This window comes from Benincasa hispida, chromosome 1 (genome assembly GCF_027475165.1).
Source record: "Benincasa hispida cultivar pf3 chromosome 1, pf3_genome.v1.1, whole genome shotgun sequence".
NCBI lineage: Eukaryota > Viridiplantae > Streptophyta > Magnoliopsida > Cucurbitales > Cucurbitaceae > Benincasa > Benincasa hispida.
In genome coordinates this window covers 1,244,246-1,388,424 of record NC_143478.1, presented here as the reverse complement: position 1 = coordinate 1,388,424, position 144,179 = coordinate 1,244,246, and the positions used below count along the sequence as shown (strand labels likewise).

General features: G+C 34.4%; 4 protein-coding genes and 1 non-coding gene across 9 annotated transcripts; 4 read left to right on the top strand and 1 right to left on the bottom strand.

Moving 5' to 3' along the window:
• Positions 1-69,467: 69,467 nt before the first annotated feature.
• On the top strand, positions 69,468-70,822 carry LOC120088172 (uncharacterized). Its single transcript, XM_039045284.2, has one exon. It carries the CDS (start codon positions 69,535-69,537, stop codon positions 70,480-70,482), a length of 948 nt encoding a protein of 315 aa, XP_038901212.2. The 5' UTR covers positions 69,468-69,534; the 3' UTR covers positions 70,483-70,822.
• Positions 70,823-75,752: 4,930 nt separating this feature from the next.
• Positions 75,753-80,207, top strand: PMP (putative type 1 membrane protein). 2 transcript variants are annotated; one of them, XM_039029849.2, is made up of 11 exons: positions 75,753-75,970; positions 76,118-76,201; positions 76,835-76,930; positions 77,030-77,105; positions 77,202-77,297; positions 77,394-77,467; positions 77,563-77,670; positions 77,760-77,897; positions 78,295-78,400; positions 78,656-78,861; positions 79,716-80,207. In XM_039029849.2, the coding sequence occupies exons 1-11, from the start codon at positions 75,911-75,913 to the stop codon at positions 79,782-79,784; spliced, it is 1,113 nt and encodes a 370-aa protein (XP_038885777.1). In that variant the 5' UTR covers positions 75,753-75,910; the 3' UTR covers positions 79,785-80,207. The 2 variants fall into 2 exon arrangements, with proteins under 2 accessions (XP_038885777.1, XP_090167753.1); XM_090311627.1 differs by having other exon boundaries at positions 78,292-78,400.
• A 1,297-nt stretch (positions 80,208-81,504) lies between these two features.
• Positions 81,505-110,880, top strand: PTAC5 (plastid transcriptionally active 5). 3 transcript variants are annotated; one of them, XR_016528281.1, is made up of 9 exons: positions 81,505-82,209; positions 82,674-82,769; positions 82,900-83,034; positions 84,593-84,836; positions 85,444-85,481; positions 85,594-85,689; positions 97,824-97,842; positions 97,981-98,020; positions 110,536-110,880. XR_016528281.1 is itself a non-coding variant. In XM_090311626.1 (8 exons), exons 1-6 carry the CDS (start codon positions 81,610-81,612, stop codon positions 85,687-85,689), a joined length of 1,209 nt encoding a protein of 402 aa, XP_090167752.1. In that variant the 5' UTR covers positions 81,505-81,609; the 3' UTR covers positions 97,824-97,842; positions 97,981-98,170. The 3 variants fall into 3 exon arrangements, 2 of the variants coding, with proteins under 2 accessions (XP_090167752.1, XP_038876037.1); XM_090311626.1 differs by lacking the exon at positions 110,536-110,880 and having other exon boundaries at positions 97,981-98,170; XM_039020109.2 differs by lacking the exon at positions 110,536-110,880 and having other exon boundaries at positions 97,824-98,170.
• Positions 87,940-97,480, bottom strand: LOC120068350 (glutathione-disulfide reductase). Of its 2 annotated transcripts, XM_039020097.2 has the most exons (17): positions 97,054-97,480; positions 96,528-96,693; positions 96,253-96,317; positions 96,076-96,145; positions 95,811-95,882; positions 94,722-94,925; positions 93,666-93,739; positions 93,503-93,586; positions 92,799-92,886; positions 92,619-92,700; positions 91,635-91,708; positions 90,636-90,743; positions 90,438-90,502; positions 89,700-89,813; positions 89,074-89,173; positions 88,815-88,868; positions 87,940-88,440 (listed from the first exon to the last, which is right to left on the bottom strand). In XM_039020097.2, exons 2-17 carry the CDS (start codon positions 96,666-96,668, stop codon positions 88,345-88,347), a joined length of 1,491 nt encoding a protein of 496 aa, XP_038876025.1. In that variant the 5' UTR covers positions 96,669-96,693; positions 97,054-97,480; the 3' UTR covers positions 87,940-88,344. The 2 variants fall into 2 exon arrangements, with proteins under 2 accessions (XP_038876025.1, XP_038876019.1); XM_039020091.2 differs by lacking the exon at positions 97,054-97,480 and having other exon boundaries at positions 96,528-97,048.
• Positions 110,881-120,702: 9,822 nt separating the features above from the next.
• Positions 120,703-120,787, top strand: TRNAM-CAU (transfer RNA methionine (anticodon CAU)). The gene is given in 2 exon segments: positions 120,703-120,740; positions 120,752-120,787. It is a non-coding gene; the product is annotated as a tRNA-Met (tRNA).
• Positions 120,788-144,179: the final 23,392 nt, after the last annotated feature.

The following is a 144,179-nucleotide window of genomic DNA, read 5'->3' as shown; positions in this document are numbered from 1 at the left end:
CAAGGCAGGGTAAGTAGATAGATAGCTCCCTTAAGGGCTGATTCCAGGGCTTGAATGATATAGTGCCATGCACCTTCTCATGGCCCGAGAGGTGTTCACACATATTAGGACTATAGTGTATTGTACATTAGAGAGATCAGTGGTACTTAAGGAGGAAGATGTAATTACAGGGGCAAAACGATAAATTGGCCTGCTATAATTACGAGCATCTGTGAGGAGTCATCGTACTGATGATTGGTTATATCCAATGGACATAAAAATATATCTATGGCAAGAAGATTCAACTATCGGTCTTTAATGGAATACCTGGCAATTAACGGATGGTGGATATCGTGACTAAAGGGTTTAGTCAGCTATTCACGTACCGTTGGAGCTTCAAGCCATAGGTCTATAAAGTCCCCTTGGTAGCTTGTATACAAGTTGAGAGTCAGTTTTTGGGTCAATTTAAAATGTTCAAATTGACAAGAGGGAGTTCGATTATATATGATATAATTGAACGAGTTAATTAAATATGATATAATTAACTTTATGTATGAGATACATTAATTTGGAGGAAATTGGATATAAATATGATTTATATAGGACAAATATTATAATTAATATTTGATATTAATTTATAAGTTATAAATGTGATAAGATCACATTCATTGGATGGTTATAAAGGAAATGGGAAGTCGCCTTTTCGTTCTAAATAACAGATGAGTGCATTATAAATAGCAGACGGTGTGTTGATCTCGGTGTGCGTGGATACTGTGAAAATGATAGTGTCATCGTTTAGAAAATTGGTGCCTATACGACAGTGACTGCACGATCGCTTACATATACGATATTGCTAAGCGATCGAATACCGATTATACCATCGTGCACTATTATCTAAACAATCATTTACCTTTTTCCTAAGCGATCGTTTAGCTCTTGATATTTACTAAACGATCCTATAGACGATCGCTTAGTTTTTCATATGCGATCGTTTGGACGATCACTCACCCTTTTCCTACACGATCATTTGGACGATCGTTTACCTTTTCCTACACGATTGTTTAGACGATCACTTACTTTTACTACACGATCATATACTTTACCTAAACGATCAAGCATATTGTCTATGTGATAGATGACCGCATCTTCCACTTGCTTGATCGTTGTGTACAGTCGTTATTCTTCTTTCCATCTACCAAATCTGAACGAAACCCACACTTTGGATTCTCACTCCAAGAATACTGAGGGCTGTAAGTGGTGTTGTCTTCTCCGTTTCCTTTTGTCCGAGTGGTGACTGTTCGAGGTAGACGGTTGGGCTTCAGACTCGCTGTGAAGAAGAAATCTTCATCTGGTATGATTTCTTGATCCCTTTAGCATTATAAAAGTATGTTTGAATGTATTTGCAGTAATTCTGTCACAATAAATTGGAAAGATCCGCTTCTGCTCGTAGGTACTCTTGAATAAGCGTTCCTTCAGTACAATCATTAGTGAAAGATGAAGAAGTGCCCCTTAACACCTATAAATACTCAACGAGATTTCAATGCAAATATAGCAAAGACATTGGAGGAAACTCTGCATAATTTCTCACTTCATAAACACTTCCCTTCGAGCCCTCATGAAATCTTGAGTGAAAGCTCAAGATTTCTTCCGAAAAACAAAAGGAAGATTTCACCTTCAGAACAATCTAGCAAAGCAGTCATCTACAGAGCTAGAAGAAGCAAGGAATTACACCCCACAACTTGATATTCTATCTCTATCTCTTTTTTTATGCTATTATTCTTATTTATATTGTGTAAAACATTGAAAAACTTATTTTATCAATTTGAATGCATTATAGTATTTTATTTATCCATCTCTCCATCGTTAACCATGAGCAATTAATTTCCTTATGGATTGAGAAACAATGCAATTAACATGAACTAGTAAAGCTTAATCATGTGTTCAACTTGTTTCATGTATGCTTTATAAACTATTTGAAAAATCAAAAGATTATTCTAAATAGAATGAGTCTATGTTTGAAAAAGCTAAGGATTTAGACCGCATAAAACAAGAAGAGATTATCTCTAGAAATAAAGAGACATCTTTTGCATCAAATACTCATCGCATGCATCCTAGAAATAGGATAAGGTGGCTGAATACACTGAGAAGTGTAGGTTATGATTTTCGATTGATTTGCTTGAACGCATAATTTACACAAATATTTAGCAATCTTTAGTGAACATTTTTCTCAACCCCATCTTTATTCATTTGAAATCTATATCTCTTCGCGTAGACTATTTTACTTACGATTGTGATTCCCATCGCATCCACCACTACTTATTTTAGCGATAGAATAGGATCAAACTCATTGCATATTTAATAAACAGTTCGCATCAAGATCGAAACAATGCATTAATAGAATACAATCCTTGAGTTTGACCCTGGACTCATGATGCGTTGTTTTATTAAGTGAAAATATGGATGATATGCGTTGATGGAATTGCGTTGTGCACTCAAGTTTCCCCAGCGGAATTCAAGTGTAAATTCCTCTGAGTTTCCTGGTAAGTCCAGGGTCGAACACAGAGACTTGTAAAAATAGTTGCGTTGGTGATTTTTATGAAGACTTGTGGTAACCAGTTAAATAAATAAATCATTGGGTTTGTTGTTTACATTGAAAAAAATAAATAACGAATGCGGCGGTAGTTTGAAAAGAGTTGGAAAATGGGAAATACGATGAATATGCGACGAACGGGTTGAGAAAAGTTCCGACTAACACTCCCTAGAATGCGTTCATGCTTTGCGATCATGCAACAAGCATACAATAATAAACCACCTCTTGGCGTGAATGCTACGGTTTCTAAGGCTAGAATGCATGTGATAAATATGCGATAAGTCTAAAGGGTTTACACATAAACCTCTAACTCTATTTATGCGATGACAACATGACATTCACACAAATATGCGACCACATAATATCATTCCCATTCCTAGGATGCATGCGATGCAAGTTGACAAATAGAGCTTATCTCTAAGTCCTTATCTCTTGTTTATGCAAGCTTAATCTTGCTCTTTCGAGTCTAAATTCTAACCTAGCTCTCTTCAGACATTAGGTTTTTTCTTTAGATTATCTCTCGAGTAACTCTAAAGGGTATTGTGCACAGCATAAAACAAGACAATCATAAGCAATACACTTCCTAGGTAATGTTAGCTTAGTTCTTCTCAACCCATTCAACTAGTTTAGCTACTCATGCGTATTAAGAGAGTGAGCGGATGTAGAAATAGAACTTCCATTGAATAGATATGAAGATGAAGCACAAAATAACAATGCAAGTATAGTAAAAAGCCTAGTAGCAATTTCTTGCTGCCAGGCGTTTACATTGTTTCTACTTGTGCTCTAAAGATATTCTCACTCTCGCGAGAGTCAGCCCGCTCTCTGCTCTTACGCCCCAAGGTTCTCTCTCGAGTTTCCCTGGGCGATCTCTGGCACCACCACTCTTCTCTTGCTCCGCCGTAAAATGGAAAAGAAAACTATGAACAGAAGCAACTGGTTAACTCGTCAACCGATCAACCCCTTTTTTGAAGAATGCACTTGGTATTTATAGGGTATCAATAGTGAAAGGCGGCTTCTCTCTTCCAGTTGTACAGATGGGACAGCTTTAATTCTTGACTAATGCGCCGGATAATTGTCACCGATAAAGCTAAATGTACTTCGTGACCATTATCGGCTGTCAACTTAATTTGGATCCGACTGTTGTCAGCTTTTTGTCCCATCGCTCTTAATTATCCTTTCACCCGGATGCGTCCACCTTGTTGCGCTAACCAAGTTGGGCGATTCTTCTTGGGTGAATGTTTGTGAGCACGATCAACGCAAAGTCTTGCAGTGAAGTTGCGCTCGACCAGTGAATTCCTATGATCGCCATCTTTGCATTGCGTTAACACATATTCTGCACGAAAATATAAAGATCAACTGTTCTAATGCATTGGACGTGTGTGACCGCAATATTATAGAATTTATGCTTAATGGACGCAATTTAACATATTTCATCAACGCTATCCAACAATGTTTAAGAACTTAGCACTATGATAACGTGCATTTCTGTCCGTTATCAACTCACAAGATTCTAGTTGGATTTATACTTGGGTCTTACTAGGTAAAACAATGCGTTTATAAGATATTGCATAGTACTTAATCCATCGCATAAACAAAATGCATCAAAAGGCAATATAATATCTTAAGAAAGAATTTAAGATGAAAGATCACAGAAAAATAAAATTTTGCCTTGGTTTGCAAATTGAACATTTAACAGATGAAATCTTTGTTCATCAGTCAACTTATACAGGAAAAGTTTTGAAAAGGTTCTACATGGACAAAGCACATCCATGAAATATTTCAATGGAAGTCTGTTCATTGGATATAAAGAAAGATATATTTTGACCCCAAGACAATAATGAAGAACTTTTTTGATCTGAAGTATGATATCTTAGTGCAATTGATGCCTCTTGCTAACAATACAAGACCAGATATTACATTTTCAGTAAATTTGTTAGCAAGATATTGGAACGAAATTAAGCATATACTTCGTTATCTCTAAGGAATGATTGATATGAGTTTATTTTATTTAAATAAATCAAATTTTGATCTAGTTGGTTATGCAGATTCTGGATATTTATTTAATCCACACAAAACTAAATCTCAAACAGGTTATCTATTCACATGTGAAGGAACTGTTATATCATGGCGATCAGTGAAACAGACCATAATGACTATTTCCTAGAATCTTACTGAAATTCTTGCAATTCATCAGGCTAGTCGAGAATGTGTATGATTAAGATCAATGACTCAGCATATTCATGAAATATATGGCTTGTCTTCTAATAAAAATCTTCCAACAAATATATTATATTCTTTTAGGATTATTAGATTATATGAAATGTGTACTATTTTTCCTTCATTGGGACTTTTTTCCCATTGGATTTTTCCCTAATAAGGTTTTAACGAGACATATTTCATATATATATATATATATATATATAGTCATTTAGGGGGAGTATTATAAAATATTATAAATGGGTGTTAGATGCCCATGCTTAATGTCCAATGCCAATTATCATTTTTGCCACTTTGATGCCCATGCTTAGTGCCTTTATAATTTTAATGCCAACCATGTAATAATTTTAATAGGTGTATACTCAAATAAAGACCCGAAATAAAAAAAAAAGGTGGATGTAAATAAAAATATATTAGCATCTAAATAGGAAATAGGTGTGAGCATATATATATATAATGAAATGTACAAGCATACAGTGGAAGTAACCATAATCAATAAGCACTCTAATTATACTTAATTTGAGTTCTAAAAGCATGCATGAAAAATACTATTCAAAGAAGAGGGTTTCAAAACTAATATTTGTTCTCCACGAATTTGACCTTCAAGTCAACAATAGACCACCAAGAATGTCTTCTCTACTATTCTCCAACTTGGATTTGAGTGGTGGAACTCATAATTGAAGGGAATTGAATGAGGAAACAAAGAGTGTTTTAGAAAGAGATGAGAGTTTCTCATAATTTCACAAATTCTACATCCATCCACACCTTCAATTTCCAAAATTGAAGCTTTTATTCTTTCAACTCATGCAAGCACTCAATGAAACAACCACTTCAATTGGCACTTGGAAGTGGGCTAGGTGTTGGATTTGAGACTAATCCACCTCACAACCAAAAAGCTTGTAAATTTCCATTATCTCAATTTCATTTTCAACTTTTATTTATTAAATTTCAAAAATTTAATCAAATAAAAATTCAATTTCTTAAATTGAATTTGATAATTGAAAATTAATTTAATTTTTAAATAATTAATTAAAAATAATTTAATATCAAATATTAAATTAACTAAACACCTAATTCATAGGGGTGTACATCGGTCGGTCGGGTCGATTTTAGGAGAAAATTGACGTCGAAAATGACAAAAAAAAATGTGAAATTCGTCCGACCGTCGGTCGATCGGTCGGTTTGGTCTTTTCTTTTTTTTTTTTTTAGAGAAGCCAAGGTGAATGAAAAGGAAAGATGAATTGATACTGTGTTATTGTTAGGTTAATAAAATTAGTAACTTTTTTAATTTTAAATCAACATTTTTTATGAAAAATTTTAAATAAATCATGTAATGTGTTTGAAAATTAGGCAACATAAAAAATTAATAATGAATCAATACTAAAATAGTAGCCTTGGGCTTGGGTTGGTGATTGCTTTTATACTTATTTTTTAAAAAAATTAAAAATATATATATATATATATATATACGCTGGTCGGGCGGTCAGTTTTCAAATATTTTCGAAAAATCGAAAACCAACCAACCGACCCCTAGCCCCGACCGACCAACTTAATTCGGTCAGTTTTGGTTGATTTGATGTACACCCTACTAATTCATACATGAATCTTATTATGTAATTAATATTTAAATCATCATTTAAATATTTATAAACTCTCCAATTACATTTAATTTCAATAAATTAAACATTACTTATATTGAATATAATTATCCAAACCTTAATTTGAAATTGAACAATTCAAATTCAAATCCTATTTTAAAATTTGAACACTTCAAATTAAATTCCCAAATTGAATTTGAACGCTTCAAATTCACTCAATATACTAATCAAAGATTTATGAGCTAGTAGAGAGATCTTATGGACCTACGTATCATAAGCTCCAACAATTTGAGATTAATTGGCTAAACTCTTTAAACCGAATTAATCAATATTCGTTTAACTACCGAGACACACCTGCACTTTCCTCGCTGTAGATATATTTTTGTCCACTTGATTTAATCATAATCAGTAAGTCGGCCCTTCACATGTTGTTCGTAATAACGGCTGGGTCAAATGTTGTTTTACCCCCGAAATTACATTTTGCTCCTTAAGTGGCACTGATCCTTTAATGAACAATTGGTTTGTGATCCAATCACTAAACCAAGTCCCTCTCAGGCCAATGAGAGGGTGGGGCCTCTTGTCAATATCTAGATTCAGTACTTAAGAGAATAACCTCTCTTCTATCCCAAGGAGTAGGTGTGAATTTCGTCTTGCACCTTATATCCCCAGCTATCTACCTGGTCTTTCTCCTGAAATGGGAGACTTATTGAGTCGGCGTTGTTGAGTCAACCATCACCTATGTAAATCTGAGGATAATCTAGAATAAATAGGAGTTCATAGTTATTTCAGGATTAAGGTCGAATTACCTAAGTTATCGATTTGAAACAGTCAGTCTTAAACAGTAAACAACGTTATAAAGTAAGAATGACTTGTTTTTTTATTCGATCTTATGCAAACTCATTGCATAAGACGCCCCTACTCCTCATATCACTACATGAATGAATGAGGATCTCTTCATTTGTAGCACTTTACAATCAATTATAAAACCTATAGAGTAAGCCACATTCGATAGTGTTACCAGAATAAGGCACCCAACATTATTCATATACTATAGACCGTTTTGGTTATTTACTTGAACTTGATCCATCTTTATGTTGCCACATAAAATTCAAGTATTCATATAATAGTTATGGATCTTTAGTTTATTGGATTTAGTCCTTACAAGTGCAATTTACATATTCAACAACAGTTTTATTGGATAAATGTCAATAACATCTTTATTGATAATAGAAAATACTTAACATTACAAACTGCTAGCAACCTTTATTTTTTTTAATCTTTTGTCTTATTTTTTTTCTTTTAAGTAAATGGTAGATAATTACTAGCAACCTTTGTTTTTTTTTTTTTTTTTTTTTTTTTTTTAAGAATATAGTTGGTAGAAACTTGTGGTTTGGTCTCATCCTATTTTCTATTATGTTGGCTTTAAGCTTCAATCTTTATTCACACTAGCTTTCTTTTCTTTTCTTTTCTTTTTTTCTTTTACGAAAAAACGTATAACAAATTATACCAGTCATACATAGAAGGTAATTCTTCAATCCAAACTTCTGAAATGTCGGTTGGTCCTCCTAACATGAGAAGTCAAATCATAGATTTCTTGTTCTTTGGACTAAAAATGAAGCCATGGACAAGGCGCCTTTAATGACAAGTTTGAATATCATCAACAAAAGCTTCCAGTTGAAATGATCAATGTCATCGATCAATTTTCAAGGAATCAAGGAATTAGTCTCCACCTATATAAATAATGAATCCCTGGCTACTTTACAACAACTATCGTAAGCCCATCCAAAAGCGCAACTGCCTCAACAAAGCTTTACGTAGAACTTCAAAAGTCTAGTTACATTAAAATGTTCCACAATTATTGACAATAGGTTTTTCTTTTACCCTTTTTAGTACATTATTGATAGTAGGTTTGCTAGCATATATAATGATACCATGAACTTTTGAAATTTCTACCATTAAATTTAATATTTTTGAGTGTTGAATTAAATATAATTATTGACGGTGTGCATTGCAAAGGAAATTCAATTTAATACTATTTAGTATTTAAATTTTTAAATAAAATAGAATAGAAAGACAAGTTGGAAATGTATATGACAATGGTCATATATATATTTTTTAGGGTATTTGCAATTCGACTCAAAGTATTAACATGTATAACATAATGCCAAAAATTTGTTGATAAATTTTATTAATTTTGCAATTCTTTAAATATTGTCCTACACTTAATGATTAATTTAAAGATGTTGTCCAATCCCAATTATCTTATTTATTAATTCAATAATATTTGCCCAGCAATAAATGTAGGCATTTAAATATTTGACCTTTAAATTGAAAATATAATATATTAGTTAGTTAAGTGATGCACATATCAACCAACATTATTTATTTCTAAAACCAAAGATTTCTAACATCAAATTTACATACAGAAATATATAATTTCTTGTGTTAGAAATGTATTTTACAAGTATAATATATAAATCAGTATGCTGAGAATAAATACAACTTCAGGGACTAAGAATAGACATCAACCAAGCCCTCTAAAGTCTCTAACATTCCTAACCACAAAGACTAAGTCTCTACCTAGTTATACATTTAACACCCTCCCTCAAACACAAGGTGGTAATGTAGGAATCAACTTAAGTTTGTCAAGTAGCGGAAGGAAACACTCAGAGGCCAAAGCTTTGGTGAAAATATCAGCAGGTTGCTTAGTAGTAGAAACAGCTCGTAAAAGAAGAGTTTTACTCTGAAGATGATTTCGGACAAAATAACAATCATTTTTAATATCCTTGGTGCGCTCATGAAAAACATCATTGTGAGCAATCTGGATGGCACTACGATTGTCATAGTGAAGGATAGTGGCAAATAGCTAAGGAACTCCTATATCAGCAAGAAGTCGGCAGAGCTATAATAACTCTAATATAGCATCAGCCAAGGCGTGATATCCAGACTCTGTACACAAGCGAGAGACAACACTCTATTTCTTACTCCGCCAAGAAATAAGAGAATCACCAAAGTAAAAACAATAACCTAAAGTAGAATGCCAATTAGTAAGATCACTAGCCAATCAACGTCAGAGTAGCTGGAAAAAACCAGGGATGACTGGGATAAAAACTAAAGGCCATGTCCCAGAGTCCACTTAACATAGCAAAGAATATAGAGAACAATAGTAAAATGAATGGTTCAGAGGGGTAGCCATGAACTGACTTACAATGTGAACAACATATGCAATGTCGGGATGAGTCACTATTAGGTAAATCAGGCTACCAACAAGTTAACGGTAAAGAGTGGAATCTTCAAGAGGAACACCATCAAATAGAGTCAGGTGAACATTGGGATCGAGTGGTGTCGGGGTTGTAGCAGAGTCAGTGATCCCAGAATGCACCAATAAGTCTGAAGCATATTTCACTTGAGACAATGAATAGCCTGCAGAGCTCATTGATACCTCAAAACCAAGAAAGTAACTAAGGGACCCCAAATCCTTCATCTCAAAGTGTTCGCCAAGGTAGTGTTCCAAATCAGAAATAGCCTGAGGATCATCTCCAGTAATAATCATATCATCAATATATAGAAGAAGAAGAATAATACCATGGTTTATCTGACACGTAAAAATTTTCGTCTCATGAGGACTCGATGCAAACCCAAGCTGAACAATGGTGGAATTAAAGGTTGCAAACCAGGCCTGCGGGGCTTGTTTCAACTCATACAATGCTCGACAAAAAAGACATATCTTCTAAGATGGCAAAGAGATTCCTGGGCATACATAAACTTCCTCAGATAAAGCCTCATTAAGGAAAGAATTCTTGATATCCATCTGAAACAGAGACCATTGTTTGGCTGCAGCAACAACTAAGAGACTCCGAACGGATGTCATCTGGGCCACAGGTGCAAAGGTTTCTTCATAATTGATCTCATATTCTTAAGAGTATCCTTTTGCCACAGTCGGGCTTTATATTGTTCAATAGAACCATCAGAGCAAGTCTTGATCTTGTAAACCCACTTGCAACCAATAGGCTTCTTACCAAGAGGTAAGTCAACATAGTCCCATATGTGCATCTTGTCTAAGTCCTGGAGTTCATCACTCATAGCTTGTTGTCATAGGGTGTTAGTATTCGTCTCATGAAAAGAGGTAGGTTCAATCAAGGAACTGGCAGTGGAAAAATAATGAAAATCTCGAAGGTGAGTGGGAGGTGCCTTACCCGAGTAGAGCGTCGAACAGGAAAAGCAGGATCAGAAGCAAGTTCAAACTCCAAAGGTGAGATAGATGATAGATAGGGATCAACAAAGACGGGCTCAGATTGCTCAAGCTCAGCATCATGAGAAGGTGCAAATGAAGGAAAAAGATCAACAAACTCATTAGGAAGAAAGAGAGGAGGACCTAATAGAGAAGCATGAAAGGTCAAGAGAATAGAAAACATTGTATGCTCCCAAAAAGTGACATGACGAGAGATGCAAAATCTGTTTGAAAGAGGATCCCAACAGAGGAAACCTTATGCTCAATTCCGTACCCAAGAAAGCAACAAAGACGCACACATTGTTCTAATTTGGTATGTTCATGGGGATGGAGAAGGACAATGCATGCACGGCCAAAGACTTTGAAGGTAGAGTAATCAGGAGAAGTACTGTATAAACATTTAAAAAGAGAAACATTGTGAAAGACAGACGACGGGAGACAATTGATTGTGCAGACAGAAATAAAGGCGGCCTCTCCCTAAAATTTGGTAAGACATGAGGTAGACAAGAGATGAATTTGAACAGTATCCATAATGTGGCAATGTTTACGTTCTGCTCGCCCATTCTTTTGAGAGGTATAGGGACAAGAGCGTTGGACAAGAGTGCCTTACTGGTGAGAAAGGAAAGAAGTATGAAGTTTTTGTACTCCAAGGTGTTATCTGTACGAAGAGCTCTAATTGTATGAGAGAACTGAGTGTGAACCATATTAGTAAAATCAATATATATTTATGGCAAGGCAGAACGATGTTTAAGAAAATATATCTAGGTAAACCGAGAGTAGTCATCAATAAACAGGACAGCATAGCGATACCCAGTAACAGTAGAAGTAGGAGCAGGACCCGAAATGTCAGAGTGAAGTAAGTCAAAAGGCTGATTGCTTTTAGAATTAGACCGAGAAAATGATATGCAAGTTGTTTAGCAAGTTTTCAATTTACAAAATCAAAGAGAATAAACTTGGAAGAAATTATTCAAATTTCTTCCAGAAATCAAATGATGAAGTTTGTTAGGAGAAGCATGACCAAGACGAAGATGCCACTGATATATAGCAGAGTCAGTGACGGAAGTAGAAAGAAAAAAAGCAGGCAGCTGAAATAATGTAAGTTCAAACAATCTTCCCACTTTGCGACCCACACCAACTATTTGTCCCATCTGGGGATCCTGAACCTAACACCCAATGGAAGAAAAAGAGACTGTTAAGCTAAGATCACACAATTGTTTGACTGAGGTAAGATTAAAGGTTAGGTTTGGAACATAATATGTATTGGAAAGTTAGAGTGTGGGAGTGTCAATGGATCCAACATAGGATATGGTCATACAATTATTGTTAGCAACATAGATGGGAGCAAGGGATTTGACAAGTATGGGTGTTGTCAGAAAGGAAAAATCAAAAGTCATATGATTGCAACATGCGGAATCAAGAAGCCACCCATTACCTGGAGAAACCGCAAGGGTAGAGGAATTGGACGAAATCACCTGTTTAAATAAGTCTTACAAATCACTTAACTGAAAATTAGACTGAGAAGGTTCAGAATCAATAGAGGAGGCAATAGCAATAATAGAGGTAGAACTAGGCTTACCAACATGTCTTGTCTTGAATGTCCTAGAGGTCGAGGTGGTTATGTGGGATGGCTATCCAGAATATGTCCACATTTGTGACAATATCTACACTCGACTTTTGGACAATCAACAAATTTATGCCCAGTAAGCTTACAGTTTTTATAGAAGAGGGCTCTAGAGGCACCAAGCAAATGACTGCTTGCAAGAACTACCTTAGATTGCCTGGAAGAAGCAATGCCAAGATGTTTTTCCTCAAACAAGATTTCCTAAATTGTTGTATTCAGTGAGGAAGAGAATTGCAATGTAGCAAAGCCGCACGAATTTGAACGAAGCCCCATAAGAACCTTAATAAGAAGAAGATGATCGGCACTGATTTTAGCTTGATCTAATTGTGTCCAAATTGGCTAAAACATGACTAGATATTCGTTAACAGATTGACCACTCTCATGACTAAGACCAACAAAAGTGTTGGGCAGTTGATAAAAATGAGTTAATCCAACAGACTAAAAACATGTAGACAGGAAATCCCATAAACTTTTGGCATAATAAAACGCATCAAACTGAACATGGATGGCAGATACAGATGTATTACCGAGCCAAGTGATGATCTGATGATTTTTACTATCCCAATCCTCTAACCTTCAATAAATTTATCATCATCTTCAGTGAGTATCTTGACTAGTTTAGGAATATCCTTGATGACAATGTGCCACAACTTACATCCTATTAGAAAACTCTTCATTTGATGGGCCCAGATAAGATAATTTGTCCTATCAAGGACAGTACTAAGAGGGTGAAACACATGATCTTTCTCCATACAACTTGGTGGCAAAGGGAGCTTGGCTCAACTGAGGAGAAAAAAAACAAAGAAGAAAAAAACAGGTTTGGCCCGACTAAAACGACTTGGCGACTCGGCTCAGCTGAATCTTGGTTGTTCAACTCAATTGAATAAGAATGGCTCGGCTCGACTAAGTGGCTTGGCGGCTCTGCTTGGCTTAGTGACTCGGCTAAGTCAGCACACAACAAATCTGCTCATGGCTCGGACAAGATCGGTTCAGCTCGTTTTCTTAACTCAGTCAGCTGGATCTGACTCCATTTGGCTTGTCGAGCAAGGATCTGGGTCTGGGTCCTTGACACACAACTCGAGCGCTTAGATGTGGGTCAACTCTGGAGTGCTCAGTGGATTTGGGACCGGTCGGAGCTTTTGCTTGGGTGGATGAAAATGAAAAACAAAGGCACAGGCAGACGAATCTGAAATCTAAGTCACTGAATCTACACAAAACAAAAACAGAGCAGGATCTGAGTCATCAGATTTGGGATAGACGAGTAGGGACGAGGCACGAACAAGCAGATAAGGTCTGGATCTGGGTCGTCGGATCTGAGACAGATGAGCAGAGGCCAATGGACAGTGGTGATGGCTCCATAGTTGGGCTCTGATACCATGTTAGAAATGTATTTCACAAGCATATTATACAAATTAGTATGCTGAGTATAAATACAACTTTAGAGGCTATAGACATCAACCAACCCCTTAAGGTCTCTAACCTTCCTAATCACAAAGACTAAGTCTCTAACTAGTTATACATTTGAAGGTAGAGAAATAAAGTTACAGAGATATAGAACTTTTGGAGAAAATAACAAAAACAATGATGAAAAATAACTTTAAAGAGTGGATGGGTGGGTAGGGGACAAAAAAATAAAGAAAGAGGTTAAAAAAAACAACACTCGAGAAAGAGAAGAAAAACAAAAAATAGTTAAAAACTATTCGAGAGATAAAAAAAAACGACAACGTTATTATTTTTTAAAAAATAAGAAATGGAATAAAATTAGATATAATAATTGTAAAATATTTTAAAGAGGGAAAAAATAGGGAGAAAAAAGAAAACTATTTATATCACCTAGTTAACAAAAATCACTTGAAAATCATCTTAAGTGATTGACCGAAAATTACTTGCTCATTATTGTCAAACATTACAATTTTAGAAAAGAAAAAATAATTTGATCCTTCCGAAATCACTCTTAAATATATATTTAGATTTTTCTAAGATTACTTATCATTCATTGACAAGTATCTCTATTTTGAAATAAAAGTTTATCAACCATATAAATAAGTTTATTCATGCTAAAATCACTCATAAGTATGTCTACCAACTCAATTTCTTTTATCTTTCAAATTCATTTGTTGAACCTAATTACTATAAACTTGTAACTATATCACTAACAATTTATTCATTGGTTGAACCCAACCACCATAAACTTGTAGACATAAAATTTAACTATAATTGATTATAATATTTGAGATAAAACCAAAATAGACATTTGGGCCTTTTTAGTAACGTTTCTGTTCGTCTCTCACTTTTTTTTGTCTGGTTTCTTGTTTCCTATTTTTTTTAGGAACAAGAAATAAGAATATGTTTGGTCTATTTTTTTTTTTTTTTGTTTCTTAAAAAAAAATTAGAAACAGAAACTTATTTGATAACCATTTCTTGTTTTTCGTTTCTTGTATTTTTTTTTTCTAAATTTTTTTCTTATTTTATAGTTTAAATATAATTTAATTATGTAAAATAAAAATATATAACATACATTAAAATATAAAAAATAATTATCAAATATTTACATTATCAAATAAAAATAATAATTATAAAAAAATATACATTATCAAATATGAATAAGTCTCCATGCAAAATTAACAACAAGAATACAGTTATTGTTTTATCTTTCAAATATTTTCCAATATTATATCAATATTATTTATGATGTCAACTCAAATCCAAGTAAATTATATTATTATATAAATGTTGTGGTTGTAAAATATTAGAATTAAGCTAAATAGGTGTCTTATTGAACAAAATTTATATTTTATAAAATTTTGACTGGTTTCAAATATACTAAATATTGAAATTAAAATAACATATAAACATGCATATTGTAAAATTTAAAATATAAAATAATATACACATACACACATATATATATTGAAATTTTGAAAATTGAAAATTAAAATAATATATAAATCTAGAAATTTTGAAAATTGAAAATTAAAATAATATATAAATCTAAATATTGGAAATTTAAAATTTAATATTAAAATAAAGTATAAATATAGTAATTTTTTTTTAAAAAAAGGGCCAAAATAAAAAGAAAATGAATAAAATATATAAGATGGAAATGAAATAAAATAAATATGAAATAAAAAATGTCAACTAAAATTTGAACACACGATCAAAAAGTGGAAATAAAAGTCAAGGCATGCATGCCTACCACCAAACCAAGGATGATTTTTGATAAGACGTTTAATATTAATATTGTTATTTTCAAAATTTATTAGAGAAATATTGTTATTTTGAAACTTATTAGAGAAATATCGTTGTTTTGAGAGTTCGAGACTAGAAGTCGAGGGTTAAAGATTCGACTAATGTAGAGGTTGAACGTTGAGAACTCAACAAACAAAGAAAAACTTGGAAACAATACGTAAATTAGGGTTGTCGAGGGTTGAAGTTTTGACAAACAAAGAAACACTTTAGGGTTGTCGAGGGTTGAAGTTCGACATACATGGAAATCTTGCTAATTTTGTGATGAGGATCTCGCTCTAGAAGGAAATCTCGCTAATTTTGTATAGTCTTGACATACATAAGTCGAAACTTCAACCCTCGATAAGGAAGATAAGTGGGTGAAGCAAATTGTAAGAGAGAGCGAGATTGAAAGCGAGATTGTAGGAGAGAGCGAGATTGAAGGCGAGAGCGAGATTGAAAGCGAGACTGTAGGAGAGAGCGGCCATGACTAATGCTCTTTACACAATCAGGATAAGCTTAGTCTAATTAATCCTATGCAATCATCCCATATCCTCAACATTTCTCATACATACGTTGTTAAAAGGTTTTAATTAATTTAACCATAAGAACTATCATTAATGGATGCTATGTTATCATTAATTAGTACACTTTGAATTAACTCAAGATGTTACATATTTGTAAGATAAAATGTTCAAACTTCCATCTTTTATATAATTAAACTAAAAATAAAGGTTTAGTTATGAAAGTTACCACGCTCGAGAATGGACTTTCATCTAACATGATTTACATACAAACAAAATAACCAAAATTCTGAGAAAATAATGATAAATTCTCTTAATAGGAAACGACTGAGATAAATTCAATGATCGAATAAAATGGCGAAAGATTGATTCTCAGAGATGGGTTTGTATATTACTTCCATTGGAGCTTCCATTCTCAGAGATTGTAGGAGGGGGCGAGATTAAGAGAGCGAGATTGTAGGATAGATCGTGATTGAGAGAGCGAGATTGAGAGTATCACGCTGAACATCTCGCTCTCTCAATCTCGCTCTCTCCTACAATCTCGCTCTCTCCTATTGTATATTCAATTTTTTTATATTATAAAGTTGTACATTATTCTTTTAATTAAATTGTACATTATTCTTTTAATTAAGTTGTACATTATTCTTTTAATTAACTTGTACATTATTCTTTTAATTAACTTGTACATAACTTTTAATTAACTTGTCTTGTACATTATTCTTCTAATTAAGTTGTACATTATTCTTTTAATTAAGTTGTACATTATTCTTTTAATTAAGTTATACATTATTCTTCTAATTGAGAAACAAATATTTTTTCTATTGAGAAATAGTTTTTTTTTTTTCAGATCATGGCTTTAAACCCAGGATCTGTTGATCCCGATGTTTTGTACGACCAGTCCATTCATCGATCATCTGTTGTATGGCGAGATCGTACTACTGGAGAAATATCTTGTAGGCATCGAGAGGCAGTTCTCTAGTGCATTATCCCGCTCCACCCTCGAATACTACCGCTACTGCGCACATCTGGATTCTATGGGGTTGCTAGATTAGTATTTATTCAGTTGGACTGGCATCTGATCACAGTCTTGGTCGAGAGATTGAGGCCTAAGATGCATACATTCCATATGTCTGTTGGAGAGTGCACTATCACTCTACAAGACATAGAAGTGTTGTTGGGGTTACCTGTTGACGGTGAGCCGGTCACCGGAGTGATGTACGATGACTGGTTAGAAGTTTGTCAATTGTACCTCGGTGCGACCCCACCTGCCGACAAGATTAAAGGATCAAGGTTAAGTCTAATATGGTTAGGAACACAATTTCGTCAGCTCACAGATGATGCAAACGAGGAAACCGTCATAAGATATGCGCAAGCATATATATTACAAATGATGGGTGGAAGTCTGTTTTCAGATAAATCAAGCCATTTTGTTCACTTGATGTTCATGCCACTGTTAGCTAACCTCCATGATGTGGGGCGGTATTCGTGGGGTAGAGAATGCTTGGCATGATTTTATAGACAACTATGCAAAGCAACAAGACCTAAGGTTCGAGAGATAGCTGGGCCTTTCATACTTTTGCAACTATGGGTTTGGGAGCGATTTCCAACAATGGCTCCACAGCTACATGTTAATGACACTCAGTTAGTTGGACGAGCCAACGGTTCTTGATATGTTGTTTTAATTCAATTTAATTTTTATATCACTAATCTAGTTAATTTAAATTCTAAATTATCAATTAAGAAATTTAGGTGGAGAGACAAATTTTATGTGACTAGGACAGCCACACATGTAGTCAGCCAGTATAGATAAATGTTTGATCTGCTTCAACCTGAACAGGTACATTACACTGAACCTAATTAATTATTGTATACACATTTTTATTGTATTTGTCTTTAATATTCTCTAATATAATATTTTGTGTTTCAGGTTATTTGGGAGCCGTACAAGATTATTATGCATACTCTACCTAATTTTTGTACGAATGATCAAAACATATGGCGGACGATGAGTCCTCTCATATGTTTTCACATTGGTGAGTGACATCTTCTTGACAAGGTGATGAGACAATTCGGTTTTCAGCAGGATGTCCCATCGCCTTGTAATACTGAACCCGTACTGCATGATATTGACCTAAAGACTAGAGATTGATCCGAAAAAGTTGCACATTTGGTAGTGCGATGGTACTATCGTGCAAGGTTTATTGTAGTGGGGGTTTCTCTTGAACAATTTGACATAGATGTCACTTCAGAATATATTCATTGGTATAATAATATCACAAGGTGCTACGTCACTCGTCTGGGAGCAGCTGTGGGTCATCTGGTAAATGAATATTATTTAATTATTTTTAATTTAAATTTATTTTAAATATTGTCTAATTGTTTTATAATTCACAGAGATCGAACAACCGTAGACTCTATGAGGTTGCGAATGATCCGAACCAGGTTCTTGCTATATGTAGTGACAACCAAAGCTATATGGAGAAAATTCATTATATGTACGATATACCTATTGTTCCTCCACCAGCTCCTAGACGTAGAGGACCTGTTCGAGAAGAGGATGGGTTTGACGAGGTTAGTCTGATGAACTGATTATGTTAGTAAGATGATGATGATGCTAGCATTTGGTTCAGGACATTATGACTTAGAGGCTGGTCCTTCGTCTTCATACGTGCATAGACATGGCCGAGGTTGTGGAGAGCGTATGAATATTTATATTATGAAGCACCTGCAGAGGTACCAGAGCAACATCAAGAAGAACCCGAGCAACCTCAAGTTCGAAGTCGACGACGACAACCAGCTCGAAATCGACGACGTCTGCCTTGTAGGGCACATTGATTTTTGTAATTATTTTTATATAAATGAGATATTTAATTTACATTTTTTCATTTTTATGAGATATTATTTTTTTAATTTATTCTATTATATATTACGAATAGTAATTATTTTGATATAGAAGCTTTTAAATGTCACTGACATAAATAATAACATCAGATAGTCTAAATCTAAAAAGTTAGGTAAAAAAAACTTCAATATTCAAATTTACATATTTTAGATAATAATTTGGGAACGTAATAAATCAAATCAATACTCAAAACCTTCACATGCAAGTCTATAAATAAGACTAATTGATATAAAGAACAAAAAATTTTAATCACAGTAGTGAGGTCAATAGTTTAAAAGATTTTACAATAATGATTTTAGATTCCTTTTGTACATTTGGTACCAGGATTTTGATGGAGTTTTTTTTTTCTTTTTTTTATAAAATGAAAAATTAAAAAAAAAAGGGAGGAAGAAAGAAAGAAGAATGGGGAATGGGGAATTAAATAAAGAAAAAAAAATTGTACAGATATCTCACTCTCACTAACATCTCGCTCTCATTCTCAGGATCTCGCTCTCTCTTACTCTTCCCTTTCATTCTCTCCCAATACAAAATTATTTATAATACATTAAATAATTATGAGTGTTATGAGGAAGGTCTTTCGTTCTCTCCACATCAAATCACTTGAGATGAAAAAACCACCCTTCATAAAGTTTCCAAAAAAAAATCAGACCAAAAAAGAAAAAAACTGGAAACTCCCAAGTTAAGAAGCTTCGTGCCAGATATGCACCAATGAATGGGTTAGAAAGAATAACATATCAAGCTGGAAACTCCCAAGTTAAAAAGAAAAAACCTGGAAACTCTCGCTCTCTCTCAATATTTCGCTCTCTCTCAATATCTTGCTCTCTCTCTTCCTCTTCCCTCTTTCGTTCTCTCCTAATACAAAATTATTTTTAACACATCAAATAATTATGAATGTTATGAGGAAGGTCTCTAGAATGAGGAAGGTCTTTCGTTCTCTCCACATCAAATAATTACGAGGAAGGTCTCCGGAATGATAATTAAACAGACTTAATAATAATGTTAGGGCAAGGTCAAGGGTTCAAAGTTCGACATACAAAAAATACGAAAGGGGAAGGTCGAGGGTTCAAAATTCGACCTGTGTAGGTCGACTTTTCAACCCTCGACTTATTTTTAAAAAAATAAAAAAACAACAATATTTTTACCAATAGTTTGAAAACAACAATATTTTCCTAAATAGTTTCTAAAAAGACAATATCCTTTTAATTTTCCCTTTTTGATAAGTAACAACTTTATGCAAAAAGAGAAAAATAAGAAGAAACTTCAATTTTGTAATTTCTCAAATTTGGCCCCGTTCTTAGAAATATTTTTTGAAATTCAAAAACAAGAAATATGATAAGTTATCAAATAAGTCCATTTCTCAAAAAATGAGAAACAAGAACAAGAAGTAGAAAATTGAAATATCAAATGGGCCCTGTAATATCACAAGCAAACTTTCAGTGTGTCTTTTTTTAATTAAACGATTATCGAGTGGAGAATCAATTATCAACTTTTGAAATGATCATTGACACCATTAAACTATATTCGAATTGGCATAATAAGTTCATCTTAAATTTTTAAATACGTGTATGTTTTAGTTGTTAAAGTTAATTCATTAATTTGATAATTATTTATCTAAAATTGTAATATGTTATTATGTTTATGGTTAAATTACAAATTTAGTCTTGAAATTTGAGATGCATCTCTATTTTATTCTAAAATTTAATTTTAAATATTGTGTACAGTAGATTGTCAAACTTGTAATTTTGTATCTAACAGATTACCAATTATGTAATTTCATGCCTAATAGATCTCTCACAATTCTGATTTAAAAAATAAACAAATAATGAATATGTTGTATATAAATTTTGAATGTCATGTCTAATTAAACACCAATGTCCCATTTGGTAATCATTCAGTATTATAGTTTTTTTTTTTTTTTTTTTACGTTTTTAAAAATAACTTGGTTGATAACGAATTTATTCTTATCACATTTAGGCCACGTTGACCAATACATAGTGAAATTTGATGTAAATATAATGATATTCCATTGGTAGATCAATTGTAATGGCCTATAATCGCAAATGTTATCGAATTACTTTTGATGACATTTAAGTTCACTTAGAATTATGAATATGTCATATTTACTGTTACTATTATCGTTTAACCAACAACGATGATGATAACAGTAACAGTAACAGTAACAATAACAATAACAGTAAATGTAATAGATTCATACTTCTCATACTATAATAGTACACGATAACGTAGTTTCGAAACACAAACGAATTGATCACCCATCGCTCGTCAATCAATTTACGTTTTTTATTCCAGATTGAGTAGTGGACCACACATTTCAGTATAAGTACGAAAAATGGATAAATAACAACAAACGTAATTCATTGGGATCCACATTTTAGATTACCATTCATTTATTACTTTTCCAGACAAGTGGCCTTAATACTATATTTCACTCTTGAATGAATTGTTATACAATCCTTTTATTGACTTAGGAAAAAAATTTATATAATATATCCACATTCGTAATTTGTCATACAGATATATTATTAGAATAGAAAAGAATGAACAAATTATATATACCAACTTAAAATATATTGATTGTACCATTATAATTTTAATGGACAATTAAATTCTAAACTTACATAATTGTAAAATTAAGTTAAATAATTGTAAGGGGGATGTTTTGTCAAATCTGTGTTAACTCATTAATTAGATACGGTTTATATATAAATTGTTCGATCAAATATCTCATCTTTTCCAAAAAATTTATTACACATTTCAAAATTTGATTTATCCAATATCACTTTTTTTAAAATTAATTTTAGTTTTCTTTATTACAATTACATTATCTATATTTAAAAGTTAAATGTTTATCTGCTGAAAAGAAAACAAAATCAAATGTTTATCATATTATATACATTCAACTTTATCCAAATGTCCCCTACCTTTTAAAATTTTATAATAATTAAAAGAAAGACTATATAATATTGAAAAATTATTTTAAATAATAAAACTATTGAAAATATTTACGAATAATAATAAAATATCATCATCTATCTGTGATAGATTGCGATAGACTACTATCTGTCATGATCTATCGTATATAGACAATGAAATTTAATTATATTTATAAGTATTTTAGTTTATTTTCTTATATTTGAAAATAGTCCTATAATATTTTATTTATGACATACTAAAAACATTATATTTTAACAGTTTAAGTCCTACTTTTGTTCCCTAAACTATGAACTTCGTTTTATTTTGGTCCTTAAACTCTTAAAAACATTTGTTTTAGTACTCAACTAAAAAAAGAAAAAAATGGGAAAAAAATGAAAAGAAGAAGCTTATTTTGGTCCCAACCATTAAGATTCAATTAATTTTAACAGAATTATGAGGTAACTTATAGTTTCTACTCACTCCCTCTCTTCTTCTTTGTAAATCGTCATCCCTTCTTTTTTCTCCAGCCATGAGTGCCGCCATTGAATTCGGTGCTTGTTCCATCAAGATTGTTGAGAAATTCATGACCCCTCCTCCGTCGTGGTTACAACTCTCCAAATGGTACTAATTTTATTTTTCATAAATGAGTCTCAGATTTTTGTTTTATGATCCACCCCATTTTATTTTAAAATATTGGTAAATGAGAGCCATTAATTTTGAGGGCACTACGAAAAGCTCGTGAGAAATGGAGTTTTCTTTATTCATCAAATTTTGTTATTTCCTTATAACAGAAATAGGGATTAATTGATTGGGTTTTTTTTTCCTTTTGCTTTGGTGGGATTTTAATGACAACAAAACACTGGTGAAAATGGTCTGACGAGGATAAATTTGTTGAGAAACAAGCAAGATATGGTGGTGAACTACATGAGACATAACATTGATATGTCCCTTCGGTCTGGTTAGAAAGACACTACTAGTATTCAAGTGGATCATTCACTTGTTCGCTTTCTTCATTAAAATTGATTTAATTAATGTCATTTTCAGCATTTTTTTCTCTGTTTCTAAAATATTTTAATATTTCCTGTTTCTGGTTAAATATGTCATAAGAGAACAAAATATTTTAGCCGTACAATGCTTATCACCAAAAGAAATCTCAATATTCAACTATTTTTTTACCTAATATTGTCCAACGCATTTAAATGTAAATCATCTAAAGGTAGAAATGACTTCATGGTTCTAACGGTAGGAATCAAAATAAGCACTTAGAACCAATTTTATAGTTTTGGGACTATTTTAGACCTATTTTAAATCTGTTAATAGTGCACGTGTACGTGTTTCTGCACTAATTTTGTTAAATCATAAAACCAATGGAGAAATTAGTTAATAGATTAATTTTTAATTGGATGTGAAATGGGTGATCCGGCAAAAGGACATGGAGGAAACTTGCCGACGTCAAATGATCTTTTTAGTTGGCGATAACCATGAGGTTAGGAGTTCGGTTCGGATATAGATCAAGATGTACGTGGCAGATTCGTGACCGTTCGATATTCGGCGAAGACGGGGAGTGATCTCTGATTCGGCCTCCCATATTAAGGCCACGTGCCGGGCCCTTCCTTGAACACAATATTAGGTAACCATCATATTAACTTTTTGTTATTAAAATATTGCTTTTGTCTCTTTATTTCGATTTTGGTTATATTCTAGTTCATGGATTCTTAAAGGCTTATCTGATCAAGAATCAGAAAACAAAATTTTGAAAATAAGGATTAAAAATAAAGATATTTCAAATAAAGTTATATTTCATTTTTTTTTTATATGTATTTGATAATCAAATTTAGATCGAATTCTAATAGAAATAATTATAAATTAATTATAGTTATCTACTAATGGATAATAAATTATTATTAATTTATTCGACGTTTCGAAATTTATCGATATTTCAGCACAATTAAAACGAAATTTGGAATATAATAATATTTCAACTTTTAAGTCATGTTGAGGCCCATTGCAAGAGCCCATACTAAGATTATGGACCCCAAACTAACACTGATATTCTGCTGGGGAAGAGCAATTTATAGGCAAAATTTCTTCTATTCGTTTGCAGACTCACCTATGTGGGACAACTTCTTTCAAGTTTTTCTTTTTTTTAAAAAAAAAAAAAAGAAAAAAAAAAAAAATCTCATAATTTTTCTTTTTTTCTCACACGTAATCCTCTAGCTCATTATTTTTTTTTTCTCTTTTGTAAATGCATTTATTTTTAAAATTTTAAACCACCTTTTAAAATGCATTTCCAAGAAATCGACTTGAGAAAAATAAGGTATATTTATTTTTTAACTCAATTTGTAATTAATTATTGATATTTGATATTAGTTTATAATTATTTTTTTATTTTTTTAATTTATGCTCTCACATCAACATTGACACAAACATTTACAATTTCCATCTAAATGTTGTCTTATTTTTATAGATATTATGATTAAAAAAGGTCAATTTTAATCTAATTAAGCTACAATCAAAATTTCATTCACTAATTATAACAATTTTCATCCATTTTCATAAAGTTTCCTGAAATTCCCATCGACGTTGATATTTTCATATAATCAGGACCTCGATATTTCGAACTTTGTTCATGTTATTCGGTGGGATATTATTGTGGGGAAGGTGTTCCAATAGGATCTCTCATTCAATATTGAGTTTGATTGAATTTGTCATTTTAGTGCAATCAACCAATTACGACATAAAGTCTGAAGAGTTGTCTAGTATGTTGTTATTTATAATATTTAGAGAGAGCAATTATTGTGACCATAGAGCTACCTTATATCCTCCTCTGATGGTCAATCAAATTGTGCATGTTGAGATTTTCATCTATTATTGTAAATGATTTGGGGGTGTTTAATAAGATAATTCAAGTAGGCTTTTTTTTTTGAGACATCTTTTCTTGAGTTGTGACCTGTAGGTTTTTTTTCTATGTGTCTTTGTATTTGTGTTTTTATTAACTATTTTGGTTATGTTTTTGACCTCGAATCGTAAGATATCATTTTCTTTATTACAATTTGATACAAAATTGAAACTTTAGGGATTTATTAAATGTAAAGTTAAAAATGGTCAAACTTTTTAGACATAAAGAACACAATTTTCGAAATTTTAAAGATTTATAAGAGAAACACATGAAATTTTTGAAGTGACAAAACATGAAAATTGAAAATTAAATTTATATTTTAACCATTTCTTGAAGTTTAAATATTTGTTGTTCCCTTTCCCCTTTTCCTATATTCATTATTTTAATATATTATGTTCGCATGAGGTTTCTAGAGAAAATTTGTTTCGTGGAGTTGAACTTGAGATTGTGTTGGTATAGATGTTGATTTGATGTGTTTTGGTTCAATCTCTAACACTTGATCCCTTGATTCTCTCCCATTGAATGTGTGCGCTTAACTTGAAGAAGTGAAGTACGTGACGTTCTTGAAGTCAAGGTCTTGGAAGAGTTTGTGTCTTCGGAAGACTTGTGTCTCCAAGGAATTGTGTAGCTTTAGGAGTCTAGGAGTCTTTTAGTTATTAGAGAAGAATGTATAATTACATTTTCCACAAATGAAGAGCTTCTATTCATAGAGCTTTCTGGTGGGCTTCGTGAGCTTGGGCTTGGTTGATTCATGGGCCTAGTCCTTGGGCCTAATTAGTTAGACATGGGTTTGATTGGTCCATGGGTCTGACCCTCGAGCCCAATTAGCTGAGCTTGGACCTAATTTGGATTTGGGTTTTTTTTTTGTTCAATTGGACTTTAGCCCAAGTAATAACATTGGATTGAACTAACTTTATTCTATCCAAAGATCATGATGAAACTACGTGGCATAATCGGAATTTATCAATTTATATCTTCAATTTCAATTTGGGACACACGTCAACTCCTAACTGGTAAAAAATTCAATGTTTTGGAATTTCATCGTTAATTTAGGAAATGACGTGTCAACTTATGATTGGCCAAAAATTAACCCTTCAATAAATGTCCATTTTCGAGATTTATGCACACCTACGGGTGGGTAAATCTCAAAAAAAAAAAAATAAAGTTTGGGATCAAAGCATAAGTAACTTATTCTTACTCTGATATTCCCAATTTAATCGAACCATAATTTAGGACATAAGTTTAATTAAAATTTGTGATAAAGTATAGCCAAACTTTAGTTTAGGAAAGAAAGTTCAAGTTTTATCCCTAATTTAATTAGATCTAGAGATAAAAACTTAAAATTTTGAAAAAAAAAAATTCAAAATATGGCCAAAATTTTAATTTAAGAGAAAATTCAAGTTTATCCCCAATTTAATTTGATTTGGAGATAAAAACTTACAAAATTTGAAAAAAAAAATCGAAATATGGCCAAATTTTTAATTTAAGAGAAATTTCAAGTTTTATCCCTAGTTCAATTTGATTAAAAAATAAAATGGTGCTGGAATCAAATGGAAATCAAACCAACCAGGACCCAAAAGTAAATGCCAACCAAATCTTGGATTTCCTAATTTTATTCTCCCTACAATCCCATCTCAATCAATCTACAAGGTAAAGAAAACCCTCTCCTTTTTTTCTTTCTTTATTATTATTGTTTTTATTTTTTTTACTACCCAAGTCATCGAGCCGTTCAGCCTAGTCCAACTGCGAGATCCAACCATGAGCCACTGAGCTTTCGAGCCGTCGCTCGCTCGCCGCTGAGTCGCGCCGCTAGGTCCAAATTCGTGCCCAGCTTGTCATAAATTAGTTATTTTATATAGATATATTTTACTAATTTAAATTAATTTTTTATTTAATTTGAATTAAAGAGAGGGAAATAACTTTCCTTCTCATTTTTTCTCTCCACCCAAGTAAGTGGACAATTGGTTCAAATGGGTATTCCTTTTTATCCTGCGAAATAGAGAAAGTATATGAGACAAAATAGTTCTCAGCACTCTGCGAGAAAAAATCTCAGAGGAATTTTGTGAGTCTTTTTTTCTTTCTCCCCTCTCTTCTCAATTCTCCCTTCCCTCACCAAAATCACCAGCCCACATCTCTTGAATTCTCAGCAGAGAATACCGAGGTCATCTCGTGGTCGTGTCCAATTGGTCAATTTTTGGCTTCACAGTTCGTGACTGGTCGTTGGGAAGGATACGTGAAAGTTTTGAGATCTTCAAAGGTAAGGGTTTCTGAAACCCTGATTTATCCTTTTGTATTTTTATCCTCTAGCATGTTGTATTTTCTCTATAAATGCATAATTCATCTTTTTCCTCTGTAAATTTACAATTCTGTAAAAATAGGATTTGGGTAGATCTGTTTCCGCTCAAGGATCCCCTCACAAGGGTTTCAACACCTTGCATGCTCAAGGTAATCTATAATGGATTGCCGCCAGTCTTCCTCATAAATTAAGCAGATTGATATCGCATTCATTTCTTCACATGCAGTCTCGATTGGAGGTATAACCCACCTTCGACAAAAGCAATATACTAAGAGACATATCTTTAGAACCATCAAGGCAGTAGTCAGGTTCGCCAAAGCATACGCCTTCTTATTTTATGTCCTCGGGACATGCTCCAATGTCACGCTTTCGAATTTCTTCATCAACCGTCTGGCATAAATGAAGTAAGGCTTTAGGTCATCATGCTTCACATTGTACTAGAGTAAGACCTGATTGAATATCAACTTCGAGTCACAAAAAATCTTTATGTATAACACTCCAATCTCTAGAGCCATTTGGAGGTCGATTATCAAGGCTTGGTATTTGGCAACATTGTTCGACCACAATTCAGCAAGCCCAAAGCTATAATGCAACATGCGTTTCTCTAGTGAAATAAGGATGATGCCTGCCCCCGAACCACTTCTTCGGGCCGCACCATCGAAGAACATGATCCAAGGCCCTGTGATTTCTTTGAAGAGAACTTCATCATTGGGCAAGTCTTCACTTAACTTCCAATCTGATGGAATTGGGTGATCCGCCAAGAAGTTGGCCAAGGCTTGTCCCTTTTGCAACACATAAACAATATCATATTGTTGAAGTTGATTGCCCATTTAGCCAAACGCCCTGAGATGATTAGCCTAGATAGAACATACTTGATGGGGTCGAATTTCGCAATTTAACGAACTGTAAAGGCCTGCATATAGTGTCTTAACTTATTAATAGCAAAGAAGAGTGCAAGGCACGTTTTCTCAATTGGAGAATAATTGATTTCAGCTCCATTTAAAGTCCTGCTTAAGTAGTAGAGGGCCCCCACTTTTTTCCCTTCTCGCCCTCTTGTGCCAACAATGCCCCCAACGATCTTTCTTACGCAGCAATGTATAATATCAACGGCTTTCCTGTCACAGAAGCACCTAGGACAGGAGGACTAAGCAAGTACCTCTTTACACTATCGAAAGCATTCTGGCAGGCCTCGTTCCATTCAAAATTTTCTCCTTTTCTCATTAGTCTTTAGAAAAGTTGACATCGACTAGCCAAGTTAACAATTAACCTCCAGATGTAAGTTAGATGTCCCTGAAAACTCTTAACTCATGTAAATTCTTTGGCCTTAGCATCTTCTGAATGGCATCGATCTTTAATTGATCTATCTCGATCCCTCGATGCCTTACAATAAAACCAAGAAATTTTCATGAGGTTATACCAAACGCGCACTTGAGAGGGTTAATCCTCAACTGGTATTTCCACAGACGATGGAATATGACTTTCAGATCCTCTAAATGATCTTATCGTTTCTTGGACTTGACCACGAGATCATCCACATAACATTCTAATTGTTTGTGCAACATGTACTCAAACAACTTTTGCATGGTGTGTTGGTAAGTAGCACTAGTATTTTTCAATCCTAAGGACATTATCTTGTAGCAATATATTCCTTTTGGGGTTCGAAAGCCATCATTTCCTCATCAACAAGTGTCATTTGTATTTGGTTATACCTCGATGACCCATCCATAAAGGATATGGCCTCATGTCTTGTTATCGCATCAACCATGAACTCTATGATAGGCAACGAAAAATCGTCTTTCAGACACCCACTGTTTATATCACAAAAGTCCATGCAGACACGAAGTTGTCCGTTATTTTTTCTAACTGGGACAATGTTAGCTATCCATATTGAGTATTTGACTTCACGGATAAACCCTGCTTCAATCAACTTATTGACTTCAGCTTCGATCTGGGAAATAAGTTCTGGTCGAAAGCGTCATTGAGCTTGCTTAACAGGTCGGCACCCTTGTTTGATTACGAGATGATGGACTATTACCTTCAGATCAAGCCCCGATATTTCTTTGAATGAACAAGCGAACATGTCCCTGTTTTTGGTGAGCAAACTCATATATTTTCCTTATTCCTCTTATGAGAGAGATGCACTGATGAAAGTCGAGTGCAGATCCGCCACTATGCCCAGATTCACTTCTTTGAGTTCGTCCACTGTGGATTGACCACCATCCTCTAAACCTAGTTGAGCATCTTCCACTTCCTCTTCGGTCATATGATCTTCAGATTCTTCGATGATGGTAATGTGGTGACATGAAGTTTGACCCTCCTCCTTCTCTAAGCTTCCATTTTGAGAGTTAGTGAAGACAATGTTGTGCCTCTTCACCTTTAGTGAACCTTCGCTTATGTTTAGAGTGACGAAGGTCTTCCTTTTCATTCGTGAAAGCACGGTACTACGAATGTCTCTGTCGCTTCCAGCCTCACAAGATGATTTCTCGTCTGATGGCCTTTTAGTATCCTTATGGCCGAGGCGTTGCTAGATTTTCGCGCGAGGTATCAAATCCCTCTTTCTTATGGCTACACTGGGGATGTCACTGCGAGTTTCTCCATTGCCCTTTATCTCACTGGAGACATGTCTGTTGAAGTGATCTTTAACACCTCTGTGTTTAAGGCGATAAGAAATGGGTGCATGTGGTTTTCCTTTGCTTTTCTTTGGAACCGCTCCTAATCTCTCGAAGGTTGATAGTCGCGCCACCACCAGAGGGTGACAGACGATCTCCTCTTCTCCTTCGTCAGGCAAAGTCAACCTTCGAAAGGCTGAGCGTCGAGTAGATTCGAGGGTTATGCATAGACTTTCTCTCTCGGCTTCTGTCATGCTTAATCTTTCAAAGACTAAAGTGGGCATGACAGACTGTTTAATACGATCGAAGGCTAATATTCTTTTATCCTTGCCCTCATTTTCTCCGACATCATTAACTTCTTCTGTAGTTATATGGTTGTTTTCGATCACCTTTTCCTTCACCCTTCTGGTTATGCTAACTGGCTCTGACGATTTATATCCAAGCCTTCTCCTTAACATCGGTATAGCGTGCCCCTCTTGCAAAAGCTTCTTCTAGGTCGAAGAAATCTCAGGTCGCTCATAAATCTTCAAGCTCTTGAACTTGATGTGAGTCATGAAGTTATAACCCACCTTCGCCAGTAGTTTGTAAGCTTTAGGATCAAATTTGTCTTCTATTCGCTTTTCGAGCAGATTTAGCTTTGTTAAGTCCCCCTTAGTGTGTGGATTTTTTGCTTCGTTTTCGGCATGAGTGGTGTAATGAAACTCTCCTTAAGTATTCAATATTGCCAACCTGCAAACCTTTTGAGCATTTCGTAAAAGATGACTCACTCTTCATGCGTCTCGACAAAGAGACAGTGCAAAATTGGAGGATTTTGAGCCTTTTTATCCTTCAAAATAGTTGTCTCTCCAATTCTGGTGGTGAAGGAACCCTTGTGAGGGGAACCTTGAGCGAAAGCAAGATTGTTCCAAATCTAATTCTTTTTAGAAAAACAATTTTACAAAGATGACGTACAGACCATGCATTTATGAAAAATACAACATGCTACAAAAGATGAAAAGAAAAGAAATTTTAGGATTTTTAGAAAACCTTACATTTGAATACTTTCTTCACAAAGAACATTTCCAATTGGCACTAACACAAATGCAACCTTGGTATCCTCTGCGATGAGGGATCCAAAAGCGGTAGGCTCTGGCTAATTTTGGAATTGAGGGAATGGAGAGAAATTTTAGAAAGATCTGGGAGAATTACAAAGAGATCACGGTGTCTCACACCTGTTTCCCTTTCTTGCAGGAGGAAGAAGGAAAAACCTTTGGAACACGTATGTGATGGAGAGAAAAAATGGGAGGGAGTTACAACTCACTCCCCATATTTAATTTTAAAAATAAAATTAATTAATTTTAATAAATTAATTAAATAATAATTTATTTATTTATTTAATATATATTAGTTATCATATGATATATATTAAACTATATGTTATATCAAATATGACATATAACCTATAGTTTCAATATTGTATCATATACAATATAACCTATAGTTTCTTTTCTGTCACTAATGACATTTAATATAAATTATATTTATATTTAATTTTAATTATATGAATATAATTCACATAATTAATATTTGAAACATACTCAAATATTTAACTCCTCTAAAAAATACTTTATATTATAATGTATCAAATACATTATAGTAATTATATCATATATAATTAACTTAATTATATCACATATAATTAATTTCCTCAATTAATTTAAACAATTCAAATTAATCAAAAAACTTATCCACATTAAATCTCGTTGAGCTATCGAGTGGACCTTATGGACCTGTAGCTTGAAGCTCCAATTGTACGTGAATAATTAATCAAACTCTTTAATTAAATTATTCACTGATTAATTATTCGTCATCTGTTAACCGTCAGACACTCTACTAAAGATCGATAGTTGCACTCTTCGCACTACAGATATATTTATGTGTCTATTGGATATAACCAGTCAACAATACAACGATCATTCACAAATTGCTCGTAAGTACAGCTAGACCAAGATTACCGTTTTGCCCTTGTAGTTACATCTAACTCCTTAACTACCTTTGATTCCTCTATAAATCATAGTCTCACTATGACTAATCTCTCTCGGGCCTGGAAAGGGTGTGGTGCCACATTGTTCAAGCCCTGGAATCAACTCTTAAGAGAGCAATTTATCTACTTACCCCGACATTGGAGAAGGAGTGAATTCCATCTTGTGTACCTATGTTCCCAGCTCCCTATTCAGACGAATCCCCAAAATGACAAGCTTGTTGAATCGGCAATCTGGCCACTCTCACCTATGAAAATCAAAGGACCACCTTCATAGGCAGGAGTTCACAACTCATTCAGGATTCAGGTCGTGTTACCTATAGTTATCCTGATGAAATGTAAGTCTCTATTAAGAACAGTGTTATTAATGAAACTACACATTTTGTGGTCCGATCTTATGCAAACTCCTTCGTATAGAATTTCCCCGCTCACATGTCTCTACATGAATGATCAGGACTAGATCATTTATAGCACTTTACAACAATTGTAATATTTATAAAGCATGTCATACTCATAGTGTCACCAGGATAAGGTATTTAGCTTTATCCATCTACTACAAATCATTTAGGTTACACTTAAAACATGATCAATCCGTATGTCTTTACATGTTTAAGCTACGAGATAATTTTGGTGAAGGAAATCGGACACGAGGATTTCCATGAGCATCAGAAGGATATTTTCAAATTTCAATCGTATATGTATAACAACAATTACAGTCACAAACGGAAACATACGGTTATGCATGAAACAGAAATTACAGCATGATTTTCTAAATGATATAGGGATAGAACTAACCTTTGAAGACTCATCTTCAAGATCCCTTAATCACGAACGCTTGATCACAACAACACAGTAATACAGCAACACACGAACGCTCGTACAACATGATCGCTACACTACACGGTCATAGCGAACTCAAACTAAGTGATCGCCAAGGTCACGAACACCCTGAACATTGAGAACGGCCTCCACAGAACCTCAACTGTGTCGAGTTGAGTATGACACCACCAATAAGGTTTCGGTATTCTCGATGTGAGAACTCAAAGTGTGGGATCTATGTGGACTTGGTTAGAAGCAGAAATCGGAGGAAGAACAATGATGTAAAGGATTGAGCAAGTGGGAGAAAATACAGCCTATCGTATAGGTCGATGTCCAATCCCTTAACAAAATCTATGTGATCGTCTAGCTCATCGTTCAACTGAGTTTCTATCGCGTAAGAATACTCCATGATCGTTTAGCTAACTCCAAACTGTCGTTTAGTAAATATGATTTACTTGACAACTATTTGTGAGTTCTTTCCAAGATTGGAAATCTCAAATTAACAATTTTGCAAATCTTTTACTAAAATTAGGAAAATATTTTTCCTTTTATCTCTCGGTTACCATGAACCACCAATAACCTCCCACTCAATTGGTTATTAGAGAAAAAGAGATAACTATATGATAATTAATATTATTATAAATATAAATGATAACCAACTTATCATACTATATTTATAACCTATAGTTTTAATATTTCATCTCATGAAACATATAAACCATAGCTCTTTTTCTATTCCATGGCACTTAATGTAAATCTTATCTACATTAACCCTTCACTCGATGTATCTCATACACCATACCGATCATATCATATGTAATCAAATTACCTCTTGTCAATTTGAACATTTCAAATCAACACCAAGAACTGATTCTCAGCTTGAACCCATTGAGCTACCAAGAGAACCTTATGAACCTGTAGCTCGAAGCTCCAATGGTTCGTGAATAACTGACTAAACTCTTTAGTCACGGGATCCACCATTCGTTAACTACCAGGCACTCTACTAAAAACCAACAACTGAACTCTTCTTACTACAAATATATTATGTGTCCATCTTAACCAATCAACAATGCGACAACCCTTCCCAGATCATTCGTAAGTATAGGTTAGCCAATAACCGTTATGCCCTTGTAGTTACATCTAACTTCTTAAGTACCACTGAATCTTCTAATGAACATAAGTCATAGTCCTACTATGATTGAGTTCTTTCTTCCAAAGAGAAGTTGTGGCCACTATGTTTAAGCCCCGGAATCAGCCCTTAAGGGAGAAATCTATCTACTTACCACTGCTTCAAAGAAGGAGTGAATTCTTGTCAAACCCACTTCCAGATTACCCTCTTAATCTAAAAGAGGATATGACCGTGGTAGTTACTAGCCCTGCTGCCAGCACCCACCACCTTAGCCCTCTAATTTAAATGCCAATCTGCTAAATATTAATAATGTATGAATATGGTACACCTCCCTAAAAGTTCAACAAAATATTAAATAAACACATTCATACAACTATGATATAACGTCTAAGGGGAGAAGCATTCACGGATGGGCCCAAACATCTCTAACAGAGCCTTAGTCCCTCTCAAACATGTGTATATAAACAGATCAACAACCTAAGTCCTCTTAATAAGCCGAGTCTTTCAGTGGCAAGCAGCAGCAGGATCAACCCTGAGGAAACTGACCGTTACCTGAAAAGGGAAAACACAAAAATTCTATGACTAAAAGCCCAGTGAACGACTATAGAATCGTATAACATCAAGCATACCATCACTATAAACATGTAAATATACTAATGAGTAACTCAAGCAATTGTCTCTAAATATAGTTTTAAACCATTCTTAGATATCATCAAACATCATTATTTCCTAGTTGAGAACGAGCCTAAATGCTCTAGCTCCCAATGTTTATTACCGACCAAGAGACCCATACTTCGGCCTCTCATTTAGAACAGCCTACGTGTACGTGGCCATACTAAGTACCGTCATACTTTAGGTACTTCCGCTCAAATACCTTCTCAAACCTGTCCTTCAGTATCAAGCTACTAAGATACCTTCTCAAATGTCCTTCGGTATCAAATTGGTCAGGTACCTTCTCAAATGTCCTTCGGTACCGGGGTATTTTATAGCATCAAGTTAAGTTTCATTGCCTACCTTCTACACAAGAACTTATTTTCTTATAGCCTTCCTCTAGGAAGCATATTTCAACATTAGAACTTAACTTTTGTAATGACTACATGACATACCTTGGCCTGTGCTACACATATACAAGCCGGAAAACATACATTAAGTTATCCTCCAACCATTTGTTGCTTGAAGGAGTATAAATTCATCATTTGCGTCACTGTAGCTTACTTGATCTTATATGCATAAGTATTGGAGACATTAATTCACTTAGTCATTCACCGTTCTTCAGGGCTCTTAACGGTTTATACACCTCTCCTAGCTCTTCTTGGCCTGTAAGGACATAATTCCCGGTTAAACAACTTAGAATTCTTAGTAAAATACCTTAAATAATTCATTTACTAAAGGAACTTTCATCAATAATGACAGCTCTACTGGCAAGATTCCCATAAGCGAGATCATTGCTAGCGAGATCGGCGAGATCATTGCTAGCGAGATCGGCGAGATCATTGCTAGCGAGATTAGTGAGATCCTTGCTAGCGAGATCAAGCTTTTCCTAGCAAATTTTCATCCTAGTGATACTCACCTTACCAGCAATACTCGACCCAATTCCTAACGAGATTTCCTTCTAGAGTGAGACCAGGGAGATTTCCTTTATAAGCGAGATCCTCATCCCCATATCTCGCTATAACTCCTACGGTGAACTACTTGTTTGTTCTTCCCAAGCAGCTGTCTGCTTATGCATCGATTCCCTGTTATAACTTCAAAAATTCATAACTCAAAATCCAGAGCTCTTTTCAAGAAACTTCTTTCTAAAAACTAGTTAACTTTCTTACCTTAAAATTTCAGCTAAACATTCCTTATAGTTTGGCTTGGAGCTTCCAATCTTCACCTCAAGCCCTGATTAATCCGAGGTTCTGCCTCTTCTGAAAATTCTCCACTTTTGTTCTTCTCCTCTTGTAATCATTCTCCAGCAGGACAACCTACAAAACTAGATTCTCCCAATTTCAAATGGCATCGATTTCACTACATTTTCTCTTGTCAATTTCCGAAACCATGCTTTTGAAGTTTCACTTCCCTTTTAATCTCTCTACCGCTTCCCGAGTTCAAAGAGTAAAGTGTCACATCACCCCACCCTTAGTGCCTCCAGCCAAACTAATGAATGAGTTTCTTCATTTAATATATTTTCTTCCTTTCCTTCATAATCTCTATAAATAAACACGAATTTCTACTTAATAAATATGTAATATAACATTCCTTTAGCTAAACATGCTTATCTAGGGAGCCTAGAGTTCGGGGTTTACAATTCCATCTTGTGTAAGTGAGTTCCCAACTCCCAGTTCAAACAAGTCCCCAAAAAAGTAGGCATGCCTAGTTGGCAATTTGGTCACTCTCACCCATACTAATCAAAGAACCATCCTCAAAGGCAGGAGTTCCCAAAACACTCAGGGCTGAGGTCGTGTCACCTATGGTCGTTTAGGTGAGATGTAAGTCTCCAGTATCAACGGCGTTATATACAGAGTCTAGTCATCTCGTGGTCCGGTCTTATATAAACTCTTTGTATAGGACACCCCCGCTCGCATGTCTCCATATGAATGGTCAGGATTTACCATATGTTGTAGTTTACAACACTTGCAAACCTTTACAAAGTGGGTCGTATCCGTAGTGTCACCAAGATCAGGTATCTCTTCTTAATCCTTATAATACATACCTATTTAGGTTATCATTTAAAGCATGATCCACTTATATATCTCATATACATGCTTAAGTTTACATACAATAACCATAAAGCTTTGTTTATTGGATATGAGTAAATGCTAGAATGAAATAACACTTATTTTATTCATAAAACAATGTGTATATTACAAACAATGAGACTCCGGGAGAATTAAGACACCAATCCCAACACTTGGAACTAGTTTATTGGTTTATGATTAATGCAACAAAATTTGGAATAAAATATCATATCTTTTATTAAATAAACAATGAGTTTGTACAATACATTTACAAACTATACGACCCTACGAGATTTAGAGCATCAACCCCAACAGGTGGATGTCTCATTTTCTCTTGAATGGGAGATTCGTGCCTTGCTGCCCGTTTCTTTCCCTACATCAACTTGTGACTTTGACCTGGATTCATCTACATTCTTTATTAGCAGAGCCTCTACGGGCATTGCTTTACCAATAATCCCACTCTTCAAATAAAACTTCGCATTTACGAAGTAAGATTCAGCTTCTAAAAATGGATTAGAGTCTGCTTCAAATTTCTTAATCCCGTCCTGATAAAAATTGAAACATTGATGCAGCGTCGGGGTTATCACACCATTTTCGTGAATCCAAGGACGTCCTAGTAGCAACTTATAAGTGGTCTTCAAATATGTAACATGAAACAACGTGTTAGCCTTCAAGTCGCCAATAAGAAGTTTTAAGTGTATCATGCCTATCGCCCTTTGGCCCCCTTGGTTGAAACCTTGAATCATCAACTTGCTATTCGATAATTCTTCCATGAGGATGCCCAATTGTTTCATAGTCATCTTAGGCATTATATTTACGGTTGATCCATTGGCGATGAGAATTCAACCAACTCCCTGTTCTCGAATGTATTCCGGGACATATAAAGACCTATTGTGCAACTTTGATCCCAATAGTAGATCTTCATTTGAGAAACCTATGGATGTACAACATAGAGCATACATGTTTATTGTAGAGGTCGATACATCAGATGTGTTGGATTTTAACAATGCGTCAATAAGGGTCGTCTTGGTTTCTTGAGAGAGTGACAATAGGTCATCTATGCTAAACGATGGTAGGTCTTTTGATCCTTCTGGCGTCATCAATGAACTTAGAGGGGTATCCTCTTCCTCTGTCATGATGACAGTGTGACGTGCAACAACCTCTGGAATTTTTCTCAAACTATCGCCATAGAAGTTATCCAGAAGGAAGTCTGCTAATGTCACCTATTGCCTGGTTTGAGGGAAGTCCTCCTCTTCCTCATTAATAAGCTTGGGCTTCCGAGCCTTCTTTTTTTCCTTCATTTTTTGAGTCTTGGTCCCTTTTCTAACTCTTGCTCCATCTTCTGTAACTCTGATAGAAGCGTGAATCTTTTTGGGCAGGACCCGACTTTCTCTTTTCTCCGCGCGTTACAAAAATCTAGCCTTCGTCATCGTCACTATCAACGTGTTCTTCTCTTTTTTGAAAATCTGTGACTTGGTTCTCTTGTTGAAACCGTACAACCACAAGTTTGAGGGTCCCAAACTGAACCAAGCTCTCTCTTTCATCATAACATATAATCGATGTCAGAGTGCTTGGAGTTACTGCCACCGCGACATGATTTGTTTGGGCAACCTTGTCCAGGTCTAGCTCAATCTCTCTCTCCCGAGCCAACCTTAGGATCGGCTTCTTTAGCACGAAACATTTTTCGACCGGGTGGCTAATGACCATGTGGTACTTGTAGTAGTTAGTATCATCTACCTTCCCTACTTGTTCTGACCATGTACATTCCGGTAGTTAGATAAGCTGCTTTTCTAGAAGTTACTCAAGCATATTCGCGACATTGGAGTCAGGAAATGGATAGAACTTTTTCCTACTTCTCATTCAAAGTTAGACGCCACCTTTCGCCTCCATCGTCTTTCTTTACAATTTTCTTTTACTTTCTTTTCAAAGAAAACTTCAGCAAGGTCGTATTAATGATCATTGATTCATTTTTGACGCCTTTCACAATCTTCTCAGTGCCTTTTATCTATTTCTTATCCTTTTTTATCTCAAGGATTAGGAAATACTTCGTTCCCCTATTGGAAATGCTTAACTCTATATCATGGGTGCGAGTCGCCAATTCTTCAAACATACGACGCTTTATTCCCTGGAGAATATAGAGAAGTCCCCAGTGCATACCTAGGGTGCACATTTCTACAGCAAACAGTTTGGTGAGTCGGTCTTTGCAGTCCAGACTCAGAGCTCTCTATCGGTTGATGTAGTCGATGATTGGCTTCTCTTTCCGTTGCTTGGCGTTTGTCAGCTCTATCATGCTGATAGTGCGTCTGGTGCTGTAGAAACGGTTCAAGAATTCCCTTTCAAGCTGCTCCTAACTGTCAATTCCTTTAGGCTCTAATTCAGTGTACCAGTTGAAAGCGTTTCCTTTGAGGGTTCTGACAAACTACTTGACTAGTAGATCTCTCCTAGTTCCCGCGTTTTCGCATGTCCCACAAAGTGGGCTATGTGTTGCTTCGAGCTGCCCTTCCCATCGAATTACTAGAACTTCGGGGTTTGGTACCCCGCAGACATTCTCAAGTTATCAATTCTCTGGGTGTACGACTTGGAATACATAAAAGAGGTTTGAGAAGCGCCTCCATACATAGCCTTTATGGAAGTCATGATCATATCTTGCAACTGTTGGATCGGCAGAGAGGCAACAGAAGCTAATTGTTGCAGTTGATTTTCCTGCAACACAGCCTTCCCTCTATCATTTGCTTTGACAGTAGGAGCTTGGCTTGATTCAGCAGCTTCTCGAGACTTCATTTTTTCTCTCAAGGCAATGATCGCATGATCTCGCTCCTCAATGGGCTTCATCAGAAAATTTATCTTTCTTTCCATTTTCGCCATGGCCGTCTCGGTTGTTACGTTCACCGTCATGACAAAAATCACATTCAGGTGTGATTCCCTTTTTGACTTGCTGGAGGCAGAAGTAGAGTTGTCAAACAAGGGATTCTCCTTGATGAGAATCCCACCTTTAGAGGATTCTGTCATCTACCTCAGGATGTTGTGCACAATAACGAAACCTTGCTTTTGCTCCTGCATCACCTCCTTTGAACGACTACGGGTGACAGGTCCCGTGTAGGAGTCGCTTGCAGCAGTTACCTTAGATGCAACTTTCTTTGATGCCATTGATTTGTCTGGATTCTGAGAGAGTAATGGGAGGTAGAGAGGTCCCACTGGGTGTGCCAATTTGTTCGTATAAAGTTTCTGGAGAAAACTTATTTTATGGAGTTGAAATTGAGTTTGTGTTGGTGTAGATGTTTATTTGATGCATCGTGGTTCGATCTCTAACACTTGATTCCCTTATTCTCTCTCAGTTAAATGTGTGTGTTTAACTTAAAGAAGCGAAGTGCGTGACGTTCTTGAAGTCAAAGTCTTGGAAAAGCCTTTGCGTCTTCAGGAGACTTGAGTCTTCAAGGAAGTGTGCAGCTTCAGAAGTATAGAAGTCTTCTGGTTGTAAGAGAATTCTCTCTAGGCTCTCTGGAATATAGAATTGCCTTTTCCACAAATGAGAAGAGCTTCCCTATTTATAGAGCTTTTTGGTGGGCTTTGCGGGCTTGGGCTTAGTTGATCCATGAGCCTGACCCTTGGGCCTAATTAGTTGGACTTTGGTTTGATTGGTCTATGGGCATGATCCTCGAGCCCAATTAGCTGGTGATAAGAAAATAAGTGGCAATCATAAGAAGCTGGCCAATGTAGGAAATATTGAGGTTCTACAAGATGAAAGTGAAGCTCAACAATCTCAAACTAGCTCAATTGAAGCTTGTGGTGAAAATCATTGTAAGAACTTTCCAAGTCAACCTAATCATAAGGCAATCATTATGCCACAAGGACCAATGGAGCTAATGTTGAATGACTTTAGGAAAGATTAAATGCTTGCTTCGAAGCTAAATTTCTAGCCCATCATGAACAGTTGCAACCCTTGAAGCTCCAAGAGTCATTTGATCATCCAAAAGTCATAATGAATCTGAAAATTCAAATTCATTTTAATGTCCTATGTATCTACTTAATTAATGTATTTTCATTTATTAAATGTTCATGTATTTAGTTGATAGATGAAAGGTTGCATCCTTTCATAGTGTCTTTTCATTTAGTATATATAGTGTTGTATTTTTTATACTTAGAATATAGAAAAGTGAAGGAAATCGACATTCGAGATTTTCATGAGCAGCGGAACAAGACTATTCCAAATTACAATCATGAATCAACAAATCATTTACTGTCAACTTCAATACAAGAGGTTATACAATTTACAGAGAAATCACAACATGAAACAACAAATGTACAGAGGGAAAAACTGTACTAACAACGGCAGAAGCATCTTCACGTTCCGATGTGCACTCTAATCGAACAACAGCAACCACGAGCACTCGATCTACATGACCGCTACATCGCACGAACATGGCACGAACACTTCGCATTGGTTCTCAACGATCTCCTCAGTTACGAACTCCTCCGCATCAACGAACGGCCTCTGCAGCACCACGAACAGCCTTCAAAAACCTCAATGGTGTCGAGTTGAGTCTGACACCACCAACAAGGCGACCTTGGTATTCTCGGTGTGAGAATCCAGAGGGTGGGCTCTATTCGAACTTGGTGTGAGGCAGACGAATGGAGGAAACAACGATCGCGTACACGACTGGGAAAGTGGGAGAAGTCGGAGACCTATCGTATAGGTCGATGTCCAATCGTTCAGATAAAACTATGCAATCGTCTAGTAAAAGCTATGCAATCGTTTAGCTCTATCGTCTAGCTCGGTCGATTCTACATGATCGTTTACCTTCGGTCAGTGATCGTCTAGCAAAGCTATGCGATCATTTAGTAAATACTACACGATCATTTAGCTCGCACCTGCATGATTAGTTAGCTTGCCCAGCCGTCATTTAGTAAATCTGTATTTACTTGATGACTTCCGTGAGTTTCTTTTCGCCGGAGAGAAAACTCAAAATCTTTTATAACTTTTGTGAAAAACTTATTTTTTTAAAAAAAAAAAGAAAAAAAAAAGAAACTACTTTCCTTTATACTCACGGTTACCATAATCCAATAACCACCCACTACATTTGGTTATTTAAAAGAAAAAAGTATTAATTATCTAATAATTAATATTATTATAAATATAAATGATAACCAACTTATCATACTATATTTATAACCTATAGTTTTAATATTTCATCTCATGAAACATATAAATCATAGTTCTTTTTCTATTCCATGGTACTTAATGTAAATCTCATTTACATCAATCCTCCATTAGATGTATCTCATACATCATACCGATTACATCACATATAATCAAAATACCTTTTGTCAATTTGAACTTTTCAAATAAACATCAAGAACTGACCCTCAACAGAATCCAAGCTACCAAGGGGACTCATGGACCTGTAGATCCGAAGTTCCAACGGTACGTGAATAACTGACTAAACTCTTTACTCACGGGATCCACCATCCGTTAACTGCCAGGCATTCCACTAAAGACTGACAACTGAACTCTCTTCACTACAGATATATTATGTGTCCATCTTAACCAATTAACAGTGCAATAACCCTTCACAGATCGCTCGTGAGTATAGCTAGGCCAATAACCATTATGCCCCTGTAGAATCATCTGTCTCCTTAAGTACCATTAATCTCTCTAATGAACATAAATCATAGTCCTACTATGACTGAGTCTTCTCTTCCAAAGAGAAGCTGTGGCCACTATGTTCAAGCTTCGGAATCATCCCTCAAGGGAGCAATCTCTCTACTTATCCCTGCTTTGAGAAAGAAGTGAATTCCATCTTGTGGATTCAGTTCCCAGCTCCCAAATCAAACAAGTCCCCAAAAAGGTAGGCATGTTGAGTTGGCAATTTGGCCACTCTCACTCATACTAATCAAAGGACTGCCCTCAAAGGCAGGAGTTCCTAAAACACTAATGATTGAGGTCGTGTCACCTATGGTCGTTTAGGTGAGATGCAAGTCTCTAGTATCAACGGCGTTATATATAGCGTCTAATCATCTCGTGGTCCAAGTCTTATACAAACTCTTTGTATAGGATACCCTCGTTCCACGTCTCCACGTGAATGGTCAAGATCTACCATCTATAGTAGTTTACAACACTTGCAAACCTCTATAAAGTGGGCCGTATCCATAGTGTCACCAAGATCAGGTATCCCACCTTAATCCTTATACTACAGACCGATTTAGGTTATCACTTAAGGTATGATCCACTTGTATATCACATATACATGCTTAAGTTCACATAAGATAACCAAGGAGCTTTCTTTATTGGATATGAGTAAATGCTAGAATTAAATAACACTTATTTTATTCATTGAACAATGTGCATCTTTACAAAACAACGAGACTCTAGGAGAAATAGGACACCAATCTCAATAATCTCCCACTTGTCCTAATGACTCGGGAGACTAATGTATAATAAAAATGTACAATATACAATAAACTTGGGCATACCTGATAACGGGCAGAAATGCACGTTATCATAGTGCTAAGTTCTTAAATAATGTTGGATTGCGTTGATGAAATATGTTACTTTGCATCCATTAAGTATCAATTTCGTAATATTGCGGTCGCATGCGTTCAGTGCATTAGAACTATTGATTTTTTTATTGTTGTGCAGAATATGCGTTAATGCAATGCAAAGATTGCGATCATAGGAATTCATTGGTCGAGCAACTTAACCGCAAGGCTTTGCGTTGATCGTACTCACAAACATTCGCCCGAGAAGGATCACCGCAACTTGGTCAGCGCCACATGATGGGCGCATCTGGGTGAAGGCCAATTAAGAGCGATGAGACAGAAAGCTGATGACAGTCGAATCCAAATTAAGATGAAGTCGATAACGGTCACAAAGTCCATTCAGCTTTATCGGTGATAATTATTCGGTGCGTCAATCAGGAATTAAATTTGTCCCATCTATACAACTGGGAGAGAGAAGCCGCCTTTTATCATTGATTCTCTATAAATACCAAGTGCATTCTTCAAAAAGGGGTTCACCATTTTTACAACAAGTTGTTCAGTTCGCACGTCTTTGTTTTTAGTTTTCTTTCATTTTAAGGCGGACACGAGGGAGAAAGTTGTGTCGATAGATCGTTCTGGTAAGCTTGGGAGAGCGTCGGAAGCTACAAACACAGAGAGAGGGTCGACGCCTGCGGAAGCGGGAATATCTTTAGATCAGAATAGAGATTTCAGTGTAAAAAGTCTCGGTCAGCAAGGAATTGTTACCAGGCTCTCTACCTTTAACTTCCATTGGCATTTTGTACTTAACTCATTTATAAGAATGGAATTTCTTTCTTTATATCTTTTCACTCTCTGTGATTCATGCATGAGTAGCTAAATCAGTTGAATGGGTTGAGAAGCATTTAGCTAGCACAACTAGGGAATCTTCATTCTTTGTGATTATCTTGTTTATATATGCTTCATTCGTCTATTAGAGATACTCGGGAGGGTAGTCTAAGGATAGGATCTAGACTTGGGAAGGTCAAGTCAGAATCTAGGCTCGGGAGAGTCAGATTATAATGTATATACAAGAGATAGGTGCTTAGGAATGAGCACTATTTGTTATCAACGCATCGCATGCATCCTAGAGATATGTTATGACTGTATGCGGTCACCTTGTTTTCATGCATTTTGCATCATCACATAGGACAAGAGTAGAGACTTGGAATAAGCTCTATGGACACTTTGCATTCAACACATGCGTCCTAGATTTAGGAGCATCGCATTTACATTGGAAAATGACTTGTTGGGCAAGGTAGTAACATGATCCATAGTTTGACGCATTCTCGAGTTAACGTCAGCTAAAGATCTTCTCAACCCGTTCATTGCATACTCATTGCATCTATCAACGCAACTGTCTTTTCTCAAATCCGCCGCATTTATTTATTTCTTTTTCATCAATGCAAAAAACAAACCAAACACTTAATTTATTTACCCGGTTACCGCAAATTTTTCATCAAAATTACCAATGCAATCTATTTTCACAAGTCCCTGTATTCGACCCAGGACTTACCAGGAAACTAAGAGGAATTTACACTTGAATTCTGCTGGGGAAACTTGAGTGCACAACGCAATTCCATCAACGCATATCATTCATATTTCCACTTCATAAATACGCGCATCAATACTCCAGTATCATCTCCCACTTGCCCTAGACAAGATGCCGCATGTCCCACAGACCCAAACTCTCCAGGTGACCCTCGAATACTTTAGTCGTGAGGGCCTTTGTAAAGGGATCAGCAACGTTGTGCTCCGATGCAATCTGCTCAACTATCACATCAACGCGATGCACAATCTCCTTGATCAGGTAATATTTCTGCTCTATGTGCTTACCTCGACAATGACTCCGAGGCTCCTTCAAATTTTCCATAGCCCCACTGTTATCACAATAAAGAGTGATAGGAAAATCCATATTTGGGATAACTTTCAAATCTGTAAGGAACTTCCTTAGCCAAACAGCCTCTTTAGCTGCTTCACACGTCGCTACGTATTCGGCTTCCATAGTGGAGTCCGCGATGCATCCTTGCTTGATGCTTCGCCAAACTATAGCCCTTCCATTCAGAGTAAACACTGAACCCGATGTCGATTTGCGAGAATCTCGATCGGTCTGAAAGTCAGAGTTCATGTATCCTGTAAGGATCAAATCCTTATCTCCATACACAAGCATGTAGTCCCTTGTTCTCCGAAGATACTTGAGGATCGTCTTGACCGCCGTCCAGTGATCAAATCTTGGATTGGACTGATACCGACTGACAATCCCTACTGCATAGAAAATATCGGGTCTGGTACACAACATTGCATACATCAAGCTTCCTATAGCAGAAGCATAGGGAATTTGTCTCATCTTTTCAACTTCTTGATGTATCTTAGGACATTGATCCTTAGACAGAACGATTCCATGCTTGAAAGGTAACAAACCCCTCTTGGAATTCTGCATCCTATACCTGATCAACATTGATCAATGTACGATGTTTGAGACAGGGCTAACCATTTGTTTTTGCAATCCCGAATGATTTAGATCCCAAGAACATATTGTGCCTCACCCAAATCTTTCATTTGGAACTGGGCAGCTAGCCAACTCTTAATGTTAGTCAGATATCCTACATCATTCCCAATGAGTAGGATATCATCCACATACAGTACCAGGAAAGTTATTGAGCTCTTGATGATCTTCTTGTAAACACAAGGCTCATCAACGTTCTGGTCAAAGCCAAACGACTTGACAGTAGTGTCAAATCTGATGTTCCAAGATCGAGATGCTTGTTTCAGCCCATAAATGGACCTATTAAGCTTGCAAACTCTTTGCTCTTGATCTGGAACTACGAACCCTTCTGGTTGAGGCATATAGATGGTCTCCTCAAGAAAGGCAGCCTTAACGTCCATTTTCCATATTTCATAATCATAGAATGTGGCTATGGACAGGAGAATCCGGATATAGACTTAAGCATGACAACACGTGAGAAAGTTTCCTCATAGTCAACTCCCTCAACCTGGGTATAACCTTTTGCCACGAGTCTAACCTTAAAGGTTTTCACCTTTCCATCTACACCTCTCTTTCGCTTATAGATCCATTTACACCCAATAGGTCTTACCCCATTAGGTGGATCAACAAGCTCTCAGACGTTGTTGAAGTATATAGACTCTATTTCCTGGTTCATGGCCTTAACCCATTCATCTTTGTCAACATCCTTCATTGCTTTCTTAAAAGATAACATATCCTTGATCCCATCATTCGTAATGACGTTTTGGGCTTCAGTCAAACCTATGTAGCGATCTGGTGGGTTCATAACCCTCCCACTACGTCGAGGCATTCTCAACTCTTGAGCTGGTTGACTAGACGTCCCGACCACAATAACTCTTGTTGATCTGTCGGCCTGTTCAATAACTCTTGTTGAACCCTCAGCAGTCTCAGTTTCACTAGAGATCTCACGTAAAACGAGCTTACTTCGTGGCTTATGATCCCTCATGTGATCTTCTTCCAAGTAGATAACATTAGTGGAAACAAAAACTTTGTTCTCATTTCGATCATAGAAGTATCCTTCTCTCGTTTCCTTGGGGTAACCCACAAAGAGGCAAACTTCCGAACGCGGTTCCAACTTCTTTGGGTTAGTCACTAGCACATGTGTCGAACAGCCCCAAATCCTGAAATGGCGTAAACTACCTTTATGGCCTCTCCATACCTTTACGGCCCCAAATCCTGAGGGAACATTGTTCAGGATATAACATGCAGTCTGCCCTGCATAACCCAAAAACGAGTTTGGAAGATGAGCATAACTTATCATAGACCGAACCATGTCTAACAAGGTCCTGTTTCTCTTTTCTAATACACCGTTCTGCTGAGATATACCTGGCGCCGAGAGTAAGATCGAAATCCCATGTTCTATCATGTAGTTCTGGAATTGGAAGTCCATATACTCTCCACCACGATCAGATCGTAGTGTTTTTGTCTTCTTACCTAACAAATTTTCAACTTCAGCCTTATACTCCTTGAACTTGTCAAGGGCTTCAGACTTACGTTGCATTAGGAAGAGATACCCAAACCTTGAATAATCATCTATGAAAGAGATGAAATATTGATACCCACTTCGAGCTCTAACATTCATCGGACCACAGAGGTCTGAATGTACAAGCTCCAAGGCTTCCTTGGCTCTGTAATCTTTTCCAGTAAAAGGTCGTTTGGTCACCTTGCCTTCAAGGCATGATTCACATACCGGCAAGGAGTTTTCTTCTAAACTCTTTAGAAGTCCACTTTTCACCAACTTCTCAATCCTATTGAGGTTGATGTGACCTAACCTTAGATGCCAAAGATGGACGATTTTCTTTGGAGAAACCTTTGGTCTTTTAGCTGTTGTTGTCGTACTGAACATTTCAGTGTTAAACAAGGCTTTTAAGACTAACGGCCTTAGTACATATAAGTTATTTTCCATTGAACCAGAATCAATCTCCATTCCATTCTTGAAAATAAACACTTTATTCTCAGAAAAGAAGATGGTATAGCCTTGTTCAATGAGACAAGACACCGAGATTAAGTTCCTCTTAATATGAGGAACTACAAAAAACATTATCCAATAACAAATAACGTTTCTTGTCAACAAATAACTTCAGCCTATCTACACCAACAGCTGAAACAACCTCAACATTACCGACTCGAAGAGTCATCTCTCCCTATGGCAACGTTTGTCAGGAACTAAATCCTTGGTAAGAGGAACTAATATGATTAGTCGCACCTAAATCTAGGATCCAGGTAGAATCATCATTCTCTACCGGACATGTCTCCAAGACCAATAAATCATATTTACTGTCTTGTCTCCTATTTTGGAGAGTAGTGGGATGGAGGTCGTTTGCCACGAAATTCGTTTCATACAATTCTTTCCACTGTAATAAATTGGTCATTTTTAAAAGATTTAAACGGAAATACTAACGAGTTGCTGAAAAGAAAAACACATTGACCTACGTTAGGTTTTAAGCAAATACCCGTTGTAAAACAAAATAACATCTAATAAGGTTTTAGCAAAACTAACATGAACCCCGTGTGACATCTAGTTTCGCAATGATGCTTCAAAGGTTTAGGACAAAAGTCGTCGAAGGGAGGTCATATATCCCTCCTCTGAATTGAGCCAGTCATTAATACTAAAACAACTTTTGCTCCTATAATGACTAACCATCATTGATTTGGCCAAGAGATCATTAACTTACTTAACAATCTCCCGTACGTGTGACCCGCCATTTTAAGCCCTAGAGGTCCGTCCCAAAAGGCCAATCCGAAGGGAAAAAATCTGATTGGGGCAAAATCTAAAGCGACCCTATCCATTTATGGAGTTCACCTTGATATTGACCAACTGTACACAACCCATCTGAAAGGGGCCGCATCGAAGGCAACTCGAGGGCGTACAGAATGATCTCACGGTGTGAACCAATGACAAAGACCATAGGACGTGTTGGCACACACCCTTCACCCACTTACTATAAATACTCTCTCCGTCCACCTTGATATTGACTCATGCAAATACCATCCGAAGGGGGATGCATCCTGGGGCATCTCGAGGCCAAGCATGAATCTCACGGTGTGAAAATACAAGGAGAAACGTGAATGGAATTATAGATAGATCTGATATGCCTCCTCCTCCCACTGAGTATTTTATAACCTAGGGTTTAGTTTACTTAGAAAAAACACGGCTAAGGATTTTAACTAAGTGATTTTTAGGTTTTCCCAAGAGTAACTTTTACTTTGGATAGTTGAACAACTTTTGATCATCATCCATTAAAATCTTTAACGGAGTCTTTGACCAAAACGTCGCATGCTTGTTGAAAATCTATCTAATTCACCTTTCCAGGTACATTCCCAGGTAGGGGTGTTACGTTTCCGTCAACTTAAAAACCCCAGCCTAGCCAGAAATTGCCTTAGACAAAAAATCCCTTATAGATAGGTTTACAACAAATTTAACCTTTTATTCCAATCAATTTAATCCTATTAAACCGATTTTAAAAGATTAATCTAGGTTACTAAACTCTTTAAAACCATTTGAACTTAGGTCTATCTCAATCCAATTTTAAAACCCTTTTAAAAAACTTAAGTTCACCCTGAGTCCGCATACAACTCTAAATTATTGATTTTAGGTCTAATTTCCTTTATAACACTTATAAACGGAAAACAACCACCACAATGCGAGGCTAACACATGCAAGATATTCATAACGCTTATAAACAGCCTAAGTGCCATGCTCAATGCATTGTCCATTCATTGCTACTTCTTTTATATAACACTTATACAAAATCTGCAATGAAACAAGCAAAACATGCTTCCTTCACCCTTAGACTATAACATTTATAATAAAAGGATGATGCACGATAAGGTTCAATGCATGCAAAATATAACTCTTATATTTCATGATGCATGCGCATGCTTTCAAGTAATTTCTTCATGCAAGATTATAACATTTATAATACATGATGCATGAGTAATTGCACAACCTAAGGTGGGCTTTTAACTATATGACAAACACTTTGACATATAAGTACCATATATCATATGTATAAGCAATAAAAGTTGATGAACCGAGTAAAATTTCCTTAAAACACAAAAGGGAAAGCTAACTATTCCAAAGACAAGGAGTCTTCGGTTCAAACAGGCGAACCGGGTCTTGAATCGCTCGGCAAAGCATCGCTTCTCCAACCATCCATCGTGTACTAAACTCCTCGCGATCGTCTAGACGATAAAACAAACTCTTTTCTCTATGGCTTACCAGCGGTCCCAGAGTTAAACGATCGTTTAGCATTATTATACGATCATCTAGAAAAATCCAAACGATCGTTTAGCCATTACAACACGATCGTGTACCTTTACTAAGCGATGAAGCCTGAAGTACACAATTGTTTGGTGCGCTCCGCACGACGCCCGCCTTCCGCGATCGTCTAAGCAACTACGATGTTGCGAAGCACCATCGCTTAAGCGATCGCTTAGCTAGCATCTCCGTATCGCTTACGTGCGATTGCATAGGTAATAACGAAGCAATGAAACTTGCTAACTACACGATCATCTAGTGCGCGCCTTCTACTAAACGACGAGCATCACATGCTCCCACTACGATCGCCTACCTCGAGCGCCTACGCGATCGCACAACCAACGACAGGCGATATGGTAAACGATTGACCCCATCACTTAGCATTAGCTAAACGATCAATTAGATAATACTACACGATCGTCTATAAAAAAATATCTAAATGATCACTTAGTAAAATCCCTACGATCATTTACCTGAGGCGACACGATCCGATCAATGTTTGATCTTCTTCTTTGTTGAGAACAGCATCGCCATGCACCGAAGCTTCATCACAAACGACTCGACGAACTCGAACTTTTCGAATTACAGACTCGATTGCAAAGTTAGTTTCGCAAAAAAACGCAGGGACCCTTACAATTAACCCTTTGTAATAACGAAAGCTTTAACAAAAAAGGCAATTTAAACCCGAAACATTCATCAAATTCATCCACAAATGCAGAAAACGGTTAACTACAAATGCAGAAACCCACCGCGACTGTAAAAAACGTTCGATTCAAATCTGTAATTTGGAATATCAGAGAACCTGTCTCTAATACCAATTGAAGGAAATCGACACTCGAGATTTCCATGAACAGCGGAACAAGACTATTCCAAATTACAATCATGAATCAACAAATCATTTACAGTCGACTTCAATACAAGCGGTTATACAATTTACAGAGAAATTACAGCATGAAACAACAAATGTACAAAGAGAAAAAATGTACTAACAACAGTAGAAGTGTCTCCACGCTCCGATGCGCACTTTAATCGAACAACAGAACCCACGAGCACTCGATCTACACGACCGCAACACCGCACGAACACTTCGCACTAGTTCTCAATGATCTCTTCGATCACGAACTCCTCCGCATCAGCGAACAGCCTCTGTAGCACTACGAACAGCCTTTGGAAAACCTTGACGATGTCGAGTTGAGTCTGACACCACCAACAAGGCGACCTTGGTATTTTCAGTGTGAGAATCCAGAGGATGGGCTCTGTTTGGACTTGGTGTGAGGCAGACGAACGGAGGAAACAACGATCGCGTACACGACTGGGCAAGTGGGAAAAGTCGAAGACCTATCGTATAGGTCGATGCCCAATCGTTTAGATAAAACTATGTGATCGTCTAGCAAAATATATGCGATCGTTTAGCTCTATCGTCTAGCTCGGTCGGTTCTACACGATCGTTTACCTTAGGCCAGCGATCGTCTAGCAAAGCTATGCGATCGTTTAGTAAACACTGCATGATCGTTTAGCTTGCACCTGCATGATTGTTTAGCTCGCCCAGCCGTCGTTTAGTAAATCTGTATTTACTTGACACTTCCGTGAGTTTCTTTTCGCTGGAGAGAAAACTCAAAATATTTTCAAACGTTTGTGAAAAACTTCTTTTTTTAAGAAAAAAAAAAAAAGAAATAGGAAACCACTTTCCTTTATACTCATGGTTACCAAGATCCAATAACCACCCACTACAATTGGTTATTTAAAAGAAAAAAGCATTAATTACCTAATAATTAATATTATTATAAATATAAATGATAACTAACTTATCATACTATATTTATAACCTATAGTTTTAATATTTCATCTCATGGAACATATAAACCATAGTTCTTTTTATATTCCATGGTACTTAATGTAAATCTCATTTACATCAATCCTCCGCTAGATGTATCTCATACATCATACCGATTATATCACATATAATCAAAATACCTCTTGTCAATTCAAACATTTCAAATCAACATCAAGAACTAATCCTCAATAGAATCCAAGCTACCAAAGGGACCTCATGGACCTGTAGATCCGAAGCTCCAACAGTACGTGAATAACTAACTAAACTCTTTAGTCACGGGATCCATCATCCGTTAATTGCCAAGCACTTCACTAAAAACTGACAGTTAGACTCTCCTCACTACAGATATATTATGTGTCCATCTTAACCAATCAACAGTACAACAACCCTTCACAGATTGCTCATAAGTACAGCTGGGCCAATAACCGTTATGTTCCTGTAGTTACATTTATCTCCTTAAGTACCATTGATCCCTCTGATGAACATAAATCATAGTCCTACTATGACTGAGTCTTCTCTTCCAAAGAGAAGCTATGGCCACTATGTTCAAGCCCCGGAATCAGCCTTTAAGGGAGTAATCTTTCTACTTATCCCTGCTTCGGGAAAGGAGTGAATTCCATCTTGTGGATTCAGTTCCCAACTCCCAGATCAGACAAGTCCCCAAAAAGGTAGTCATGTTGAGTTGGCAATCTGGCCACTTTCACCCATACTAATCAAAGAACCGCCTTCAAAGGTAGGAGTTACCAAAACACTCAGGATTGAGGTCGTGTCACCTATGGTCATTTAGGTGAGATGCAAGTCTCTAGTATCAACGACATTATATACAGAGTCTAGCCATCTCGTGGTCCAGGTCTTATATAAACTCTTTGTATAGAACACCTTCGCTCCACGTCTCCACATGAATGGTCAGGATCTACCATCTGTAGTAGTTTACAACACTTGCAAACCTCTACAAAGCGGGTCGTATCCATAGTGTCACAAGGATCAGGTATCCCACCTTAATCCTTATACTACATATCGATTTAGGTTATCACTTAAGGCATGATCCACTTGTATATCACATATACATGCTTAAGTTCACATAAGATAACTAAGGAGCTTTCTTTATTGGATATGAGTAAATGCCAGAATTAAATAACACTTATTTTATTCATTGAACAATGAGCATCTTTACAAAATAATGAGACTCCGGGAGAATTATGATACCAATCCCAACAAAAAGAAGATTTAAGAAATGTAATATTGGGTTTTAAACCTTGAAAGATTTTACAAGCTTTGTTTCTTGTGTGTTCTTGAGATAGAATGCATGAATAAATGATCTGTCTTGCTTGTGGAGTGCTTTAAAGATCAAGGGTTGATGGGAGTGTCAAGCTTTCTCCGATCCTTGGTTATTTAGATCATCTAAGATGATTTGTCATCTAACCTATCTTAGGGGTTGAGATCAAATTGGTTATGGGGTATGTTGGGGTTAAGTTCTTTGGGTCTTGTTTTTCAACATGGTGCTTAGATCTGACGTTTAAGGGGTTCTTTAACATTTTGGTATCAGAGCTTTGGCTCTAAATAGATTATATCTTTACTTGTTTTCTTTTCCATGTCATCTTTCTTTCTTTAATTTCATTTATTTCCATATTCCTTGACTCTTCATCTTCTCATTTTTCTTGCTCCATACGTTATTTGTGTTTGCTGCAATAAAAGGGGAAAAAGAGAGAGAGAAAAAAAAAAGAAGTGAAAAAATAGGAAATAAAAGTGATCTTTCATCTTCTTTTATTTCCTTGATATCATACTTACTGGAAAAATTAGAAAAATAAATTGTCTTTTGCATCTTTCCATAAGTTTTTTTTATAAGAAAAACTTCGAGATTTTGTGACTTTTTGCATTCTATGCTACATTGGAATTTGTTGCATGATTCTCATAAGAATACTATAAGATTTGCTAAAGTTTGAGATACTAGAAGTCTTATGGTATGTTTCACAAAAGAAGAAATCATCGTGCATCCAACAATAGTGATGATAATTTTTTGAAGAATATTTGAAGAAGTTTGGTTGAGTTACGTAATTCGATGGATAACATATCTCGATTGAATGAAAAGTTAAAGTTGCAAAAGCTAGCAAGAAGGAATCATGTCATGCGAGCTATTAAAAATCAAGAAGATAATTCATTACTAGAAATTGATAAACCATTTCAAGATGAGAGAAATACACCACCAACAAGAAAGGAAGGTTCTAATGATGGGATTGTTTAGATGAATGATTCTGATCATCAAAGTTTGGAAGAGGAATCAAAAGGTAAAGTTGTTATGGAGAGTGAGGAAATACTTGAAGTATGTGTAGAGAATGAGATCATAACCAATTCTCTAAACAAAAAGTGAAGGCAATATGAAGTCTAGAAAATTAGACAGGAGTGAGGAGAGAGAAAATGGTAAAAAAGAGAGAAAAGTGAGGCAAAAGAAACACCAAAGAATTGCTGCAGAAAAAAATCATCAAGTAAAAAAAATCATGCATGTTGAATTTATTATCCAACTAATGTTCTTTCCAATTTTTTTTTCTCGTGTTCTTAATGGATCATTGACGACATCGCAAAAGAAGTGCAGCACTCAATACATGAAGTTCATATTCAATAAACATCAATATGTTACAACCACTTGTTTGAAAGAGCTCACCACGATGATTAAAAAGTTGCTTTACAAGGTGATCCTAAAGATTTAAGGACAAATTTTCTGGAAAAATGGGAGAATGATAAGAAGCTGACAATCATAAGAAAACATGAAATTTTACAAGAGAAAAATGAAACTCAACAAGCTCAATCTAGCTCAATCAAAGCTCATGCTGAAAATCCATGGGAGAGCTTTTCAAGTCAATCTAATCATGAGGCAATCATTATGTCCCAAAAACCAATGATAATCTAGAGCTAAAAGACTTCTAGAAGGATTAAATGCTTGCTTTGAAAATAAGTTTCCAGCCAATTGTGAATTTGATCATAACCAAATCTTTAAAGAAAAGTGAAGACAATGTGAAGTCTAAGAAATTAGACAAGAGTGAGGAAAGAGAAGAGGGTAAAACAAAAGAGAAAACTGAGACAAAAGAAACACCAAAGAGTTGCTGCAAAAAAAAAAAAAATCATTAAGTAAAGAAAATCGTGCATGTCGGATTTATTCTCCAACTAATGTTCTTTCTAATTTTTTTTCTCGTGTTCTAAATGGCTCGTTGACGACATGGCGAAAGAAGCGCATAACCCAATACATGAAGTCATATTCAATAAACATGAATATGTTACAATCCACTTATTTGAACAAGCTTGACATGATGATTACAAAGTTGCTTTACAAGGTCCAAAATGTTAAGGAACCTTCAAAACGTCAAATCTAAGAGCCATATTGAAAAACAAGATCCAAAGAACTCAACCTCAACAGACCCCATAACCAATTTGATCTCAACCCCTAAGATAGATTAGATGACAAATTACTTAGATGATCTAATAAACCAAGGATCGGACAAAGCTTCAACTTCCATCAACCCTTGATCTTCAAAACACTCCACAAGCAAGATAGATTAATCCTCACTTGAATGCTCTAAATATTCATGCATTCTATCTCAAGAACACACAAGAAACAAAGCTTAAAAAGCTTTCAAGGTTTAAAACCAAGATTACATTTATCAAATCTTCTTCTATCTCTTGATTGTGAAAAGTACAACATTATTTATACATAATGAAAAGACACTATGAAAGTATGCAGCCTTTCATCTATCAAGTAAATACACGAATCTTTAATAATGCAAATACATAAATTAAATAGATACATAGGACACTAATTGGCAATGATAAAGGGAACTACCTCAATTACGTTTGAGAACTCCCTCCTAAACAAAGGTGAACCCCCACAATAGTAATAAGAATAACCTCGATTAACTAATTGGTAAGCAACCCAAAAAAACTAAACAGATTTGGGCTTGGAAGATTGATCGATGATCAAGAAGAAAGGAGAACTTGTTTCTAACTTCAAGATTTCAAACTTTCCACAATCTAATTGATCAAACTAGATTGAAAGTCCTAAAACATGCATTCTAAACACAAGAATACAAAGAAAAATCATAAAGCTTGAGAGAATAAAATCTAATGAAATTTCATTCAAATTCAAAATGTTGTTCCAAATGACAAAAGTACATAGGTATTTATACTAATTGAAAAGATAACTTAAAAGGATGCAACCTTTCACCTAATTGACTAGGTTCAACAAAAACTCTTCAACTACATACATGAACCTCCATAAATATAAATAGACTGTTATAAATTGATACATTAAATATTAAATATGTGAATGAATTTGAATTTCCAAATTCATTATGACTTTTGATGGCTTTGATTCTTGAAGTGTTGCAACTCTTCATATTTGGAAGCTTAACTTAGAAGCAAACATTTTAATACTCTAGCTCCTAATCATTGCCAATTATTTGCTTATCATTCTCCCCTTCTTCGAGAAGATTCGTCCTCGAATCTTAGATGGCCTTGTAATGTAACTTTGTAATCATCTTCTCAAACTTTGGAAATAAGTTTTAAAGTCTCGTCTCCTCCAAAATCAAACGTGAAATTTCTTTGTAGCACACTCCATCCCAATCATCTTTGATGAAAATTTTCAAACGTGGCCATCTCCAATCGTGCCTTCAATGTAGTATATATAACACAAGGAAAATAATAGGAAAAAACATTAGTTGGAAAACTACTCCCATGATTTTTCTCATATGAATATTTTCTTTCACCTCCACTCTTAATCGCACTCTCTTCTTTTTCTTTGGACTCTAATGTCTCACTTTCTGATATTTTCTCACTTCTTACACTGCCCCCACTTTTCTCTAGAGAATTTGTCATGGTCTAATTCACAACACGTACTTCAAATTTCTCCATGCTTTCTATAACTACTTTACCTTTTAATTCATCTCTTAAACTTTGATGATCACCATCATTCATCTCAATAACATCACCAGTAGAATCTTCCTTTTTAACTTGTGGATGAACTCCATCATTTGGAATTGGTTGATCAATTTCTGGCAATTGACTATCTTCTTGATTTTTAATGGCTCGCGCAACATGATTCTTTCTTGCTAGCTTTTGCAGCTTCAATGTTTCATTTAACTGGCCTATGCAATTAATGGATTCGTGTAACTCAGCTAAACTTTCTCTAAGATTCTTCCAAAAATTATCATCATTGTCGTAAGTCGTATGACAATTTCTTCTTCGATGAGACATATAATAAGACTTCTAGTATCTCAACTTCAGCAAATTTGATAGTATTCTTGTGAGAATCATGCGACAAATTTCAATATAGCCTAAAATGCGAAAAGTTACAAAATCTTGAAGTTTTTCTTTTAAAAAAACTTATGGAAAGATGCAAAAGACAATTTCTTTTCTAATTTTTTCAGCAAGTATAATATCAAGGAAATAAAAGAATATGAAAGGTACTTTATTTTTTTTTTTTTTTTTTTTTTTTTTTTTTGCAGTTTGCACAAATAACTTATAAGGCAAGAAAAATGAGAAGATGAAGAGTCACAAGAAATATGGAAATAGATATATTAAAGAAAGAAAGATGTCATGGAAAAGAAACAAGTAAGGATATAATCTATTTAGAGCCAAAGCTCTAATACCAAATGATAAAGTGAACTACCTTAATCGCGTTTGAGAACTCCCCCTAAATAAAGGTAAACCCCCACAATGATCAAGATGAATAAGAGAAAAAAACTTGTAACAAAAGAAACATATATCTGATCTAGAGCCCAAGCTATGATACCAAAATGTTAAGGAACCTTTGAAAATCGGATCTAAGAACCATGTTGAAAAACAAAACCCAAAGAACTCAACCCCAACAAACCTTATAACCCATTTGATCTCAACCCCTAAGATATGTTAGATGACAGATTATTTAGATGATCTAATAAACCAAGGACAAAGCTTCAACTCTCATCAACCCTTGATCTTCAAAGCACTCCACAAGCAAGATAGATCAATCCTTACTTGAATGCTCCAAATATTCATGCATTCTATCTCAAGAACACACAAGAAACAAAGCTTAAAAAAATCTTTCAAGGTTTAAAAACCTAAGATTCTACATTTCGAAATCTTCTTCTATATTCCAAATGTAAAAAATACAGCAATATCTATACTAAATGAAAAGATACTATGAATGGATGCAACCTTTCATCTATCAACTAAATACATGAACATTTAATAAATACAAATACATTAATTAAGTAGATACATAGGACATTAAAATGAATATGAATTTTCAGATTCATTATGACTTTTGGATGATCAAATGACTCTTGGAGCTTCAAGGATTGCAACTCTTCATAATGGACTAGAAATTTAGCTTAGAAGCAAGCATTTAATCTCTCTTGAAGTCATTAAGCATTAACTTCATTGGTCCTTGTGGTATAATGATTGGCTCATGATTAGATTGACTTGGAAAATTCTTATAATGATTTTCACCATGACCTTCAATTGAGCTAGTTTGAGATTGTTGAGTTTCACTTTCTTCTCGTAGAACCTCAATATTTCCTACATTAACCTACATTGACCATCTCCTTATGATTGTCACTTATTTACTTATCAGCTGGGCTTGGAACTAATTTGGATTTGGATTTTTTTTTTTTTCAATTGGACTTTAGCCCAAGTAATAAAATTGGATTGAACTAACTTTATTCCATCCAAAGATCATGATGAAAACACGTGGCATCATCAAAATTTGCCAATATATGTCTTCAATTTCAATTTGGAACACATGTCAACTCCTAACTAGTTACAAATTCAATGTTTTGAAATTTTGTCTAACTTAGGAAATGACATGGCAACTTGTGATTGGCAAAAAAATTATCCTTCAACACATTATATTTTTTTTCAATACATTTAAATTCTAGCGGATGTCAAAATATAGTAAAAATAAAAAATAAAAAATAAATCATAGGTGTGTGTTTTTTAAAATTGCTTTTATTTTTCAAATAAGGTGACATATTTTCAAGATAAAAACATTCTATATAGTAACAATTTTTGTAGTACATTTAGTTGGTATGAAAATTATTTAACCTCCAACATAACTTTTGTTGATGCAAAATTTGGCTAAGGATAGACATATCTAGCCTTCACGTGACAACAACTATGAATTTGTAATTCGGGGAAAAGAGAACCTGCAAAACAAAGAAAAAAGACTTTAATGCCTAAGTTAGTAACATAATTAGATGAATACAAGAAATAAGAACTTCTACGTTACTTATTTTGTATGCTATTCGCCCTTATTTATAGTCTTCCAACTTTTCACCATCCCTCTTCCTATTTGGAATAGGGATTGCTCCTACTAAATCCCCCAAGAAAATGGGGTTGTTTACTTGGGTTTGGCTGAGACCGAGCATACATACCCCACACCACTTTCTTTTCCCTTTTTCCTTTTATGTTTAACTTTGATTTTTTGCATTCCAAATTCCTTTTTGTCTTTCTGTCCAATTTTACTTATAACAACTTCAACGATAGAAGTACATGTCAATTATTGTCAAATTATACTTATTGTAGCTTCTATAGTAAAAATCGGAGTAGTTTACTAGTAAGCAACATTAAATATCAAGTGTATAGCTTTTTCTTATATATATGCTAAAAAAATGAACATCAGACCCATTTAGTAACCATTTGGTTTTTTGTTATTGTTTTTTTTAAAAAAAATTAAGTCTATTTCATCCACATTACTTATAATGATTTGCATATTTCTTAAGAACAATGGTTGAATTATTGGCCAAAAACAACTTTTTTAAACCTACATTTTTTAGTTCTCAAAATTTTCTTTATTTTTTAAACTATTGGTGAAAAGTAGATAACAAAAGAAGAAATTTGGATGTGGAAGTAGTGTCCATAGGCTTAATTTCAAAAACAAAAAACTAAGAATTTTGAGGGTCCAATTTCTACAACTATTGAAAGTTAGAGGTTCCAATTTTAACAAGCTTGAGGGTCTCATTCTTACAATTGAAAGTCTAAAAGTGTAATTGCAACTATCATCATACTCTAGGATGGATTTTGCAATTTGCAAAAATTATTATTACTATTTAACTAGTTTCTACATAAATTAACCTTGAATGTCTCAGTATAAGACTTATTGAAGGTGCAAAATGATTTATTCACAATGTAGAGACTAAATTTAGACAATTAAGATTTTATTTGGTAATCATTTGATTGTTGATTTTTTTTCAATCAAACCTATAAAAACTCATTCCACCTCTAAATTCCTTGCTTTGTTATATATTGTTTACTAATATTTTCAAAAACCAAACAAAATTTTGAAAATTAAAAAACAATTATTTTTTAAAAAAAAAACTTTTTTTTTTAATTTAGCTAAGAAATTAAGAGTCTATTTAAGAAAAATACAGATGATTGTAAAAAATTGAAAGAAAATATAATTCATTTTTAAAAATAAAAATTGAGCGGATAACCAAATAGGACCTAAAAGTACAAAGACCTAAAATAGAAAGGAATAAAAAAAAATACATGGACTAAAATAAAATTAAGCTTGTAATATAAAAACCAAAATAAAATTTGATTAACATATCATTTAGGTTCATGTCTTAAAGTTTGTTCAATTTTAATATCTAAACTTTGAAATATTCGAATAGATCTTAAATTTAACATCTCAAAATTAATCTCGATTGAAAGGAGTTAAATAACAATAATAATTTCATACAAAGAATACAAATATGTAACTATATTTTCAAAAATTACAGTAAAAAAATGATGGGTAACTTTTTTTTTTTTTGAAACATTCAACAATAAATCAACATCGAGAATAAATTTTAAATTTTAAATAAATTTAAAAATATGGAGACCGAAATAATATTTTGAGAATGGGATTGGAACGTTTAATAATAGTATAAGGGAATATATAAATACGTGGAAGAGAGAAGAAGAGAATAGGCGTGGGAATGTAAAAGGGAGGTACGAGTAGTAGTAGTTTTAACTGCAAAATTGTATGATTGGTGGGAGGAAATTACTTGGTTGCGCCATTAATAGCATAACCCAACAGCCTCTCTATTAAATGACATCACATTACAACCCTTACTAGCCATTCGAAGTGCTTTTTTCCCAACTCCAATCCTTGCAGCTTTTTCTATAACCACTTTTGCCCAATTCAAAACCCTAGCTACCCAAGCTTTAAAAAGCCACTTTTTCCCCTTCTTCTAGAAATGTTAAAGAAAGAATCTTAAAAGGAAAAGAAAAAACTTAACTATCATAAAATTTAAATTATTAATTAAGAGGTTAGATGTTGAAATCTACACACCAGATATTGGTAAACTCAATCAAAAAAGTGTATCTTGTCATGTACCAATCTCTTTGTAGCTCACACAGTTGTCAAACCATATGATAAACTTTTTTTTAAAGAAAAAATATCTCCATTAAATGTGCTTAAGGACAAATAGAAAAACATGGTCTTTTTACAACCAATCACCGATCCAAAACAGAAAATTTTCCTAATAGAGATTTGAAAGCATTTAAAACCTAGCTCTTTTAGCAATACAATCAACCAAGAAATTACTCTCTCTTTACAAACGTAAAAGATATTGAATCAAACAAATTCACATCACTCTAGATATCTTCGACCCATGCATTTGTTTCACTTAAAGATTCCTCAGCTTTCGTAATCATTTTTAGTAGACAAACAATCAGACTCCACCACAAGAGCTTTAATCCTCAAGAAGATTGCCAACCTGATACCTTCCTGGATAGCCAACCAAACCTCAAAATGTGACAAGCTTGTTTTTTTTTTTTTTTTTCATTTTTTTTTTTTTAATTTTCCTTTTAATGTTATGTGGTCGGAGTAGGCCACAAAAAGATTAGATCAATGTATTTCTTTAAACTTGTTTCCCTTTAGTCAGTGTAATTTTAAGTACTAAAATTGAATTTATAAACTTTTAATAAATCTTAAATTTAGCTTCTTACTATCCATTTATTGTTAACCTTTTTTTATATATATATGTATATAAAAATTATAGGAAAAATTACATTTTTTGTCCATAGATTTTGGATCTAGTTTTTGTTGTTACACATTTAATCCTTAAATTTTACGTTTGATTTCAATTTAGTTCATAAATTTTAAAATGCTACAATTTTACTCTTGAAATTTGAGTTTTGCTTCAATTTTGTCCATATGTTTCAAGATTTACACTTTTAACCTCGATTTTTCATTAAATACTCACTTTTCATATTTAAAGTTAATTTATTTTAATAAATTAAAAATCGTTAAAGAATATAATTATAAGTTTCATTATTTTTATCACTTTTAAAATTAAATGTAGAATTTTACTTCATAATTAGCTTTAATTAATTAATAGAAATTGACGTAAATGATTGAAAGTAAGTATTTGATGAAAATTTGAGGTTAAAAATGTAAAATCTTGAATCACATGTACCAATTTGAAACAAAACTCAAATTTAAAGGGTGGTTTGGTTGCATGGGAATTGACATAGGTATCAAATTTTCAGTTTGTTTCACAGTTTTCATCGGGAATAGCTTATTCCCAGGCATTCTCATTTTCTACAAATAAATGAGTTTCTATTCCTTTCCAAAACTATGAGTTTTCTCTTTTCCTCTCTCTATATGATTTTTCATTTTACATATAATTTCACTTTGAATATAGTTAACTAATTAATTAATAAATAAATATTAATTTAACAAAAATGATATAAATATTTATTTTAATAAATCAATAATGGTATATTAAAATATTTACTTGACTTATTTTTATAATAAAAGTTTATTAAATGAATGAAGTTATTTTTACATAAATTATTAATTCATTAACTAATAATATCTTAAATATATTTGATTAGTAAACTAGGATTAGTTAAATTTAGTTAGTATTAAACTTTATTTTCAATAATAATAATTTATTACTTTATTTTTTTTAATAATCAAGTAATTTATGGGGATTAATTTTAATTTGATCATTCATTATGAACATAATCATCACTGATTATTTATAAGAAGTTAATTATTTATTGTGATTATTTTTTATTACTCCGTACATTATTAACATATCATATTTACAAAACATTTTTTTAGTATTTGTTATTAATATATCATATTTTTATCTCATTTTCTTCACCTTTTATATAATATATTTTCTTATATTATTCAATTAAAAGTAAAATTACTAATGTTGAGCTTTGTTAATAATAAAAATGATTAAGTATTAGATTATAATTAGTATGACGTTCATTAAATGCATTAACGGATTAATTTTAATTATAAAATTATTAAAATATTTATAGTTATAATTAAAATATTGAATATTTATAATTATAATCTTCAAATATTTATAATAAAAAATTATTATTGATTCATAATTAATTAATTTTTTATTGATATATTGAATATTATTTATTCTTTAAATTATTAATCTATTACAACTATAATAAGATTTTCATGCTTAATTTCATAAATTAAATACAAACACAATTTTTGTTCACAAAATTCTGATAATGCACAACCAAATAACATCTTTGATTCCCAAATATCTTATTTCCAGACATCTAGAAATCTTTAAATCAAATGGTTCCTAAGAGTAAAATTGTAGTATTTTGAAATTATGGACTAAATTAAAACAAAATTCAAAACTTAAAAACTAAATATGTAATATTTTAAACTTTAGAACTAAATAAAAACTAGAGAAAAACGATCAAACCGCTATTATCCTCAAAATTTTATCTCGAACTTGTCTTTAAGATTTATAGAAGATTGGGAAAAAAAAAACACTAAGTTTAGACACTAAAGATACTGATAGAAACTAAAATAGTCTTTTAACATATATATATATATATACTATTTGTTTCCAAAGAACCAAAAGTCAAAACCCTAATTAATGGGTATAAAGCACATTGGGAAACAACCATAATCGCTTCATTTTTATGGCCAAATATTTTATTAATAAATTCTAGGTCACATTATTCTTAAAAAAAAATAAAAATAAAAATAAAAAATTCGCACCTTTTTAACTTTTGAGTTGTATTTCTTTTTTCAATAAAGTATGATTACAGAATAACGAGAAATTAAAGATTTCAACCTACCATTAGTAGGAAAATAATATTTAACTATTCCGAATATTTTCAAATTGATAACACAATTTTTTAAGTCGATTTAAATCTTATTTTGGTATTGAATTATAAATTTGGTTTTATTTTGATTTTAAAATTTTTAAAAATATTTTTTTTAATCTTTAAACTTTAAAAAATGCTTATTTTGATTCTTACTGTTAAGATTCTATTAACATTAACATGATTATGAGGTAGCTTATAATTTTTACCCACTCCTTCAATATTGCTCTTCTTCTTCATAAATCGTTATCCCTTCTTTTTTCGGCTATGAGTGCCACCACTGAAGTCAATGTTTGTTCCATCAAGATCGTCAAGCAATTCATCACCATCCTCTGTCGTGGCTACAACTCCTCCAAATGGTACTAATTTTATTTTTCATAAATGGATTTCAAATTTTTGTTTTCTGATTTTCCCCATTTTGCTTTAAAATATTGGTAAATGGGAGCTATTGATTCAAAAAACTTACTAGAAATGAGATTTTCTTTATACATCAATTTTAGTTATTTCCTTATAATAGGAATAGGGATTAATTGATTGATTTTTTTTCTTTTTGTTTTGGTGGAGTTTTGATGACAACAAAATGACGGTAAAAATGGTTTGGTGAGGAAAAAGCTGTCGAGGAACAAGTGACAGACAGTACGGAATTACATAAGATATGACATTGCTATGCTCTTTCAATCTGGTTAGGAAGCCACTGATAGTATTCAGGCGGGTTATTCATTTATTCACTTTCTTCGTTAAAAATGATTTAATTGATGTCCTTTTTGACATTATTTTTATCTGTTTCTAAAACATTTTAATAAGAGAGATTAAGTAATGAAGCTTGTTTTTTGTTGAACATGTGATAAGAGAACAAAATATTTTAGCCAAACAATGCTTATTACCAAAAGGGGCCTCAAGATTCAACAATTTTTAACTTAATATTATCAACGTCATTTAGAAGCGAATCATCTAAAAATACAAGCGGCCTCACAATTTTGTTAGAATCAACAGAATCTTAATGGTAGAGATCAAAACATGTGCCTTTTTAAAATTTAAGGACTAAAACGACCGCTTTAAAAATGTAAGGACAAAAATAGAACAAAGTTCATAATTCAGAGATTAAAATAGGATTTAAACCTTTTAATTATTGTTTTACCATTTTAATCAACTTTAAAGTATTTTTATTTTATATTAATTAAATTTCATTGTTTTGAAAGATAGAATTTAAACCCTAACCATTTGATTTTGTTTGTTTTTGTTTTTGAAAATTAAACCTATATACATTACTTCAATCTCCAAAATTCTTCATTTGTTATTTACTTTTCACCAATTGTTTAAAAAATCAAGGCGAATTTTGAAAACTAAGAAAAGTAGCTTTAAAAAACATGTCTTCATTTTTTGAATTTGACTAAGAATTCAACCATTGTACTTAAGAAATATGCAAATCATTGTAAAAAAATGCGGTTGAAATAGACTTAATTTTCAAAAACCAAAAAACAAAAAACGAAATGGTTACCAAACGGGATCTTAATATTTTGTTTTCAGTTTAAGATGCGTAAAAAGTAGGCACTCTAACCATTCACAATATGGTTGAGGTTACAATGTTTTAATATAGTAAGCTCTACTTAAGTTTAAATTTTTTAAAATTAGGTCACATTCACCAAACCGTAAGAAAATTTGGTGTATTCGGAATGAGATTTCATTGTTGGATGGATCATAATAGGTTTGAATCACAAACTTAATTTGATTGTTTTTTATCGCATTTACCTAAAACTATGAATATGTCACATTTTACTGTTACCGTTATCATTGCCGTTATTGCTTGACCCTAACGGTAATAGTAATGATAATGGTAAAAGTTACAATAAATGTGACAAATTCATAATTTTCGTACTATTATAGTAACAACATCGGTAATGTTAGCAACAAAGATAGTGAGTCCCACGTAATTTTCAACCACGATCAGATTGAAGACCCTTCATTCCTCAATTAAATTACACGATTTGATTACAAATTTCAAGGTGGACCCTACATCTCATTACAATTATGAAAAACAAGTAAATAACAACAAAAGTAATCAACTGGACCTACTTTTTACATTACCATTGATGGATTATTTTTCAAGTGGTGTAAACGTTGGCCTTATTGTTATATTTAGTGAGTTAATTTTTTATAATAAAAAAAAACTTGGTAATTCAATTTGGGTATTATTGTAATTTGCAGATTTAAACTCTAGACAAGTTTGTATAGATCCAAAACTTACTATTGGTGGTGTCAACTATTTATTTGTTTGTTTATAAGAAAATTTGCAAAAATTACACCGAGTTCCCAAATTATCTTGCTGGGCATGCATTTTCTTTTGGCATATTTTTACTGAAACTAAATTGACTTGTGTCTTGAAGAAAAAGGTTCATAATCATGGATGTACACCCAACTTTTTACACCAACTTTAATTTTATGTGGTACATTTTAATTAATTATGTTGAACATTTTTGTTGGATTATAAATATTTATAAAACAGTTTCATACATATTTATATTCATATACATGATAATTAGGACAAATATCAATCTATATCTCTAAACAACTTTGGAGATCATATCAATTGAAACTATAAATTAATAATTGTATCAATTTAAACCCTAAACTTTCGACCAATATATATTACATGTAACTTATAATTCAAATAAATTAAACTCTTACATCTTCGTGAACTAATCAATTTAAACATTTTATTACGGTTACCATTGAAAATCGTCGATAGACTAATTCTCAAACATTCGTAGGCTTCTTAAAATGTCGGTTATACAAAATAAATGTTTAGAGTAAATGTGCATGGGGGATTCTTAAAGGAAATTCTGACCAAATCTCTAAATTGATTCATTTACGAGAGTTTAGAGATTTAATTGATATAATTATATACGTTTACACGAGGTTTTTTTTTTTAAACAAAATGTAACAAATGAGGTAAGTTGATACACTTATAAAACTTAAGAGTTTAAATTAATAAATTTCTTAAAGTTTATAGGTATAAACGGATATTTTCACTAATAATTAATTAGTGACTATCAACTTCAAAAAATCTGTATAAAATCAAATCCTAAGTGATAGCATTAAATAACAATGCAGTATTGTAGAAGAAGATATGACACTCATTATCATAAACACATTTTCGTTTTTAATTCATTTTTTCATATATTATTAAACTAAACTTTGTAGCGGATTTGCAACTTAGGTCACGTTTATCGAATCGTAATAAAAAATGATGTAATCATAATGAAATTTCATTGATGGATCAATTGTAATGAGCTTAAATAAAAATGTAATTGGATTGATATTAATAGCATTTACTTAAAATTACGAATTTTGTCTTGTTACCATCAACCTCTATCTCTGAGCGTCAAACGATAACGGTAACAATAAATATGTGAAAATTGATAATTTTTCAATTGTAACAGTAACAATAATTGTAGTCATAACGATAACGCTAATGGTAAGATGTAATTCTCAGGCACAATCAGATTCAGATTGAGTACTCTTCATTAATCAAATTACATTATTTCATTACAGATTTGGATGTGGGGTCCATGTGTAGTACAAATGTAGAATACAAATAAACAACACAAAAATAATAAAAATGGGGTTCAACTTTTTATTTTTTATTTTCATTGATCTATTACGCTGTCAATGGGTAAACCTGGACTTAAGTCAATGATACTTCCTAGAACAACGTGTAAGTATGATTAAGGATATTGTTACCATGAATATCAAGTCTGAGTATAAGATAATTAAAAGTAAACTAGTTTATATAGATAATTAAGTTAGATGGCTTTTTGTAATATATATATATATATATATATATATATATATATATATAAATATATAATAATATACTTATATATATAGTATATATTTAAAAAAAAAAAGGAAAAGTTAGGTGCTAATTAAACACGTACCTAAGTGATTTTGAAATTGTTAAAATCATTTTTGTCCGGTTGAGAATCATTCTACAATATAATTTTAATCATTTAAAATTAATTTAATATTTAATTTTATTCTTTTAAATACAATTTTCATGGCAAAAAAATTGATTTTTTTGAAAAATTAAAATCATACTTAAAAATAATTTTTAAATGACGGAAAGTGATTTTTAATAATTATATTGTATATATATAGTAATGAAATATTTTTCATTTTTTTTTAAATAGTTGTAAGAAGCACCTGCACCATATATATATATATATCAAATAACTCAATTCAATTTCAAACGAAATTCAGAAGGGGATCGAAACTTTACATTGCAATTCTTAAAAAAATAAAAAAATCATTTTATACCCCTAAACTTTAGGGTTATATCAATTTAAACCTTAAACCATGAATTATATCAATTTTAATCCTGAATTTTGGGAGTTATATCAATTTAATTAATTTGGACCCTATTTCATAATTGTATCAATTTAAATCTTGAATTTTCATAAATATATTAATTTAAATTATGAACTTTCATAAGTATATCTAAATAAAATATAATGAATGATTTAAGTTGATACAATTATGAAAGTTCAGGATTTAAATTGATACACTTATAAAAGTTCAGAGTCTAAATTGATATTATTAGTTTAAGGTTTAAATTGATACAACTCCTAAAGTTAAAGGTTTAAATCGATACAATTATTAGTTTTGGATTTAAATTGATACAAAACTCTAAGTTCAAGCGTATAAATTGATATTTTGTCAAAAAAAAAAAAAATTACATTGTTGCAACAATTATCCCTTAATAAAGGGAAGAAGCGGGTAATTAACTAATTCATATACTTTTTTTTCTCTTTGATAACAGTAAATAAAAAAAATATCAAAATGAGCATATGTACATATACATCATGTATATTAACAATAAAAAAAATATATATAGTACGAATCTCTACTCCAATATTTTACTAAAAAAATATAGAAATATTTTCTTACTAGTAGGTAACTTGGTGTTATTCATCCCAAAGTTCTTGACAAATAGTACCATGCATCAACGTTTTCTCCCGCGCCTACTCTCATTCGCTTGCCAAAAGAATTAGTGGAGAGGTGAGAACCTTTCTAAAGTGGTTGTTGAAATTTTTTTCATACTATCTCAATTTATTACTGGCAATAATATTTAAAAATTGTATGAACTATATAAATAAAATAATATATCATCTAATAATGCGTCAAATGTTAAATGGAATAGTATGTACTATAATTTTTTTTCAAGATTTTTAACTGAATTCACATGGAAAAGAATGTTTTATATATAAGAAGTTTTTTTTTTTAAAAAAAAAAGATAAATGCATATATTTTTATTTAATCATGAAAAGGGAATTTTCAAAATAGAAAAATAAGAGAAATTATTTACCTAAAATAACAAAATTTAATCTTTTTTTTATAAGTGTTGATAGAGGTTGATAAAAGTCTATCATTGATACTATGTGATAGACGTTGATATAAGTTTATCAGTATTTATCGGTATTTTTTTTTTTTTTTAATTTTATAAATAGTTTGACATTGGTAAAAATTTCTCTCATAAAAATCATAAGCAATGGGTTCTCAATCATACATTTTTGAAGGGGGAAAAAACTAAAACTAATAATGTCAATTCAGGTAATAAGAAAAAGAAGGGTGAAATAAAATAATAATCAGAACATTGGCCAATGTTTTTTTATTCCTTTAAATCTATTGGCAGAGGACAGTTGGACAAATAAATGGCATTGGCAGGGGTAGATAGGGCTTTCATTAATTCTCCCCAAAAGCTTTGGATGATGATCCACTCACATTGTGGATGTGGACCTCCTTCAATCCAATTAAAGCTGAATTTAATTTAATTTTAAAATTTATTTAATTTATCTTTACCTTTATCTCATGTCAATATCTGTTATTATTAATTATTGTTATCATTATTATTTCTCTCTATATATAAATCACATTCAACTTCTCTGTGTGTTCACACTCACAGAGCTAAGCTACCAATGGCGTATTTTTCTCTGCATGCTGTGGCTTTTTGCTTGTGTGTGTTGATTGCTTTGGTCGGAGCCGACAATGTAGAAGACAACAAGGGTTTGTTTCATCGTCCACTTGGTTTTTTTAAGGGTAAAAGGTTTCGTGGAGGGGGCCTCGGTGGTGGCATTGGCGGCGGTGGAGGTCTTGGCGGCGGCGCTGGTGGTGGTTTTGGTGGTGGAGCTGGTGGTGGGTTTGGTGGTGGTGGAGGGCTTGGTGGCGGTGGTGGTTTAGGTGGCGGGGGAGGTCTTGGTGGCGGTGGTGGTTTAGGTGGCGGGGGAGGTCTTGGTGGCGGTGGTGGTTTAGGTGGCGGGGGAGGTCTTGGTGGCGGTGGTGGTTTGGGTGGTGGCGGGGGTCTTGGTGGCGGTGGTGGTTTAGGTGGTGGCGGAGGCTTGGGGCATGGTATTTATAAAAGGGGTTTTAAACATGGGGGATTGGGTGGTGGCGGAGGATTGGGTGGTGGTGGAGGGCTCGGCGGAGGTGGTGGTTTAGGCGGTGGAGGAGGCTTAGGGCATGGTATTTACAAGAGGGGTTTTAAGCATGGAAGATTCGGAGGAGGTGGCGGTCTCGGCGGCGGTGGAGGACTCGGAGGAGGTGGCGGTGGAGGACTTGGAGGAGGTGGTGGGCTCGGCGGCGGTGGAGGACTTGGAGGTGGTGGTGGTCTTGGTGGTGGTGGAGGACTTGGAGGTGGTAGTGGAGGCGGTCTCGGTGGAGGAGCTGGTGGAGGCTTTGGTGGTGGAGGTGGTGCGGGTGGCGGCGGCGGATTTGGAAGTGGAGGAGGTGCTGGAGGAGGATTTGGAGGAGGAGGAGGTATCGGTGGAGGCGTTGGTGGAGGATTTGGCGGAGGTGGCGGTGGAGGCTTTGGTGGTGGTGGTGGTTACGGCGGTGGAGCAGGAATTGGCGGCGGCGGCCACCACTAAATGCAATGTGTTAAAATTAAATATATCTATTTCATATCTAAATTGTGAAAATTAATGTCCAGCTATCCAACTACCGTGTCCTTTTATCATTGTTTTCATGTAGAAGAGGTGATTTTCAATTATGTAATTTGAAATGTAATTTATAGAAACGAAAGGCAAAAGTAATTTGCTTGGAAAAAATGGTGATCGGAAATCACCTTTTATCTCCTCCGTTCGTGGTCAGTACGGTGCGTTTTGGATGAACAGATCTAGACCAGATCTTCTTCATGCATGCAGAGTATGGCGCTTGCTATTCATGTAAAGCAGTGTTATTAATTATTATTGCATCCTCTTTTTCTTATCTTATTCTACCTCACTAATTAATTAATTCAAATAATTATGTTTTTTTTCTCTCATTTTTTTTTGTTGCGTCGTTTTATACTTGTTTGCTGTCGTTTTACCTGCCCGTAAAGCAACAAAATAATTTGTTTTGGTGGAATATTTGCAAATTGAAAATGGGAGATTGATATAAATAAAATAGTTAACATGTACGAAGTAATTTTTTCTTGATTATTTTGTTTGGAAATCTTGTTTTTCACATTATCAAATTAACTTCATGAGAGTGAACACACCATTGGCACTCTTCGAATGCATAAGATATTTATATTTTGACCAGTTGAACTAGGTGTAAATTAGAGAAAAAAATTTAATTTATCTATTATTTTCAGGTTTATGATAAACCACCATTTCTCACATAATTAATTACATGCCATGTGAATATAAACATGTGTAGTAAATTAGAGATGTCTTCCAAGTATTGACTATTCAAAACTTATAATATGCTCCTAAACTTTGAAATTCAATCAATTTAAAACATCAAACTACCAAATATATCTATCTATCTATCTATATATATATCAATATGAAGTCATTAGTTCAAATTCCTCCATTTCGTAGTAAAAGTTGTCCATTCAATAAATGTCACTATTATTCGTTTGATTTCAACATTTTTCTCTAATATTATGTTAATTCGTAAAGTTAAAAGAAAAGTCGGGTAGACGTAGGATGACTATACGCAGTTTCAAAATGAAAATCACTCTCCAATGCCAATTTCCTGTTTAGTGTAAATGACGCGAGTAAAAAACATAATCTACACAGATTCAATATAGTTTTATTTGAAAATTTGCCAAATGGAATATGCATCCCCAATTTTAAAAAATGCTATGCATATATGTCTTAATCCTAATGAGAATGCATGTTTACTCAGATATGTTGGATTTTAGCAAAATACTAGAAGTGCAGTTTGTCTCACATCGATTAAATTGAAGAATAGGGATGGCTCTAAGTGCCTATAATAAAAGGAGTCTATGTATCTAGTTTCAAGTCGTCCCAGTTAGAAACACTTTTTAAGCTTAGTATGCTAATTTTAATTAAATTCCTTTTGTAATCTCTAGTTTAAGAGTGAAAAAAAAAAGTGTGAGTAGTCAAAAGTTTTGAGAGAGTACTACTGTAATTGGGATTAGGAGAAAGAATTGTTTTATGTGATTGTAACAAATTATTTTTACTTTATTAACTTCTACAAGGTGAAATTTTGAAAAGAAGATATATAATTCTCTGACCAATCAAGTTATGATAAGAATGTCATCCCTTTATCACTTTTATTATGAGTTATTTTAAAGTTTATTATTTAAATTAATTATCAATGGTCAATCTAAAATATAAAATAATTGTATGTGTCTATATATGTATAAAAGCAAACTTAAATATTTGAAATAATATACATAGGCAAATAATTGTACAATTAATACAAAACTTTTTTAAAAGAACACAGAATTTTTAATTTGATTTGTACATTCATTTTATACCATATATTTTAAATTGTAATGGTAATGATCTAATTCAAATTTTATAAAAAACTAAAATTTAAAAAGTAAAAAAATAAAATAATTCTAAATAATTCAATTGATGAAGCGCATCAATAAATAAATTTGTTAGGTTAGCTTGCAAATTAAATTTGTTTATATATTCTTGTATGCCACTATTCTCACATTACTAGTCGCATGTGTTATTAAACTAGTTATCATTAAAAGACAGATACTCTTATTTGTTCGTGTTTATATATGATGTCAAAGCCCACGAAGATCAATGGGTATTCGAGAAGAAAAAAGAAAAAATACCCAATATTTAGTGAACCCAAAGAAGCATACTTTTAAAGGAGTAGGGATGGCAATGAGGTCGTGGCGAGACGGGGATGCACTCCCCATCCCCACCCCATTCTCCATTTTGGAGGTCGGGGAATCCCCGTTTGGGGATTCAGGTCCATACGGGAAAGCTCTCCACTTTTTATTTTATTATTTAAAATTAACTAAATTTAGAATTTACATTAAGATGGTAAATTTTACGTAAGAAATTAATATTATTGTTACATATATTTATTTAAATTAATAATCAAAAGAAATTTTAATACTTTTTATTATAAATTTCATAAAAATCAAATTTACTATATTAGAAAATTAAAATTATAAAAAAATAACCAAAACAGTAGCTTTCTAGTTACAATTTTAGTAGTTTAGATTATGTCCTTGTCTCCGATTTAAATCTTCGGTTTGATCCCGCTAAAGAAAATCAGACATGAGGGTTTCCATGAGCAGTGGAATGATCATTCTAAATTCCATTCGATATTGAACATACACAATTATAGTACATGAAATGAAAACTTACAGGCCATGCACAATACGAAATTACAGCATGTTAATGAGATCAAGCGATAATAAATACATACCTTTGAAGACTCATGCTTTAAACTCCCTCGATCATGAATGCTCGTTCAATCTCCAATACTGCAATACACGAATGCTCGAACACAACGACAGCAACATAACATGATCAACAACAAATACGAACCCAACGATCTCCAAGATCACGAACCCAACGAACGGCCTCCAAAACCTCGACTCAGTCGAGTTGAGTGAGAATACCACCACAATGGCTACCTTGGTATTCTTGATGTGAGAATCCAGAAGTGTGGGCTCTATGTGAACTTGGTTAGAGGAAGAGACCGGAGGAATAACAATCGTGTAGATGATTGAGCAAGTGGGAGATGAGAAGAGTTTATCATATAGATGAATGCTCGATCATTTAGAAGAAGGAAATTTATCGTATAGAAAAAGCCCTGCGATCGTTTAGCTATGACCAGCTGAGTGAACTATCGTATAGTAACACTCCATGATCGTTTAGGCTTTCTTTCAGCTATCGTTTAGTGAAAACAATTCCACTTGACAGCAAACCGTGAGTTCATTTCCGATAATAGCAACTCTTCTAAATTTAGGAAAACATTTTTCCTTTTATCTCGCGGTTACCATGAAACCACCAATAACTTCCCACTCAATTGGTTATTAGAGAAAATTAGTTTTATTATAAATATATATGATAATCAACTTACCATATTATATTTATAACCTATAGTTTTAATATTTCATCTCATGAAACATATAAACCATAACTCTTTTTCTATTTTATGATACTTAATGTAAATCACATTTAAATTAATCCTCCACCTGATGTATCTCATACATCACGACGATCATATTATATATAATCGAATTTTCTCTTGTCAATTTGAACATTTCAAATCAACACTAAGAACTGATTCTCAACTTGAATCCATTGAGCTACCAAGGGGACCTTATGGATCTGTAGCTTGAAGCTCCAACGACACGTGAATAACTGACTAAACTCTTTAGTCACGAGATCCACCATCTGTTAACTGTCATGCAATCCATTAAAGACTGATAACTGCACTCTCCTTACCATAAATATATTTTGTGTCCATATCAACCAATCAACAGTGCGATAACCCTTCACAGATCACTCGTAAGTACAGATGGGCCAATTATCGTTATGCCCTTGTAGTTACATCTAACTCCTTAAGTATCACTGGTCCCTCTAATGAACATATCCTCTCATCTAAAGAGAAGTTGTGGGCACTATGTTCAAGACCCGGAATTAGCCCTTAAGGGAGCAATCTATCTACTTACCCCTCCTTCGGGGAATGAGTGAGTGAATCCCATCTCGTGTAACTGAGTTTCCATCTCCTAGATCAGACAAATCCCCACAAAGGTAGGCTCGTTGAGTTGGCAATCTGGCCACTCTCACCCATATTAATCAAATGACCGCCCTCAAAGGCAGGAGTTTCCAAAATACTCAGGATTGAAGTCATGTCACTTATGGCCGTTTAGATGAGATGTAAGTCTCAAGTATCAACGACGTTATATAAAGAGAATAATCATCTCGTGGTACGGTCTTATACAAACTAAGGACACCCCCGCTCGCATGTCTCCACGTGAATGGTCAGGATATGCCAAGTTCACAACACTTGTAAACCTCTACAAAGCGTGTCATATCTATAGTGTCACCAGGATCAAGTATCCCTCTTTAATCCGTATACTACAGACCTTTTTGGGTTATCACTTAAGGCATAATCTACCCGTAGATCTTATATACGTGCTTAAGTTTACATACAATAACCATAGAACTTTGTTTAATGGATATTAGTAAACGCCAAATAAAATAACTCTTATTTTATTCATAACAATGTGTACAATTTACAAAACTACGAGACTCTGGGAGAATTAGGACACCAATCCCAACACCCGCACCCAGTCAAATCAGGGATTCCCCATCCCGATCAAGTTGGAGACTAGGGGGAAATTTTTTCATCCCTATGAAGTAGCATATTGATGATCTCACGTTGGGAAAAGTAAACCTCATAAACTTTTATTTTGTTTTTGTTTTTGTTTTTTTTTTATCTCACAGAACTAGTGAAAATTATTTTAACTATTTTAAATTTATTAAAGGACATTAACACCAAGAACTAAAAAGTGAATATTTTGTGAAAAATTAAGGCTACAAGTGTAGACCAAAGGAATATATGAAAATAAAACTCAAGAGAGTAAGAACGAACATTTAAAAAATAAAAATTTTGCTGACTTAAACAAGATCGAAAATTCAATTTTGGTTATAGAATAACACAATATCTAATTTTATGGAATATTGAGACACTCGACTGACTTAGTTTTGAAGTATGGAGTTAATATGTCGAAGTTAGGAAGTATGTATTTAAAGTATAGAGAAAAATCGAGTTACTCAACAAATATGAAAAGTTTTAATAGTGAATCCTATTGAAGTTTAGTTAATTTAACACTGATTTATGGAATCGGTGGGACAAACACCCCTAGTGCTTTTACTTTCAATGGATCTTAAAATTAATCTCACATTTTTTTCTTTTGGAAGTTGGGCTGATTCGTTATTCGATGGTTGGTTCGAGGACCACACTGAAAGAATCCAAAAGCCCACAACACGGCCCGACGCAAACCCACGTCGTTCATGTGAGCGATTTCCGATTCATCTCGTTTTTCGACGGCCACAGGCTTCACAGATTCTCTCCAGGATGGAATTCTGCAATTCCTTCATCTTCTTCACTCTGTTAATCATCCTCCCTCTCGCTAGGGTTTGTTCTATCTGCTCAATTTCCACGATTCTTTCTGATTCTAATCCTTTTTTTTTTTCTCGCGGATTAATACTTCGGAGCACCCCCGGGATCTGATAATTCTTCAATTTGACGTGTTTTCATTTTTTTTTTTCTGGTTTGATCCAGTGCGAGGATACTGGCTCGGTGCTCTTCGTTGATAGCTCGTCACATCAATATCTTCGATCTCATTCGCCCGATGATGGCTTCGAGGTAATTTAATTTATTCTGCATCTTCTTTGTCCCGGCATGATCGGTTCGGTTGGTTAGCAGTGAATATAATTGAGTTTCCTGCTTAAATTGTTTTGAAATCTTTTTCCATGTCTGTGTTGGTGCGTCGCGTATTCTGGCCGATTGAAGAAACCGAATCTGGAACTACCTATTTTTTAAACTGAGTTGAGCTGTTCTTTCTTAAATGTTAACAACGTATTTGTTTCACATCGTCATATACGGATCATTTCATTTTGGAATTCACGAGTTCATCTCTCTAATAAGTGGTATCAGCCGTAGTCTGATTGAAAGTGATGTGCCACTCTGAATGGATCTAAGAAAACCTATGCGTCACATTTCGTGGTGTTGAAATTTAAAAGGACTTTCTAGGTTGTTGTCGACGGTGATCGTCTGACATCGTTGTGAACCCTTCTAGTTTCAGCCTATTCGACCATCGATGAGTAATTTTAAATGTTCTGTCATTGTATTACCATATTATGCCCAATTGCTTGCCCGTATTCTCAGTGGGAAATATTAATGTGACAGTATGTTGAATAGAACTTTGCTCTGTTATTCTTATGAGATAAAATATTACCCAATCTTCTCATGTTATGCTCACATATTTGATTTCCACAGTTTAGTTCAATGTCACTGCCAGAAGTTGGTGCTGCTGTGTCAGTCCTGCTTGGTTTTGCGCCACCTTCAACACTTTCAGCTTCGGGTTCATCTAAGGTTCTTAATTGTTTGATAAGTTCTGCAGAAGTTTTAGTTTAAATTTTACTTATGTCTGTGGCTGTAACGTTTTGATCATGTTATTAATGACTTTTGCAGCTGAATGGGATTTTGATGCCAAATCCGCTTGATAGGCCTCGTTCAGTTTTTATGCTTGAAATTAAAGGAGAATATGGTCTCTGCAGTAATTTGAAAATGAAATTGAAAATTTTATTCTCTGTTTGCATGTTTTTTTAAAGATGCTAACCTTTTTAAATTCTGATACTTCCAGACCCTGAAATTTTAAGCCTAGAAAGTGGCATGTCCAGCAATGTCCTTACAAGCAAGGTTAATGTAGGTTCTGAGAGTGCTGACATCCAACTTCCTGGTATTTGTTCCTTCCAAAATCAATATTGGTTTGCTTTTTTTTCCCCCCAGAATATTTTCAGCTGCCCTTGGCGTTTCTAATGCTTGTTATTAGCAGGTGAGGATGAAGTGTCTGTTGTTCCTTTGAATGAACCGTTGTCAGATTATACTGATAAAGATGTTAGCGAATTTGTAAGTCGTGAATCAAGATTTTTATCGTATGATTAGATGCCTATATTTTTACATGTTTTATTTTTTATTTATAATTTGTTTGAATATATGACTAGGCATCTTTCATTGGTGGATCATATGTTGCTGATGCATCACAAACTTTAAATGGAGAGTTTACTGTGCGCTTGACTGATGATTCTATGATCAATTTTCATCTGTCTAAGGTTTTACTTGATCAGTTTAGAATGTTATCTGGTTATATTCTATAACCATTTCTATTAATGTGTTCATGGGTGCATTATCTTATTTGCAGACAGGGGACAGAGAATTCATAGGTAGTCTTTTGTGTCTCTTTCACAATATTAAGAGAGCTATTCACATTCACGAGGATTTGTCACAAAATGTGCAAAGTCCATCTGAGCTCATCACTGGCTCTTTCAATAGCATCAAGGTATGCTGTTTTCCTTGATTTTGATGGTTTCTTTTTTTGGATGACTGTTATTCAACTTCTGTTCCTATCATGCAATATTTATTCAACCTTGTTTTAGTTGCAAACACCAAATATTAAACATTGGTAGAGACACAGATGTGGTTATTAGTGCTATATTTTATGGCGTTACACAACTATAGTACTTATGGGTCATAGTGGGTGGTGTGCCCATTGGGAGCCTGAAACCTTACCTCGACTCTGCTGCCTTCTTGAAAAAAACCGGTTTTTCAACAAAATAAAAACATATTGAATGTGATTGTGTTTTGATTTCCTCAATAGTGTAGCCACCTTTTTCTTTGTTATCTTGAAAAACAATGCGTAAATTTATTATAACCAATGTTCACCAACGGTTTAGCAGGCATTCCAAGATGAAAGTGATTCTGAAGGAGATGCAGATAATAGATCTAGACTATTTATCGTTGCTTTGTCCAAGATATTCCACTTACTCCAAAAAGCATATGATGGTAAGTGCTCAGTTGCTCTGGTTTGAGGAGCGTATCAATTAATCATTATTAAGCTATTTTCTCTTTCAGCTGCCCATTTTTGTCAATTTTATTTAACCCGATATATTACATATTGGCTTTGACTTTATTCTTGCTCAATGATGACTTCACGAGTATGTGTATTAACGTCAATAGCACCCCTTTTGATTTTTGAACAAAGCATTTAGGTTTTTAAGATGATAGTTTTTACTTGGATACCTTTAATTTAATTTGCAGGTGAAATTGTTGGAGTTGTTTTCTTTTCTGGTTCATCATCAACAAAGGCAGAAAAAGGATTAAATGTGATGTTTAACCATCTGTTGACTCCACGTTGGCTGGTGGAAGACGTCAAAGTTAACACAACTATTCACGAAGTGATATTGGTTAGGACAACCCTTGCCTGGATCACAGGAATCATCCTTTTGATTGCTACTCTTATGGGGGTAAATTTTGCACCTCTACTCCATTATGCTCCATCTAGTTTAGATATGTTATTTTCTCCTTTTTTTTAATCTACAATGGGTATTAATTTTTGTGACCTTAGACATATGACTGACTACTGTCTTTGAACTCTCAACTAATTAGCAGTTCATTTTAATTTTTGGTGCTTCTGGAGAGTAATCCTCATCAAATTTTAGGAAACCTGTAGACTCATTCTAAGGAAGTAATGCAATATTGACTGTGAACCAATATTGGGTTATTTACACAGAGGGACGGAAAAAATTGCAGAAAACCAAACAATTATACAATATCTACTTGGAATTGTTTAGCCACTATGTTTACAAAAGCAATAAATGTAAATGCTCCAGAAAAGTTGGGAAACATTCAAGTACATAGACTTTTAAGCCTGAGGACTTGTTTTTTAGATAAGAAACAATTTCATTGATGATATATGAAATTACGAAAGAAAGGGGAAGGCCCCAAGGGAGAGATTACAAAAGACCTTTCTAGTTTGAAAGGAGAATAGTATAGCTATAGTGTTGAAATAAGGGAGAGCATTACCACCAAGTCACAACCTTTTTTTTTTTGGGGGGTGGGGGGGGTGGGGAGGCGCAAAATTAAGCCAAGGACTTCAGGAAACAAACTTTTTTATGCATAACTGAACAATTACATTTTCATGATCAAGCTCTTTCTTTTAGAATTGCCATAATGACTTTTGACATTCATCTTTTTTGACTGTGTACTCCGAATCTTATTTTGGCTAATATTTATGTAAAACTGGACTAAAATGTGACAACATGGTTGTTACATTTTGGGTGAATTTGATTCTTGTTGACCTTTCATCCTTTTGCCGCAGTCGTGCTGCCTTCTAAGGATGCCTCTCACGAGGGACACCCTCCTCTATTCTAATGTGAAACTGGACTAAGATCAAATAAACCGCCAACTGCATAGACGATGCCCGAGATGATCTATTTCTGCCATTGAAGCATTGAGGGCATGAGATTTGTGTTAGTGCCCTTTCAACAAAGTTCTTGTCTACATTTTGGTGTAGAAAACTTTGGTATTATTAATGGTAGCAATGGTATGATGTACTTCCTACGAGATAATGATGGCCATATATTGGATCGACGACAAGATTTCGGTTGTATAATAAAGTTATTTTTGAAATGAGATTCGTTTATGTATATTATCATCAAATGTCGCATCTCACCGAGGTTGAAACGCTTCTTATTGGCAACTTGGAAGACTGAGAGGTGGCAATGCATTGATTCATCTTTGTTGTACTTTATTTTGGTGAACATTGAGTTTTCCCAAGGTCTAAAATAAATTCCATTATTAGAATCTTTAATCTAGTTGAATTAAAATATCAATACTATTTTTAATTTTATAAAAGTAGTTTTGAGAATTTCTGAAAAGAGAATAAATGTATATTTGGATGAAGAATTCAATCCATCTCGGTTGAACTTTAAAAAATGTTGGTTTTGACTTCTATATATATATATTTTTCCATTTAATCACCACTTTTAAATAATGAATTATGTGTCGTTCATATAATGGAATGATGGTTAAAATTTGAGGGGGTGTTTGGCCATGGAGTAGAGTTAACAAGTTTGGAGTTAGTAAATTTGTATTTGAGATATAGAGTTGTAAAATGAAGTTAATAAATGTATAAACTTTAATATTGTATACCATTGAAGTTGAGTTGTTTACATCAATTTAAGAAGTTGATTCTTGAGAGTGTAATTGTAACTATTAAAATAAAAAACCTCAACTAATATGATTTTTGTATGTTTTACATAATGGAAACATCTAGTCAGAGATTGCATCAAGCTTTTATTTTATTTTTGAAATATTGCTAATCAATGTCATCTGGACCTTTTGCCTACTATAAGATGAAAATTGGTTGGATTGTGAACTATTTCCAAGAGATTCAAGACCATATTCAATGCATCAAAAATAAAACAAAAGCTTGAACTTGATGTGATGCATTATTTCAAATAGTAGACATATATTGATACTAAAACATTATTACAGTTAAAAAATTATTATCAAATAGAAACCTACATTATTACAGATTTGAACGTATAGTCGAGAGTGTATTTGATTTAATTCTTTAAATTTTAATTTTGAAAATAAGTCATTTTGAAAAAAATTGAATTATTTGAGAACCATTCAAAATAGATTTTGGAACACTTTCAAATTGTACTTTGAATCGTTTTTTTTAAAACTTAAATAAAAAACATTTTTTAAAAAATATTTCTCTCTAATCAATCCAAACAAACTCTAAATCAATTTTAGATATCAATTACTTTAATTGTATGTTTCAAAATGATGGTGGTTGTACTATCAATTTTGAAGTTAAAATTCGGTTTTCTACCCTATATATAATAATAATAATTAAAAAAAATTACTGATCAAATAAAAAAAGAAATTTTTATAGATAAAGAAAATATCTATTTACAGAAATAGCAAAAAGAAAATAGTGTTTGATTTCTATAAAAAAAAAGTTTTAAGTGAAAAATTTATAAATAAATAAATAAGTAAATAATAATAATAATTTGATGGTATGGCTATATGGCTTTGGCTGGCTGATGTCTGGGATTTCCCGCCAGTAGCTTCACGCAAAACGTGTGGTTTTAAATGGCCAGTCTGAGATTTTCCCCATCGGAAAATCATCTTCTCAAACTCTCTGCGTTCTTCCATTTCTCCTCTTTCTTCCACTCTCCTTTCAGTTTCTCTGCTGGATTTCAATGTCTTCCTCCATTACTCTTCCTCTCAATCCTTCTCTTCATCTCACTCCTCGCCCCTTCTTCTCCTCTTCTCTCTCAATCTTCTCATCTCCTAACCTCTCATCATCTCGTTCTCTTCCCAATTCCTTCGTATGCCGCTCTTTGAATCCCGCTAGCAATGACCGCGAGGAGCTCCGATGGCTCCGCGAGGAGCAACGCTGGTTTCGCGAAGAGGAACGGTGGATCCGCGAAGAGCAGCGTTGGGCCAGAGAACGCCAGTCGCTTCTGCAGGAAATTACTGAACTTAAGCTGCAAATTCAAGCGTTAGAACGCCGAAATTCAGTTCAAGGAGGAACGGTTTCGGTGTCGGATACTATTGCGAACATCGCCGGCCTGTTGCAGGTCTTGAAGGAGAAGAATCTGATCGCCGAGAGCGGGCCGACGGCGGGTCGCATTTTGTTGGATGAGAGTACTCGTGAAGAGGACGTGGAGATAGAGAAGAAGACAATTGTTGAAGAAGTCGTTAGGTTTTCCGAAGAAAGTAAGGCGGAGAAGGAGGTGAAGAAGGAGAGGAAGTCTTTGAGAATTGGTTCGGAAGGAGCGGAAGTCCTAGCGATGCAGGTCTGCTTGACATATGCATTTCTTCTATCAAATATTAGAAGGCGAGTTTTAAGTTCTGTGCTGCTTTTGTTCCTACGGTTTTCTGTCTTCGATAGAATTTAATCGAGTTTCTTAATCGTATGCAACCTGTTTGGTAAATCAAACTTGCTTATGATCGTTATATGCATTTGAAGCCTACTGCTTGAAAGGATAGAATTAAGTAGAATGAAGCCGACCAAAACTTAATCCTGCTAGACGTGATAGATAGGCTTATGAACACAGTCGATTGAACACTTTGGTAGAAGTTGAGATATATGTTTGGTTATATGAAATTCAGTTTAATCGAGTCTCTATCTTGTGGACTTCTTTGGTATTGTGAGGGTTATTTTCCTGATATTAGGCAATTGAGGTGTTTTAATTTCTTTTATTACGAAGATCATTGAAGAACATGCTTCTGTATTGTTCTGTCTCTACTGAAATGTCAGGAAGCATTGCTGAGGCTAGGATTTTACTCAGGTGAAGAAGACATGGAATTTTCAAGTTTCTCCAGTGGAACTGAGCGTGCTGTTAAGACTTGGCAGGTAAGATTGCTCTGGAATTGGTAGTAGTCTTTCATTCTTTACTAATTCAATGAAATTTATGAAGATTAAGTCCATATTCTTTCAATCCGTGACACTGTGTGGCTATGGTGTATATACTTTTATTTAATAGGCCGCCTCAGGTTTCCGTGAAGATGGTATAATGACTACAGACCTTCTTGAGATTTTATACAAAGAGAAAGTGACTGAGAGTGCTGGATCAGATGCCAAAACAGATGAAAAAGGGACTATTCCAACAGATCAGAGAGTATGTTCGAAAACTTTTTATTTCATATATGTGTTTGAATCAGAATCAAATGTCTTTCTGGTCGATAATCAGATGTCTTTCTGGTCGATAGAAGTATAGAGTGGATGTTTGGTTTTCTTTTCTTAGATGGAAAGTAACTAGTGGGTGCAACTGTCTGTCTTGTATGATTTAGTTGGAGAATAAATTTGATACTCGAGAGCCCACAGTCAATTTTCTTCCTATATCTTTAAGTAAGTAATGCGTTGCTTAGGAACCTTCCAATATACTTTTTCTTGACAAGGTTTATTCGAAAGGAGAGCCTAGAAGCAGTTTCTGCTCCATTTTTATTTTTTTATTTTTTTATTTTTTTTTTTATGAAATACCTGATTTCATTGGAAAAAAAAATGAAAGATACTGGGACTTACATAAAGAAGGCCATAAAAGAGCCAAATACAAGAAGTATTTGCTCCATTGATACAATTTAAATTTATAATCAAGTACCATTCTCTCACAGAATTTGATGTTAATCATCTTGTGGTTATTGTTTTTTTTTTTTTTTTTTTTTTTTTTTTTTTTTTTGGGGGTCAATTTTACTTTCAATGAACTCGTAGGCAAATTTTTTCGTCATTTTATCTTTTAAGTGTTGGCAGTTGTAGGATTACTGTTTTGTCTGACACTGAATATTAGGCTCGGATGGGTAGGGTTTCTTTTTCAAATATATATATATATATATATATATATATATATATATATATATTTGTTTCCTATCATTTTTCAAAGTTTAAAACCTATTTTGGTCGTGATGTTTGAATCTTGTTATATTTTTGTCTCTAAACTTTCAAAAACAACCATTCTAGTTCCTAAATTTTTAAAAATTACTTTGCTCCCTACTACTAAAATTCTATTAACTCTTAAGTGAGATGACTTGTATTTTTGGATAACTATGTTGCCAAATAAGTTAATCATGCTAAAAAAATCTAGGGTTTCAAATTTAAATTAGATGGTAAAGCGATTTGTATAGAGTTTCAAAAGTCATTTTGGGTTCTAGATTTTGACTGATTCACTATTTGGACGCATTGGTCATTGACATTTTACTTCACCTTCATCTTGCTTAATCCATGTTGAATGTAATTTCATCTTTAAATAGATTTCATCCTTAAAAGTTAACAGAATCTTAACAGCAAGGACCTATATGAACACTTTTTAAAAGTTCAAGAATTAAAATAGACGTTTTTGAAAGTTTAAGGACTAAAGTAGAACAAGATTCAAAGTTTAGGAATCAAAATAGTACTTAAACTGTTTTTCAATTATGATGTTCACCAGTTGAATTTCTAGTCAAATTCTAAAACAAAAACAGATTTTTGAAAACTACTTTTATTAGTTATCAAAACTTAGCTTGGTTTCTAAAACATTAGTAGAAAGTAGATAACAAAACATAGGAACTTGTGAATTGAAGTAGTATTTATAAGCTTCATTTTCAGAAGCCATAACTAAAAAAACCAAATAGTTATGAAATAGGATCTAAATGCTTGCATTCTGAATATTGTTCTTCTACTCGGTGCTTTTTCTTCTTTTGCAGGGAAGTGAAAATGGAACTGTTATTAATTCAATAACTGAAATATCAGAGATCCAGAAGACAGTAATTAAAGAAGGTAGTGAAAGTTTTGATGTTTCCCAACAGCGAGTTTTTCTCATAGGAGAGAACCGATGGGAAGACCCCGCACGACTTCATAGTTCAAATGGAAAAGCTTCTGACGGCAAAACCAAAGACATATCTACCAAGTGTCTGACTTGTCGTGGGGAGGGTCGTCTGTTATGCTCAGGTACATGATTACCGATCATATGTTTTAAGTGCCTTCTTTTCTTTTCTTTTTAGGTTAAAATACTACTTTGATCTTTATATTTTGAAACTTGTTAAATTTAAGATTAGTTCAAAATACTAAGATTAAATTTAGACATTTGAATGTGTAGAAAATAAATTGAACTAATTCCAAGTACTGAGCCGGGTATGATTGGATTATCTAATGTTCTAGTAAAAAGTCTTGGAAGTATTTGTCATATTTTAAGAAGACTTTACCACTAATACCTTAGTTCAAGAGGACCTATTCTATCTGTTGTACAAACATAATAGGCTCTAAAAACACTTCAAGACCAAGCATATTTAGAAACTCTGTTATGACATTTGATGAGTCTCTAGAAGTATTAACTAAAAAGATGTGTATAAAACCGTTTTTAACTTTAATATGAACATAATTTAATTGGTTAAAACATATATTCTTGATCTAGGTCTAGAGGTCAGAGATTCAAATCCCCTACCCCACTTGTTGAACTAGCTTCAATTTGTTGCTCACACGTGCACACGCACAAATTGAATGCTCTTGAAATTCTACTCGCGTCATTTTCGATAATCAACCAGTTTTATTTTCTCAGAATGCGACGGAAGTGGTGAGCCAAATATCGAACCACAGGTGAAATCACTCGTGCACCCATTTCCATTCCCTAAGTTTTAAGATATGGGTGAATATTTCTCTGGTAATTTTGTGAGAGAAAAAAAGAATTGATTCGGTTGTATTGATGCAGTTTCTGGAATGGGTGGATGAAGGAGCAAAATGTCCGTATTGCGAAGGCGCTGGTTATATAATATGCGACGTATGCGAAGGGAAGACAGTTACGTAGGTATGATTACTTATCCGTTGTAAATAACGGCTCTTAATTATTTACTTATTAAGCTCTTATTCAATTTTGTTATACCTCTTTCGAATCTATATTATATATATACAGTAAAAATAAGACGATGTAATAATCTTTTTAACCCCCACCATAGTTGTAATAAAAAATAAAATAATAAATAAAAAAAAAAAAACTCCACCTTGGCATTATAATTGGGCAGATTTATGGGTTCTAAAGTACCCATGATAGGCTACAAAAGTCGGGGGGATAATGGACATTATTATCAATTCTACGAGGGAAAGTATTCAGATTATCCTGTACTTACGTTAGGGCTATTAGATAATTTTAAAGATTAAAAAACTCAATAGAAGATTGCATTATGACTGTAAGTAGTCTTAATTTGTCCTGAATGTTAATGCTAGAGAGCTTTTAATTTTTCTTTAAGAAAAAAAAGAAAAGAAAAAAGAGTTGTTTAGTCTATAGAGTTATCTAGTCAACTGATCTAAGTTTCTCCTATTTTAGAATTAATTCTCCATGATTTATATTCTATTTTTAGACAAATTCGATTCTTATGACATATTTTGGAATAATTTTAAAATTGTTGAAATCACTTTATTTTTGATGATTTGAAATTGCATTAAAAAGTGTAAAGTTAAATATTAAATTAACTTGAGGATCAAAGACGTATTTCATAGTAATTTTACTGACAAAAATGATATTTAACTATTTTAAAATAACACCCGAAGATACTATTAATTTCTTATTTAGATAGTTTCTGCTATCAATGTTGTAGATCATGCAGTGCTTGCTAATTTACCTTACGAATAGATAGGTTGAGTTTAAAACTCATGTAATTGGAAGGATATATTCCATTCAAATTTTATGAACTTAATAAATATAAGAAAGTTAATGAACCAAATAAATAAAACATTCGAGTTAAGAAATTAAATCCGTAATTTCGCACCTGTCCACTTCATATTTCCTCGATCATCCCAAAAATGCAATCGGCATTGAGACTAAATTTATCATTTTTTTCAAGTTCAAGACTGTCAAGTTTGTAAATGTAGAAAATCTAAATTTGAATTCTGATTCCCGTTTCATTTTAATTTCCAACCTCAGTGAAGTTATTTCGACTCTTACCATGACCCTTTCATAAATTATTTAACAAATTTTTTTGACATGTTTGGTTTTGAAACGTACAAGATTCTTGTGAAATAATTAGTACCAAAAGTTAAAATAAGCCCATTCTCTTTTTTTAAGAAAAGGCTCGAGTAATTTTTTATGCACCAAAATCAAATTATTTAAAGATTTGAGAATAATAGAGATGAAAAGATATGCATGAAAGCATTCTTTTCAATCTCTGAATTTTTTTTGCCACGTCGATTAAGGAACGTATAAAATAATTCGCATATTTAGAATAATTTTGATTTAAAAAATTGCAAAAACAATTTGTAATTAAAACCATAAATATTCTCAAAATCACAGGTAGTAAAAAAACTAGTTTTCACAAAATAGAGAATAAAATCAAAACATATTTAACTATTTAATCTAAGTATAAAATTCACAGTATGTATATTTTTTCCCATTAGAAAACAAAAACTCATTTAATAATAAATCAAATATGCACTTTTTTAAAAAAGATATAAAAAATATTTAAAAAAGAAAGTTGAAAATCCCATTTGGTAATCATAAGATTTTTTTTTGTTTTTGTTTTTTAAAATTAAACCTATTTCAAATGATTTCCATCTTTCTTAAGAAAAATTGTTGAATTTTAACTTCAAAATAATATTAATAATAATAATATTTTAAAATATTATTTTTAGTTCTAAAAAATTTGTTTGATTTTTTAAACTATTGATGAAAAGGAGATAAGAGAAGAAATTTGGATATGAAAGCAATATCCATGTGCTTCATTTTCAAAAATGAAAAGTAAAAACAAAATAATATCACACGGGGCTTAAAATAACAAAAAGTTAGACATGATTTTTTTCTTTTGCTGATATGTCAACATTTCCATAGATTGTCATAAAAATAATTCATGACTATATCCTTAAATGTTAAGTATATTTTTTATTTTATAATTTTTTTTTTCAAAAATTCATTGATTATAAGTAGGGCAGCCGACAGGTAAACAAACAGCTAAAGGGAAAAGGTAAACTTAATCAAAATTTAAAGACTGAACTAAAATTTATCAATTAAGAAAAGTTACCAAGACAACCAAACTTCGCAAAACGAATTTCGAAAATTACAAACAAATAAAACAAACACAAATTATACCTTTCAAACCGGATAAACCAACGAGTGAACTCCACATGGAGGAGATATCCAGAACCTAGAAACTCTTTGACAACAATATAAAATAATCTAAGGAAGTAATCCAGTAAAAATTTACACATTTAACCGAAATATTACCAACTTAGTTCGGTAAAAAAAGAAAAAAGCCCCATTATAAATAATAACTAATAACCCCAGGCTCACATATTTTGACCTGGCGAACTTCTTATTCCAACCAAATAAATAAAAAAAAAAAACTATTTATATATAATTTGATCTATATATGCCCGTAGTGACATTTCTGCAAATTAACAAAACCAGAACCATATTTTACTTACCATCGAGACGTGGCATCTTGTAACGCTCCAGTAAAATGTGGGTGTGGGTTTAAAGGTTTGTTTTCAATTTGCTACCTGCTTCAATTCGCCTAGTTACACTTCGCATCGTCACGAACTCCTCTGCCGCAGATGGGTGTATTCCGACCTGTTTCAAGTTCCAATGCTTAAATACGAGTTCAAAATTATTTCTGGAAAACTTTAAAGACACTTGAGAATGCTTCAATGCTTGTCGTTAAGGGCATTTTAAAATCACATTTTTTAACACTTTAAAACTCCTATTCTAAGTCCTTGGAAAGTTATTCCAAATAAGCCTAACTTACCGCTACTTACAACCTTGACTAACCAGGAGGACCTCTCTCCACTCCATCCGTAAATAAGGGCAAACAAGATCATTGGAATTCGAAGCAAACTACCATATTCTTTGTTTAATAATATTATGAGTGCTTGAAAAATCATCATTTTCTAATTATTCTAGAAGTTATATCCTATAAGGGCAAAGGAGATTAGATGAAAACTTACAGTGCTATCAAACTGTTGCTTGGTTGCTCCACATTTAAGAGCGACAGCGATTCCCTGAAACGAGCCATGCCATGTAAATGTTGCAAACCAAACTTCAACTTTATTATGAATCACAAATAAATGGAAAAGTTAAGGATCGGCAGTGCCTGGCCCAAGTCTTACTTGTTTGGTCCATTTTTTAAGAAGTAAATGAAATACTAGTCCTATAATAGAGTGTGGCAAATAAGACCATATTTTCTAAATTAATTACAAAAAGTACCTGCATAATTTCAGGAGCATCAGGACCACACATCGATGCACCAAGGACCTTTTGTGTGTCGCCATCAACCACGAGCTTCATGACTGTCTTCTCTTGTCGGCTATAACATAATCAGAATTGCATATTGCATATAAGTAACAAGAAATTGCCCATAATTAAGAAAGTGTATCAACTAAAATATTAATCACACCGAGGAGCTCAGACTAACTGCCCAAGTGAGCATGTCACTAGAAAATGGTTTGATTCAAATGATAGTTTGAGAAAATATAAAAGCCACTTCCCAAACGCCTAGATGGCAATTAGAAATTCCTTTCATACAAAGAGTAATGTTAAAGATAAACTACGTAATTGATTTGCATTAGTATTCAGGTACCATTCTTCTGTTCTGGTTTTTCATGTATTAATTAACTTGAGTTAATTGGGAATTTAAATTGGTACCCTAAGAAAGTTAGGCCTTAGAACACATTTTTCTGGATAGCATATTCATCAAGAAATGGAAAGGTATGTCAAATTGAGGACTACAGTTTCAGTCACAATCAAATCTCACCCATAATCACCACACATCAATGATTGCATGGTAATATTATTGATTTATTCGAGTTTTGATCTAAATAAGTTTTACGTACCCAGAGATTGTATTCTTCATTGGATTGAACGAAGATGTGTACACCAGAATGTCACCCTTTGCCTTCTCTACAGCTTCTTCTTCACTTAGGCCCACAACAGAGAGAGGAGGAATACTGCAATCGAGTAGAATAAATTGATGGATTAGTGATGAGCTTACAATAAAATGTTCGCTGGAAAGTACTTTAATAGAAGCATGTGCAACTGAATAATGCATACTTAGATATCAATCTAACAATAAATAAGAACTCAATTCAACATGTAACAGAAACAAAAGTCTAGACGGACATAATGATCTCCCTTATATCTTGCTCTTTTCCTCTTCATTTCTCCCAACATAAGGATTTCAAGAACCTTCCCTAGATTTATACATATTGGAGTGAAAATTTTAGAAGTCCTTTGGCTTTTGTGGTTTCTTGATTGTAAAACCATTTTAGTGAATGGTTGTTAACCATATAACCCCCACTACCCAACACACAAACACAAACACAAAAAAAAAGAGGGGAAGAAACCACTATTTTTCTGGCAAGATTGAGCAGATTATATTCTTCAATCAAGTGACCTATTCAATATTTGCAGCAGCTGACTTATTTGCGTTAAATTTAGTGTTATGAACATACTATTTTCCTCGAGCAGGTACACAAATGTTAATGGACATAATCCTCAATTTGCATTTGAAATACAGACAAATTATTGGAATATAACAACAAAAATTCTATTAAAAGACAGCAATTTCTTACCAGAATACGGCATAGGGTACAAAATTGTAGTCCGGTTTGGTAGGTTCACCACCAAAAACAGTGTTCTGCAAATAAATAGAAAAAGAAATATAGGATTGAAGTGCCATCAGAATTAACAGGACTAATATTTAAAATATTCATGAGAAAGGAGCAGTGGTTTAATAGATTAATATCGAAAGAAAACAATACAATACATACAGCAAAGTATGATCCCTCCATTAGAGCCACAGGCGTAAGATTCATTCGATTAGTAACATCTCCAATAGCCCAGATACTAGGTACAGTCGTGCGTGAATAATCATCAACCTGGACGGGGGAAACATTTTTGTAACTTCCTATACTAGTAAGAACAGAAACAAGCCAAAGAATTCCTTATAATGGCATGCACAATAAGTGAATGAAAACGGATAATCCCATTCAACATAACTATACTGATCATCCAATGAAGAATTAAGCTAACGGCACACCAAATGAGTAAACGTGGCAAACACCACAAATCTGCCCAGGATAAAAATACAGTCCATCCAATGGGGTAGTTTAATTCATTAAATACCATTTTCATTTTACAAGGGGTAGTTTAAATGGATTAAAAGGAAACTTCCGTTCGTTAAAATCATCAAAACTAGCTAAAGCAGCTTGGTCAGGTGAAAGTAGCTAGTTCCAATTCTTTTCCATTCAAAGTCTCCATCTGCACAAATTATTATGAGCTTGGCGGCATATTAGCTGGTAACTAGATTAGGCATATTAGCAGATATAAATGTCACAACTCATATTTCACCTTTCTTACGTTCCCTAATTACAGCTTTTCACGTTTTATAGCAGCACTCAACACTCAGTCGTATAAATATTTCTAGGTCAACATCCCAGGTGTGCAATAACCTACAGATGAAAGACTAGCTGCCCCAACTATCAGTTTAGAGGAGAAGAATCACATTCAGATCTTTATAGGTGACAATTAGATGGCAACATGAAGCAGATGCAGTTTTTTAAAAAGATTTCGAAAAAAATGTGCATTTTGTTTAACCAAAAAAGCAACATGAATTAGAACGAATGTTTAATAAACAAGCACAATACAAAAAATGGAAAGCCAAAAACAAAACGAGCCAACAAAAAAAAAGGAAGCTAACAAGACCAACAACCCAGTGGGCCGCGAAAACAATATGCAATAGTAAAAAAGGGCAAGATAGATAATATGACCTTCACAGCACCGTGACGATCAACTTCGACACCAACTGCTTTCAAATTTAATCTTTTTGAATTAGGAGCACGACCTGTAACAAACTCGTCACTTATCAACGTATCATGCAAATAACAATGTCATACTTGAGAGTTGAGAGAACCACCAAACATTTAAAAGCACTCTACAACCAGAAATTAACATTAATCCGGTCAATCTCATCCTAAAACTCCATACAACAAACTTAGGGACTAATTCTGACTACAGATATTCATGCAGATGAAGTTGTCAAATTATAAAACAAACAAGTATTCATTTCTATTATAATTGTGCAGTATTCGGGGCCACTTACTTGAAGCAGACCTCGACTAACCTACATGAGAACTACCTGACTCTATAACATTTTGATGTTAGGAAAAATCATATTGATACTCAATAGGACACCAATATGGTTGGAACCTACAACATTTATGCTTCAAGGGTTCACAACTCAACCATTTAACCACTGAACCATTCATTTACTCGCTCATCTGGTAAATGATTTAAAGGCTGTACTCCATAAATCTCCCTTCCCTCACTACCTTTCCAGCTCCAGGTAACCCCCATCTAGAACATCAGCTCTAGTTTAATCCAACTGCAGTGCTTCAGTTTTGAGGCTGAACTGAAAACCTTGTGGTGACTGGTTGCATCATCCAAGGTTTATTGATCTGAATCTCTCTAGTAATTTTGACCCAAACATTTTTTTTTTCTTTTTAACCCAAGATTTATTAATCTGAATCTCTAGCGAATCATTTGGCACATTCTTATTTAGAATTCAGGATCATACAATTTAAGCCATTGCAAATAAAGTCTGTAAAGTCTAGATTCTATTATTCTCTCTCTTGCTGGTTCTATCAAATTGCCTCCTACTTTTCATAAAATAGACACCATTCACGACCTCAAGGAAAATACAGATGAGTGCAATATTTTTTTCAAGAGGTTATTAAAAGTGAGGAGATAACTACCAGTCGCAAACAACACAGCATCTGCCAACAACTCCTCGCCATGATCTGTGATAACTTTTATTCCGTCCTCTGTTTTTATCAACTGAGTTCACAGAAAATTGGGACCAGTATTATCTTCTTAAATGCGTACAAATGAAACATTTAAAATAGGTCAAAAGAGCAAGAAATCATGGAAAGTACTTCTGTCAAATTTGTTCTTAGGTGCATATTAATTCCTCTGGCTTCCAGGTTCCTTGCAACCACTGCTCTCATTTCATCGTCAAAACCTCTGAAATATAACGTTTTTAATCATAGTATCCTAGAGCAGTAGCATAACATAATAAAGACACCAGCACATAGCCATTGATAGTATCAGGATGCTGTTAGGCCACCAGTTATATATAAGTATGAGCACAAGGGTAGGAAGGGTAAAGAGATGGTTATTGGGGGAGAAATACCTTCTAGTAGTGGAACCTACTAGAACCACCGACAGTTAGAGAGAGGGGGGGGGGGGGGGGGGGGGGGGTGTTATATGCAGTCTTGTGAGGGGGAACTGTTTTATCTTTCTTCTCTCGAGAGTGGGAGGAAGAACAGTTTGTACTGCTTTCGGGCTTCTTTGAATCTACTAAGAGGTTTCTATTTGATTCCTATCAGATGCATCCACATGGTCATATTTTTTCGTCTTTTATTTCCTGTTATTTTTTGTTTTGGGATCATGTTTGAATGTCTTCGTCAATAATTGGTCCCAAAGGGAAAATGGTCAATGGTTATTAGAGTTGAAGAAGACAACAGCAACCACTGCACCACATCATACAGTTTCTACAATCTGTATCTAAGTATGAGGCAGTTTGATCCTTCAAAAATCATTAAAAGGGTTAAAGAGCATGGAATAAGGTGTGTTATACCTTAGCGGAAGTTCCCTTCTAAAACATAGGTCAACTTTAGCACCCATACCATTCCAGATCGAAGCAAATTCAACAGCAATGTACCTAACAACAGAAAAGAAGTTATGATCCTCCATCAAAAAACACGATGAAGATGTATTGATGAGAGAGAGAGAGAACGCACCCTCCTCCAAGCACCACGACACGCTTAGGCAACTCCTCTAGACTCAAAGCCTCATCGGATGTTATCCCCCACTCCTAGAAATTTTCAACAGTAAAGTAAGAGGAAAATATTAAATCCAATGATTGGGCCTCAAGAGAATAGCATCGGCAGAACCAAAAGTTCTCCAAAAGTAAGCCCACATTTACCAGACAAAAAAGGTGCATCAAGGTCTCAGATACTTGATATGCTAAAGCAAATACAACCAGCATTCATGTCAATAAATGTTCACACAATGGTTTAAGTCCTCAAAGTTGCAAACGGAAAAGAAAAATTAGATATAAAATGGAGCCAAATATGTGGAATTTAATGACAGATAAGGTATAAATTGAATTGTATATCCATACAAAAAACTCCTCAGTTGAAAGTATAGCATTACTCTGCAACCAATTGGCAGTAAGAATCCACGTTTATGAACAAATGGGTACACAGATAGCATAATTTTCATACCTAGAACGACAGTCATGTGAATACAATAATGTCCAATCAAATCCCTAAAGCAATTTACTGAATTTAAATCACTGTTCATGTGTGCAACTTTCTTGATCAGCATGACCACATAACTTCTCAAAACCCCTAAGACTTTTAGTGCGTATAGATCGAAGTCGTATCAGAACATAATTCACATTATATATTTCTCTCTCATCTCCATTAGGCAATAGACAACTAGATAGACCAATATAAAAGATGTGGAGAAAATGGTTAAGGAAATCAAATAAAATAAACAAACAGAATTTCAGGTCTCCTTAGGAATTAACACTTCTAATAATGAAAAGATTGTTTTAAGAAAATGTTGACAAAGAATTTAACTTACACGAAAATTTAATATCAAATTCAGGATATATACATGTACGCAATTTCTTCATAAGCATTTAAAACAACAAAAGTCGGCAAATTTCTCCACAGAAATGGATAGCATCAGATACTTATTATTAAAAGGTGACGTCAAGTAATTCCGTTCAACAGAGAGAAAAGAAAAGGAAACAGAGAGAGAGAGAGAGAGAGAGAGCAGCCTGCTACCTTCCCGGGAATATCAGGAATGACAGCTCTACTGCCAGTTGCAATCAGTATGTGCTTTGCTGAATAGCATATTTTGGTACCATCAAGTTGTGTCACCTCAACTTCATGTGGACCAACAATCTTTCCCTCTCCTTCATACATTTTTACTCCTGAATTAGTCAGTAAACGCTTGTAAATTCCATTTAATCGGACTATCTCATCTGTCTGCAGTTCAAAAGTTAACAGAAGTATATGATTCCATATTAGACAAGAAAAACCGGTATATGAATTAATAAAATAAAAGGGCACAAATACAATTCCTTACTGGTTACTAGAAGTGTTACTAGGGAGAGCAACAATGTGTGCTAGAAGAAATGAAAAGAACAGATACTCTTAATCTTTGCCAATAGTCTGAGAAAGGCATGTGTGCCATAAGAAATGATAAATTGGACGTAACTGAAAATTGTATCCTAAACAACTAAAACATACATTTGGCTCCAGGGACAAGCCCTACTTTCATAATTTCATACATCAATAAAATTTGTTTCTTATAAAAGAGAAGAAGAACGAGGAGAGGAAAAAAGTTCCGACTTTCCAGCATTTGATCTCATTTGGGGGGAATGCAGGTCACCATTATGCTTTGTCTATAAATGCCACATTCTCAAAATATTTTAAGAAACATGGAGATCAAATGCACAACTCCCAGTTTTGCACATCGGGATTAACAACTTTTTTCTGTTCGCCATCAAAGTTTCAAAATGCAAAAATTCTAAAAAGAGACACAAGAAAAGGGGAAGAAACTAGAGACAGATAACTTTGCTTGAACTGGAGAGGATTAACTACCTTTCTTCCTATCAGACTTGCACTGATGGTGTATTATCATTAAGTCATGGAAAGAACTTAAGTTTAATTCAAAACATTTATTAAGGACTTGCAACCTTTGGAAACCCACTTAGACCTAGTTACCGTCCAGGTCTCTATGTAGATATACCCAAGAAATCTTATTCAAAATGAATTTATGTACTTCATTGAAAAAACAAACTCTATATGGTTTGTTTTGAAATTGATAGAGGTCACATGCAAAACATCAACTTTAAGTAACATACATACCTTCTTTCGTAAAAGTTTCTTCCAATCAAAATCTACTTTCTCATTCACATCCCAACCAAAACTTCGAGCATCCTACACAACACAACACATGCTTTATTTACAATATTCACGTTTACAGAACAAAATATTTTTTTATTGACATGAAATATGACTTTAGGGTGCATTTGGAGAGTGACTTTAATAAAATAAATGTTGCCATGAGTCTAACAAAAACTAGTGAACACTATTGCATTTATAATTAAATTTACAAAAATTACATTCTAACCTGAAGCTCAGGACCAAATGATGCACCATACACTAGAATCTTTTTGGGTACACAGCCACGAATGACACACCTAAATTGCCAAATGAGATAAAACATGATAAAGAATATTTAGTGACTCCTATATCAACTTTGTAAAAACAATAAAAAAGATTTTGAGCACTTAGAAGGACAACATACGTTCCACCAATTCCTCCAACTACTTCTGAGCTGATTGGATCGAATGGAAGTTCACAGATGCCAACCTTCCAACATATTTTCACATGTAATTAGCAAGTGGTTAGCAATCAATCCGTTCAAAAGATATACCAAATAAGAATAACAGTTGCAGAAAAGAGCATATAAAATGTTAACGATATCGATAGTTAAATCTACACATATGACCATAAATGAATCATCAATATACACGTGAAACTAAACTAATGCACTCTTCAGAATAAGTCAATATATGTAACCTTCGCTCCATGACTAGCTGAAAATCTACTAGCACGAACACCACCACTTCCTGCTCCAATAACGAATAAATCAAAGTCATAGTGTTCCTCCACTTCGGCCTGATGGCTCAGTTCCCCATCTATGAGCATCTTCCTCGACATAGCTGGCGAATATTTCGGGCTAAGTCTGCGGTAAACAGAAAATCACTAAATAGATGAAGAACAAACAATCAAACGATAAAGCTGAATGCGTTCAGCAGCAAGGAACTCGCAAACGATGATAAAGAAAAGAAACCGATAAGAATTTCGGAACATATTGATTTGTTAATAGAGAAACAAAAGTCCTATTGAAATTGCTAAGCCGCCGCCGCCGCCGCCACGTGATGAAAAAGTAGACTAGAAAAATCAACAGTCAACTTCACGAAGATACAAGCAGAAGAATAAACAAAATGAATTCGCGAATCTACATTCATCCAAACGAAACACAAAACAAGAACAGTCAAACAACGCATCAACAGTCAAACAAGAAAATATGAATAGAATCTACCTTTGCAAAGTTGAAGGCTGCGAGAGGAGAAACTCTAGGGCTTCGACAGGGAAGAGAAGAATGACGACGGCTCGAGAGCCGAACGTTGATTGGGTGTATTTATAGGTACTGAGTTGTGATTCAGTGAGAGCGATGGAGGCCGCGAAGAGAAAGAATCAGCGATATGCTTTGCGTGTACCTGGCGATGCCGAAACTTTTCGCTTTGGTTATTATTTTTATTTTTGTTTAGCTTTCTTCGAAATTCAATGATGACGTGGCGCCGTTTGAAGCCCGCGCTTACTCGCGCCATAAGCCAGTAATTTTCCACGCATCACATTTTCTAGCTTTAATGCGGAGGGTCCTTTTTCTTGGTTCTTTTATGCTTATTTTGGGGCTTAGGCAAAATTTCATATACTTTGCTTGTATAGAAAATTTTGTATATTCTATTGTGTGTCATGCCAACTCACTTTTTTAAAAATAGAGTGAAATTTATTGACTTTATTGTGAGTCTACTTTTTCTAGTCTATCACCTTTAAAAGTTGGTTTTTCTAGTCTACTTAAGTAACCATTCAATGCTTATCCTTATTTAAAATTTTAAATTCTATACTTCTATGCTTCATTTTAGGGATTGTTATAGATGGAAAAAATAGCAAACTATTTTCACATATAGCAAAATAAGTTAGGACACTGGAAAATGTTTTTATTTTTATTTTTTTTCAAAATATCAGAAACTATCCTTTCTTAATTTGAAATTCGCGTGATTTATTCTTCTCCATCGTCCGATTTTTCAGGTCTTCGCATCATCGCAAAGTTCGTCTTCTCCTTCTGATTTTCACATCTTCACTCGAAATTATTATTGCCACTGACTTCTTCTTCCTCCTCTAATTATCACGTATTCACCAAAATTTGATTATTTAGTTTATTCACCAACATTTGATTGCTTCACAGAAAAATCAAAGAGGATGATCATGCAATTGCCTTGTTATTGGTACGTTCTTCTTCTTCTTCTTCAATTGTTAGGTTTTTCAGAATGTTTTCACTATATGTGTTTAGCTTCTTCTTCTTCAAATCGAATTGATAATATTGTTTTTCTTCCACAATCAATTGAAATTTAATAAGTTGTTCTTCTTTTTCTTTAGTCTATCTTCTTTTTAGTGATCTTTTTGTTATTTTCTAGTTGATCTTATTCTTCTTTTTCTTCAATTATTGAAATTTAACTGTTTCATCTCAAATTCAATTGATCGAAATAAATCGTTGTGATAGAGTTCTATTAATGTCTATCAAGGATGGTGATAAATCTTTGTCGCTGTCTATCGCTGATATTCACAATGAGTTGTGTTTGTGTTCTATCACTGACTATTAGATAGAGTTTTACCTATCAAGTTTTATCTAATAGAGATTTCAATTGATAATTGTTTTGTTTTGAATTGAGTTATGTATAACTGTGTAGTGATAGACAGTGATACATTTGTATCACTATCCATCATGCAATATTTTCTTCTTCTTCTTAATCTTATCGCATACAACATTTTCTTCCTAATCCCTAAAAGTAAATAAGAGTTGCTAATCAAATTGCAAATTGATAGCTGCTGAAATAACTTTATCTTCGTCTATCATACGTTTATTTCTATATTGTTGGGGTTGATGCCCTAAATCTTGTAGGATCCTATAGTTTGTAATTGTATTGTACAAACATTTTATTTATGTAATAAAGTATATGATGTTTTATTTTAAAACTAGTTGCATTAACTACAAACCAATAAACTAACATTAAAGGTTATCTTGTAGCTTAAACATTATGTAGGGACATACGGATGGATCATATTTAAGTGATAACCTAAATGGTCTGTAGTAGATGGATAAGGTTGGATACTTTATCCTGATGACACTACGAGTATGACCCGCTTTTTAGATGTCAAAATTATTGTAAAGTGCTACAAATGATCTGATTTTGATCGTTCATGTGGAGACATGTGAGCGGGGATATTCTATACAAATGAGTTTGTATAAGACCGGACCACGAAATATTTAGTCTCATTATATGACGTCGTTCATAATGGAGAATTACATTTCACCAGGATAAACATAGGTAATGCGATATGAATCCTGAGTGAGTTGTGAACTCTTGCCTATGAAGGCAACCCTTTGATTTGTATGGGTGAGAGTGGCCAAATCGCTGACTCAACAAGCCTACCATTTTGGGCACTTCATTAAAGACCATTCACTTCAATAAAGACTAACAGTTGCACTCTTCACACTACAGATATATTGATGTGTCCACTGGATATAACCAATCAACAGTACGATCACCCTTCAAAAATTGCTCGTAAGTACAGTTGGGCCAAAATTATTTGTAACGACCCGACCCCTAGGACTCAAGTTAGGCTGTTACTAAACACATGCATGCATGGAACTTAAAACAACATCCTTTTATAGTGAAATAAATGCTAAATAAATAAGTTGAACTCAAAAGACCTTCATTAAATTCAGATATTAAAACATAGACGATAGGGTATCCATAAATTATAAATGATAATAAGTAGGTTTAAAAACAAATCTTAATAGTAAGTTTCAAACATCAAATTGAAAGTTGAAAAACACGGAAAGAAATTTAAATATCATGAGCGGAAGCATAAAACTGGTCCCTAGTGGCTCGTTCAAGGATTTCTCTTGTCATTCGCCAGTACGTCCTTGCCCTTACCTGAAACATAAACATGAGAAATGGTGAGTATAAAATACTCAGTAAGTAACCCCACTACTGGGGTCAAGCTAAGCATTTATGACCAATAAATGCAACATGAACTGAAGCTTTCTACTAGTGGGACATGAAAATTTTCCTTACATGGCTCACTCTTTTTCCTTCCCCCTAGAATGCACCTCCTATGTACACCCCAGGTCCTCTCTATGAATGTAGGAACGTGTACATCTTTTGTACACATTGTTATGCATACAACTCTTTCATATACACATGACCTACTGAATATGTACCTCTTACGTACACATGGTTATGCATACATCTCTTTCATATACACATAACGCACTGAATGTGTACCTCTTTCGTACATAAGGTTATGTACACATTTCTTTCATATACACATAACCCACTGAGTGTGTACCTCTTTCGTATACATGGTTATGTATACACCTCTTTCGTATACACATAACCCATTGAGTGTGTACCTCTTTCATACACATGGTTATGTATACACCTCTTTCGTATATACATAACCCACTGAGTGTGTACCTCTTTCATACACATGGTTATGTATACACCTCTTTCGTATACACATAACCCACTGAGTGTGTACCTCTTTCGTATACATGTTATGTATACACCTCTTTTGTATACACATAACCCACTGAGTGTGTACCTCTTTCGTACACATGGTTATGTATACACCTCTTTCATATACACCTAACCCACTGAGTGTGTACCCCTTTCGTACACCCAGTACCCTCTAAGTGTGTATTGCTTTCATATACATCAACCCTAGTACATCTCTTTCATGTACTAGCGCCCTCGGACATACATCACTTTCATGCAATCACATAATCTAGAAAGGAAAAGAGATTACATTTAACTTCATGTTACATATAACATTCACATAATCATGAGTCCTTTAAAATCTCCTCATCGAGTCATGTTAATTAACCTCAACGTACGTGTTTAATCTAGTTTTTAATGGTTCAACTCTAGTACATCACTTTCATGCACTAACTCGTATAAACAATCAAACATTCAAAATTTCATAATACATTATATAGCCTACACACTTTCATAATAAATCACATAAATATGCACGTCAAAAAATGCTCCAACTTTCACCTAGCTTTAAGACATTCCAGTAGTACGCTTAACTCATAATTTAAGGTCATGCTCAATTGTGCTTGTAATATGTCTCATAAATTTCTAAATCATGATCTTACATTAACATGCTTCAGACATATTATCACATGCTCATATATATTTTCTAAACAGTTCATTAAATCTCATAACAATTAAAATTATCCTAATCTTAAAATCCTCAAAATAAATCATAAATTTATTGCACGACACAAAGGCGGTTTTAGTAGTAAGATTACTTACCTCAATATGAAACTGAAATAATAATTCTGTACTCAAGCAAACTCTCCAATCGAACTTCACAACCTTTAGTCCAATCCTAGGGCATGAAGAAAATTCATTTTAGTCTTCAAGTTCGATTTCATACATAAAGCAATTTTAGAAGCCAACAAAATTCTTACCCAACTAGCACTTTAATCTTAAATCACCTCCAAAACCCAAGTCAAAATCCAACCAGGAACTCCTAATTCAATCTTGTTAGTGTTGAATAACGTGATCACGACTTCAAACTCCGGTCTAAATTTCCAACACAATGGGCTACCATTAGATTAACTCAAAAGTCAAAACTCCATAACCCAAAAAGCCTTCGAGGGGAGAGTGTTGTCGAGTGAGAGGGAGAAGAAGGGGTATTTTTTTTATTTCTTTTTAATTCTCCACCACACAAAAGTATAATATATATATATATATATATATATATATATATATATTATTTCCTTTCCTTCTTAAATTCTAAAATCCATATATATTCTTTTCTTTTCTTAAATTCCAAAACCCTTATATATATATATATATATATATTTCTTTTTCCTTTCCTTAATAAACATATCACAAACTCAAATCTTTCACTTCTTCTCTAATTAATTAAATAATCCTCAAAATAAATTCATCAATTTTAATTCACTTCTTTCCAAAAATCCTAAATCCCAAAATTAAATTTTAACTTTCCAAATTAACTTAAATTCAAATTAAAATCTTTTTAGATACTTGATTTAATAATTTCCAAATAAACCAATTAATTTTTCCTAATTATTTACTCAAATTTTGGATTCATATTCCAAAATTAAAGAGGGTAAAATTTTAAAACCACAATTTATCATTTTTCCCTTTCAGATTTCACAAAACCCAAAAATTCTTATCCAAATAATTCAATTATCCCTCCCAATTAATTTAAAACTCTACTCAAAGAATCCATATAACCAATAAAACTTCTTCAACCGTAACAATTTGATTCCAAATTCCAAAGATTAGGAAACTCAAACTCACAATTTGAGATAATTAACTTAAATTTTCCTAAAAATAATTGGGATGTTACATTATCATTTGGCCCCTGTAGTAACATCTAACTCATTGAGTACCACGAATCCCTCTAATGAACAATAAATCATAGTCCAACTATGATTAAACCCTTATCGGGCCAGGAGATGGTGTAGCGTCACATTGTTCAAGCCCCAAAATCAGCCCTTACAGGAGCAATTCTACTTGCCCCGACATTGGGGAAGGAGTAAATTTCTTCTTGTGTAGTTGTGTTCCCAACTCCACGATCAAATGAATCCCCAAAATGGTAGACTTATTGAGTCGGCGATCTGGCCACTCTCCCTCATACAGATCAAGGACCGTCCTCATAGACAGGAGTCACAACTCACTCAGGATTCAGGTCATGTTACCTATGGTCATCGTAGTGAAATGTAAGTCTCTATTATGAACGATGTTATATAATGAGACTAAACATTATGTGGTTCAGTCTTATACAAACTCATTTGTATAGAATATCTTCACTCACATGTCTCCACATGAATGATAGAGATCAGATCATTTATAGCACTTTACAATATTTGTAACATCTACAAAGTGGGTCTACTCATAGTGTCACTAGGATAAGGTATCCAACCCCATCTATCTACTACAGACCATTTAGGTAATCACTTAAACATGATCCATCTATATATAGACATACATGTTTAAGTTACAAGATAACCTTGGATGTTAGTTTAATAAAACATCACATATTTTATTATATAAATAAAATGTTTGTACATTACAAATATAAACTATGGGACTCTATGAGATTTAAGACATCAACCCCAATAGAGGCAACATTTGTCTCACCCTTCTGTTCCTTGGATTTCATCAAAGATTGGAAAGTCTGCAGCTTGTTGAGGAAGGTGGTCAGGTTGTAGTCAATCCTGTTAATAATAGCATTGCTACGAAACTGTAGGAAACTTCCAGGTAAAATTTTCAGGATGAAGTTAACCTGACTGGTATCAATAATGATAGATCCATTCATCTCAGCCACATTAAAGTGGACCATCATGTTGAGAATGTGTTCTCGAACAAATGTTCCTTCTTGCATACGGATATTGAAGATGAATTTGAGCACATCGTGCCTGAGTTGAGAGGATGACTGTCTAAACATTCCCTGCAAGGACTCCATGATCTCACGAGCAGTGAGCATGAGTTCATGCTACTTGGTCAAGACTTCATAAAGACTTGTCAAGATGTATGCTCGAGCCTTTTCTTCATCTGTACCCAAAACTCATATGCCTCTTGAACGTTTTGAGTGGCATTTTGAGTTGGAACATGAGGAAAATCCTCTGTAAGGACAAATCTTAGGTCATCGATGTTAATATTGTGTTGATAGTGTTTTTAACATTGTAGTTTTCGCTGGTAAGTTTGTCGGCGGAAAGTAAATTTAGAGTTTCGATAGTCATTTTGTAATTTGCTGAAACATACAATTTATTTATATTAGTATTCAAGCATTACCCTTTTAGAAAAACCGATCAAATTAGTAAAATAATTGAATGCACTCTATGTGCACATCTATTTTGCAATGATTGTTCAGTGAGGCAGGGGAAAAGCCACCATAGGGTGATCAGGTACTTCTTTACTGAAATTAGACCATCTCAACCAATATACAGAACAACTCCTTATTCCTGTAAATATCAATCATCATTGTTCGGTCCATAAATTGTTAACTATTTTCTTGTAAGTGTAACCTCTCATTTTAAATTCTGAGTTCCAACTCAATGAGTCAACTATAGGGAAAAACCGATTGATGCAAAAACTAAAGCAATCTTATCCAGTTATGGAGTTTGAGTAAAGAGTTGTGCAAATGTCATCCGTAGAGGGACCCAAGCAAAGGTGCCTTGAGGCCGAACATGAAAATTTATTACGAACTAATGAAAGAGACTGTGGGATGTGTTGACACACATATTGCTCTCACTTACTATAAACACTCGCTCCATTCACATTGGTATTGAACTATACAAACACCACCCATAGGGGGACACAAGCGAAGAAATGTGAATTTTGAGGGAGAAACATGAAAAAGAAAAATGGAGTGTCATTTACCTCATTTCCCTCCTTCTGAGTGTTTTACCCTAGGGTTAATTTAGCTTAGAAAAATATGGCTAATTATTTTACTAAATGATTGTTTAAATTTGCTTAAAAGTAACACTTACTTTGGATAGTCAAACAACTTTGATTAATGTTCATTAAATATTACAATAAAGTTTAATCAATAATTACATGCTTGTAGCAAATCCATCAAATTCACCTTTCCAGGTCAATTCCCAAGTAGGGGTGTTATGTTTCCGTCAACTTAAATACCCCAACCTAGACAAAACTAGTCTTAAAAAAAAGGTCCATTATCGATGCGTTTGCTATAAATTTAATCGTTTAATTAAAACTAATTTAATCCTATTAAATTATTTCTAATCTCATTATAAATTTTATGATCTTAGGCCTATGTGAATCATATTCTAAAACTATTTAAAATATATATATGTGATTTGAACCTAAGTTTGCATGCAATTATGAACTATTGATTTTAATTTCTAATTTCATATAATTATAATAATTACAAAATAAATGAAACAAAATAAAACCATATATTGCATCGAATGACATACTTAATAAAACTATAACAGTTATAAGATTATCTAAAGTAGGGTCATGTATCATGCATTTCTCATTTCATTACTAAACATACATAACACTTATAAACTAATGTAATAAAATAATTAATAACATACATACATACATTCATACATCCAAACTATATTTTATAACCCTTATAATATAAATGATGCATGACTATGTTATTAATGCATGCAAGTATATATTATAACACTTAAAGTATATGATGCATGAGCATGCTATAAGATTAAATCATGCAACTATATGTTATAATTTCATAATATAAATGATATATGAATAATGTATAACCTTTGGTGGGATTTTACTATATGACATACATTATGACATATATAATAAAATTAAACCATACATCAAATGCATAATTTAAACAATAATTACTGGATTGGGATTAGACTTCTAAGCAATTAATTAAATTAATATAACCTTTATATTAATTTAATTAATGGAAAAACTAACTATTACAAAATAATAGTCAAACCATTTCAAAATAAGTGAACTGGGTCTTGAACCGCACATGAATCGCTCAAACCAAGCGAATCGGATGTGAACCAGCTGGATCACGAACTGAACTGCAAGTGAATTGGGAAAAAAAATTATGCCTCAGAGAGTTGCAGTGTTGTGACCTAGCGTTGCAACGCTACAGAAAATTTTTATGTTTTGCCCTTCGCAACGTTGCAACGCTACTGTACAGTAGCCATTGTACAGACCCGAAATCCTTCGATTCTTCTCCGATTTGGGCCTTATTTTCTCCAAAAAAATACTGAGAAACTCACGGACAACTCAAGGCAAACAAATTATAGATGTAACATGAATTATGCCTAAAACAACTGGCCCTTACAAATTAAATCTGTAGAATAAAGTGGTAAATCTACAGACCAATACCGAAATTATCTATAATTGTAAACCATCCATTCCATACATTCATCAACATGAATAAAATACAGAATGCAAAACCCATCATTAACGATAAATTCAATTTTGGAAAATTAAAATTGGGATCAAGAACCTCTGCTCTGATACCAATTGAAGGAATCGTGAGGTCCATTGTGGAAGCGGGATCGTTTCCAATTCCCAATTTTTACATAATTAAAAAAAGAGGAAAAATTATGCAATTCACAGACTAATTTTACAACATGCAAATAGAAGGAATTATGATTAGAAATTACATACCCTTGAAGAATCGAAAAACTTCATGTAATCCCTTGAACCAGTCACGAACAATTCGTACAGGATTATCAATCGAAGTCTTCCACATTCTCTTTTGGATAGAAAATACTCAAGAGCGTGTGGAATATGAGTTTTGGGATAGGGGGAATGAAAATTGAGAAAGGAAATTTCTCAAGGATGAATTTTTGTAAAAACTTACCGAGCACTCTGTTCTATCTTAGGAAGAAGAAGAAGACGAATAATACGTCAAAAAACCAAACCCCCTTCTCCATACGATTTGAGAGAATTAAGTGGGGAAGTTATTTTCTTCCTTTTAATTTTAAAAATTAAAATTAAATTATAAATAATTTAATTTAAATAATTACATATACGTATATATAATAATAACTAATTTATTATAGGAAAATTCTTATAAATAGATAAATCCTAATAATATTTACACTTTATAGCAAAAATTTCCAAAAGTGCTTGTACTTTTGGAACTTTTTCCTATAAAGTATAAATATTTTTCAATATTTTTTATATTTAGAAAGACCCATTTATTTTATATATATATAACTATATGTTTTATCATATATAACACATAACCTCTAGTTTTTTTTATTGTATCAAATACAATATAACCTATACTTTTTAATTCTCTCATTAATGCATAATATTTAATATAAATCACATTTATACTAAACATAATTATATGAATCTCATCCATATAATTGGTATTTGAATCATATTCAAATATTAATTCATCTTTTAATAAATTTTATTTTATAATGTATCAAATACATTATATTAATTATATCACATATAATTAATTTAAATTAATTGTATCATATATAATTAACTTAAATTAATTATATCATATATAATTAATTCCCTCTATTAATTTGAACTATTCAAATTAATCCAAAATCAATTCTCAATAATCCTAGTTGAGCTACAGGGGAACCTTATGAACTTGTAGATTGAAACATCAATGGTACTTGAATAATTAATTAAGCTCCTTTAATTAAATTACTCAACATCCATTAACTGTCGGTCACTCCACTAAAGTTCGACAGTTGCACTATTCACACTACAGATATATTTTTGTGTCTATTGGATATAACCAGTCAACAGTGCGATTACCCTTCACAATATGCTCGTAAGTACAACTAGACCAAAATTACCGTTTTGCCTATGTAGTTACATCTAACTTCTCAAGTACTATTGATCCTTCTAATGAACAATAAGTAATAGTCTAACTATGACTAAACCCCTATTGGGCCAAGATAGGGAGTGACGTCACATTTTTCAAGCCTCGAAATCAACCCTTAAAGGTGCAATTTATCTACTTACCTCGACATCAGGGAAAGAGTGAATTTCGTCTCGTGTAGCTGTATTTCCAACTCCCCAATCATCTGAATCCTCAAAATGGTAGGCTTATTGAGTCGGAGATCTGGCCACTCTCACCCATACAAATCAAAAGATCGTCTTCATAAGCAGAAGTTCACGACCCCCTCAAGATTCCGGTCATATCACTTATGGTCATCCTGGTGAAATGTAAGTCTCTACTATTAACGACGTTAGATAAAGAGACTATTCATTTCGTGGTTCGGTCTTATACAAACTTTTTTGTATAGAACACCGCCGCTCACATGTCTCTACTAGGGATGGTAAAATTCTCTGCGGGGTCGAGTCTCCAACCCGATCGGGCAAGAATCCTTGTTTGATTGGGTATAGGGGTCAAATCGGGGATTTAAATTGGGTCTTTGGTCGGGGACAAGGAGGGGATCCCTGCCCTGTCCCCAATCCTGAACTCGATCCCCGTCCCTGCCTCGATTTTTTAAATAATAATAATAATAATAATAATACCTGAAATAGTATGTTTTAGTTTTTTTGTTTTTTAATTGAAAAAATCTAATATAATAAATTTAATTTTTATTAATTTATAATAAAAAATGTGTAATATTTAATTTAAACAAATATATATAACAATAATACTAATTTCCTAAATAAAATTTACAATTTCAATATAAATATTAAATTTAGTTAATTTTAATAATAAAAATAAAAAAAAATAAAAAAAACACATACACACACATACACGCACGCACCCACATACTTTTTTTCTTTTTTCTTTTTTCTTTTTAAATATAATAAATTTATTTATTTTTATTAATTTAGAATAAAAAATAATAAAATATTCTTTTAATTGTTGATTTAAACAAATATATGTAATAATAATACTAATTTCTTACATATAATTTACAATTTTAATGTAAATACTAAATTTAGTTAAATTTAAATAATAAAAATAAAAAATGGGGATTTCACGACCCCGAACCCCCAAAACAGGGAATGGGGCGAGGACAGGGATGAGGAGTACATCCCCGCCCAACCCCAACCCTATTGCCATCTCTAGTTTCTACAAGAGTGATCATGATCAGATCGTTTATAGCATTTTACAACAATAGTAACATCTATAAAGTGAGTCGTATTCGTAGTGTTACTAGGATAGAGTATCAACCTTAACCATGTTGGGATTGATGTCCTGATTCTCCCGGAGTCTCGTTGTTTGTAATTATACACATTGTTTATGAATAAAAATAAGTGTTATTTTAGTCTGGCATTTACTCATATCCAATAAACAAAGCTCCATAGTTATTGTATGTAAACTTAAGCATGTAAATGAGATATACAAGTGGATCATGCCTTAAGTGATAATCTAATTAGGTATGTAGTATAAGGATTAAGGTGGGATACCTGATCCTGGTGACACTATGGATACGACTCGCTTTGCAGGGGTTTGCAAGTGTTGTAAACTACTATAGATGGTAGATCGTGGCCATTCATGTGGAGACATATGAGCGGGGGTGTCCTATACAAAGAGTTTGTATAAGATCGGACCACGAATCGTCTCTGTATATAACGCCGTTGATACTGGAGACTTACATCTCACCTAAACGACCATAGGTGACATGACCTTAATCCTGAGTGTTTTGAGAACTCTTGCCTTCGAAGGCAGTCCTTTGATTAGTATGGGTAAGAGTGGCCAGATTGCTAACTCAACATGCCTACCTTTTTGGGGACTTGTCTAATTTGGGAGCTGGGAACTTAGTTACACAAGATGAAATTCACTTATTTCCCGAAGTAGGGGTAAGTAGATAGATTGCTCCCTTAAGGGCTTATTCCGGGGCTTGAACATAGTGGCCACAACTTTTCTTTGGAAGAGAGGACTCAGTCATAGTAGGACTATGACTTATGTTCATTAGAGGGATCAATGGTACTTAAGAAGTTAGATGTAACTACAGAGGCATAACGGTTATTGGCCGAGATGTACTGACGAGCGATTTGTGAAGGGTTGTCGCACTATTGATTGGTTAAGATGGACACATAATATATTTGTAGTAAGGAGAGTTCAGTTGTCGGTCTTTAGTGGAATGTCTGGTAGTTGACGGATGGTGGATTTCGTGACTAAAAAGTTTAGTCAGTTATTCACGTACTGTTGGAGCTTCGAGCTATAGGTTCATAAGGTCTCATTGGTAGCTCAATAGATTCAAGTTGAGGATTAGTTCTTGGTGTTGATTTGAAATGTTCAAATTGACAAGAGGTAATTCGATTATATATGATATGATCGGTGTGGTGTATACGATACATCAAGTAGAGGGTTAATGTGAAAGAGATTTACATTCAGTGTCATGAAATAGAAAAAGAGTTATGGTTTAAATGTTTCATGAGATGAAATATTAAAACTATAGGTTATAAATATATTATGGTAAGTTGATTATCATTATATTCATAATAATATTAATTATTGGATAATTATCTCTTTTTCTCTAATAATCAATTGAGTGGGAGGTTATTAGTGGTTTCATAGTAACCGTGAGATAAAAGATTTTTTTTTTTTTTTTTTTTTTTTAAATTTTAGAAGTTGTTGAATTGAAAATTCCATTCTCGGAAAGTACTCACGAAAGGTTGTCAAGTAAATTAGATTTACTAAACGACAGCTTGGAGAGACTAGACGATCGTGGAGAGTTTCTAAACGATAGACTCTCAGCTGACTGATGAGCTAAACGACTGTATAGCTTTTGTTAAACGATTGGGTATCGTCCTGTACGATAGGCTTTGACATCTCCCACTTGCTCAATCGTTTACACGATTGCTCTTCCTCTAGTCTCTGCCTCTAATAAAGTCTACACAAAGCCCACACTCTGGACTCTCACATCGAGAATACCAAGGTAACCTTTTTGATCGCGTCATACTCAACTCGACACAGTCGAGGTTCTGTGAAAGCCGTTCGTGGTGTTCGGAGTGTTCGTGACCTTGGTGATCGCTTTGTTCAAGTTGTTGTGATCGTGTAGTGTAGCGGTCGTGCTATACAAGTGTTCAGTGTTGCAGTGTTGTTGATTGTTCGAGCGTTCATGATCAAGGGTCTTGAAGATGAATCTTCAAAGGAATATTAATTCCTTCCCTTGATCGTGTAGTGAAGCATGTTGTAATTTCTATTTTGCGCATAGCCTGTTGTTTCCGTTTGTGATTGTAATTGTAATGTTCATATATGATTGAAATTTGGACAGATCCTTTTGCTGCTCATGGAAATTCTCATGTCCGATTTCCTCAATTGGTATCAGAGCCAGGTTATTCTGATATTCCAAATTTAATTTATGTTTTGAACTTCTTTTATAGTCGTGGTGGGTTTTTGCATTTGTGTTTAATTGTTAAATGCTTTTGTGGATGGCGTAATGGTTACGGGTTAATTGCCTCAGTTTAAAGCTTTCTTTAATTACAAAGTGTTAATTTGTAAGGGCCCCTATGTTTTTGGCATAATTTGTTGGGGTTGATGCCCTAAAGTCTCGTGTCCTGTAGTTTGTAAACAGTTTGTACGAACGCTTATGATGTATAATATATGATATTTTACTTCACTTCTTGATTTTCTCACTTATTTGTTTTATTTGCTTTACCACAAATCAATAAACATAAAGTCTTTAGTTATCAGTATGTAACTCAAGCATGTATGTGGTGACATACAAGTGGATCATGTCTTAAGTGATAACCAAAATGGTTTGTAGTATATGGATATAGAAGGGAAACCTCATCCTGGTAATGCTACGGATGCGGCCCGCTTTTTGGAATGGTCAGGAGTGTTATGACTTGTCACAGATGGCCTGATCCTGATCATTTGTGTAGGGGACATGCGAGCGAGGGCGTCTTATACAAAGAGTTTGTATAAGACATGACCGCGAAGTGTTAACGTCTCGTTATATAACACCATTCATGACAAATATTTCACTTCACTAGGATGACCATAGGTAACATGACCTCGATTCTGAGTGAGTTGGGAACTCCTGCCATTGAGGACGGTCCTTTAATTTGTGGGTGCGAGTGGCCAGGTCGCCGACTCAAACCTACCATTTTGGGGATTTATCTGATTTGGGAGCTGGGAACTCAGTTGCACAAGATGAAATTCACTTCTTCCCCCAAGGCATAGGCAAGTAGATAGATAACTCCCTTAAGGGCTGATTCCAAGGCTTGAACGATGTGGCGCCACATACATTCTTTTGGTCGGAGAGGTATTCACACATAGTTGGACTATGTTGTATTATTCATTAGAGGAATCAGTGGTGCTTAAAGAGTGAGATGTAACTACAGGGGCAAAACAGTAAATTGGCCTAGCTGTACTTACGAGCATCTGTGAAGGGTCATCGTACTCATGATTGGTTATATCTGATGGACACATAAATATATTTGTGGTAAGAAGAGTTCAATTGTTAGTATTTAATGGAATGTCTGGCAGTTAATGGATGGTGAGGCTCGTGGCTAAAGAGTTTAGTCAGCTATTCATGTACCGTTAGAGCTTCGAGCCACAGGTCCATAAGGTCCCCTAGTTAGCTTGGATAAAGTCAAGAATAAGTTTTTGGGTCAGCTTGAAATGTTCAAATTGGCAAGAAGGAGTTCAATTATATAATTGAACTAGTTAATTATATATGTTATAATTGGATAAATGTATGAGATACATTATTTTGGAGGAAATTAGATATAAATATGATTTATATCAAGTGGAGGAGAAATTACTCTAGTAGATATATGATATCAAACTATAGGTTAAGAATATAATATGATTATATTAATTTATTAATTAATTGGTTGGTTATGTGATAATTGGCCGGATATTTCTCCTAAATCGTGTTTTAGTGGGAAGATTAATTTCAGTTATTGTAACTGAAGAATAAAAGGACAATTGTTTTCATTTTTGCAAATAGTTCAAAAAGAATCTCTCAAGGTGTGGAAACGTAATGATCGCTTAGCTGAGAGCCTATACGATAGCGCCTTATCGCCTAAACGATCGCACACCTCGCGTATTAAATGATCGCATGTATTCTCTAAACGATCGCTCAGCTTTTCTAAACGATTTCTTAGCGCGTCAAGTTTTCTAAACGATTGCTTACTAATTACTAAACGATCGCTTAGTTAAACCTACATGACTGTGTACCTTTCTCTAAGCGACAAGAACCCGCTATACGATAACTCTCTCCCACTTGTTTGTCGTTCTACACGATCGTCCTTTTCCTCCTTCCTCTACCAATTCCATCAAAGACCATTCTTTGGATTCTCACTCCAAGAATACCAAAGGCTCTAAGTGGTGGTGTCGTCCCCAATCCTACTTATTCGTGTGCTGCTGTTCGTGTAAACGATCATGCTGCTGGTAGCCGACTGTTTGCTAGGCAATAAAGACCATAGAGGGTTGCTTCTACTAGATTGAGTCCGACTGAATATAGTCTTCAACTAGTATGTTTACTCAATCTATTGTTATTTAATTATTAAAAATGCCATTAATTAGTGTTAAAATGCATACTTGTTTGTTAGAATGTGTGTGTGATAATTCAGTCACAATGAAATAGGAAAGATCCGAACGTGCTCATGGATGCTCTTGTTCAAGAGTTTCTTTAATTGGTATAAAAGCTAGGTTATGATGTTCAAATTTCATTGATGCAACAAATTTCATATACATTCATGGTGGGTGCATATATGCTATATTTAATTGTTAAATTGTTGTGGATGTGTGGATTAATGAAGTTTTCTGGGATGTTACATCAGTTTGATTTAATTCTTTTGCATTTTCGGTTAATTGTAAAGGCCCCTGCGTTTTTGGGAACAATTAATTGTAATTGAGTCTATAATTCAAATTCAGTTTGAGTCTTGAGTTGTTCATAAAGAAGTTCGGAGTAAGGATTGTTGTTCTTTGAGGAAGAAAATGATCAAGGGTTGATCGGGTCGTGTAGACGATGGGGTAAGTGATCGCTGAGTATTAGATGCTCAGTTATTGTTTAATACGTCACGCACTAGACGATCGTTTAGCTCAACAAGCTTCAGCGCTTAGTAACTGACTAAACGATCGCGGAGTAACGCACAGTAAATCGTTTACCTTTCACCGCGTTAAGCGATCGCCTAGACGATCAGGCTTCGCAGCCTCGTTGTCGTCTAAGCGATAGTTTAGCTTTTGCGCTATCATTTAGTATGTGTTAAGTGATCATTTACTTGCGGCGTTTACTAAACGATGGAGTTCTCTTGGCGGTTCAAGACCCGGTTCACCCGTGAATCGGTTTGCTCCATGGAAAATGTAATAGATAGAGTTATTTCATCTCGGTTTTTGTAACGGTTCATCCTAGTCCATTAATCCTCGGTTTATTACATGAGATGTATGGTTATATATATGTCATATGGTATGCACATATAGTAAATCCCATCTTAGGTTATGCGTTGGTTATGCATTATCTCTTTATTGAGCATGATTTAATTATGTAAGAGCATGCTCATGTATCATATAATATAAGAGTTATATTTATACATGCATAAAAAGCATTGACATGCATCATCTTTATATTATAATTGTTATAGTATAAAGGTGTATGGAAAACATGTTTGCTTGATTATTACTCGTATATAAAAGTTAAGTATAGTAATGACCGGACATTGCATGAAGCATGACACATAGGTTTCTTTATAAGCGTTATAAACACTTAGTTGTGTGCTGTATTTTGGTTGTTTCTTTTTAAAGGTTAAAGAGAAATTAGAACTAAAAGAAATAAGAAAGACATGCATGCTCACTTAGGCTTAATTCATGGTTTTAAAATGATTAAAACTTGGATAACATAGACCTAAGATCATGGTTATAATATGATTAGTAACCATTAGGCTTTAATCTTTTAATCAGTTTAATAGGATTAAATTGACTAATAAAAGGTTAAAGTGTAGCAAATCTATCTATAAGGGACCTTTTGTCTAAGGCGGGTTTTGTCTAGGCTAGGGTATTTAAGTTGACGGAAACATAACACCCCTACCTGGGAACTTACCTGGAAAGGTGAATTAGATAGATTTGATTCATGCATTCAAGTTAAGGACAATCCATTAAAGTGTTTAAATGTGACTACTTGAACTTGTTCATAATTCATAGACAAAATTTGTTTATGAGCGGACTTAAAAAGATGAATTAGACTAAAATCAGTAGCTGGATTGTCTAGGTTAATGCACCCCTAGGTAGAACATTCAGTAGGAGGTACTTGGGGCATATGATGTTTCATTTAAACCTTTCAAGTTTCTCCTATATAGTCCACACCGTGAGATCTACCCTCGGCCTCGTGGCACCTTTGGCGTGTCCCCCCTAATGGATGGTGTTTGGGTAGGTCAATATCAAGGTAGATGGAGAGAGTATTCATAGTAAGTGGGAACAGGAAGTGCGACAACATATCCCTTAGTCTCCCTCGTTGGATTGAATAAAGTTTTTGCATATCGCCTCGAGGCACCCTGGGAGTGTCCCCCTATAGGATGGCAGTTTTTGCGCGTTTCTTTATTTGATCTCCTGTAAGAGGATAAGGTTACTTAGTCTTTTCTCCTAATTTGCTTCTTCCCTATGGTAGGCTCATTAGGACGGAACTCTGGCACCAAAAGCGAGGGGTCACACTTAAGCGGAATTTTTAAAGGTTAACAGTTCTAGACTGAAGAAATGGTGATCGTTAGGTTCAGTTCCAAGAGTTGGTTCTGCCTAATGGTTGATAAAATCTCATCCCAGTGAAGGGGCATCTGATCACCCCACCGGTGACGTTTCTCCTGCCTCACTGGGCATCATTGCAAACTAGAAGTCTTTCACTTAGGGTACTTAATTGTTTTACAAAATTAATTGGTTAAAATGTGGTTTAGCAAAATCTAATTAAAGTTTTGTTCATTTTTCAGCAACAATCTTTTCAAAATGGCCACAACCACTTTTGCTTTGCTAAGCACCGAAAAATTAACCAGCGACAACTTTTCAACATGGAAACACATGATTACGACAATACTGATCATCGAGGATCTCATGTTTGCCCTTACAGAGGTTTGTCCTCCTATTTCAGCTCCCAATGCCGCTTGAAATGTTCGGGAGGCATACGAGCGATGGACATGGGCGAATGAGAAGGCTTGAGCCTATATCTTGGCAAGTCTTTCTGAAGTCTTGGCCAAGAAACATGAGCCTATGGTCTCAGTGCGTGAGATCATGGAGTCCCTGTGGGGAATGTTTGGACAACCGTCTGAACAGCTCATGCACGAGGCTTTAAAGTATATATTTAACTCCAATATAGAAGAAGACACCTCTGTTCGTGAACATGTGCTTAACATGATGGTCCACTTTAATGTGGCGGAGTTAAATGGGTCTACCATTGATGAGAGCAGCCAGGTTAGCATAATCCTGAATTCTTCGCTGGAGAGCTTCCTACACTTTATTAGTAATGTGATTCTTAACAAAATGAAATACAACCTTACAACTCTTCTTAACGAGTTGCATACCTACAAATCTTTACTGAAAAGTAAGGAGAGGAAGAAGGGTGAGGCAAATGTTGCTTCATCTTTCAGGACGTTCCATAGAGGTTTGACCTCAGGAACGAAGTCTGTACCTTCTACTTCTAACTCTGCAAAGGGGAAGAAGAAGAAGGGTGGTAAGGGAAAAGGGAAGGTGCCTGCTAACCCACCGCCTGTCGCCCTAAGAAGGCGTCCACCACTGGTTGAAAAGCGAAAATGTTTCCACTGCAACTAGGATGGACATTGGAAGAGGAGCTGTCCTTGCTGGCTGAAGAAAATGAAGGCCGCCAAGGCTAAGGCCAAAGCAAATAAGGGTAAATACGATTTGCTTGTACTTGAAACTTGTTTAGTGGAGAATGATGATTCTGCTTGGATAATTGATTCAGGCGCCACTAATCACGTTTGTTCTTCTTTTCAGGGGATTAGATCCTGCGACAACTGAAGGCTGGTGAGATGACGATGCAAGTAGACACTGGGTATGTCGTCTCAGCTGTAGCAGTGGGAAGACTCCAGTTGGCTTTACAGAATAAGTTTCTAATTTTGAAGGATGTATATATTGTTCCTGAACTTAAGAGAAACCTTATTTCTGTAAAGTGCTTGCTACAATGTAAATACATTGTATCTTTTAATGTGAATAAAGCGTTTATTCATAAATATGGTGTTACTATTTGTACAGGGTTTCTGGAAAGTAACTTGTATGTGCTAAGGCCGTTAGCCATTAGTTCCCTCCATAACACATAATTGTTTAAAATTGTTGTAACTCAATCTAAACGTTGACATATTTCTCCAAAAGAAAATGACCAATTTTGGCACCTTCGTTTAGGGCACATCAATCTCAATAGGATTGAGAGATTGGTGAAAAATGGACTTCTAAGTGAGTTAGAAGAAAATTCTTTACCAGTGTGCGAATCTTGCCTTGAGGGTAAGATAACTAAACGACCTTTTACTGAAAAAGGTTATCGAGCCAAAGAGCCTCTTGAGTTAGTACATTCTGACCTTTGTGGTCTTATGAATGTGTGAGCCTGAGGTGGCTATGAGTATTTTATCAGTTTTACTGATGATTACTTTAGGTATGGGTATGTTTATCTTATGCACGGAAGTCTGAATCCTTCGAAAAGTTCAAAGTGTTCAAGGCTAAAGTTGAAAACGCATTGATAGATATATTAAAACACTTTGATTGGATCGAGGTGGAGAGTTTTTGGACTCGACATTCTAGGACTATTTGATAGAACATGGAATCGTTTTCCAACTCTTAGCGCCAGGTACACCTCAGCAAAATGGTGTAGCGGAGAGGATAAATAGAACCTTATTGGACATGGTTCGTTCGATGATGAGTTATGCTTTCTTACCGGACTCATTTTGGAGTTTCGCAGTGGAGACTGTGATATACATACTCAATTGTGTTCCCTCCAAGAGTGTTGCGAGAACACCTCTGGGGTTGTGGAACAGGCATAAAGCTAGTTTACGTCACTTTTGCATTTGAGGTTACCTTGTACATGTGCTTGAGGCAAATCCCAAGAAGTTGGAACCATGGTCGAGGTTATGCCTCTTTGTAGGCTACCCCAAAGGTACGCGAGGGGGCTATTTTTATGATCTATTGGAAAATAAGGTGTTTATTTCCACGGATGCTACTTTCTTGGATGAGGATCATATTAAGGAGCACAGTCCACGAAGTAAAGTCGTGTTGCATGAGCTTTCCAATGAAACTACTGAAACTTCAAAAAAAGTTGTTGAAGAGCCTGCTACATCAACAAGAGTTGTTGATGGGAGTTTATCTAGTAAATCGGTTCCACCTCAAGAGTTGAGGGAACCTCGATGCAGTGGGAGGGTTGCGAACTCACCCATTCACTATCTGGGTTTCACGGAAATCCTTGCTATGGTAGCAGATGGTGACGTTGAGAATCCGTTGTCTTATCAGAACGAAATAGAGGATGTAGACCGGGATGAATGAGTCAAGGCTATGGATTTCAAGATGGAGTCGATGTACTTCAACTCAGTATGGGATCTTATAGATCAGTCTGATGGGGTAAGACCTATAGGTTATAAATGGATCTAGAAGCGCAAATGGGGTGTTGATGGGAAGGTGCAGATCTTCAAGGGTCGACTTGTGGCAAAGGGTTATACCTAGGTAGAGAGAGTCAACTATGAGGAGACTTTCTCGCCTGTTGCCATATTAAAGTCAATCCGCATCCTCCTGTCCATTGTAGCTTATTATAATTATGAGATTTGACAAATGGACGTCAAGACAACCTTTCTAAATGGCAATCTTAAGGAGACCATTTATATGGTGCAACCCGAGGGATTCATAGCCCAAGGTTAAGAGCAAAAGATTTGCAAGCTGAATCGGTCCCACTTGCTTAGTGTTTACAAAACTATGAGTTTTATGACATACTACCCAACACCCCCTAAGTTTGGCAATATTAGTGTTGAACACTTCGACTTCTAACAGTGTGTGAGACTCTTCTCAACGTTGTTATCTTCCTCTCAAGTCAGCAAACTCCTTTCACCGATAAATATTATGATCCCCCTATGTTGGAGAACTCCTTCTTTGAAGCCAAGTCTTAGGCACTCCTTAAAATCGAGAATTCCTTCTCTTCAACTGTGCCTTAGACTCCCCCTAAGACAAATAATCTTTACGTTTTTTTAACAATTCATACAATGATGTTGCACATAATAGATGAAGAACTTGCACAGTGGAATGTAGTGAGAAAAAAGCAAGAACACGATGTAGAATAGTTTGGTCAAAATACAGAAAACGTCTTGCTCAATTAAACAAAGGTGGCAACCCTCTATATGGCTTGTATCCCCCCTTTAAGGGACTCTGACTTATTGTTTGCACTGGGATCATTATGGCGATTGATGATCCTAGTGCAAATTAATGATCCCAGTGCAAACAATAAGTCAGAGTCCCTTAAAGGAGGGATACAAGCCATATAAACTACCGCCGAGGAGAGTTCTTTCCCTATTCGGAGGAGGAGCAGAAAAAGTTCTTTGGGAAGTTTGCTCGCCCTAAGAAATAAGCGGGAGAGGTTCGAAGACGCTCGACCGAAAACCTTTACCAAGTCCGAACGATTGTCGACCACAGTCCTAAAATGGGTCAGATGTCGGTTCAGGAATATGAGAGCAAAGAGAAATTCCTAGTAATAGTAATATATCTAGTAGTAATAATATATCATTAGTTTCAAGGCAGGGAATACCTTTCTATACAAATAGAAGAATCTTCATTTGAAAAAGATAAGACGAGCCTCAATAAATAAAAAAAATCAGACAAAATATTATACCCGGATATTTCCAGATAAGGAAAATATTCTGCAAGAAGATACTTTGATGATAGACAGATATTAAGACTTCATTTGAGACACTTGTAGAAACTATTACCTTAGAAAAATATAAAACCAATTAAACAAATCTCCAACAAATTTCATAATAAGTTGAACACAAAATTAAAAGTTCATGAAAATCGAAAATTCAATTTAGGAACAAACTCGACTAAGCACTTTTTAAATTCTGGGAAAGATTATGGATGAAATTTAAAAATTAAAAATTTCTTAGAAAAAAACTTCAATTTCAAGACTAAACATTATTTAATCTCTCTCTATCTATAAACACTTGCATATATAAGCCTAACTTGATAGCAGGTTCATGCATAATCTGACTTTTGTAAAAATATTCATATTTTACACCCCTTGTCAATGATTTCCTCTTCCTCTACAAATTTCGTGAATTTAATACATGAATTTTTAACGCCTTAATCCTTATTTTAAAAATATTAATAAGATTTAATGAAGATTTTTAGTTAGGTAGATCTAAAATTAATTAATCGAGAATCGAGTTTTTAACTATAAATGATAAGTCATTGCACAATAAAAGTCAATACTTAATTTTGAAGAAACTTATCATAATAGGGACTAAATTCTTATAAATTTAAAAATATAGGGACTAAATTTTTATCTAATTATTATGAATATTTAAAATATTGTAGGTTTTTAGTCAAATAAATACAACCAAAACTTAAACTTATTTAATCAATGATAGTGAGCTCAACAGTTTAAACCTCTCACATAATTGTTTTCTTAATTTCATTTTAATTATTTCTCTCCCTCTATTTCGTGTTTTTTCTTTTTAAAATTTTACATATAATGATGAGTTTGGTAATTTGTTGTTGGGCGTCATGTTGTTACTATAATGTCATATATGACCACTCTAATTCTAACTCAATTAGCTAAAACTAATTCTCATATAGAAAATCTAAAAATTTGAATTGTAATCACCATATCATTGTTAATGTATTTTTATATTATATTATTGTAAGTTTTACAACGTTGCAAAACATCGAGAAGTTTTCTGATATTTATATCATACAAAAGTAAAGATTATATAATAAATTGTAATCTCTATTGAATTAGATTTTATTACAAAACAGAATTTATTGTGAATCATTTGGGGACTTACCAATTAAATAGGGGCTGTGCGTTAAGGGTCCAATGCTAATGGAAAAAGCAACGTAACTTAGAGAGAGATGCCAATAATATGTGCTTAATGATTGTATAAATTTTTATTTTCCAGATAGAATATTGAAATGTTACTAAATCCCTATTCAAGTATGATTTATAAAATTATACACCAAATAAATCAGGATATGAATTGAAGAAAGATGCTTATAAATGTGTCATTTAATTTGCAAAAATTTTAAAAAAATTACATTTTGCTCTTGTTATTTTGATTAAAGGTAACTCATTGTTATAGGTTCGTGATTGTATTTCCTTTTTAAAAAATCAAAACAAACATAGTTCCATTGACATAAATTCGTATTATTGACTCCATAAATTTGTTAGAATAAAAATTTAATAAAGAGAGAAAGGGGATAGAACTTACATAAAATAAAATATTAATTTATGTTAGATGCCCTGAAACTTGGGGTGGTGGCGCAGTTGGCTAGCGCGTAGGTCTCATAGCTAAAGAGTGATCCTGAGGTCGAGAGTTCGAGCCTCTCTCACCCCATTTGTTTTTTGGTATTGCATTTTCCATATGCTCCTATGGGCCATGTTAAGGCCCGTGGCGACATTTCCCCGATCCTTAAAAAAACGTTGTAGTTTTTTGTTTTTAATTTTTTTAATTTTTTAATTTTAAGAAGACTGGATTTGATACAAAATTGATAGCTCATAAGCTTATTAGACATTTTCAAATATCACTAACGTGAAAGTACGAAATTAATAAATAAACATAAATTAAACGTGTAATTCAAAGAAGCAAATATAAAGTATATCTAGATCGCTTTTATCTTCCCTTTGATTTCAAGCCAACATATTAATTTTAACTCCGCCTCTTGAGGAAAAATTTAGATTTCTGAGAATTTATATTATTATCGAACGTGAAAAAAATACTATAAATATTCCAATCAAGTTACGTTGTTACCTGCCACAATTGAATGCATGTTTGTGAGTGATTTTAAAATCGTCAAAACCATTTTTGTCATTTTTAAAATCACTATAAAACATGGTTTTAATTATTCAATTTATTTAATGTTACATTTACACTTTTAAATGCAATTTTTATATCATCAAAATTAGTTCAGAAAGATTAAAAAATTATTTCATAGTCAATTTTCAAAATGATAATAGTGATTTTAACCATTTTAGAACCATCTTTTAAATATGCCTTGGTTCCCATACTTTTAATTTTGTTACAGCGTAGTTCCTGACGTGCAAAATCTCACCAAATTTAATTCAATCAATTATCAATTTTGATTAAAATTTATAAATAAATTTGGTCCTTAATCAGTTTGTCAATTTATATATGTGTAAAAAATTTCATTAATTCTTAGCTCACGATAGAGACTAAATCATTAAAAACTAAAATTTAGGGACTAAATTGTTACTTTAATGAAAGTTTAGGAACCAAAAGAGATTTTTACCCTATATAATTAGAAAATCACCAATAAACTAACCGTATGATCTAAATTTAAGACTTATTGAAAGTACATAGACTAAAATTGATATTTTTTTTAAAAAAAACTAGTCGTAAGAAATAATCGTAGATTTATTAAAAGTATATGGACTAAAATTGGATATTGTTTAAGAGTATAAAAATTAAAATTAAACATATTTTCAAAGTATAAGTACTAAAATGATATTTTAAAGGTGATTTTCAAAAATAGAAAAATAAGAAACATATTTACACAAAATAGCAAAATTTTAATCTTCTTTGATAGAGACTAATTGAAGTCTATCAGTATCTATCAGTGATATAAACTGCTATCAGTGTCTATCAATACTTTTTTTTTTTTTGCTATTTTTTTAAATAGTTTGACATTTTTTCTATCTGTAAAATTTTTCCATATTTTAACCTATAATAAAAAAGTTCATTTTCCCCTAGAAAATAGAGTGGGAACGAAAAAATTCTTCCTAAGCTAAATGGGGATCAATAATCTACCATAATAATGATTGTTATGTTGTTGTTCTTATTATTATATTTAAATTTCAAGTTGTATTGTTTAATAGTCAAGATAATGAATATGCTCGAATTGATCATTCAAATTTATATTTTATACATGGAAAATTTGATAGATAATTAAATTTTTTTACTAGAAATTTTGAGTAATTTCTTTTTAAATTCTAATTGTCATATGAAATTAATCATATAAAAATTAGTGAGAGATTTAACTATTTAATTAAAACTTTTCAAGAGTGTGGATTTTTATTTAATTTATTTTTAAAAATAAAAGAAAACAAAACGAGACAAATTATCCCGAGGAAACTTGTAACTCTGTGAAATTAAATGGAGAATTTCACAGGGAATAGAAAATGAAATGGAGAGGCGACGGGGATGGGGAAATCATCCTCAGCCCCATCCCACCCCCAAATATCTCTACTTTTTATTTTGGGTAATCAGTTGGGTCGCTGGGTTGAACATTAATTTGAGGTAGAATCCAATTGTATTATTAAAATAAATAAAATAAAACTTTATGACCACTAATTGTAATAGCACCTTTAGTTAAAATTGGAAAAGTTGATGGCTACCTACTAGATCAACTCTAAAGAAATCTAAACATTTCAACTCATCTTTATTTTAATTTCCATGGTATCAAATATTTGTTTTGATTCCATAGACTTTCTAAGAAGTGATCGTTCTAGTTACTGTTTGCAATATTATAAACAAAACTATTACTTTGAAAGGATAAGTTAATTATAATTTGTAGAAATACAAGTTATTGTACTCTTTTATTGAGAACAATTAAGAAAAGTCATAGGAAAATGTGTCAACTTGACAAAGAATCAACACGAACAAATATACTCTACGATCATGAGATTACAAAACCTGAAAAAAATATGAAATATGTCATTTTTAACGTGGGATGAATGAAAAAGAAAGCAAAACAAGCGGTGGCAAAAAATGCATCAATATGGACAAACTCTGCAATGCATAACACCACGCCATGAAGCAAAACACGACAAAAATAAAATGACAAATGCGTGAGCAGTGGAAGTCAAGTCAATTGGTGGCCGATGTGATAGGTTCATTGCACCATTAATGGACCTTTGACGCATAGCAGGGCATGAAATTTAATGGAAGGTTTCAGATCATCATTAGAAAGAAACAATGATCTTCACCTTGTGATGCCTATAAATAGCCCACCCAAAAAGTTGAAAGCTTTATCCATCGAGAGAGGGGAAGTTCTGTAAAAAATTCCGCCCTAATCTTCCATAACCATCGTTCCTCCAAGCTTCTCTTGTGATAATTTTAAGTGAGAGCTTGACAAATGTCCGAGAAGGAAGAAGGAGTTCCTCAAAATTATTGTAGTCAGTAGTAAGCAGTCATCACCAAGAGCCTTAGAGAGCAAGAGATTGTCAATTACAACTAATTTCTTCACTTTTCAATTATTTCTTGCATTCCTTGTTCCTTTACATTTGTATTAAGTGTAGGATTGAAGAATACTATTTCTAATATGAATGCAATTCATTCCATGATTCACACATTTTTGTTCTCCTCCATAAGCATAAGTAGCTAAATTGTCCATGGGTTGAAGGAGAGTAGTTAACATTTTTTTACTAAGTCATACATAAGTGGACGTTCGTCTTATTCTAACATATGCTTATTGAATTGTTAAGATTAAATCGAGAAATGGATCCAAGTACAAAACAATTAACACCTTGAGAAAGGAAGCAATTGTGGAACCTGCTGGACAAGGAAAAAGATAGCTTTAGAGATAAGGATAATCTTTTGCAATAAAAACTCATCGCATGCATCCTAGAGATAGGGTAGTGTGACATCAAAATCGAGAGGTGAAGTTTATTAATTATGAGTTTCTAGCATGAACACTTAACTTATGCACTGCTTAGGAGAATGCCAATGAATCTTTTTCAACCCTATTCATTTATTCATCTTTTATTCGTTTTCATCGCACATTGCTTAATATTGCGTTACAATTTTCATCACATCCATTTCATCTGTCCTATCGTTTAAATTAAATAGAGTAGTTAGATATACATATTTCCATCAGTTACTCTATAATCAAAACACCGCGTCAAGATTGAGCAAAACTTTACTGCACATTTTAATCGCATGTCATTGAGCTCTACATTAGAATCACATTGAGTTTTGCTTTAGCTAGATTTATACTTGGATTTAACTAGAGAAAACATTGCGTCTAGATTAAAAGATATTCATATTGAAGAAGCACGATATAAGAAATTTCATCGTATCAATCTAGAGAAAGGAAACAAGCTTCTAACGTCGTTGTCGGGGACATTAGCAACTTGAATTGTGTGTTTTTTTTTTTTTTTTTTTTTTTTTTTTTTTTTTTTTACTTTTGATTTTCACAAGAACTTGATTTTCGGGTGTATTGCATTCGTGTCCAAGGAGTGCAACATATCATATGAGCAAAGGCACAACGTCTGAGTTGTTATACGACCCTAAAATTGAGCGAACATTCCATTGTCGAATAAGAAATAACAGAAAAAAGGCGTAAAAGGAACTAGGCTCAAGCAATGGATGAGCATCCCAACCCCTTAGTTCCTAATATACTTAACATCCCAGTAGTACCGAGCGCGGCCAACAACGCATTGGCAATGGCAAACCCCATACTTCTAGCAAACGATCGCAACAGACCTATTCGAGACTATGTATCACCTAATATATATGATTTCTCACCAGGAATTTTGTGATCGTTAGCTGAAGGAGCCAGGTTTGAAATGAAACCGGTGATTCTTCAAATGATCCAAACGGCAGGGTAGTTTGGAGGAATACCTGGAGAAGATTCACATGCACACCTAAAAAGTTTCCTTAGAATCTACAATATATTTGTGATTCCAAACGTTACTGTCATAGAAATAAGACTATTTTTGTTTCCATCCTCATTAAAAAATGAGGCTAAAAAACGGGCACACGAATTGGAACCAGGAGAAAGTCACTTCGTGGGAACAAATGGTAGCTAAGTTTATGAACAAATGGTAGCGGTGGACCACATAGCCTTGAGATGTGTCCGCACAACCCTCAATCGGTATGATTTATCAGGAATAATCCATTCTCTAACACATACAATGTAAGTTGGAGGTGTTGAGGTTGGTGTCCTAAATCTTGTGGATCTTGTAGTTTGTAATTGTAATGTACAAATAATTTTATTTATTTAATAAAATATGAGATATTTTATTCGACATTTAATAGCATTAACCCACAAAACTAATAAACTAACATCCAAGGTTATCTTTGTAGTTTAAACATGTATGTAGAGATATACAAGTGGATCATGTTTAAGTGCTAACCTAAATGATCTGTAGTAGATGAATTGAAGGAAATCAGACATGAGAATTTCCATAAGTAGCGAAAGGATCTTTCCAAATTTCAATCATATATGAACATTACAATTACAATCACAAACGGAAACAAAGGCTATGTGCAAAATAGAAATTACAGCATGCTTCACTACACAATCAAGGGAATGAACTAACATACCTTTGAAGATTCATCTTCAAGACCCTTGATCATGAACACTCGAACAATCAGTACCACTATAACACTCGAACGCTCGTACAACACGACTGCTACAATGCACGATCGTAGCGAACTCGAACAAAGCGATCACCAAGTTCACGAACACTCTGAACACCATCGAACAACCTCCATAGAACCTCGACTGGTCGAGTTGAGTATTGATGCGATATTTTAAGATGTGGAATTGTGAATGAAATGCGATGATGAAAAATGCGATGAGCACTCAAGTTTTCTCAGTGGAATCCAAATGTAAACCCCACTGATTTTCCTAATAAGTCCAGGGTCGAACTCAGGGACTTGGAAAACAATATGCGGTGGTAATTTTCAGAAAACTTTGCAGTAACCAAATAAATCAAGTGATTGTTGGGAATGTTATTTGAGGTAATAGAAATAAATAAATGCGGCGGAGTTCGAATAGAGTTGATAAACGGAAGATACCATGAGTATGCGATGAACGGGTTGAGAAAGATTTCGGCTAACACTTCCTAGGATGCGTTCATGCTTTGCGACCATGCAACACACATACAATAGTAAACCATTTCTCAATGTGAATGCTACGGCTTCTAAAGCTAGAACGCATGTGATATATGGGATAAGTCTGTAGGACCTACACATAAGCCTATATTCTTATTTATGCAATGACGAAATGACTCACACATAAATAAGGCGACCACATAATATCATACCTATCTCTAGGGTGCATGCGATGCAGGTTGGCAAACAGAGCTTATTTCTAAGTCCCTATCTCTTGCTTATGTAGTTCTAATCTTGCTCTCTCGAGTCTAGATTCTAACCTAGCTCTCTCAAGTCTTAGGTTCTTTCTTTAGACTCTCTCTCGAGTAGCTCTAAAGGGATTTTTGGCACAGCATAAAACAAGACAATCACAAGCAATGAAAATCCTAGGTCATGTTAGCTTAGTTCTTCTCAACCCATTCGACTAGTTTAGCTACTCATGCATGCTAAGAGAGTGAACAGATATAGAATAAGAACTTCCATTGTATAAATATAAAGATGAAGTACAAAACAACAATGCAAGAAAAGAATAAAGAGCATGGTAGCAATCTCTTGCTTCTCAAGATTTTATACTGTCTTTTCTACTCGTGTTCAAAAGATAATCTCGCTCTCGCGAGAGTCGGCCCGCTCTCTGCTTCTATGCCTCTAGATTTTCTCTTGAGTTTCCTTGAGCGATCTTCCGGCGTCTTTACTCTTCCTTTGCTCAGCTTTAAAATAAAAGAAAACTATGAACAAAGACGTGCTGAGCTAACTGAACTGAAATGCTGAACTGGTGGAACCCCTTTTCTGAAGGATGCCTTCGGTATTTATAGAGCTTTCGGGGGTGAAAGGCGGTTTCTCTCTTATGATTGCACAGATGGGATGGCTTTAATTCCCTGATTGAAGCGTCGAATATTTGTCACCGAAAAGCTGAGTGTACTTGTTATCGTTAGTGGTTGTCAACTTAATTCAGATTCGACCGTCATCAGCTTTCTGTCCCATCGTGATTAATTATTTCTTTCACCCAGATGCACCCACAATTTGTGCCAGCTCTATGCGGCAATCCTTCTTGAGCAGATGTTTTCGAACACATATCACTACAAGGCCTTGAGTAATACTGCGCTCGTCCGCTGATTTCTTATGATCGCTCTTTTCGCCTTACGTCAATGCATATTATGCATAAAAATAAAAATCAACTGTTTCTATGCGATGAACGCATGCAATCACAATGTTATAAACTTAATGCTTTTTGGACCGAATCTAACACATTTTATCAACGCAAGCCAGCAATTTTTAAGAACTTAGCACTATGATAACGTGCATTTCTGCCCGTTATCAAGCACGACACCACAAAAAATGTTACCTTGGTATTCTCGGTGTGAGAATCCAGAGTGTGGGTTCTGTGTGGACTTGGTTAGAGGCAGAGACTGTAGAAAGAGTAATCGTGTAAACACTTGAGCAAGTGGGAGATGTTAAACCTTATCATATAGGACGATGATCAATTGTTTAACAAAAGCTATGTGATCGTCTTGCTAAAGCTATGCGATCGTTTAACTCATTGGTCAACTGAAAGTCTATCGTATAGAAACTCTCCACGATCGTCTAATCTTTCCAAGCTATCGTTTAGTAAATCTAATTTACTTGACAACCTTTCGTGAGTATTTTTCGAGAATGGAATTCTCAATTCAATAACTTCTAAAATTAGGAAACATTTTTTCTTTTATCTCGCGGTTACCATGAAACCACGGATAACCTCCCACTCAATTGGTTATTAGAGAAAAAGAGATAATTATCTAATAATTAATATTATTATAAATATAAGTGATAACAAACTTACCATAATATGTTTATAACCTATAGTTTTAATATTTCATCTCATGAAACTTATAAACCATAGCTCTTTTTCTATTTCATGGCACTTAATATAAATCTCTTACCATAATATGTTTATAACCTTAATGTATCTCATACACCACATCGAACATATCATATATAATCGAATTACCTCTTGTCAATTTGAACATTTCAAATCAACACCAAGAACTGATCCTCAAGATGAATCCATTGAGCTACCAAGGGGACCTTATGGACCTGTAGCTCGAAGTTCCAACGATACGTGAATAACTGACTAAACTCTTTAGTCACGAGATCCACCATCTCTTAACTGCCAAGCACTCCACTAAAGACTGACAGCTGAACTCTTCTTACCATAGATATATTATGTGTCCATCTTAACCAATCAACAGTGCGACAACCCTTCACAAATCGCTCGTAAGTACAGCTCGGCCAATAACCATTATACCCCTGTAGTTACATCTAACTTCTTAAGTACCACTGATCCCTTTAGTGAATATAAGTCATAGTCCTACTATGATTGAGTCCTCTCTTCCAAAGAGAAGTTATGGCCACTATGTTTAAGCCCCGGAATCGGCCCTTAAGGGAGCAATCTATCTACTTACCCTTACTTCGGGGAATGAGTGAATTCCATCTTGTGTAACTGAGTTCCCAACTCCCAAATCAGACAAGTCCCCAAAAAGGTAGGCATGTTGAGTTGGCAATCTGGCCACTCTCACCCACACTAATCAAAGGACTGCCCTCAAAGGCAGGAGTTCCCAAAACACTCAGGATTAAGGTCATGTCACCTATGTTCGTTTAGGTGAGATGTAAGTCTCCAGTATCAACGGCGTTATATACAGAGACGAATCATCTCATGGTTCGGTCTTATACAAACTCTTTGTATAGAACACCCATGCTTGTATGTCTCCACATAAATGGTCAGGATCTACCATCTGTAGTAGTTCACAACACTTGAAAACCCCTAAAAAGTGGGCCGTATCCGTAGTGTCACAAGGATCAGGTATCTCATCTTAATCATTATACTACAGACCTATTTAGGTTATCACTCAAGACATGATTCACTTGTATATCTCATATACATGTTTAAGTTTACATACAATAACCATGGAGCTTTGCTTATTGGATATAAGTAAATGCCAGAATGAAATAACACTTATTTTATTCATAAACAATGTGTATAATTACAACAACGAGACTCCGGGAGAATTAGGACACTAATTCCAACAACCTCCCACTTGTCCTAATGCCTCGGGAGACTAATGTACAATACAAGATAAAATACATGTACAATATACAATAAACTAGGGCATACCCTAGTATCATCTCCCACTTGCCCTAGACAAAATGCCGCATGTATAACGTTAAATTTATATCTTTAAGCATGTGGACAAATATGAATGGGAATGAATGAACAAGTCCATGTCCTCAGCAATGGTGCCATAAACTTGATGACATAAGAATGGATGTGTTATGCATGCATTGTGACAATAGATAATATGCTACAAGCTCATGTTGCCATAAACTTGTAACGCTAAAAAAAATTGGAATGTCATGCTGTGTTATCGCTTATGCCTTCTAAATATGCGTTGTTAATGATAGGCTTGTAGTATGCGATAGAGTAATGTGTGTCACAAGTTTCCTTGTGCTAAAACCAAGTATAATTCTAACCCAAGTTTCTCAGAACAATCTGAGGTCGAACACAAGGATTGTTTTCGTTAATGCGTTACTTTTGTGATACATGCGACTGGTTTTTACAATTAATAAAGAATTGGGTTTATACAGGAATCTAAAATGTGATGAAAAAAAATTACGTTGAAAAAATAAAGTTGTGTTGAAAATAAAATCCTAAACTAATATGATACAAGATACAAGATACATGATACATGATACTGAGTTCGAGACTAACTGTGAAGTTATACAAAGGATCATGGTATGTGATGGCAAGTCTTTATGGATGAATAAAAAATAGAAGGAATAAATAGTAAAAACATTGCAAGTTTGTCAATTGCGTTAAAGATGCAACTAAGGTTCCGCTTTCCCTTGGCGTATACCTTTCGGTGATCGGCCGCGTTCCCATATCTCTATGGTGAAACAGGGATGAACATGATGAACGCAAGGTTGTTCCAATCTTTGAAAATACTTCTCGCTTTAGTTAACGCATTCTTCCAACCCTCTCTCGATAGGTGGAATAACATCTTCACTTTTGCTCTCACAGGTGAAGATGTTGTCGAGCATGCTTTAGCTAAACATAATTATTTCCTTAACATAAATTAATTTACTTGCTTAATTCTTGCTATTTACCCAGGGAATTAGGAAAACATCATGGAGAAAATGGATTATAGATGAACGGAAATAGACAAAGAGATGACAATGGTAATGATCATAACATTTAATACTAAGATTAAGCGTTCGATACATGGTGTGAATGAAAGATTAAGAAGATGAATACAAGTGATGAAATTGAGATTAGAAACAAATACAGAAAAATGTCAACGTCTTGACACAGATTCCGAACGGAGGTTTTACTTACCGGCATGTGGTAGAAATGGAAAGGAGAGCTTCCCTCTCTTGTGGTAGAAATGACCTTCGCACAGAGCTTCGACAGCAGGGATTGGAAGGATTCTTTGCCCGGAGACTCACCTATCGACCTTGTCTCGTAATTATTTCGGATCTACTCTGGAAGTCACTCAAACCAGTCTCTTTCTCATAAATCAGTATATACACGTCTCTATGTATTCAAGTTTATCTTTCAGTGAATTTGCAGAAGCTATTTATAGGTGAAGCTTGGCTCTTTGACTTCGTGGTCCCCACTTTATGGTTATGGTAGTTCCTGAAATGACGAAGTGAATATTCATTCTGTTACGCAAAAAACCCGTGAAAAATACACAACTGAAAGTTGTACATTTGTCCAAATCCTCCGCAAATGCGTTGCTCTTTACATCTTCGATCGATCGTCGCATGTGGTGTTCTTTTTTAATTACCGTATGCGATTGAAATTGCGTTGATCGCTAAGTTCTTGATCGATTGTCGCATGCACCGTCATTGCGTTGATCATCTCTTCATTCCTGAATGATGGGTGCAATGCAATGTAGATGCGTTGTTTCTTTTATCTTTGGGCCATTAACGCATGCGGTGACTGATTTCCTCAAAACAGAAATTGAAACACTCTATTCTACCATCGCAATGGTGTTAATGGGTGTATTGACGACAATTTATAATTCTCGCATTTCTTAGTCAATTTCTATACTATCAACACAACTTTCCTTTCTTTTAGCCGCATTATCTAAATAAAACAGTATAAATAACTTGTATTTCTACAAGTTATCAGCATGTCCCGCAAACCCAGACTTTCCAGGTCATATCAAACACTTTAGCCGTGACAGCCTTTGTAAAGGGATCAACAATGTTGTGCTCCAACACGATCTTCGTGACTATCACATCACCATGATGCATAATCTCCCTGATCAAGTGGTATTTTTGCTCTATATGCTTGCCTCGACGATGACTCCGAGGCTCCTTTGAATTTACCACAGCCCCGCTGTTATCACAATAAAGAGTGATAGGCAAATCCATATTTGGAATAACTTCCAAATCTGCAAGGAATTTTCTCAGCCAAACAGTCTCCTTAGTTGCTTTACAAGCTAAAACGATTCCATGCCTGAAGGGTAACAACCCTTATTGGAATACTGCATCCTGTACCTGATCAACATTTGATCGATGTACGATGCCTGAGACAAGGTTAACCTCTTATTCTTACGATCTTGAATGATCTAGATCCCTAGAACATACTATGTCTGATCCAAAATTTTTATTTGGAACTGGGCAGCTAACCATTTCTTAATGTCAGTCAGATATCCTACATCATTCCCAATGAGTAGGATATCATTCACATACAGTACCAAGAAAGCTACTGAGCTGTTGATGATTTTTTTGTAGAAACAAGGCTCATCAACATTCTGATCAAAACTAAATGACTTGATTGCAATGTTAAATCTAGTGTTCCATGATCGAGGCGCTTGTTTCAGCCCATAAATGGACCTATTAAGCTTGTAAACTCTTTGCTCTTGATCTGAACTACGAACCCCTTTGGTTGAGTCATATAGATGGTCTCCTCAAGATTACCATTGAGAAAGGCAATCTTGATATCCATTTGCCATATCTCATAATCATAAAATGTGGCTATGAACAGGAGTATTCTGATAGACTTGAGCATGACAATAGGTGAGAAAGTTTCCTCATAGTCAACTCCCTCAACCTGGGTATAACCCTTTGCCACGAGCAGAGCCTTAAAGGTTTGCATCTTTCCATTTACACCTCTCTTTCTCTTATAGATCCACTTACACCCTATAGGTCTTACCCCATTAGGCAGATCGACAAGCTCCCAGACGTTATTGAAGTATATAGACTCCATTTCCTGGTTCATGGCCTTAACTCATTCATCCTTGTCAACATCCTTCATTGCTTTCTTAAAAGACAATGGATCCTCGACCTCATCATTGGAAATGACGTTTTGGGCTTCAATCAAACCCATGTAGCGATCCGGTGGGTTCAAAACCCTTCCACTACGTCGAGGCAGTCTCAACTCTCGAGCTTATTGACTAAATACACCGACATCATCAACTCTTGTTGATCTATCGGCCTGTTCAACAACTCTTGTTGAACCCTCAATAGTCTCAGTTTCACTAGAAATCTCACATAAAACAAGCTTACTTTGTGGCTTATGATCTTAGATATGTCTTTTTCTAAGAAGATAACATTTGTAGAAACAAACACTTTGTTTTCATTCGGATCATAGAAGTATCCACCCCTTGTTTCCTTGGGGTAGCCTACAAAGAGGCAAACTATCGAACGCGGTTCCAACTTATTTGGGTTAGTCACAAGTATATGTGCCGAATACCCCCAAATCTGGAAGTGACGTAAACTACCTTTATGGCCTCTCCACAGCTCAAAAGGTGTTTCAGAAACACTTTTCGAGGGAACATTGTTTAGGATATAGCATGCAGTCTCAACTGCAAAACCCCAGAACGAGTCTGAAGATGAGCATAACTCATTATAGACCGAACCATGTCCAACAAGGTTCTGTTTCTCCTTTCCGATACACCATTCTACTAAGGTGTACTTGGGGCCGAGAGTTAGGACGCAATCCTATGTTCTATCATATAGTTATGGAATTAGAAGTCCATATACTCCATCACGATCAGATCGTAGTGTTTTTATCTTATTACCTAACAAGTTTTCAACTTCAGCCTTATACTCCTTGAACTTGTCAAGGACTTCAGACTTACGTTGCATTAGGTAGAGATACCTGTACCTTGAATAATCATTTATGAAAGAGATGAAACATTCATATCCACCTCGAGCTCTAACACTCATTAGACCACAGAGGTCTGAATGTACAAGCTTCAAGGCTTCCTTGGCTTTGTAACCTTTTCTAGTAAAAGATCATTTGGTCATCTTGCCTTCGAGGCATGATTCACATACCGGCAAAGAGTTTTCTTCTAAACTCTTTTGAAATCCACTTTTCACCAACTGCTCAATCCTATTGAGGTTGATGTGACCTAACCTGAGATGCCAAAGATGGGCGTTTTCCTTAGGAGAAACCTTTGATTTTTTAGCTGATTTGCCGTACTGAACATTTCAGTATTAAACAAGGCTTTTATGACTAATGACCTTAGTATATATAAGTTACTTTCCATCGAACCAAAACTAATCTCCATTCCATTCTTGAAAATGAACACTTTATTCTCAGAAAAATAGATGGTATACCCTTGTTCAATGAGACAAAAAAACCAAGATTAAGTTCCTCTTAATATGAGGAACTACAAAAACATTATCCAGTAATAGATAACGTTTCTTGTCAACAAATAACTTCAGCCTACCTATAGCAACAGGTGAAATAACCTCACCAGTGCCAACTCGTAGAGTCATCTCTCCCTGTGGCAACATTTACTAGGAACTGAATCCTTGATAAGATGAGTTGACATGGTTGGTAGCACCCGAATCTAAGATCTAGGCAGAATCATCATTCCTTACCAAATATGTCTCCAATATCAATAAATCACATTTATTGTCTTTCCTCCTCTTTTGGAGAGTATCGGGATTTGTATCAAAACCTAAATAAACTCCAAGTTGTATTTCGGAGAACACTTTTCTTCCATGAACCTCAACAGAGTCAGCAACAATTGCTTCATCTTTCTGAAGTTTAACTTGGGAACTGACACTACTGGTTTTGTCATCCATCACTTTGTGCTCGAAAAGTAAGAACTGACGTTCAAACAATTCTTGCGACGAGTCCATGATCTCACATGCAATGACCATGTTCTCGACCCTTTTGGCCAAAGAATCAAGTATGCCAGCCAAAATGTGAAGTCGGGCCAATGAATTAGCCTTCATCCACAACTCATATGCATTGAAAACACTTCGCAGTGCATCAAGGGTCAGGACTTGAGGATATTCCTCAACCATGAAAGAGTCGAGGTTGTTTACCACAAAAAACATTTTACACGACTCTTTCCACTGTATGTAATCGGTCATATTAAAGGCATTAAATGGAAATACTAACGAGTTGCTGAAAACAAAAACATATTGACCTACGCTAGGTTTTAAGCAAATACCCGTAGAAAAGAAAAATAAAACACCCAATAAGGTTTAGCAAAACTAACATGAACCCCATGTGACATCTAGTTTTGTAATGACGCTTCAAAGGTTTAGGAAAAAAGCCGCCGAAGGAAGGTCAATTATCCCTCCTCTAAATTAAGAAGTTCTTAACCAGTCATTAATACCAGAACAACTCTTTCTCCTATAACGGCTAGCCATCATTGATTTGGTCAAGAGATCATTAACTTACTTAAAAACCTCCCGTAAGTGTGACCCACCATTTTAGGCTCTAGAGATCTACCCCGAGTAGCCAATTCGAAGGAAAAAAATCCAATTGGGGCAAAACCTAAAGCGACCCTATCCATTTCTGGAGTTCACCTTGATCTTGACCAACTGCATAAAACCCATCCGAAGAGGGACGCTCCTAGGGTGCCACGAGGGAGTATAGAATGATCTCACGGTGTGAACCAATAACAGAGACCGAAGGACGTGTTGACACACACCTTTCAACCAATGACAAAAACCGAAGGATGCTCCCATGGCACCACGAGGCCAAGCATGAATCTCATGTAGTGAACATACAGGGAGAAACGTGAGTGGAATCATTGACATATCAGATACATCTTCCTCCCACTGAGTATTTTATAACCTCGAGTTTAGTTTACTTAGAAAAAAATATGGCTAATGATTTTAGCTAAGTGACTTTTTAGGTTTGCCCAAGAGTAACTTATACCTTGGATAGTTGAAACAACTTTTGATCATCATCCATTAAACTCTTTAACGGAGTCTTTGACCAAATGTCGCATGCTTGTAGAAAATAATCTAATTCATATTTATAGGTAGATTCTCAAGTAGGGGTGTTCTGTTTCCGTCAGCTTAAGAACCCCAGCCTAGACAGAACCTGCCTTAGACAAAAGGTCTCTTACAGATAGATTTAAAACAATTTTAATCTTTTATGTCATTCAATTTAATCCTATTAAACCGATTTTAAAAGATTAATCTAGGTTACCAATCTCATTAGAACCATTGAACTTAGGTCTATCTCAATCCAATTTTAAAACCCTTTAAAAAAAAATATGAGTTCATCCTAAGTCCGCATGCAACTCTTTTTTATCGATTTTAGTTCTAATTTCCTTTATAACACTTATAAACGGAAACAACCAAAACCACAATCCAAAGTAGACACATGAAAGGCATTCATAACGATCATATACAGCTTAAGTGTCATGCTTAATGCATTGTTCATTCATTGCTATCTTTTTATATAACTCTATTACAAACAAGCAACGAACCAAGCAAAACATGCTTTCATACACCCTTAATACTATAATGCTTACAATAAAAGGATAATGCATGAATATGCTCACTGTATGCAAAATATAACTCTTATATTTCATGATGTATGTGATGGAACACGAGACATACGCAGTGGAATAAGGATCTAATTATACTCTAATTGCTTTTAATTAAAAGGAAAATAGCATGCAAATGAAGGAAAAAAATACTAAATTAAAAATTATCTTTAAAGCTCCCGAAACGCTTTTATTCGCCGAATTTCGATCCGAACTCTTCCGGACCACCACTAGAGCTGACCTACTATTCTCTGAACTCAGAATCGGGTTGTGGGACCTGATGGATGAAGAACCTGAGAGAGAGAAAGAGATGGAATTAGAAGATAGATTTTGGGTTGGGTATGGGTTTATATTTTTCAGCCCGATTTTGAAAACTATTTTGGCAAAAGTGGCAAAAGTTTTTAATCCAAATTGAAAAGCCCATATTTATAGAAAAAGGCCATGCAAAATTGCATGAAACAAATTCATAAAAACCCAACACCTAGAATCCATTATCTAAGTGGGCTTAATGTTTCCACTATAAGCCAACACCTAGCCCACTATTTTTTTAGTGGAACTATCCAACAAAAATTTGGATTTTCCCACTAACTTTAGTCAAAGGGCAAAATAGTCATTTTGTCAAAAGTCAAACTTTGACCTAGAAGTCAACATTTTGACTTTTTATGATTTTTTTCGTGTTGACTAATTTTGACCTCCCGAGTATGAATCCGCATTCATTTTCTCGAAATTCAAATCACATTTGAATATAAGATTGGTCAAAGTTTGACTTTTCAAAGTCAAAAATCAACTCTTGGACTTTTTACATCTTTGACCATTTCCATTATTTCTGAGCTTCCGAATATGAACGTATTCATATCCTTGATATTTAAATCATATTTAAATATTAAAGTTGTATCTCTAAACTGAAAAATGACTAAATATCACATATACTTGTCGGTTTCTCTCTCTTCACCTAATTCAAACAATTCAAATTATTCTATCATATTGTTCTAAGTTTATTCCATATGAGCTAGTAAGGGAACCTAATGGACCTATAGATCATGGGCTCCAACAATCCGAGATTAGTTGGTTAAAGCTCTTTTAGACGAAGCTAATCAACATTCGTTAACTAACGAGTTATTCCACTATAGTCCCGTAGTTTCACTCCCCTCACTATAGATATATTTGTGTTCATTTGATATAACCATGATTAGTAAGCTAATCCTTCACAGATTATTTGTAATCTCGGTTGGGTTATAAAAACCTTTTTACCCCCAAGACTACATCGTGTTCCTTAAGTTCCACTTATTCTCTAATGAGCAATTGGTTTAAGGTCCAACCTATAAACCCAACCTCTCTCGAGCCAAGGAGAGGGTGGGGCCCCTTGTTCAAGACCTAGATTAAGTATTAAAGGAAACAACCTATCTACTATCCCTATAACGGGTAAGAGTGAATTCCGCCTTGCACCCTATGTTCCCAGCTATCTACCTGATCTTGCCCCTGAAATAGGAGGCTTATTGGGCCAGCGATAATGAGCTGCCCTCACCTATGCAAATCTAAGGATAATTCCGAGTGAACAAGAATTCATAATTAGCTCAGGATTAAGATTAAGTTACCTAGGTCATCAATTAACGAAATAGTCAGTTTTATATATAAAACGACATTTAGAACGTAAAAAGTGACTATTTCATGGTTTAGTCTTATGCAAACTCATTGCATAGGATGCCCCCACTCACATATCTCTATATGAACGATTCAGGAACACATTGTTTGTACTAACTACAAAGTGGGCCGCATCCATAGTGTCCCCAGAACAAGGCGCCCAACCTTATCCCTATACTCTAGACCATTTTGACTATATATTTGAACTTGATCCACATTTATGTCACTACATAAAGTTCAAACTACATTAAATAGCCTTAGGACCTTAGTTTATTGGATTCAAGATTACAATTTCAATAACAATTTTATCGAAAAACAAAATAGAATATGTTTATTAATTTACAAACTACAAGTTTTAAGACATAAAATCCAACAAACTCCTACTTGGACTAAAAACTCCTAGTGGAATATCACAATGTTGAATTTAAGTGAGAAACATATGAGTACAATAAACATATGAATGCAATAAACTAGGGCATATACCCAAAAGTTCTCCCACTTATCATAGTTTACAAACTTTGTAGACCTAGAATCTGTAGGTGACCTTCAAACACTTTAGCCGTGAGGGCCTTTGTAAAAGGATCAACAATGTTTTGCTCAGAAGATATCTGGGTCACTACAACGTTTCCACGATGTACAATCTCCCAGATCAGATGGTATTTGCACTCAAAATGCTTGTCGCGCTTGTGGCTTCTTGGTTCTCTTGAATTTGCAATTGTTTCACGATTATCACAATATAGGGTGATAGACAGATGCATATTTGGAATGACTTCCAAATCTGTCAAAAATTTCCTCAACCGTACTACTTCCTTTGCTGCTTCACATGCAGCTACGTATTCAACTTCCATTGTGGAGTCTGCAATACAGTTTTGCTTCACAGTTCTCCACATTACTGCTCCTCTATTCAGAATGAACACTGATCCCGATGTAGATTTTCTTGCATCTTTATCGATTTGAAAATCAGAGTCAGTGTATCCAGTAAGGATCAAATCCTTAGTACCGTACACGAGCATGTAGTTCCTCGTTCTCCTAAGATACTTGAGGATATTCTTAAGGAAGTCCAATGATCATATCCAGGATTGGACTGATACCTATTGACTATCCCTATTACATAGCATATGTCAGGTCTAGTATATAACATACATCAGGCTCCCTACTGCGGAAGCATAGGGAATGCGTCTCATATCATCAACCTCTTGAGGCGTCTTAGGACATTGATCCTTTGACAAATGAATTCCATATCTGTAAGGTAACAGACCTCTTTTGGAATTCTGCATCTTATACCTAGACAATATTTTGTCTATATAAGTTGCTTGAGACATGGCTAGTGTTTTGTTCTTGTGGTTCCAAATAATCTGAATCCCGAGAACATCCTGCGTATTTCCTAAATCTTTCATTTGGAAATGCGTTGCTAGCCATTTCTTGATGTCAGTTAGGTAGCCTACTTCATTCCCAATGAGTAGAATATCGTCAACATATAAAACTAAGAATGCTATAGTAGAATTGACGATCTTCTTGTAAACACAAGGCTCGCTAACATTCTGTACAAAGCCAAAAGATTTGATCGCAGTATCAAATCTTATATTCCAAGATCTAGAAGCTTGTTTCAACCCATAAATGGATTTTTAAAGCTTACAAACCTTTTGTTCTTGACCCTGTGCAATAAACCCCTCTGGTTAAGCCATATAGATACTCTCTTCAAGATCGCCGTTTAGAAAGGCTGTCTTGATATCCATCTGCCAAATTTCATAGTCATAAAAGGTGGCAATGGATAAGAGTATTCTAATCGACTTAAGCATGGCAACAGGAGAGAAAGTTTCTTTATAGTTCACTCCTTCTCTCTAGGTATAACCCTTTGCCACAAGTCGAGTCTTAAAAGTCTGTACTTTACAGGCTTGGTCTCGTTTTCTCTTGTAGATCCACTTACAACCAATTAGTTTTACATCATTTGGTTGATCTACAAGTTTTCAGACAGAATTGAAGTACATAGACTCCATTTCGAGGTCCATGGCTTTGACCCACTGATCACGATCCACATCTTTCATCGCCTTTTTATAAGTCGATGGATCCTCTATGCCGTCATCAGGTATAACGACTTGTGTTTCTGTTAAACCCAAGTAATGGTCAGGCTGTTGAATAACCCTCCCACTACATTGAGGCATTTTCAACTTTTGAGAAAGATTTGACTGTCCAGATGTACTAGTTTTATCTACTACTTTAGTAGATGAACTAGTTCTGTCTGTAGTGTCTTTGGAAATTTCAGTCAATACTAGTCTACTGTGAGGTTGATGACTTCTTATGTGGTATTCCTCTAAGAATGTGGCATTTGTCGATACAAATACCTTATTCTCTTGAGGATTGTAAAATAGACCACCTTTTGTTTCTTTTGGATAACCTACAAATAGGCATAGTTTTGAACGACGTTCCAATTTTTTAGGATTTTGCACCAACACGTGTGCCGGGCATCCCCAAATCCTAAAGTGACGTAAACTGCCTTTACGCCCTTTTCATAGCTCATAAGGTGTTTCTGAAACACTTTTAGAGGGACATTATTCAAAATATAGACAGCAGTCTCTAATGCATGTTTCCAAAAGGAATCATGTAACTTAGCAAAGCTCATCATTGAGCGAACTATGTCCAACAAGGTTCTGTTTCTTCTTTCAGATACACCGTTCTGCTGAGGCATATTAGGTGCACAGAGTTGTGACTTGATTCCGTGTTCTATCATATAGTCTTGGAATCTTAAGTCCATGTACTCTCCACCTTGATCTGATCGTAGTGTCTTAATTGTTTTACCTAACTGTTTCTCAACCTCAGCCTTATATTCTTTGAACTTTTCAAAAGAATCAGACTTGTGATGCATTAGGTAAATATGACCATACTTTGAATAATCATCAATAAAACTGATGAAATATTCATACCCACCTCGAGCTTTGACATTCATCGGTCCACATAGGTCCGAATGTACGAGGTTTAAGGGTATTATGGCTCCGAGACCTTTTCCAGTAAAAGATCTCTTAGTCATTTTTCCCTTAAGACAAGACTCACACAAGAATTGTCTTCTAACTGATTTAGGAGTCCATTCTTAACCAATCTCTCAATCCTTTTGAGATTTATGTGGCCAAGTCTTAAGTGCCATAGATAGGCATTAGAAGAAACTTTTTGTCTTTTATTCTGAGTTTTGATTGTTTTAAACATCTCAATATTTAAGACAAATTTTGTTTTACTTGTTCTTAACTTATATAAGTTGTTTTCAAGTATAGCAGAACAAATTTGAATACCTTTTCTGAAAATGAACGCTTCATTAACTTCAAAAGATATTTTATACATTTGTTCCAATATACATGTGATAGATATTAAATTCCGTCTCATTTTAGGAGCATACAAAACATCTTTAAGTATGATATATCTATCATTGAAAAACAACTTCAAGTCTCCCACTGCTTCGGCCGAGATAACCTCTTCTGTTCCAACCTTGAGGGTGATCTCGCCTTCTTCAAGCTTTTTCCAGGAACTAGTTTCCTGAAAAGAGAAGCAAATATGATTAGTGGCTCCTAAATCCAATATCTAGGTTGAGGTATCATACTCCACTAAACATGTTTCAGCAACTAGTAAATCATATTTACCTTGTGCTTCTTTCGAGACAGGGGCCTAAGAACATTCCTCAGTTAAGACAAATCTCAGATCATTTATTACCAGTGTTGAATTCAGATTTGTTTTCCATGTTGAGTAGTTGTCGCCGTTAAGTTTTTCAGAAGCTAATAATTGAACAAAAGAGCTAGTCATGCTGAAAAGAAAAACATATCTTTTTTAGTAAAAAAAACATTAATCTTTTAAATCCAATCAAGTTTAGCAAAAAAAACTAATAATGTACCCTTCATTATTATATTTTGTAACGAGATTTCAAAAGTTTAGAGTAACCTCCACCGAAGGGCAGTCGATACTCTACCGAAGGGCAGTTGATTATTCTTCTTTTGAACCAAGACAATCTTGACTAGATGTTAACCCCAGAATAACTCTTTATTCTTATAGCACTTTAGTTATCGCTACTTTGGTCGAGAATTTACTAACACTTGGTAATTCTCGTAAGTGTGACCCTCCATTTTCAGACCTCAAGGATCGGAATCATTATGCTCCCGAAGTTGGAAAGACAAGAATGAAAACAGACCTGGGAGACCCTATCAATTTCTATAGTTCGCGGAGTTCCGAATCCTATAATACAACCCTCTGATTGGTAAGGTCGCTCCAGGGAAAACATGCAGGCACATTATAGGAATCTCACGGTGCGACCTAATGGAAGAGACCGTAGGATGTGTTGGCACACTTTCTTCGCTCACTTACTATGAACAACTTCCCTTATTCACCTTGGTATTGACTCATGCAAACCGAATGGAGTCCGCTCCCAGGGCGGCTCAAAGCCAAGCATGAATTTTACCGTGTGAACTCTTAGGGACGCTAGAGCTAAAAGTACATTACTTCTCTCCATCTAAAGTGTTCTAGAAGGTTAGGGTATAAAATACTTAATGATACATTTCGGCTAACTAAACATATCCTAAGTCCAGGTGATTCATCAGAGTATAACTTTTATACTGGATTTTTAACCTATGATGTCTAGGTGATAAACAAATTTTATTACCTCACACCGCTCACGCATGCTCATAAAATCGGTTTAACCTAACTCAGACGCCGACTCGACCTCCAGGTAGTAGGTGTTCCGTGAACTGTTAACTTAAAAACCTTCAACCTAAGTCATCTTATCTGACTTTTTGCCAAGATATTGCCGGGTGAGTTTTCTTGTAACTTCGGTTTTACAAGATATTGACCTATTTTCTATGAAAAAAGGGATTGCTCGATGGTTAAGCCTAAGTGAGCATGCATCTTATCTTTATTATAGATTTTAGAAGTCTAGGTTATTTTATAACAATTATAAAATAAATTATAACAATTATAACCCTAGAGCATTCATCTATAACATGCTTCCTGCAAACAAAGATGCTTTAATATAACACTTATATTAAAACTAAGCATGCATAGTATATATTTTATAACACTTATAATATATAACAAATTCATGTCACATGCTTTTCCTATGGTGGGGTTTTAAAATTATATGGCATACTATATGCACACATAATCAAACAACATTATACATTACATGCATAATAGGTAAACAACACTAAAATGGACCAATTTTGGCATTAAAAACAAACAAATAACTAATTTATTACAGAAATCAACAACCAGCTTCCCAGAACCGGCTTTAAACACTTTGAATCATCTGGAACCGCTCAGAAACCACTCGAACCAGCCTAAAAACACCAAAAACCAAGTTGAATTGGTCAAACCGGCTCAACCAGGTCAAATGAACCGGTCCAGATCGTCTGGACTGGCTCGTCAATGCACGCTAGCACGGTCAACGGAGGTGGGGGTGGGGCAAGCCGAATAGAACGCGCGGGCGCGCGGGTCGACGCACGTGAGGTAGCTTCGAAGAAGGCAGAGAAATCGGGTCGGAGCGCGGAACGGGCCGGACACTTCATCGACAACTGGTGTGCGCGGGCTGCAGGTCAGGTCTAAGAGCTTGTCTCGAGTCTAGTGGACAAATTTGGGTTTGTAAACAAAAAACTTCAATTTTTTATGCTATCCTTTCTCCCGAAAACAAGCAATTATAACCTAATTTCAACTCTAATGACTCCAACAAATTTACAAACCCTTTTCCACACATTAATGCTCATAAACATGTGAACAATTACAAATTTCCACAAGAAATTTAAAGAAAAACAATGCCAAAATCATAATAAATCCACTTTAGTGCACATTTCATTCAACATTTGAATAGAAAAGGAAAAACTACCCATCAAAAGCAATTGAGCGTAATTAAAGCATGCTCTGATACCACATGATGGAACATGAGACATACGCAGTAGAATAAGGATCTAATTACACTCTAATTGCTTTTAATTAAAATGAAAATAGCATGCAAATGAAGGAAAAACAGTCAATTAAAAATTACCTTTGAAGCCCTCGAAATGCATTTATTCGCTAAACTCGACCCAAACTCTTCCAGACCACCACTAGAGCTGACCTACTATCCTCTGGACTCAGAACCAGGTTGTGGGACCCGATGGATGAAGAACCCGAGAGGGAGAAAGAGGTGGAATTAGAAGATAGATTTTGGGTTGGGTTTGGGTTTTTATTTTTCAGCCCGATTTTGAAAACTATTTTGGCAAAAGTGGCAAAAGTTTTTAATCCAAATTGAAAAGCTCATATTTATAGAAAAAGGCCATGCAAAATTGCATGAAACAAATTCATAAAAACCCAACACCTCGAATCCACTATCTAAGTGGGCTTAATGTCTCCACTATAAGCCAACACCTAGCCCACTATTTTGTTAGTGAAATTATCCAACAAAAGTTTGGATTTTCCCACTAACTTTAGTCAAAGGACAAAATAGTCATTTTGTCAAA

What these genes read in the sequence shown, in the direction of transcription:
- LOC120088172 (XM_039045284.2), top strand. Translation starts at nt 69,535, where the DNA reads ATGGCGTATTTTTCTCTGCATGCTGTGGCTTTTTGCTTGTGTGTGTTG.
- PMP (XM_090311627.1), top strand. Translation starts at nt 75,911, where the DNA reads ATGGAATTCTGCAATTCCTTCATCTTCTTCACTCTGTTAATCATCCTC. An exon ending in TGCTGACATCCAACTTCCTG is followed by an intron (nt 77,298 to 77,393) that starts GTATTTGTTCCT and finishes TGTTATTAGCAG; the next exon opens with GTGAGGATGAAGTGTCTGTT. An exon ending in TCAATTTTCATCTGTCTAAG is followed by an intron (nt 77,671 to 77,759) that starts GTTTTACTTGAT and finishes TCTTATTTGCAG; the next exon opens with ACAGGGGACAGAGAATTCAT.
- PTAC5 (XM_090311626.1), top strand. Translation starts at nt 81,610, where the DNA reads ATGTCTTCCTCCATTACTCTTCCTCTCAATCCTTCTCTTCATCTCACT. An exon ending in CGGAAGTCCTAGCGATGCAG is followed by an intron (nt 82,210 to 82,673) that starts GTCTGCTTGACA and finishes CTGAAATGTCAG; the next exon opens with GAAGCATTGCTGAGGCTAGG. An exon ending in CTATTCCAACAGATCAGAGA is followed by an intron (nt 83,035 to 84,592) that starts GTATGTTCGAAA and finishes CTTCTTTTGCAG; the next exon opens with GGAAGTGAAAATGGAACTGT.
- LOC120068350 (XM_039020097.2), bottom strand. Translation starts at nt 96,668, where the DNA reads ATGTCGAGGAAGATGCTCATAGATGGGGAACTGAGCCATCAGGCCGAA. An exon ending in ATCGTCACGGTGCTGTGAAG is followed by an intron (nt 90,744 to 91,634) that starts GTCATATTATCT and finishes TCCCCCGTCCAG; the next exon opens with GTTGATGATTATTCACGCAC. An exon ending in GTACCCTATGCCGTATTCTG is followed by an intron (nt 89,814 to 90,437) that starts GTAAGAAATTGC and finishes ACTCGATTGCAG; the next exon opens with TATTCCTCCTCTCTCTGTTG.